General features: G+C 39.5%; 2 protein-coding genes across 2 annotated transcripts; one reads left to right on the top strand and one right to left on the bottom strand.

Annotated features, from left to right (window-relative positions):
* Positions 1 to 11,919: 11,919 nt before the first annotated feature.
* On the top strand, positions 11,920 to 45,336 carry LOC124554831 (ras-related protein Rab-39B). Its single transcript, XM_047128495.1, has 3 exons — positions 11,920 to 12,282; positions 19,634 to 19,743; positions 43,601 to 45,336. The coding sequence occupies exons 1-3, from the start codon at positions 12,169 to 12,171 to the stop codon at positions 44,037 to 44,039; spliced, it is 663 nt and encodes a 220-aa protein (XP_046984451.1). The 5' UTR covers positions 11,920 to 12,168; the 3' UTR covers positions 44,040 to 45,336.
* A 21,485-nt stretch (positions 45,337 to 66,821) lies between these two features.
* On the bottom strand, positions 66,822 to 141,085 carry LOC124554830. Its single transcript, XM_047128494.1, has 6 exons — positions 140,940 to 141,085; positions 114,956 to 115,114; positions 107,446 to 107,674; positions 104,007 to 104,243; positions 80,701 to 80,996; positions 66,822 to 68,261 (listed from the first exon to the last, which is right to left on the bottom strand). The coding sequence occupies exons 1-6, from the start codon at positions 140,998 to 141,000 to the stop codon at positions 67,894 to 67,896; spliced, it is 1,350 nt and encodes a 449-aa protein (XP_046984450.1). The 5' UTR covers positions 141,001 to 141,085; the 3' UTR covers positions 66,822 to 67,893.
* Between the last annotated feature and the right edge of the window lie 3,094 nt (positions 141,086 to 144,179).

The following is a 144,179-nucleotide window of genomic DNA, read 5'->3' as shown; positions in this document are numbered from 1 at the left end:
TTAGGCGTAAACGTGTTTTGATGAAGATGGAATTTTTCCAAAACCTTTTTCCAGTTAGAAAACCCTATGGAAGTAAATGCATCTTTTTTTGAAGAGAATTTTAATAGATTTTTAGCACCTGCCTCTTTGCAGGTTTTGCAAAAAACTTTTTCAGTAGATGCTTCATATTCTTGCCATGTATATTTGATCAACAAAGACTTCTGGAATTTTCTTCCCTTACCGGATTATCCAGGTTTCGGCTGTGAACGGTTCTCGCCTGAAGACTACGAAGCAATTGATGACAATAATTGTTGGACTTTGACCTTCAGTATCAACTTCCAAGCACGTCTTTTTGATAACAAATTTATCTATTGCAAACTTGATTCACAATTCACAAAGAGACTAAAGTAAACAAAATATAGTCATATAAAATAGTCCACTACACACTGAAGTCGGAACACTAAACACATCTGCAGCATGCGCTGAATGAAACTATCCACACTGAATGACTGAGACAGCAGGTTGGGCTTTATATAGCCGAGGCGTCGTAATATCTCCAAGCGTCAAGGCGACGTGAGGTGGATAGTTCCAGACGCTTCTGCTCCAGTCCTTTTGATGTCGCCGCGGCCGCAACGGTGGCCCGCCGGCTCTAGACTTTACCCGATGGTTCGCGAACCGGGACAAGTTCTTAGTGTGCCCGCAGCACCGGAACCCTATCATGATTCACACCACTCGTTTTCAGTTAACCTGCTTACTACCATAATAATTGTTTTAACTCATTACTGAATGTATTTTAAAAGGTAATTATCGTCAAACAAGGAAAATAAATTCCAACATAATTTTGTGATTTTTCAAAGCATAGTACATCGAATTTTTGAGGGGGCTCAGGCCACCTCAGGCTCCATGGAGTCGGCGCCTGTGGTTCTGGGAACTTGGGTGATGGAAACGTGCCTGTGTGTGTGTGTGTGTGTGTGTGTGTGTGTGTGTGTGTGTGTGTCAGAAAGCAATATGTAAAGGAACTAGAGTCCCTCAGGGATCGGTTCTGAGTGTAATCCTGTTTGCTGTAGCCATCAGTGGTATCATAAATAGTGGGCCACAAAGTGTCGGTCACTTTGTGGACGAGCTTTGCCTGTACTGTGCCTCTGCATCACTGCACACTGCTGAGTGCCAACTTCAGGAGGCTGTGTGGAGAGTAAAAGACTGGGCCCTGAATCATGCCTGTAAATTTTCTCCTGCAAAATCACGAGTTGTGCATTTTTGCCAACTTCGGGCTGTGCGCTCGCGCCTAGAAATTAACCTTGGTGACTGTTTATCTGAACCTTTCAATTATTAGGTATTTTATTTGACAAGCAGCTAACTTGGCTGCCACATGTTCGCTGGCTCAAGGCAATTTGCGTGGAGAAGCTAAATGCTCCCCGTTTTCTTAGTAACTCCTCATGGGGCGCGAAGCACATAGTTCTGAGATTTTACAAAGCGCTTATTTTATGTCACTTGGACTGTGAATGTGTTGCCTAATGGGTTGGCAGCACCGCCTGTACTGAGCTTGCTGGACCTTGTTCATCATACTGGACTGCAGCTGGGAACGGGGGTCTTCCATATGAGCCCTGTTGACAGCCTCCTGGTGGAAGCCAGTGTCCCACTGTTTTTGATTAGATGACCGCAGCTTTTGGTAAACTCCACAGTCGCAATCTGTCAGACGTTTACTCATCCATGTCACTCAACTCTGTTCTACAACCAACAGTTCATACTGGTTGTGCATCACCCAAAATTAGATAGACCAGCTGGGATCTGACTTGATACAGGACAGCGTACAGCTCATTTGGGGGGAAGAGGGAGCTGTCAAGAGGGAACACTAGCAAGAGAGAGTAAAGGAAGTTGTTGAGGTCCTTCAGTACAGCGATTAAAGCGTCCACTAACGTGTGGCATACATCATTCCAGGTATCTCGGAAAGATGCCATTGTGTTGGGCTGACTATGCATTGGCCACACGACTCGCCCACGAGTTCCATCTGCGTCAGGAGGATCCTTATCACTGCAGCTGCTGTAGTCTAATGACGACAGGGCATGTTCTTGTTGACTGTTGCTGTCTGACCTGCAGCACAGTCTCAGCTTGCTTATCTCACTACCTCAGATTCTTGCAGATGATGAGACAGTAACTAGCAAAGTGTTGCATTTCCTGATTATGATACTCCCCCCCTTACCTTGCTGTGTCTTTGGACCCTCTTGCCCAAGATACTGCCTGGGTTATCTATATTTTCTTTAACTTATCGTGTTAAAACTACTGTCACACCCTTTTTCAAACTCTTCGACTTTCATATATAGATGGAGCAGCAAAGTCCCTACCTTTTCTCTTTTTACTTGTTTACCCTCACGAAATGGAGGGACTGATGGTCCAGTACTTTATTCCTCTTAAACACACCACCACCACTACCACCACCTTTTTCCAGCACCTTTCAGCTTTTTCTTGCATTACTTCGACAACACGGTTGCTGGATGTTAAGAATTGCTTCACCTTAGGGTTCTCAGATGAAATGTGTATCCAGACAGTTATTCTGAGGAAGCTTGTGTGCAACCCGTGGTCTAGTGCGCTAAGATGGCTGAAATCATATAGTTCCATCTCGCACAGAATGAATCTGTTTTCTTAGACGTTGGAAATGATTGGAATACTGTCTTCTGGTGAAAGAGATTTTGCCCCTCTAGAGTGGAACGAAATATCCTATCTCATGATAGGAAACTATGCCTTAAAACGGGGAATTTCTGGTCTACAGCATTGAAATATTTACATTTATGGATGATCAGATTTTTGAAAAGTGTAGCAGTATTTTGAACATCTCTCACAAAATCAACTTTTAGGTTTACATTCAAATGAAAATCATGTGAGAAATAGGAATTTTAATCAAAATATTTCAGTGTCGTTGCTTTTCTGCAAGTACTGTCTTTGTCTTTGGCTAACGCAATATAGAAACACTTTGGAAATACTCTGTAAAAATGCTGGAGGCGTTCGGGATACATGTTCAGTTCTTCCAGTACGTCGAATGTGGTACATTTCTTTCCTTCTTCTTCACCATAACGGATGTATCTAATATCTTTGCTGCTCAACATTTGCCACTTACAAAAGATGAAGACATATCCTGATCCATTCGTAGCACGACCCGTACCGTGTCTGTCTGGTAGCGTCACTTCAATGTGAATAGCTTATGTCCCATTCACGCCACGTCATTTCTGTGTGAATTGGACCTTAGACCAATTTGAGGTTTATTGATGGCTTGATAGACAGGAAGAGCCTTGTATCAAACTGTTCGTTCTAGACTTCCCCTAAGCCACTGGGGTACGTTGTAAACATTTATCTTTTATACCATGTAAGTGTGTCAATAAGTAATGAACGTGTGCAGGCCCATTTTCAGTAGACTACACTATTCGAGTATAGCAGTAAATCTCAGATTTCCTGTATCATTTGTACCCATAGTCTCTTGTCGTATCCAGGTGACAAGCAACGGAAGACTGCAGACTATTGGTATAGCGAGCAAGGTGGCGCAGTGGTTAGACTTTTGGATTCATATTCTGGAGAAAGCGGTTCAAATCTTCGTTCAGCAATCCAGGTTTAGTTTTGTCATGACTTAGGGAAGTCATTAAGGCAAACACCGGGGCTGCTCCCTTACAAAGGGGCACGGCCAACTTCCTTCCCCTATCCATACATGGGCTTTGTCTCAAATGATCTCGTCGTCGACAGGACGCGAAAACCCACTTTTTCTTTCTCAAAAGATCCGATGATGTACTTACTAGTGGCAATATGACTGACCATACGAATGAGGTAACTATAATTCCTCAGTGTACACTGAAAGCCGGCACGAGACATCTGGCGTTGTGTACCTCAGGTAGCACTATTGGTGTAAGCTGTTACAGGAATGGATATAATTCAAAAATAAGTTCCAGCAGACATTTTAAAGAACGCAGTAAGAGCAACTATGTTTATTATACATATAAATATGCAGCTAACATTGCATTTAAACATAGTAGCACCTACTGCCGATACACAGTGGTGAAAGACCAGTCTGATATAAAGTCCTCACAAAACTTCGCCACATGAGTAAATAATGAACCCGCCACCATCGTGGACTGTCTGTTTTCTCCAATTGTAGCTCCAATAGCTTCCACAGTTTCCTGTGCTACTTGCATTGTTTCGCACTGTATGGAGCCACTCACTACCCTGTCAGCGTAAAACTCGTAGCTGTTACGAACATCTGATGCTGCCATACACTGATGAGCCAAAATATTATGACCAGCTGATTAACAGCGTATTGGTCCACCTGTAGAAGGCAATACAAGGGTGATCTTACGCATCATGTATTCGGCAAGCACCTCAGAGCATCCCATGTGTGTCCCATCAGGTTCAGACCCGGCGAGTTTGGTCTCCAAGATATAAACGTGAGTTCACTTACATGCTCCTCTAACCATAGTATTACAATTCTGGCCTTCAGACCCAGTCAGTTAGCTTGCTGCAAGGCACCATGACTGTAGGGAAAGAAATCAACCATGAAGGGATCCAGGTCGTCCACAATAATATTCATAGTCCACAATTGCTGTAGTGCCTTTATTACTACCACAGGTCCCATAAAAACTCAGGCGAATGTCCCCCATAACATAATACAGCCTCCACTGACTTGCATCCATTGCGTGCTGCATGTTTCGAGCAGCAAAGAGTGATGGCGTATACGGACAAAACCATCGACCCAATGTAACAAGACACCTGATTCATCTAGTCAGGCGACATTGTCCATTGATCCAGGGCCAGTCTAGGTCTTGTACCAACTGCAGTCGTAACTGAAGACGTCGCTGGGCCAACAATGGAATAGGTAGGGGTCGTTTGCTGCAGAGCATCATGTTCAGCATAGTGCACTGAATTGTGTGCTCTGAAACACACACTCCTGCACCAGCCGTGCACTCTGTCGTCAGATATGCCACAGATGGCCGCCTAGCCTGCTTTACAGAACAGGCAAGCCTCAGACCACTGTGAGGAGGTGTTGAAGTCCAACACATTACCACCTACTCTTGATTACAATGCCCTCAATCACTTTTCATACATGCTAACCACAGCAGTATGCAAACAGCCGACCAGCTTCGCTATTTTGGTATCTCCTATACCTCCACCTTTCAGTTAGGAGCTAAGTGATGATGTGTTTACCTTCCTGTCCAGTATGAGCGCACTTAAACTATGTGATCAATAGTATCCGGACACATGGCTGAAAATTACTTACAAGATCTTGGCCCCCTCCATCGGTAATGCTGGAATTCAATATGGTGTTGGCCAACACTTAGCCTTGATAACAGCTTCCATTCTCGCAAACATACGTTCAATCAGGTGCTAGAAGGTTTCTTGAGGAATGGTAGCCCATTCTTCACGGAGTGTTGTACTGAGGAGAGGTATCGATGTTGGTCGGTGAGGCCTGGCACGAAGTCGGCGCTCCAAAACATCCCAAAGGTGCTCTATAGGATTCATGCCAGGACGCTGTGCGGGCCAGTCCATTACAGGGATGTTATTGTTGTGTAACCACTCCGCCACAGGCTGTGCTTTATGAACAGGTGTTCGATAGTGTTGAATGATGCAATCCCCATCGCCGAATTGCTCTCCAGCAGTGGGAAGCAAGAAGGTGCTTCAAGAATCAATGTAGGCCTGTGCTGTGATAGTGCCACGCAAAACAACAACGGGTGCAAGCACCCTCCATGAAAAACACAGCCATACCAAAACACCACCGCCTCCGAATTTTATTGTGGGCACTACACATGCTGGCAGATGTTCACCTGACATTTTCCATACCCACACCAAGGCCATCGGGTCGCCACATTGTTTACCATGATTCGTCACTCCACACAACGTTTTTCCACTGTTGTTCAATGGTCCAATGTTTACTCTCCTTACACTAAGCGAGGCGTCGTTTGGCATTTACTGGCGTGATGTGTGGCTTATGAGCAGCCGCTCGACCATGAAATCAAAGTTTTCTCTCCTCCTGCCTAACTTTCATAGTACTTGCAGTGATTCCTGATGCAGTTTGGAATTCCTGTGTGATGGTCTGGATAGATGTCTGCTTATTACATATTACGACGTTCTTCAATGGTCGGCGGTCTGTGTCAATCAACAGATGTGGTCGGCCTGTACGCGTTTATGCTGTACGTGTCCCATCGCGTTTCCACTTCCCAATCACATGAGAAAAAGTGGGCCTAGGGATGTTTAGGAGCGTGGAAATCTCTCATACAGACGTATGACACAAGTGACATCCAATCACCTGATCACGTTCAAAGTCTGTGTGTTTTACAGGGCACCCCATTCTGCTCTCACGATGTCTAATGACTACTGAGGTCGCTGATATGGAGTATCTGACAGTCGGTTGCAGCACAAAGCACCAAATATGAAAAAGGTATGTTTTTGGTGGTGTCAGGATACTTTTGATAACATAGTGTACGTAAGTAGGGAACATTTCCTCCCATTCTGTTCTGTTATCTAGTGTGAATCTAGCTTTCGTTGCACACCCATCGTGTGATAAAGGAGCTCGTTAATTTAACGTAATGTCACAATTGTATATTAATAAAACAGCAGAAGTAGTAAATATCGGTGTACTGAGTATTGTAGTTCATCTCTAGTAGGACACTTCCCGGACTTCTAGGACTGCATGACGTTTCAGCGAATGATTCTTGCAGATCCCAGTGAAGAGGCTTTTTGTAGTTGGCAAACAGGTATTTTATCTATGTCAATGGTTTTAAAGTATCTACACTACCCCCAGTTTGCAAAGAACCGCTGGGACAACTTTCACTGTTTTACGCCACAGTCACTGCAGTTCGATTTGCAAGTTCTTGTATATGACAAGTTTTTCCAGCTTCTCGTCGCCTGAATGGAAATATCAGTGATATACCCTTTCCTTTCCTCACAAATGTGATGTCTGGTGTATTCTGTTCAGCATTTGAGCTTGCTGAAATCGGAAGTCCCACCTTTCCTTTGCCAGTGGTACATCGTAATTTTGGAGGAAGTTCCAGTAGGTCATTCATGCCACAGTGTGCCTCTGCTTATAATCAGTTTCGACGATCTTTCTGCAATAGCTCAAAATATGATCGATTATCTCAGTTTCTTTGTAGAGTCATCGCTTTGAGTCTTCTACTGCTTTCTCGATTCTGGCTTTAACAGCGTTAGTTCTGATGACTTGTTCCCGTGTAGCAAAAACAGCTCTTTTAGTTTCGTTCTTCGGGCTTCCATTGATGAGTCAAGACCCAGTATTTTCCTTATCCACTTTGCCTTCAATCTTGTCCAAAAAATTTTCCTGTAGAATGCTTTATTGCGTGAGCGCTCTCTCACATTGAAGTGCAGCTTTCCGGTATTGATTTTTGATTTGCTGTACTTAGAGAAGCTTTCCGTTATTGACTTCAGAGCCGATTCTTGGCTTCCTTTCACATAGTCGGCAAAGGTATGATTTTTTTCTCCCACCTTCTCATTTGGAAGAATGCTCTACCGCCAGTTTTTATGGGCAAGTACAGCTCTGCCGACGCCACTGTGAGGACACGGTGCATGGTTAATTTTCAAGAGCTTTCTTGTTTTCCTGTTCCGATTATCCAGCTAGATTTATATGCCGTTCAGGTTGTCTGCAGTGTTGTACACTTGACTGACTACAGTTTTTAAATCGGCCATCCTGATTTAGGTTTTCCGTGATTTCCCTAAATCGCTCCAGGCAAATGCCGGGATGGTTCCTTTGAAAGGGCACGGCCGACTTCCTTCCCCATCCTTCTCTAATCCGATTAGACCGATGACCTCGCTGTCTGGTCTCCTTCCCCCAAAACAACCAACCAACCAACAGTTTTTAAATGTCCATGCTTGATAACCAACTGCAAAATGCATACGTATCTGTATGCTTCTGGTAGGTGGAATTTAATGACTTACCCATTTAGCATTTCGATGCCTTCACTTTCATATTTTGCCCTTCTCTTAATGTTGACAAGTCGGTAATTTAATTTTCCAACAAATAATCCTGTCTTCCTCTGCTCTGGTCCATTTTCTGTGAATGTCTTGATGTTTCTGCTGACCCGATCATATTAAAGTTTCTCATGATCCACCTATCATAGTGAGTGAAAAGCTTTCCTTTTGTCAAACCAGGTCTTGTGCAGATATGTTTTACAACTTTCGTAGTTCTCCAGAATCATTTTGTCGATCACGAGCTGGTCCTTTGCGTCCCTGCTTCTTCACTTAAGTTTTTGTCCTACTGGCATGGTGAATTCTTCAAAAAAGTCGAGAGTTCTGTCGACAATTATGCCTGTCAGCAACCTGAACGTGGCGGCAGACTTATTATCGGATATAATTTCTGTGTGTGGCACTTTTAGTTGGTCCTCCTGTATTAGTTTCTTCAGTTGTTAGCCATTCCATGATGTTGTTTGTTGCAGGATCGCGTTAAACAATTCGGCGATTTCCACGAGAGGGTTGGTCATATATTTTTTAACCAGAAGCCGTGCAGTTGATTGTTGACAGTGATGTTCAGTGTAAAGTTTCTTCCCTCTCTTCCTCTGTCCATTTCCGTTACTAATTAAATGTTGGATTCTGTTTACAAAATTTCTTCTCAAAGTCCTTTATCCATCCAATACTTTTATGTTTTTTGGTTTCCCGCTTATCTTTCCAGAACTGAGCTGTTGCCCCCTTTCTCTGGCTTTTCAACTTTTGCTTCTGCTTGCTGATTCAGGTCCAGGATGAACTGACTCTTACTGGATTCCGAAGTTTGATTTTGCATGTAGTGAACGAACCTGTCGTTGCACCTCTAGATTTTCCTGACTGTTGCTGTTATTTTTGCTTTTTAATTTTCAAATCTTCGCGATTTTTCCGATACTGAACCAGTACTTTATTAGGTACTCAACTGTTTTCTAATTATTCATTTTATGCTCTTTAATATTATTGAAGTTGCTTATATCATATTTTAAAATTTGATTTTCAGTTGCAGTGATACTAGTTTTTCTGTTACTGCTATGCAGTTGGCGATTTAGATCATTTCTTCAACTGATGTATTTAAACAGCTGAAAACGCAGCATTAGCATCCTTCATCAGTGGAGCAAGTTTTTTTTCAACAGTCAGTTGTCATAGTTCAGAGCTACCTGCTTTCTGCATTAGATAACACATGGTTCAGAATTTTGTCTTTAAGTTCCTGTTGTCTTAAAATACCAGGCATTTCATCAATTACTACTTGTTCCATTCTTCCTAAACCCACATTATTCCCAAGTTTTCGTCAGGTTCATGATATTCAGTGACTCGAGATGTTGGAGTTTCTGCTGGTGACACAGCATTTTGTTTCACTTGTATTTCCCAACATTCCAGAATATCTTAAAGTTCCACTTTACTTAAAAACATTATTCCTTCTGATATATGCTACGTGATCAGCTAGACATAGGTTGCTGCCTTAGTCTGTGTATATATTTGCTTTCAGAGCTGGTAAATGAGCTTTTGATAGCCATGTTTTCGAGATTCTGATTAGTAGTATTTCATGACTTTGCCGTTCTGACTCGTACTTCTGCCACTTCTGAGTGTTTTGGTTTGTTCCTGTAAACCACTTTTCGACAGCTGCCAAAGTTCCTCAGCAATTGCCATATATACGCCGAAACACTAACGGCTATTTCTGAGGATGCTACTAGTTTCATTTATGATATTTGTTTCTGTCTCTGTACAAAATTGTTGACTTTTGTTCTTATGTTTTATCATGAACTTCCATTAATTTATTGAAAAAAAGTGTTCACTGGGATATCGATACACAAAATGATTGATTTCCTGGTGTTATCAGGCTCTGTTAATTATAGCTGATATTTCAAAGTGTTTGTCTTCACTTATTATATTAAGATCAGTCTTCATTTGAATTGTAATTCTTGATTTGAATTGTTCCTTTTCTGATATAAATACATGATCCTCTGTCCTTTCAAGTAGTCCTACAATAAGAGTCCGTCGTTTTATACAGTGACAATATTACATGTTGGAGTCCTGTGCATCTATACTAGTGCTCATGGGCACAAAGTACTCTGTAGTTCAAAAATTGGAGCCCAACTTCAAAGTGTTGTATTTTATTTTTTATTGATCACATGTTTTGAGGGATTGTTAGGTCTGTGAAATTTCCCCTGTTGCTTTCTCCTTTTTCCCTTGATATATAGTATGTGTGTTATTTGGTGTCCTAGAATCTATCTTGAGTGATTGTTTCAGAATTTTCTTAAGAAAATACTCTTTAGGAAGGAGAAAGTGTTGTCTGGATTTGTTCTTGAGAAATACCTACTTCTCCTACCTGTGACAAAGTGTGTTTGACCATGTGTGACACATGATCTCCCCCCCCCCCCCCCCCAAATCATACCTTCATGACTCAGACCGCTTGTTGCAAGCCCATCCTGGTCAAGCTCTTAATCTGGTCTTTCTCTTGATTCAAAAAACTTTACCAACAGTTGTATGTATTGGTTTATTTTATATAATTGTATGCATTTGAGACACAAAATAAAATAAACGAAAACTTACGGCTGTTGGTACAGTTTTTTGAATCGTTAAATATGTACCAGCCGATGTCCCCCAGGCCATAATGGATTGACGGAGACTTAATGTGGGCTGTCCACTTCAATGGTGCATATATCTAGGTCTTCAGCTGCCGACTTTTCCCTCTAAGATTGTTCTTTCCATTGTCTCTAGACTTCTGGCAATGTGAAAAAAAAATTTCAACTACTGCTGGTTGACAGAGCAGACAGTCGTGTTCTGGTGCTGAGCTATTTCAGGACAGATTCCTTAGTTCAATGTGCTGTCCATGATATTCGGAGCGATCTTCTAGAGCACCACATTTCCAGAGCATCAATCCTGCTACAGTCTGCTGTCTTCATCGTTCACGTCTCTGCTTCATAGGTCGCGATAGGGAAGATAAGAGATCGGATGACGGTGAGCTGTCTTGGCAATGATACTCTCGCTTCCTTCCAAATGCAAGCAAGTTCTGCTGCAGATTTCCTCGCAATCAAAATGCGCCTAAGGATCTCAGGCTCGCAATCACCAGTATCAGTGACAAGAGAACTAAATACGCGAAACGACTGACAACCTCGTAGCCAGCGGTTCTTGTGATGTCTGTGTGAAGTACCGTCTTTTGAAGCAGACATGATACATTCAAATATTTGAAAGAAATTGAGAACAGATAACCAGGAGCTTGACTAAATCTGCGTGAAGGTGTGATTCCAAGAATTTTCTCCAGTCTGCTGATAAGTTTAAGTGAAACAACTACCTCAAATAAGAACTCAAACGAAAGAAGACGGAAGCGCTAGGAAGATCTTTAAAAGAGAAATGGATAGTGGCTTGCAGAAAATGTGACTGAAAAAGTCTTTCAGACGTGTGTGATAACTGAGTTGAGATTGTAAGAACTGAGAAGTGGTAGCATTCTATAATAAATGATTAATTTTGTTTCTACTGTTTATAAACGGAAGGAATTCGAAAAATTCAAAGTAATGTAAAGACAGACAGACATAAACGATCATTTCAACCGAAAGCAAGACAAATTTCAATCCAAATAATTTCTTACTTTGTACTTACACAGATCTGTCTGATTCTAGATTGTATCTGTTGGGTTTTGTGGTAAAGAAATTGTTAATAAAACACCATAAAAGTAACGTGTAAAGCAAATTTCAAACACCACCATGCACTAATTTGTCCAACAAAAAAACTCTTAAAACAATTACTGTAAGGGTCATTACTTGCATGGTCAGTGGGAAATTCAATCAATCATATATACGCTTACAAAATTATCCATTGTTGTCAAGAAGAAAAAATATCTACTGAGGTATTGTCTCACAAACGGAAATATTCTAATCTTCTTCCTCCGTCACTTCGGTGCATTTGCACCGAAGAGCAGACACACACGTAAAACAATATGATATTATGATATCTATGAGATTCAGGAATATGTGAAATTTCGCTATGCTTTACTACACTCATTATGGATTTTCCGAAATATTGTTGTGGTAGGACGTTAGGTTGGCAATTAAAGTCCAGTCAAAGGTGGCGTATTGTGTCACACTCAGCTGATATACCAAGGATGTAGTAATGATAGTAAAAGAAAACAAATCTATCTGTGTTTAGGGTTAAAGGTTGTGTCGAGAGAGTAGTTCTGAGTGTGTTGACGATGTGTATAATAAGAGTTACTACCGCGCAAACAGATTAAAACATATGAAAATGGTTGAACCAATTTTCGACTACCAGTTTCGTTTGATATTAATCGGCGACAGTACAGTTGGTAAAAGTTCATTGTTGAAGTATTTTACGGACGGAAAATTCGCTGAGGTAAGTAAACTTTTCATTACATTTTAAGAAGTGTTGTGGAACGTTTCGAATGTTTTGATCGTATGGTGAACGCGCGTGGGAGTAGCTAGATTGTTTGGCGTAAGATCGGAAGAGGCAGGATACAGCTCTTTTCTAAACCTCCATGTACTGTAATTGTTTGTTGATCTGAAGCGTAAAAGATTTTACATCACCAAATTGTGTGTGTACTTTATCCGTAGAAATGACATTGTTGCGTTTTTATTATGCTGTTGAAATATGGTTCAGCCGGCCGAGGTGGCCGAGTGGTTCTAGGCGCTATAGTCTGGAAGCGCGCGACCGCTACGGTCGCAGGTTCGAATCCTGCCTCGGGCATGGATGTGTGTGATGTCCTTAGGTTAGTTAGGTTTAAGTAGTTCTAAGTTCTAGGGGACTGATGACCTCAGAAGTTAAGTCCCATAGTGCTCAGAGCCATTTGCACCATTTGAAATATGGTTCACTCGGAAAGTAGTTGTCTGAAGTAATTGTTCCATATTCGTCTTTGTCATATCCCCGCTGGATTGTTTAAACCTTTTAATACTTTTCATCGGTGTCAGTGTTTACGTGTGGGAGACGTTTATACGAATATTTAACACGTTTATTTTTTTGGCGGGGTGTGTACTTTCTTTCACTGCCATGTCAGATGCTCTATTCAGATCATACTTATTGAATGCACCGACATTTTTAAATTTTCTGCAAGTAGTTACCTGAAAAGGTGAGTTAAACATAACAAATATTAATTTTTTCTGTATTTTCCTACCTGGTTAACAAAATGAGAACTGTCAATGCCAACAAACTTTTGTCTGTGTACACATTTGGTATAACAGTAAATTTGCAGGAGGATGTTAAAAATGTCTTTTACTTGAGCAGCATGTGTTATACATATATCATGAGCAGTCCACTCCACAAGTTGTCTTTCGATGATTTGAGTTGTGCATTTTATTAAAGTTATGTTACACCTGTGTTTTTAGATTTAATAAATTTGACTTAACTGTAGTCATTTCACTATTTCATGAAGGCTAGTTTCATCAAGTACAGATAGCAGACATGAGTCAGTTAACACATTAAATTTTCTCATTGTGAATGGTGTTGCTATTAAGACACAAGACATTTATGTGGCAAAGGTATGGGTAGAAGTCAATATCCAGCTGTCCTAATTTTGTTTTATTGTGGTTTCCTAAAATCACTTGTGTTGTATACTGGGATTTTTTGTTTAACAGGTCATAACAGATTGCTTCCAATGATTCTCCAACTATCTGTTAATGACCTTTACTTCAAAACTGTAAAATACAATATTTCTGTTCAGTTTTTGAAATACTTTGAAAATTGTCAATCCTTGCTAATCTGATTCACATTAAACGGTGCTACTTGGAATATGTTATATTTTAGAATCTTACTGTAACAGTGGAGAGAAGTGTGCAATGTCTAGTTTAATGTAATTGGAACACAAAAGAGTGTTCTTAAATGAATTGCTTAAATGGGCTTAATAGCAAATGATTTAAGAGCAATAACAGCAATAGCCAGATGATGCAAACTGTTTAAAATGTGACATCATAAACATTTATTTATTCGCCTTTTCTTTCCATGTAGCTGTCAAAAGGGTAGATTTTGCAAATGCTATAAATAGGTGTTAAATAATTATATTTGCAAATGCTACTTTGAAACTGTTGCAGCTTATATCTTTCATAATTTCTTAGTTTACAGCTGATGTGCCACTGGTTCATATCACAAGCTGCGTCTTAATATTCATTGACTTTATGTAAACATTTTTCCATCAGAACAGATTTGAATTTTGTGTTAAAATAATTCCCCATACATGTTCTTAGTTTGGCAGTTCATTAACAAACATTGATACATAGGTTTTGATCTGTCACTTTTAATTTTGTACTTTGCTAGAGGTAGTCATATTTATCCTGGTGTTGTGATCATTTACATCACTGCACTTCATAATTTATTTGTTGGTCCATAAAAAAATGTAATTAAGTAGTGTGAAGATAATATTTCTCTCTCTCTCTCTCTCTCTCTCCCTCTCTCTCTCCCTCTCTCTCTCCCTCTCTCTCTCCCTCTCTCTCTCTCTCTCTCTTTCCCCAGTGGGATTCTCTGTGGCCTATCCCATTATCCCATGTGTATTTTCTCAGTATCTGTATCAACAGTACAGTGCAAATAATTCAGTCATGTAGTGATACATTTCATAGCATACTATTTTTTTTAATGTTTTGGTAGGAACCATCTTTGTGAGCTGGCAAAGGAGATGTAAGCACCAACTGACTTTTGTGTGTATGAAATTAATGTGGTCTATCCACCAGATTTTCATCAGTGTATAAACCCAGACATTTACAGCTTGTTGCCTGGATGTTATGTGCATTATTTGTTAGTGTGGTGACAACTGCCTGCCGCACAGAGTGGGCGAGCGGTTTTAGGAGTCATGTCACCGATCCCGCAGCCTCTACTGCCAGAGGTTCGAGTCCTCCCTCGGTGTGGGTGTGTGTGCAAGGAGCTAAAATATGTTGCTACTATTCCTACTCAACCCTAGAATAAAATTGAGGTGTCAACTGCATAATTCATTAAATCGGAGTTAATGGGTTGTGCAGAGTCATTAATGTAAATGTGCTGCAGTGCATGTGGTGGACTTGTGGACTATACAGATAATAGGAATGTTAGTGAATATCACTGGATCAAGGAAACCAGGTAGATACTCTGTTTCTTGATGTCTGAAAAGCATTTGACTCAGTACCACGCCTATTCTTATTGTCAAAAGAATGATCATATGAAGTGAAATCTGTGACTGGATTGAGGACTTTTTGGTAGGGAGGACACGCCATCAACCTTGGATGGAGAGTTATCGTCACATGTGGAAGTAACATTAGGTGTGCCCCAGGAAGTCTGATGGGACCCTTGCTGTTCATGTTGTATACTAACGACCTTCCAAACAATATTAACAGTAAAATCGGGGTTTTTTGCAGTTGATGCAGGTATCTATAATGAAATACTGAGTGAAGCTGCATAAATATTCTGTCATATCTTGATAAGATTTCAGAGTGGTGCAAAGATTGGCAATGTGTTGTAAATGTTCAGAAACATAAAATTTTGCTCTTCACAAAATGAAAAAACATAATATTCTACGAATACAATATCAGTGAGTCACTGTTAGAATCAGCAAACTCATACAAAATACCTAGGTTTAATACTTTGTAGAGATATTGAAATGGAATGACCACATAGGTTTAGTCTTGGGTAAAGCAGGTGGTAGATTTCAGTTTATTGGTACAATGCTGGGGAAGTGCAATCAATTGACAAAAGACTGCTTAAAAATCAGTCGTGCAATCGGTTCTAGAATATTGCTTGAGTGTGTGGGACACATACCAAATAGAATTAACAGATGGTATTGAACACACACACAGGGGGACAGTGCAAATGATCACAGGTTTGTTTAATCCCCAGAAAGTCTGTTAACAAAGTTTCAGGAACTTGATCACTCTAGGGATATGCTAAAACCCTGTACGTATCGCCCACATAAGGCTCATGAGGATAAGATTAGAATAATTACTGCACGCACAAAGCCATTCAATCAATCATTCTTCCCGCACTCTATACGTGAATGAAACAACAAGAAATCCTAATAACTGGTACAGTGCCATGCGTATCACGGTCGTTTGCACGGTATAGATGAATATGTATTGACACAAAAAGATTTTCAGACCTTTATTAGTTGCAAACTAAATGTTGAAAGTTTAAAATTGTTCTAAAGGGATAAGAGATGGGGCCATAAATCCTTATAGTGTATGGTATACTGTAACAATTCATAGCAATGCAGGGCTAAAATGGAAAAAAATAATTACATGCTACGTGTCAGTTTGTGTTGGTATTCTAGTGCTTGCAGCTTTATGACATCCAGCTGGGTGGCATCACACAGATTGTCTGGTATTTTCTCAAGCTAACTTGTTCCCATCCTAATGTAGTCCTCATGACAGGATATCTTTGTATAATCATTGCACTTTTTATCTGCTCATTACACAGAACTCTGAGCGGCAAGAAGTCAACTTGGTGAAATATTACGCGGTCTTGACACCACCACCCTGCTAAGTATATGAGAGCAGTCAAATATAATTTACCTGCAATGGCTGTGAAGAGCTTAAGCCAGTTGCAGGTCTTACGACCCACAAATGTGCTCATCGATTTACAGAGATCAGTGTGTTATTTTACCTTTGGATAGTAGTTGGTTTGCTACAAAACCTTCCTGCCCAATACTGTCAGTAATATTAAATAAAATCGTATTTTCAGTGCTTTTAACATGAGGAATGTTTTATTAATGAACTGAACTGGTTTGTATAAGAAATCTAGCAGTTAGAATTAATGGAATGGTTAGATGCAGTTGTCCTGTGCAGATGGTAGTAGCTAAGACTTTGATTTTAGTGTTAAGTGGTTTCTACTGTGTAGGTGGATTTCTGTGATTGTGAATGGATGGGAGTGTCTTGTACTCCATGGAACACTGCCACTGTAATGTTTACTTTAAAGCACAAAAATCTGTGGCAGAAAATTACACAGTCGCTCCAATACAGCAATGGTGCAAATTAAATGCAATATGCCATTTTTAAAACACTTGAGAGCAGTCATTACTTAAAATGTTATTAAAAAAAGTGGCCTATTTGTTTTATAGACCTATTCCAAGGAGCCACACAAGCTTTCCTGCAAATACAATAAGCTGTTAGTAGCCATAGGTACCCTTTCAGACCATTAATATGGACCCTAACAACCTTGCCAAGAATGTCAGTGTTAAGTTTCAAAAGTATCTCCTTTCTCTTCCATTCCATATATATGGGGGGAAAAATCCCTGTGTCACAATGATCTGCTGTTCACTTTCAACATTAGTTGCAACAGTTTTTGGACCACAGCCTAGCAGCTGTTACACACACTGTTAAAATTAACAGCATGCCACTGAAATACAGGGAATTTTTTTCCCATGTAGTATGCGTCTCTTGTAGAAAAGAAGATAACGTTGGAACTCAACATGACATTCTACAGTCTAAAATAAAAAATAAATCAAAAAAAGTCTCAACTACTGTTGAAAATTAATAGCAGTGAGGGTCACTTGTTGTGGCAAGTATAACAAAACTATTGCCAACACTTGTTGTTAATCTACTTGTATGGGTTGACTCTGACTTCTACAAAAAGAAGAAGAAAAAGAGTAATACAGAAATTAAGTCCATTGCAGTCTAGCAGAAAGGGGGCGGGGATTATTAAAAGCTGTTTATTCAGTCTACGCAGCACTGCCACCACCACCAGTAAGGCTTTTTTGTGATTATATTACTGAATTCTAATTAGGGCAGGCTACACCCTACAATCCACCAGTTAGAGGGCCACTCAAAACGCTTGCACAAATGCTTAAGTCATTAGGCTTTCTGTTCCAGAGATAATAAATCTACTACTTATCTTTTTTATCATTTAGGGAGTCTTCCTGAATTTAATCTTAACAGTGTAATGAGTGATAGGCCTAAAAGTCATAGCATTCAAAACACTATCTTCTGCACCATGCAAATTGAATAAAAACACTTTGGCTCATTCAATTTTTTTAATAGTCGCCAGAAAATGAATCTTAATTATATTCATGAAATCAAGTCTATGTGTAATTAATTTATTAAGTAATTAATGCTTGGAGACTACTTTATCATACAGGACAATAAGCATTATGGTTATCTAGACTTGTGTATTGTACTATTTTTTACCTATATTATTTATTATTGCACAAAGTAAAGCTAGCCTTTAGTTTTATCAGAGACTTCTAAATATCCAGTAAATGATGTTAAGATACACTAGGAATTACATGTTTTAGACTCTGTGTTAAACTGTAGGTGCCCTTTCTCAATAGGATTACTGGGGTAAGTTAAGGGCTCACACATTGCCAAAGTGGCATCCAATTGCAAGAATTGCAAGCAGGTTGTTGAAAATCACTCTTGAGGGTCTCCCAGCCATTCATGCCATACAAATGTACTTCTAAGTACCGACGTGAAAAATAATTTAAAAAAAAAAAAAACATAACAGCAGCGACTTGAACCCACGATGTCCTGGTTTGTAAGTAATTGCTCTGATGACTGCAACCAGTCCCTCATTCAAAGTAGTAAAGTGGTCCAGTGTGGTGACTGTTGACCTTAGTTGTTTCAAAAATTAAGTCCTATAAGGCCTAGTTAGCTTAAACCATGTAGGGAGACATGCAGAGATTAAACTGTTGAACTTCCTTGTAGGATCAGCTCACCCATAGGGGAATGCCATTTTTGAGTAATTTATCATCTTAAACATTCTGTATGTGTGATGCAGTATTCTGCTGCACTGACATATGGCCAGACATGGCAATTTACTTCTGTCATTACACTTTCTGTTTCGTAATAGCTAATGGCAGTACACAATTCTAGGTCAGATACCTGAACCACCATGCTTTGAGTCCACCTGCTTTATTCATGAGCTATGTCAAGAGGCTGTCAGTGTCTGTAAAACTGCTCTTGTGGAGGAAGAGAATTTGATGGCATCACTGAGCACACTGTAGAATGATGGATAAAACCATATCACAATACTGGAAAAAATCCAGCAGATATGTAGAAACTAGAAGTTGATGTGAACACCACCAGTTCATTATCCTGAAACTGTGTGCACATAACAGCAAATTGTTTTTAAACACAGTCTGGTTGAAATATACTACTGCTCTTCCAAGATCAATTGATACAGTTTGGCACTGGCTTTGGCAGGTTGGTCTGCAAAACAAATGTTCAGCCAATTAGGGGAAATTCAGGTGATAATCATTGACATGACCAACAAAGTGTTTGTTTAGGAAAATATCTTTTGTAATATTTTCCAATCAATCTGTTTTCTGCAGGGTGTAACAGTCCCATAAGAGTGTATAATTTCCGTGGTGTGTATCAATGCCAAATATATCAGAGTTTGGAACTGAATTTTTTCCCGTCGATTTGGGATGCTGCCCAGAATGCTCATATTATAGGTAATGTTGTTCCATCATTGAAACAATTGTCCTGAGTCAGTAATCTATTTCCAACAGGATTAGTCTGCAATACACACATATGAATGTTAATAAGCCATAATTCCCTCAGATTCAGTTACACACATTCTTTACCTTTATGAATGTTACTGTATATAATGTGATAGGCTATTGTGTAACTTACTAGGCAATTCAAATTTCAGCTGCTACCATTACTTTGTGCTGTGAAGTGTACCTGTTTTCTTCCATTTACCATTATTTTCAGCTAGCCTGGAGATAGTGATTTTTCGATTGTTTGAAACATTACTTAATGCACTTAAAGAAAGTAACTTGTTTGTATTGACATTTCAGCTTTCAGATCCGACTGTGGGTGTTGACTTTTTTGCTCGTCTCATAGAAGTGAAAGATGGCACCAGAATAAAACTTCAACTCTGGGACACAGCTGGACAGGAGAGATTCAGGTATGATTTGAAATGCCCCTCCCCTAAAATAACCAGTATTATTACAATTAACTTGGATTTTTGTGTGTGGGGAAAATGTTAGGTGTTGATGTGTTCAAATGATCTTTGAGTTGAGGACAACTTTTTTTTCCATTAATTCCATGAAAGTGCAAATTTACAATATTTGTAAGCAGACTCTTAAGCTGCAGCACACAGCATACAGACAGACAACCATATCATCAGCTGCACCTAATATATCCAGTGGGTGACAAGTTAAGATATTACGCAAGATGTATGTGGGAGATACCATTTCTTGACTGGTCTTTCATTGTGCATACTGAGAATTTGAAGTGTAAGATTTTTAATGATCCAAAGGCTACTTTCTTACAAGGGAACCTCCCCATCGCACCCCCCCCCCCCCTTCAGATTTAGTTATAAGTTGGCACAGTGGATAGGCCTTGAAAAACTGAACGCAGATCAATCAAGAAAACAGGAAGAAGTTGTGTGGAACTATGAAAAAAATTAGTAAAATATACAAACTGAGTAGTCCATTCGAAGATAGGCAACATCAAGGAGACTGGGAGTCAAGGAGCACCGTGGTCCGTTGTTAGCGAGAGCAGCTACGGAACGAGAGGTCCTAGGTTCAAGTCTTCCCTCGAGTGAAAAGTTGAATTTTTTATTGTCAGTTTATGTGACAAACTCTTATGTTTTCATCACTTTTTTTGGGAGTGATTATCACATCCACAAGAAAACCTAAATCGGGCAACGTAGAAGAATCTTTTTACCCATTCGCTAAGTGTACAAGTTAGGTGGGCCGACAACATATTCCTGTCATGTGACGCACATGCTGTCACCAGTGTCGTATAGAATATATCAGACTGTTTTCCTGTGGAGGAATCGGTTGACCTATGACCTTGCGATCAAATGTTTTCGGTTCCCATTGGAGAGGCACGTTCTTTCGTCTACTAATCGCACGGTTTTGCGGTGCGGTCGCAAAACACAGACACTAAACTTATTACAGTGAACAGAGACGTCAATGAATGAACGGACAGATCATAACTTTGCGAAAATAAAATGTTCAGTCGGGGGCAGACTTGAACCAAGGACCTCTCGCTCCGCAGCTACTCACGCTAACCACGGGACCACGACGCTGCTGTGCTCAGATTTTCCTGAATGTTGCCTATGTTGCGCATGGACTACTCAGTTTGTATATTTTATTAATTTTTTTCATAGTTCCATACAACTTCTTCCTGTTTTCTCGATTGATCTGTGTTCAGTTTTTCAAGGCCTATCCACTGTGCCAACTTATAACTAAATCTGAAGGGGATGTGATGGGGAGGTTCCCTTGTTAGCATCTTTCATTGGAGAGTGAGCATTTCTGTGATATCATCTTGTTGATGAAACAGACCATGCAGCTCTTCTTTGAATCATCATCTATTGTTAAGCCAACTTTATAAGGTTTCCAGGTTGATGCCTGATAACTCCAGGCAAGAATGACTTTGTGGGTGAATTACATTTCATTATTTTGCTGCTGAAAATTTGTCTACTTTTTCCACAACTAGGTTTATGGGCCATACCATATTAAATTACTGCGACTGAATACTTAATTATTTGTTAGTTATATTTCAGTCCAGTGGTTGTACAGGGAATGTTGTTACACATCATCATCAAATCATTCTACTTGTTTACTTACATAACATTGTATTTGATTATGTCAAGGGTTAACTGCCAGTCTTTGCACTTGGCTTTGTCATGAGTCTGTGGCCATGAATGCAGAACAAAACAGATGACCAAATACAAATATTCAGTTGTCTGATTCTCATCCAAGCTCTTTCTGAAATTGTAAAAATCATAATACAGAAATTTCTCCATTTCAGCTCCATTTCTGATAGTGACTGAATATGTTAAGCATGACAGTAGAAGGCCTTACACTTGTTTCTCTCAAGTAATTTATCCACAGATGTGCTGTGTAGACTTCCATACTACAGACTTACAATTTTCAGATTACCATATCAGTTAGTCAGTGGCTGTGCATATGAATAAATACCCTAGAAACAGATTCCAGAGGCAGAGATGAAACATGTGATGTGATATCACCGACTTTAGCATCAGCTGTGTTCTGTACCAGTGGTATCATGCAATTGTACTGAATTGTAAAGGCACCATTAACACTGCCACTTCAATTTAGAATATTCAGACAAATTTTTGTGACAATTTATTGTTGTCAAAAATAGCTTACAGCATGGTGGCTTAAGCACAATCACCTGCCCCTTGTGGCAAATATGTGGTTCCTAAGCCAAAAACTGATAATTACCAGTGTTCAGATACACAGCACTCACTCTGTCAACAGGCTGTCTGACCATAACCCCCCTCCTTTTACTGGAAGCTTGACACTGAGGCCACAAGTCATGGGATACTTCCTAATATGGTGATGGACCTCCTTTTGCTCAGCGTAGTGCTGCACTTCGATGTGGCATGGACTCAACTAGCCGTTCAAAGTCCCCTGTAGAAATATTGAGCCATGTTGCCTCTATATCTGCCCATAATTGTGAAAGTGTTAGCAGTGCAGGATTTTGTGCATGAACTGATCTCTCGATTATGTCCCATAAATGTTTTATGTGATTTGTGTTGTTCTGGGTGGCCAAACCATTTGCTTGAATTGTCCAGAATGTTCTTCAAACCATACTCGAACAGTTGCGGCCCGATTACATGGCACATTGTCAGCCATAAAAATTCCCTCATTATTTGCAAACAAGACATTCATGAATGACTGCAAGTAGTCAAACATACAGAGGATGCCATTAATTCCATGTATACAGAGCCCACACCATTATGGAGTCACCACTAGCTTGCACAGTGTCTTGTTCACAACTCAGGTCCATGGCTTCATGGGGTCTGCACCACACTTGAACGCTACCATCAGCTCTTACCAACTGAAATCAGGACTCGTCTGACCAGGCCATGGGTTTCCAGTTGCGTAGGGATCAACTGATACAGTCGTGGGCCCAGGAGGGACACTCCAGGCAATGTCGTGCTGTTAGTAAAGGCATTTGGGTCACTTATCTGCTGCCATAGCCCAAATTTCACCACACTGTCCTAATGGATACGTTCATCATACATCCCACATTGATTTCTGTGGTTATTTCATGCAGTGTTGCTTGTCTGTTAGCATTTAGAACTGTTCATAAACACCATTGCTCTGCCATTAAGTTAAAGCTGTCAGCTATTGCTTTGCCTGTGGTAAGAAGTAATGCCTGAAATGTGTTCTTCTCAGCCCACTCTTGACCCTGTGGATTATGGAATTTTGAATTCTCAACAATTTCGGAAATGGAATGTCCCATATGTCTAGTCCCAACCACCATTTCACAGTAAGTCTGTTAATTCCTGTGGTGCAGCCATAATCACATCAGAAACCTTTTCATAAGAATCACTTCAATACACATGAAAGCTACTCCAATCCACTGCTTTTTTTATACCTTGTGTACATGATACTACTGCCATCTATGTGTGTGCATATCGCTATCGCATGACTTTTGTCACTTCAGTGTGTGTGTTTCTGCTTCAGCGATCACTGTACAATACAGTAATGAAATGCCATTTATTTCAGGGTTTGAGATCTTAACTTCAACCCCAGTTGTTAAGTGTATAAAGACTTATCCAAAATGGAAGGCATTGGGTGCCTTACACAGGGGAATTACCTGTAAAAAGTATTGAAAGTTAACAGAATGAAAACTGTTTCCAAAAAGTCGCTGTGATTGTGAAAACAGTAGAAAGAATATGAATGTGAAAAGGGCACAATTACCTAGCTGTATAGATGTTCAGAGAGCGATACGCGTAGTGAAGTAGAACCTTCCCATCAAACTATGCTAATTTAGGATGTAAGATTGCTGAGTAGTTTATCACCAGTCACAGAAGTTAATCAGTTCATTTTTATCAATGTGATTGTCTTATACACAGATTAGATGTAGAGGGTGTTTCAAAAACATCCATCTGATTTCATGAGGATATATCTTGTATATGAATGAAGATAGAAACTTGATGTAGATTTTAACACACACATCGAAACTAAGACTTTACCTTGGTGGCAGTTGTAAATTAATGATTCATGTAGTTGCTGGCAAGGTTTGTCTGTATTTCACTATAAGCTGGTGTGCAAAACAAAATGACAAAAGGAATTTTTGCATGATGTGTCTCACCCAAGTAACATACCTCAATGAAATCTGAACCAAACATAGAAAGACCTGCTCCTTTTTATAAATATGTAATGAGATGAACAAAAATAACACTTACATTCAAAGACAATAATTACACTGAAGGCACCATGATTTATGGCGGAACCCTGAACAGTACAAAAGGTAGGACATGGTTCTTAATATGGTGTGCGAGTTTGGTAAGGAGTTCTTGCAGTAGGGCATTCTGTCACTCCACCAGCATGGCTGACAGCTGCTGGATGGTATTTGGTGCCTGCAGTACGTCTGCCCAACACATCCCACATGTGCTCAGTGGTATTCAAGTCAGGTTGAGGGGAGGGGAGCTAGTCCATTGGCCAAATGTCCTCTCATTCAAAGAGCTGCTCCAGCTATGCAGTTAAATGCAGTCACACTTTGTCATTCATAAAAATGAAGTCGGGGCACACACACCCCTGAAAATACACACATTGGGAAATAGTACAGTGTCCCAGTAACCCTGACCAGGAAGTGTACCATGTTCAAAGATTTAGAGGTCATTACGCCAATGCAACATTATACCTACCACATCATGACACCTGGAGCACCAAAATGATCATGTTAGGCAGTGCTGGACATACTCAAATATGGCAATAGGTGGGAACACACAATGCACCTGAAACATGATTGAAAATTATCATTTTAGTCGTCTGTGTGCTATGGTGTGAGAAGGCAGTGTTACATGGGCATACAGACCTCCAAATCTTTGAACACAGTACACTCATCCATCAATATTATTGTGACAGTTTACTCCTTCCCCATCTATTTCCAGGGATGCATTCATCCCACAGTTCATTTTTATGTATGGCAGTGCGCAACTGCATTCAACTGAGTGGATTGAAAAGCTCTTGGAATCGGAGGATTTTCGATAAATGGACTGGCTCGCCTGTTCCCTTGACCTAAAACCTGTCAAGTGTGTGCCATGGGTTGGGGAGACATATTGCACCATGTCCATATGCTCCAATGATCATCCAGTAGTTGTCAGTTGTGTTGGTGGCAGAATGGAATGCTCTAGCACAAGAACTCCTTACCAGCGACCAACTACTCCTGGCCACAACCAGCATTTCAGAGCAAGCATTGCTGTCTTGCAATCGCACACACTATAAAGAACCACGCCCCACCTTTTGTAATACCCAAGGTACCACCGTGAATCACAGTGACTTCAATATAATTACTGTCTTTCACTAAAAGTGTCATTTCAGTTAGTCTCATTGTGTATTTCTCTGTTAACTTCTGTACTATAATGTAACAGTTCTTTCTATGTATGGTCAAAGTTTCATCGAGCTATGTCACTTGGCAGTGACACGTCACATGAAAGTTACTTTCATCCTGAAGTTATGCACACAAAGTGAACATTGTGTGTCATGTATAGATGGTGATAAAATAGCAACCAACAGGTGCAGTTCTGTTAAAATTGTTCGGTGCAGTTTACATTGAGATTGTGGCAATGCACTCCTACAGTTCGAAGCATTAAACAATGATATCTGCAGGCATGGTGGAAGGATTGTCTATATGGCTCCATACAAGCTCTAATTTCCCTTATCTTGCCTTTGTTTTAATGCAAAATGCACTTCAGCGGCAGTATTGTCCCGAAGTCAGCTGCAAATGTTGGTTCTCTAAATATTCTGAATAGTGTTTTGCAAAAAGAATGTAATCTTTCCTCCAGGGATTCCAATTTCTCATGTAGCATCCCTATAATACTCATATGTTTATTGAACATGCCAATAACAAATCTAGCAGCATGTCTCTGAATAGCTTGGATGTCTTCCTTTAATCTGACCTGATGGGGATCCCAAATATTTGAATGTAACTCGATAATGGTTTGCACAGTCTCCTTTATAGATGAGCTACACTTACATAATTCTCGCAATAAACAGAAGTCAACCATTTACCTTCCCTACCACTGACCTTATGGGCTCATTCCATTTCGTATTACTTTGCAATGTTAAACCATTATGGGAAGAGAAATCTGCGGGTTACTACCATGTGCTCGGACAAGATGTAGAGTATATTCAACAGGGTTGTGCTTGTTGTCCACAGACACCTACAGTCATGTTCAGCCAAGAATTGGCCATTCCTCATATGTCTGGTGTGTTTCAAACCATACAGAATTAAGTTGCTAAAAGCCCTTTATCATGGAGAGCACATTACGTAGAATTATGTGAATTCATTCTGGATGTGGATAAGGGAGATGGCAATTATGCTCCATTTAAGTGGTAAAGTGAACCACACCAATTTGAGAATGAGCAAGAGTGAGGATCTTCAAAGCATCATGTGTTTCCCCCCCTTTCACAATATGACATACAGCCTGTTTCTTTTCACAAAAAAAAGACACTTGCAGAAATCACGCACCTGGATATGCTGAAGACCTGCCTTTTTCCACAATTGTGAGAACATTCCAAAAATTAGATTTTTCCATTGGATGGACACCACTGCCCTGGCATTTCCATGTAAGAGCATTTTTAAATAATGTATCACCTGAATGATGGGTTGGCCATAAGGGGCGTATGGATCTCACATCGGTATCAAAGGTTGCCTGATCTCTCTCTCTCTCTCTCTCTCTCTCTCTCTCTCTCTCTCTCTCTCTCTCTGTCTGTGCTGAGGCCTTGGGGAAACTCACCTGCCCCCTACCCACCTGCTGACGTGATTATTTTTCTTACCTGATATAACTGTAGTCAGTCCAATTGATGTTCATTAAGCTTTTAGCCTTATGAATTTTAATGTTGATGATTTGCCGCCCAGAAGGCATAATTTGTTCTGTTACTGTCTTAGCTCATTCATAGTCTTTGTGGGGGTCAGATGTGGTTAAAGTTTTTTGCCACAGATGAGCCATGGGGCAGCCCTGTCTGCTCTACCTGCGTACCTCCCGGTCCATATACCTTTCTCTATCTCCAATTTATTTCCTATCTCTGGCATCAATATTGATTTCAGTGCCTCGATTTTAACATTCCTATATACTGTCACAATTTGATCAAATTTCTAGGTGATATCACTAACTTCAGGCGATGCATCTCTTGACTGAGGGACTGATAACCTCACTTTTCAGTCACTTCAACCAACCATTAATCTTGTTATTTGTTGTACATCTAATGGAGGGCACACTTGACCATTTGTTAAAGGTAAATGAAAACTTTTATCATAAGTTTGTATGTGCAAATGTACGAAAGATACACCATAGTGAAATCAGGTGGCTCGTGGAAAATAAAAACTCTGTAACGCTCTAATTAATATTTGCTCAAAGTTTCTGTCTTCATTTTTGTAGAAGATATAGTCTTGCAAATTTGGATGAATCTTTTTGGAACACCCTGTATGTCAATAATAGATATGCAAAGGAACTATGTGAAGTGAATGCTTGCAGTTGGAAAAATATAACGAGAAGGTTCCCCGGTTCTATGGAGAAAGTTATTACATTTACATTGATAATTAAATTGACAGTGCCTAATTTCATTCCATAAAATTTAGGGAAAACTGCCACATGTCCATAAGACACTATTTTGGCCTAATCAACTGGCCATCTTCAGCTATGAACTTGCAAAAGTATCCAGATATCATTTATTGAAACACCTGCTGGTAGGCAGCACTTGAGTGCCTGTGTTGTTATGTTGCTTAATCAGTGTCTCGCGAAAGGCTCTGCTGCAGAGTGAAAATCTCATTCTGGAAACATCCTCCAGTCTGTGGCTAAGCCATGTGGCAATATCTTTTCTTCCAGGGGTGCTAGTTCTGCAAGGTTTGCAGAAGAGCTTCTGTGAAGTTTGGAAGGTAGGAGACGAGGTACTGGCGGAATTGAAGCTGTGAGGACAGGTTGTGAGTCGTGCTTGGGTAGCTCAGTTGGTAGAGCACTTGCCCACGAAAGGCAAAGGTCCCGAGTTTGAGTCTCAGTCTGGCACACAGTTTTAATCTGCCAGGAACAATGGGTTTCTTTCTCAGATAGTCATGCGGGATGAATCTTGGGTATCGTACGACACCCCTGAAACAAAACTGTAGTCAATGGAATGGAGGCATACTTCATCCCCAGTGCAGGTTAAGCCTAAGCAAATCTTGATACCTCGAAAAGTCATGTGGACTGTGTTTTGGGACAGAAAAAGCATTTTGCTGATTGATTTCTTACCACGAGGCCTAACAATCAATGCATATGGTTACTGCGAGACCATTAAGAAATTGTGCCGCACAATACAGAAAAAGTGCCGAGGATTACTGTCAAAAGGTGGTGTTATTTTTCTGCGATAATGCCCGACCTCACACAGCTAATGTGACCAAACAACTCTTATGGGAATTTCACTGGGACACATTTGATCATACTCCATAGAGACTGGACCTCGCTCTTAGTGACTTTCATATCTTCTTTCACCTAAAATCTGTCCTTGTTGGTCAACATTTCAATGATGATGACTAGCTGAAAGAAGAATACACAGGCGGCAACCTTCTATGAAGAAGGCATACAAAAACTTGGGCCACACTATGACAAGTGCCTACAAAATTTTGGAAGCTGTGTAGAATAGTTGTTTAACAGTTGTAGATTTTTTGCACAATAAATATTTTTTCTGTATCTGTACTCGTTTGTTTTATGTAACCAAGTGGAACTTACTGTGTGGACGTACCTGGTATGTCAGAAATGTTAAGATTTCTCCACTTGGTACTCTGTTTTCTAGCATCCACAGCTTCACTTGCTATTTCTAAATGATAAAATGTCAACTCAAATAGCAACAGTGAACTACAAATGAAAAAGACAATAAACAAACCCATAGCAATGGAATACCAACATGCAAAACAATAAGCCTATGAACTTATGCACCAACCTAATATTTCCATGAACAAACTGCTTGTAATAGTAGTGTAAGCAAATAGCAGGAATGTAGGTGTTACATGTTTGATGGCTCAGCTGGGATTGGACACAGACTGAGAGCAAACACATTTTTGGTGACATGAGACTATTTAAAGACTAGTGTATGAACAAGTTGTTTGTTCAGAAGTTACAGAATGACTTGAAAAATGGCTAGGAAAATTTTTGTTGTGTGAAAATATTGGGTTACCAAAAATGAGGTAATTTAGGCATTTAGAAAAGTTAATGGAATCACTTCATGTATCTACACTAAAAAAACAGGTCCCAGGTACTACACCATATTAAAAATTATATTACATAATGGCAAATTATTCAAAATTGTGATTATTGGCTTAATTAGTGGTGGGTGTCATCTGATTCAGAAAGAAATAGAACAGCAAAGTTGGTGTCAAAGTTCAGAATCCAACAAGCCAAACACACACACACACACACACACACACACACACACACACACACACACACACAAACAAACCTCAACATTACAGTGTCATTAAAATATGTAGGTAATACTGTTCATACTATAATGATTAAATAGCTACAGTTTGCATACCTCACACCTACAAGAGAAGAGTGCTTCTCTGATTTTAACAACTCGCACAGTTCCGTAGGCACTTCAAATGTAGAATAAAGGGGGGACACATTATCCAGAGGGGCAGCAACCATTGGTACTTAATAAGTTCATTTACTTTCAGACCTGCAAATAAATGATTAAATGACATGAAAGTCCATGCAGTCACATAGGCCATAACCTGTTGTCTTTTAACTGGTATGCAACTTTGGTGGCAGTTACTAAAATTTCACTGTTGTTTCAAGCAATAGCCCATTGCTAATGAAATGGCAGTGTTGGAGGTAGCTACTCAGCAGACTTCCCTAAGCAGGAATAAACTTGAATGAGTATTCATCCATCCTTAGCTGGCCTAAAATACTACTTCAAGGCATAGCATTTTCAGACAGCATTCCATGCATGGGCAGTTTTTGGAATGCCTTCCCTCTTCTTACACCTCTCTTATCAAGGGTGGGTCAAGAGGAAAGGTGCTTGCTTTGAGGAATGATAGTATTAGTAATTCCGAAGAAAAGCCATGTGAACATATGTCTTGTTGCTAAGTTTCTGAGGAAACTAATGGAAACAATGGAGAACATGACAAATTTAGGTGTTAGTAAATGAAACATTGTGATCTAATGTTTAGTTTGTGTAAATTTCCTCACAAAAGATGTTCAAAAATCCTCAGTCAGGTGCAGTGCAGTTTGCAGATTTTGTAACTGTTGTGTTGCTGGTCTCTCATTCGTACAGTCCTTTACTTTAGCACATGCATGTAAAATAAGAGCAAGAAGTTCCTCCTTTGTGTCCGCTGTGCACTTACAGAATTTGCTCTTATGCCTGTCCCGCAACAAGTAATATGAGTAAGATCAGGTGACATTGGAGGCCAAGAAATGACTCCACTGCAGCCGATCCAGTGCCCAGGACCTGTACCTGTTAAATACTGTGTCACTGAACATTACAGAATGTGCACGAATTCTGTCATGCTGAAAGTACACAAGTCATTGTGTTGTCAAAAGGATATTCTCAAAGTATTCTGGTAACATATTTTGAAGGAAATAAAGATACCGTACTCAATCAAGACCGTCATCTAAAACATCTGGACTGACTAGTAAGTCATCAATAGTACCACAGATGTGACACACACATTGAAATTATTGGTAAAGACAGCACAACGCAGCCTAATGTTGCATTGGCTGTACTAGCATGTGAGTGCTGGTGAAGGACAACATAAGACTCTGATCCCTGTGATTTTCGAATGGCTGTATGTTTGATACGGTTAAGAAAAGGACAATTCCCCCCCCCCCCCCCCCCTCCCAGAATCGCTAATGTTGTTGTCCTTCAAAGTATGTAACTTTCCTCCTGATACACTGTATATATTGAATTGATGGCCTTTCAGCTCATTTTGAGTAAGAGAATAGTATTTCTTACAGCAGGATGTTATGTTTGATGAGGATCTGGGAACACGAGAATTGCTATAGAGAGAACTCCATTGTAGCAAACAAAGTTTCTGTTGATACTAATGTTGGGGCTACGTCTTTTACATTATTTAGACCAGCAGTAATGAGAGAAATAAAATAACCGAAATAGCAAACACACTAAAGAAGCAAAAATAGGAGAAACAATGAAGTATACTGTACAAAAATACACAGATCAGCCAGAACGTTATGACCACCTACCTCATAGCTTGTATGTCCACCTTTGGCACAGGTAACAACAGCGATGCATTGCGGCATGGAAACAATGAGGGCCTGGTAGGACACTGGAGGGAGTTTGCACCACATCTGAGCATGTGCGCGCTCCTGCACACACACATGCACCCATTACCTTATTCCAGTACTTTACAGGGAAAAGGGGAGGCGGCGGTGATGAGCTCTGACACCGTGTTCAATCACATCCCAGGTGTGTTCAGTCGGGTTCAGATCTGGTGAATTGGGGGGGGTGGGGGGGGGAGGTGGTATGAGCCAGCACATCAATTGGAACTTGCCACTGTGTTCCTCGGTTCCTCGAACTGCTCCAGCACACTACTGACCTCGTGACATGGCACATTATCTTACTGAAAAATGCCGATGCTGTCACAAAACGCGATCGTCAAGAAGGGATGTATGTGATATGCAACCAGTGTATGATACTTTCTGGCCATCATCGTTACTTGTGCGAGTTCCACTGGACTTGTGGATGCCCACGTGAATGTTCTCCAGAGCATAATGGAGCTGCCGCCAGCTTGTATCCATCCTGCAGTACAGGTGTTGAGCAGCAATTCCCCTGGAAGGTGACATATTTGTGCCCTCCCATCAGCATGATGGAGGTATTGGGATTCGTCAGTGGTAACTGACCCTTAACATAGACAAATGTAATGTATTGCGAATACATAGAAAGAAGGATCCTTTATTTTATGATTATATGATAGCGGAACAAACACTGGTAGCAGTTAATTCTGTAAAATATCTGAGAGTATGCGTGCGGAACGATTTGAAGTGGAATGATCATATAAAATTAATTGTTGGTAAGGCGGGTACCAGGTTGAGATTCATTGGGAGAGTGCTTAGAAAATGTAGTCCGTCAACAAAGGAGGTGGCTTACAAAACACTCGTTCGACCTATACTTGAGTATTGCTCATCAGTGTGGGATCCGTACCAGATCGGGTTGACGGAGGAGATAGAGAAGATCCAAAGAAGAGCGGCGCGTTTCGTCACAGGGTTATTTGGTAACCGTGATAGTGGTACGGAGATGTTTAGCCAACTCAAGTGGCAGACTCTGCAAGAGAGGCGCTCTGCATCACGGTGTAGCTTGCTCGCCAGGTTTCGAGAGGGTGCGTTTCTGGATGAGGTATCGAATATATTGCTTCCCCCTACTTATACCTCCCGAGGAGATCACGAATGTAAAATTAGAGAGATTCGAGTGCGCATGGAGGCTTTCAGACAGTCGTTCTTCCCACGAACCATACGCGACTGGAACAGAAAAGGGAGGTAATGACAGTGGCACGTAAAGTGCTCTCCGCCACACACCGTTGGGTGGCTTGTGGAGTATAAATGTAGATGTAGATGTAGATGCAACACTCCACCACTGCACCAACATCTAGTGCCAATGGTCACATGCTCATTTCAGTTGTAGTTGCCAGTGTCATGGTATTAATATTGGCACATTCTTCGGTTGTCAGCTGTGGAGGCCCATTGTCGGGAGTGTTCAGTGCACTGTGTGCTTGCAAACTTGTACTCTGCCCAGCATTAAAGTCTGATGTTAGTTCTGCAACAGTTTACTGCCTGTCCTGTTTAACCAGACTGCCTAGCCTACAATGTTGGACATGTGTAGCAAGGGATGGCTACCCAACACCATGACATCTACACACGATTTCACCTTGGTTTCACGATGGGTTGAAGAGAGAGACCACACCACAGCACTCGTCAAACACTTGAAAAGTTGTGAAGTTCCCAAAATGCATCTGCTGACCCTCTGGGCCATCATAGTCTGCCCTCAGGAACGCGGATTGCGAGGCTCCCGCATTCTACACACGGACAACAGGCTCACTGATACTACATGCACCATGCATGTGTCTGACTAGCAGTCGTTCCTTGCTAGGTGATGCTGCTATCGCTTCGACAGGTTTATATTGATAGGTCAATGGTCATAATAGTTCTGGTTGATCAATGTATTAGGGTCAAAAAACCAACACCCCCCTCATCTTATTGTAGGTAAATCAGGAAGAGGAAAACTCGTTGATTTCTTTCCTTTATGGACACCATTAAATTGCACAAATAAAATGCTACAGTGTGGAGAAAGGGTTTGTTCTCATGTACGAGAAATAACCACAAATTCATTGCTAGACATCAGTGATGTTTAGTGATTTCAGTAATAATTTTGTGAAGGAGCCAGTTGAGAATAAAAGATGGCTGATAGGGAAGTATAGTGGCACTTAGCTCTTGTTAAAAAACAAAAAAAAGAAAACCACTCTTTGTGCAGAGAATGTGAAAAGCAAGTGATGAAAGATGTTTTGTGTGTCAAGTGCAACTACTGGTTGTACAAAAAGTGCACAAAAGTAAACCTAAAATACATCAGTGATGATTTTCTGTGGATTTACCATGGCTGTTAATGAGAAAACAACCACTCTTTTAAGTATAGTGAACTCAAAAAGAAACCCAAAAATTATTAAGTCACTACAAAAAACAGGCATTAAAAACTGAAATATTGACTATAAAGAAAGAAAATTATATGTAGTATGAGAAAATCAGTCGTGTGTGTGTGTGTGTGTGTGTGTGTGTGTGTGTGTGTGTGTGTGTGTGTGTAGAAATCCATGAAATGGAAAAAACAAGAAGACTGCAAAAATACATATGCATGTATGAAATTTAAAAACAATACATCCAATGTTTCTTATAATCTCAAGATAACCTCATTGAGCCAAAAATCTGTATTTAAATATACAGTGAATGGAATGTAGGACATACAGTAAAAGAACAGACAAAACCACTGCTATGCAAGGGAACAAAAGTAAGTTAAGTAACTGGCAATTTGCTGCTGAAAAACATCACTGTCCTCAACTGCAAATCAACATGCAACCAGGAATTAGAAGGCAACAGCTCAACAAACATTTTCAAAATGTTAAATACAAAACAATGACTACAGAACTGGAGAGTGAAACAAAAAATTACTACAGAGGTGTATTTATACATGTTGGAGTCCGCAGCTCACAGTCTACATCTACGTGATTACTCTGCTGTGCACAATAAAGTGGCCGGCAGAGGGTTCAATGAACCACTTTCAAGCTGTCTCTGTACCATTCCACTCTCGAACGGCACGCGGGAAAAACGAGCGCTTAAATTTTTCCGTGCGAGCCCTGATTTCTCTTATTTTATTGTGATGATCATTTCTCCCTATGTAGGTGGGTGCCAACACAATGTTTTCACAATCGGAGGAGAAAACTGGTGATTGAAATTTCATGAGAAGATCCCGTCGCAACGAAAAATGCCTTTGTTTTAATGATTGCCACTCCAATTCACATATTATGTCTGTGACATTATCTCCCCTCTTTCGCGATAATACAAAACGAGGTGCCCTTCTTTGTAGCTAACGTTGCTGTCTCTGGATCACGGGGTCCCAGGTTAGATTCCCGGCCAGGTTGGGGATTTTCTCTGCTTGGGGACTGGGTGTTTGTGTTATCATCATCATTCAGGAGAATGGCTAAATTGGACTGTGCAAATATTGGGACTTTGTACGGGTGCTGATGACCGCACAGTTGAGCACCCCACAAAATAATAATAATAATAATAATAATATTATACATGTTGGAACAAATTCGTTAAGAATAAGCAATGAAGAAAAAAATCCTTAATGAAACAAGAAACATGATTAGTTTGGCAGGAAGTGTCTGTGCAGGATTTTGGCTGATACTTAGTGGAATCCTAAAAAAGAGGTCAGTGAGTGACAAATATATCTCCAAAATAAAGTGTGCCATCAAAGAACAGTGTGATCATCTTGGGGCAGTTTCCAGATGCCATGCATTTAAATAGTGGTGTCAGTAACGCTCAGCAGAATGTTTAGATGTCTGCAAAATCATTAAAAAGCAAGGGAAACTAATACAGCCTGATAGGGGTGAAAAATCAGATGCTCCAGATGAAAAAGCAAAATATATGTGCCACATAAAAAAGTAGGGACGACATAATGTGCCTTCAGAATACATCACATATGTAAGTCAACAAAAGCAAAATTACATAAAAGTAAAACATCAGAATATGCAATACATTGGTAACAAGAAACTAGAAGCAGAAGTATTCCTAAGTGAAATACAAACATATGCATTGGTGAACATGGGCTAACTGAGTCAGATAGTAAAGCTGACAGTAAAGGACCATATCTTACCCAGTTACTTCTGTAGATCTAAACATAAAGGTGGTGAAGTTTCTGTATATATTAAAACAGGAAACCCCATAAAGACTGTAAACAGTGAAGGTATCAGAGACCCATAGCTATAAAAAGACTTAGAAATTACGGGTGCAGTGGCAGAGGACTTGTGTGTTTTGTGTGTACAGATCAGTAGGTGACAAGATTGGTGTCTTTCTGAGAAAGATTGCGAACTTACTAAGACTAAGTATGAAGGAAAAAATAGTTATATGTGAAGATTACAATACTGACATAGGAAAAGAATAAAAAACAAGACACAGTTTTCAAGAATTGTTAATAAAGTATAACACGAAGGCAACAGTATCTGCACCAGCGAAAGGGACTTATCAAATTCAGACAATTTGTGACAACTTCATTAATAATACTAGTAGGTGTAACTATGGATCACATGTTATTCAGACATACATATCTGACCATCATGGGCAGTTAATCTGCTTGTGCAGAAGTAAATGAATAAAATTGAACAACCAAAGAAATCAGGATAATCAGTGAGCAGAACATTAACATCCTTAAAACAACATTAAATAAGGAAACATGGAATGAAATCCTACAGGTGTGGAATGGAAATCAAAAGTATGGTTCATTTATTACAATGTAACATTCCACAATGTAGAGAGACAAGAAAAGCTACAGGATCAAACACAGTGGATTACCAATGAAATAAGCGAAGGAACCTACAGGTTCTGAGACAGGTGGGTGAAGCTGAAAACTATGAAGTATTACAAAAGAAGTGCACAAAAATAAGAAGACGTGAAAGTAAGAGCACTTAACATCAACCTACCGAACATGAAAAGCAAGATAAAGGCAGCTTGGAATGAAATTAATGCAGAAAGGAAGATAAAAGATGGATCAAAGAAAGAAACAGAAATTAAATGAGAATAAACAGTGATTAAAGATGGCAGAGAAATAGCTGGCATACTCAGTGATAACTATATACATGTGGTAGAGAACATGAAATTGGGAAGGAAGTCCAAAAAAAGGTTACTAAGGCATCAAAAAAATCGATCAGAACCATATTCTTGAAACCAGTCACAGAAGATTAACTGAGGGAAATTGTACAGAAAGTGAAGCCCAATAAATCAGCTGGTGTTGATGAAAAATCAAATTACATAATAAAGGTAGTGATCAAATACTTGTTCAATTGCTGGGCAAAATGAAGAGCTCTTTCAGAGACGGAATGTTTCCAGGAAAACTGAAGATAAGCAGGTGTGTGTGTGTGTGTGTGTGTGTGTGTGTGTGTGTGTGTGTGATGCAGATGACGTGACAGATGTGAAACTGTTTGATATTTGCAGAAATGTATGCTCTTCTATCACAGCTCTTGGGAAATGGCATGAATCTAAACTGAGGAGAGATTATGTATGCAGTGACCAGAAACGGAGAACCCTATGTGCAGGAGTTCAGAGGTGGATGAAACCAGGGCGGAAGAAACAAAATCCATTAGATTCTGAGGCATTACTATCAGTAATGAGCTGAGGTGGAAAAAACGCATTTTCTCAGTAAGAAACTTCTGTGGACACTATTTCATGGACTCTGAACCACACCTGCAGTAGGGAGCAATAGTGTGGGGAAACTCAAACATTCAAGAAACAGTGTGTTCACATTACAAAAAATTCAATTAGGATCATTTTAAGAAGAGACTTCTGAAGCATGCAGAAAGTACTTCAAAAATCTGTGCATCTTAACTTTTACACATTTTTTCATATATAAAATGATAATATACATCACAAAAGATAGTGCTTAGGGATTACAAACACTAGTGTACACACCCACTACAGTGAAGAAGGAAGGCATGCAAAACACACCCCACTGTCTGAAATTGCCTGAAAAAACACTTCATTGCTCAGGTACCAAATTACTAAGAAGCTTTCCTAAAAACCTGCATGGCAGTGTACATCACACCAACTTTTGAAAGAAACTTGGACTATCTGGTGGGAAAAGTATTTTACACTGTTGAATAGTACTTGTCACGTTCAGTTTTATGTATTGTAATTTATAATCAGTGATGTTATCATGTAATCAGAATGGTTAAGAAATACTTGATTGTGAGTGTTTCCTGTTTTTGACGTTCTACACTGAAGAGCCAAAGGAGCTGGTACACCTGCCTAATACAATGTAGGGCTCCCATGAGCACTTTGGAGTGCCACAACAGGACGTGGCATGGACTCGATTAGTGTCTGAAGTAGTGTTGGAGGGACCTGACACCATGAACCCTGCAGGGATGTCGATAAATCCATAAGAGTACAAGGGAGTGGAGGTCTCTTCTAAACAGCATGTTGCAAGGCAACCCAGATATGCTCAATAATGCTCTTGTCTGGGGAATCCGGTGGCCAGCAGAAGTGTTTAAACCCTGAGGAATGTTCCTGGAGCCACTCTGTAGCAATTCTGGTTGTGTGGGGTATCGCATTGTCCTGCTGAAATTGCCCAAGTCTGTATGAATTCACAATGGACATGAATGGATGCATATGATCAGACGGGATGCTTACATTCGTGTTTCCTGTCAGTCGTATCTAGACGTATCAGGGGTCCCATGTCACTCCACTCTGCATACGCCCCACACCGTTACAGAGCCTCCACCAGCTTGAATACTCCCCTGCTGACATGCATGATCCATGGATTAATGAGGTTGTCCCCATACCTGTACACGTACACCCATTCGATACAATTTGAAACGAGACTCATTCAACCAGGCAACATGTTTCCAGTCATGAAGAGTACAATGTTGGTGTTACCGGGCCCAGGCGAGGCGTAAAGCTTTGTCTCATGCAGTCATCAAGGGTACATGGTTGGGCCTTCGGCTCCAAAAGCCCACATCAATAATGTTTCATTGAATGGTTCACATGCTGTCACTTGCTGATGGACCAGCATTGAAATATGCAGCAATTTGCGAAAGTGTTGCACTTCTGTCACGTTGAAAGATTCTCTTCAGTCCTCGTTGGCCCCGTTCTTGCAGAATCTTTTTCTGGTTGCAGCGATGTTGGCGACACGATGTTTTACCAGATTCCTAATATTCACGGTACACTCGTGAAATAGTCATATGGGAAAATCCGCTCTTCATTGCTACCTCAGCGATGCTGTGTCCCATTGCTTGTGCACCGACTATAACACCATGTTCAGACTCACTTAAATTGTGATAACCTGCCATTGTAGCAGCAGTAACTGACCTAATGACTGCGCCACACACTTGGTGTCTTATATAGGCGTTGCTGACCACAGCACCATATTCTGTCTGTTTACGTGTATCTGTATTTGAATACGCATGCCTATACCAGTTTCTTTGGCGCTTCAGTGTATATTACATATACATTCGCTGTACACCGTGTAATCCCACAGGATCAATTAAAATGCAGTTCATTTCAATGATTGAAATATTGCACAGTTTGACATGGGGTGTCATGTCAGAATTGCAGAATATAATGGGACATAGTGTGTGCTTTTTTAATTGTTTTTAATGGTGACTTTATTGGTAAAGTTAATTTTAACTGAAACTATTATCCAAAAGGTAAACAGAATAAGGATAGAGAGGGAATGCAAAGGGAGAAGATCAGAAAGAACTATACAACTGCCATGATTTGCCCATAAATGGGCATTGTGCTGTCATGTTACAAAAGGCATTCTCTCTGCTTCCACTAAGAATGTGATTCAGAGATAACCTCACGTAGTTCATAAGGCACCTCATATTTCAGTCTCGTGCACTTTGTTAATGGTGTAGTTTTCTGGTAAAATTTGCAGCATTACACTGCAGTAGTCATTTGCAGCCCTGTTCCACTAGATGAAGTACTTGAAATCTTACAACAGATCAGATGCAGGCCGCGACCAGTGTCTGGTGAAGGCTTTGGCAACAATTTGAAGCACAGCAAACGTTTGCAGCAGGCCACAATAAAGTTGACCAAGAGACCACTCCACAACAGTAGCAATTTCTGACATTGACTGTACGATGAAAGCCATAGATGTCTGCAAGATAATTGTTTGCAGAGATTATAGTTGCCTCAGGAGTTGCCGTTTCCCAATGAAGTATACATTAAATCAGAGCAACTGGTCTATGTGCCAGTTGTCCAGCTGAATGTGTTCATCTAAGGGCAGTGCAGAGGTATGCCAAGTTATTGTCGACAGAGTACTTTCTGGACCATGAACTATTAGGGTGTGTGCTCTTCACAGATGAACTGTGCTTCAGTTTGCTGAATGATGATCTTGAAGAAGTCATCTGTAGGTTATGTACTCTCCTTTAATATTTTTAAGATTGTAGAGGTTAAAAGTTTGTATACTGGATGAGCATATGAAGTTTAGTGTACTTGTTAGTTGTTAGAGGAATATAAGTAATGGTTGGAAATAATGTATTGCCATTACATGTATACATTTTGAGAAATCCAACTGCTCCATGATTCATTATTATTGATTATAATGTCCCTCTGCATCAAAGTGCTATTTTGGATGAATTTGTACTGATTGAGATGTGCTGTTGGACTGACCAATGAGGTCTTCATTTTTGAATCCTATAGAACATGATTTGTATACATTGTAAGATGAATTTGTGGTGGCCAGTTGGCACCAAAGACTGTCCTGGAGCTCTTGCAGCTCTTAGGAATGGGAATAACTGACAAGAGCTCTTGAATCAACTTGTAGAGGAGATACCACATCACTGCCAAGTGTGTGTTGGTGCTAGGTAACCCTGTCACCTATTAACTGTTGTGAATGACACTTCTCATCTTTCTTGCTTTCTTAAATTTGTGTTTTCAGATTCAGAAACATAATTTCATGTGTTGGACACTGTTATATGCCAAATGTGGTGTTAGTAGCTGTATATAATTTTTTAACCCTTTGGAAACCATGTCGAGGAAATATGCTCTCATTTGTAGACTGTGATTATCTTTTGGATTCTATTGCATATGAGCATACACTATGTGATCAAAAGTATCCAGACACCTGGTTAAAAATGACTTCCTCCGTCAATAATGCTGGAATTCAATATGGTGTTCACCCACCCTTAGCCTTGATGACAGTTTCTACTCTCTCAGGCATACGTTCAATCAGGTGCTGAAAGGTTTCTTGGGTAATGGCAGCTCATTCTTCATGGAGTGCTGTACTGAGGAGAGGTATCGATTACAGTCGGTGAGGCCTGGCACGAAGTCGGTGTTCCAAAACATCCTAAAGATGGTCTATGGGATTCAGGTCAAGACTCTGTGCAGGCCAGTCCATTAAAGGGATGTTATTGTCATGTAACCACTCCGCCACAGGCCGTGCATTATGAACAGGTGCTCAATCGTGTTGAAAGATGCAATCGCTATCACCGAATTGCTCTTCAACAGTTGAAAGCAAGAAGGTTCTTAAAACATCAATGTAGGCCTGTGCTGTGATAGTGTCACACAAACCAACAAGGGGTGCAAGCCTCCTCCGTAAAAAACACGACCACACCATAACACCACTGCCTCCAAATTTTACTGTAGGCACTACACATGCTGGCAGATGACGTTCACCAGGCATTTGCCATACCCACACCCTGCCATCAGATTGCCACATTGTGTACCGTGATTTGTCACTCCACCCAAATTTTTGCACTGTTCAATCATCCAATGTTTATGCTCTTTACACCAAGGGAGCCGTCGTTCGGCATTTACCGGCGTAATGTATGGCTTATGAGCAACCGCTCGACCATGAAATAAGTTTTCTCACTTCCCGCCTAACTGTCATAGTACTTGCAGTGGATCCTGATGCAGTTTGGAACTCCTGTGTGATGGTCTGGATAGACATCTGCCTATTACATATTATGACGCTCTTCAACAGTCGGTGGTCTGCGCCAGTCAGCAGACAAGGTCGGCCTGTATGCTTTTGTGCTGTAAGTGTCCCTTCACATTTCCATTTCACTATCACATTGGAAACAGTGGACCTAGAGATGTTTAGGAGCGTTTAAATCTCAAGTGCAAATATGACACAAGTGACACCCAATCACCTGATCACGTTCGAAGTCTGTGAGTTCCACGGAGTGCCTCATTTTGCTCTCACAATGTCCAGTGACTACTGAGGTCACTGGTATGGAGTACCTGGCAGTAGGTGGCAGTACAATGCACCTAATATGAAAAACGTATGTGTTTGGTGGTGTAACGATACTTTTCCTCACATCAAGTTTAATTACTAGTTATAGACAACATGGGTACTCAGCCTGTTGCTAACAAAAATGAATAAAATAATTTAAGACTTCACAATAAGCAAGTTCAGGATGAATCTACAGAATAACAGTACTGATGTTTCTGCGTGAAAATTGGGAAATGTGCCACAAATACAATAGATTTGGATAATATGGTAGGAGAAGTACAGATACAATATTTCTCTCATGTTGTAAGACATACATGTAGGAAAAATTATCAAAAATCAGAAATTTTTCATGATATGTCCAAAATTAATAATTCCAAGAATCAAATTAAAACACAATAGAGTATTGCGAAAAAGGATACTGGGAAGTTTGTCTAAAGAAAACAGATAAGTGATACATTACATCATGCATAAATCAAACATTTGTAACAGTCACTGTCTTAATGTAATATGGAAAATTACTGCAGCAAGCATATAAGAAGAAGAATGACAATGTATGCAAGAAGTACTTGTAACTTATTCACCTGTAAATTTTATGCAGAGAAATCAACAGGGTAGGGGATCGGCCCATCACACACAGTGTCTCGAAGAAAAAAGAACTCGCGGCAATGGCGGCTGAGCATATTCCAGGCGCAGACCAATCCCACGCTAAAGTGAACCCATCTGTTTGTTTCTGCCAGTCAGTCTGCATCAGCAATGCTACAGCCTGTAAAACTGCCTGCATTACCTCCACTGCACAAGTTTTGACAATGAACTCCTGTTTGTGGCACATGCACAAACTTTGAATGAAATGATAGGCCTGGGAGGAGGTTGATCAGCCAGAAAATAAGTACCCAATGTGTCTTGTAAAAACAGACTATATTGTTGAGGCCCTGGTCCCTCCAGTTTAGCTGGTATACGTAAGTATCATATTCAAATCAACGATGGATGTGCATCACACCAGAATTCAAGGAGCCTCTATGGAAACCAGTAATTCAGAGTTATCATCTCCCAAATGTACTCTTTGCAAACTAGTGACTCTAGTGGGAGATAAATGAACAGGTGAGAATTATCACACGCATTTTGGGACTCCTGTACAAAATATCCTGTTACAAAGGACTTTATAGGCAAAATACCTGTGTATTTCAGATATGGCTTGACACTGTGCCTTACACAATTCTCTACTAATATTAAATTTTCCGACCCATTCGTGACCAGACCACCCTCTGCAGTTATCCACCCCAACATTGAGAATATGCGCAGCAAGATAGTGAAAACAGCCCTGTTCTTGTAAGGACCAGTGTGAGACACTAGATAGTAGCACGATATAAGGATGTAAGGATTGTTGTAGGAAAGGCAGATAGTTACCTTCGATTTATTGGGAAAGTTTTCAGAAAGTGTGGTCTATCTGTAGAGGAGACTGCATATAGAACATCAGTGGAACCCATTCTTGAGTACTGATAGTGTTCAAAATCCTCACCAGACCAGATTATAGGAGGACATCAAAGCAATTAAGAGATTAGATTATTTCAGAAATGAGCTTGTATAGGGAAACAGCGTGTCCCTGCCATGTCTCACTGCGTAAGGGTTTAATCTGTTTAGTGATTGTTTCATAATATAATGTTAAGTATAAAAGTGTCTTTTTACTAGTCTTTACATAAACTGATACTGACTGATATTTTCTTCAGTTTCTCTTTTGCTCTTCATATATTACTGTATTAAGTGTACGTAGTTGCAAGAGAATCTACGCAGTGTGTCTGTATCTTTATTTGTTTAGTATTAAGATTTCACATCATATAATTTACTGAAGGTACTGCTGCCAAGAAAAAGTGATATTATTAATATGGACATATACATAACACTTGCAACTATTATTATTTGCCTGTCTGCTTAAAGTAAAGATTAGTTCTTAGGATTGTTAAAACCATGATCTTTATCAGCAGAAATGGGATTAAGTCGGCATGTTGCAAGGCTATACTTGGCAACTGCATTACTTGAGGGATTGTTATTTCCATACTTACATTTGTTTCACAGGGAATTTTGTAATTCTCTCTCTTACTGTAGGGTTACTAGAAAAGACTATGTGGGGAAAAAGATACTTGCTGCTTACAGAAAGACCAGCAAAATTAAGGAAGTTCATCTTGTATCTAATAGTGATCAAATTTGGAATCTTAGGAATGAATTTGGAAAAAACCTAACAGAAATTTTTTTTTTATATCTGTGAAAACATAGGTGACTGAAACATTATCTTATGTTTTGTAGAACACTTCTGAGTGATTTTATGTTATTTCTGACATTGGATATCCTGGTTTTCAGGTCCATAACCAAATCGTATTACAGAAATTCTGTCGGTGCTCTGCTTGTATACGACATCTGTAACAGAGCAAGTTTTGAACATATTCCTCTATGGATGATGGAAGCCCGTAGGCATATAGAACCTCATCGCCCTGTATTTGCCCTGGTTGGCTGCAAGCTGGATTTAGTGTTGACTGGTGGAAGACGTGAGGTATCGCGTGAAGAAGCACATGCTTTTGCTGAGCAGCACGGCTTACATCATGTTGAAACTTCTGCGCGAACTGGTGTAAATGTAGAAGAGGCATTTCATGCAGTAACCCAGGAAGTTTATAACAGGATACAAACTGGTGAATACAAAGTGGAGGATGGTTGGGATGGTATTAAAACAGGATTTCAGCGCCCAAGTGGGTATGACTTCAATTTAGTTGAAGCAGAACCTGCCAAATCAACTTGTTGCTGAGATGATGTACTGATATAAACTATTGTACATATTCTGTGTGAACTGTTATGGAATGTTGTTTCTCTGTGCATTTTTGAATCCTGACATAGTATGTTGTATACTTGCAGTATTTCATAATTTACGACTTACCTTTGTACAGGCAGAACTGTGATGACTACCAGTATACTTCTCAGAAAAAAATACTCATAAGGAAAGGCCTATATTACATATTTGGTACATATGGTAATGATTATGTGCCAAGAAGTTTAAGCAGTAAACCATGTTCGATCTTTATTGAGGTATCGTGTATTTATCGAACTTCAATCAGAAACAATGGCAATGGACAGTGTCCTAACATCTTTTAGACCATTGTGATATTGGTAAAACTGGAACTGACAGAAAAAATTGGTGCTTTCGAAATAAGTTTTACTATAAGGAGTGTGTGTGTCATAGGCTGATAGTAATATTCACATTACGTGTTTTTCAGAGAGAACACACAACTTGTCCGTTAAGTTGTTGATGAAAAGCACACGCTGAAATTACATGAAAAATTTGTAATACTATGACTAAATTGCTTCCTATCATCCTGAAAGTAATTTGATAGGCAACAGGCAAGTGTAGCAACATTAATGGAAAACACAGCCTTGTGGACTTAAAGGCTACTCTACTATTGATTGTCTTGTGCTGTCATTTTCTATTTTGGTACTGCTTTTCCCACTGGTTAATATACCAAAATTTTTCCTTTAGTAAATATGTGTCAGTGTAGAGAAATTGTAACCCATTCTGTTCCTTTGCGTAACATTACTGCTGTGGAAGAATTTCCACATTAACAGTCTTCGTTTTGTGCACAGTTGTTTCCTTCCTTAGGTCAAGAACAAAAGTTTGTCATTGATTGAAGACAATTAAAGTAATTATGATTAAATTTTTGTGTGTAGAATTTAATGTATAAATATGAGAGATGTTTGAGAATTTTCCAGCAATGGCAAAGAAGAATTGGAAGATTTCTCAGAACTATCAGCTTCTGGCGCCTTAATTCAGCTAGACATAGCACGTTGCAAGTTATTTGTTTGAGCTTTAGTTCCAAACATTTTATAGAATTTGAGAATATGAAAATGATGTGCATTGTGAAATATATCAATATGATACGGAACAAAGAAATGGATTACATACTAAATGCAATGGTTATTTGAAGTATGAGTTGAATCTTGACTATTACAGACTTCTCTCATTTCATATGTGGTATCTTAGTTAACATAGCATTCTGTGTAAAACTGATGCATCATAAATAAGCAATAAATTGTGTTTATTTATGTGTTTATTTTTTCTCTAATTATTTTGATTATATTCTATCTACACTTAAATGTCTCAGAACTGGTAAGTAAAAGTTAATATAACATCATTCTGCTTCTTTCTACAATACCTACTGCTTTTTCATATGTGAGATCTGTAGTTGAACTAAAAGTAATATTCTGCTGAAGCACGTAGTGTCTGTGCAGTGATGTAAATGTACATTATTAAATTAATATACATATGTATCACTACTACTATTCACTTTTGAGACTGTTGTTTAATTCACATAAACTAGTTTTTCCTTTCCAGGCTCAACTTCAAATGGGGCATGTGAACATAATGTATTTATTTACATTGCTTAATGCTGGGCACTGGATCTGTAATAAGTAGATAGAAAACACTGTAATGTATCGCCGAGAGAGATGATTGGGCAAATTGTGTTGAAGCAAGTATTTCTTTACTTGCCACTGCAGTATGCGCGGTATTGTGTATAATATCCATCTGGCAGCTTCCATTTTAATTTCCTATTGACCACAAAATTAAACACTTTACACTGTGAGTACTGATTGCCTCCATAAATTTGGCAGAATGTGCAACTAGGATACAATATTCTTAACTTGGAAACAGTTTTTTTTTTCCCCTTTGTGTACAAAATATCATCATTGTGCTGGTAAATGCATTGATCAAGAATGTTAGCATGGGTGTTGAAAATAAGTAATACAGTAATTTGAACTTCTGAAAATTGCAGCTGTTTTTATGTGTATTTCTCAATATTCATGTTAAAAACACTCAAGATGAATGAATTTGCCCGCACAATGATATTATGCACTGAAAAACCAAAGAACTTGTTCAAAGTTAGAAATGTTACATCTTTGAGCAAAGATATTTGTAGTATATATCAGCTGAGTAGCAATTTGGAAAAAAGCAGAATTTTTATAGTTCACCACCTGCAACAACCATATCGGAAATGGCCAAGATGATCAGCTGATTGCGTGCTACTGTCATGAGGGTTAATAGAAATGGGTTGGACAGCGAAGCTAAGAGCAGGTGACTAGGATGTTGTGTGTGCATGGATCATCACACAGGACATGAAGATCAGAGCCACTGTAAAGCACGATATTTGGCAGATCTGATAACAGAGTACAATAGTGTGCTGGCAGAAGTGTTACAGAGCAAATTGTTGAATGTGGGACTCTACAGCAGACTACCTCTCCATTTTCACATGTTGACCCAGCAATATCAATTACTACTGTAATGGACATACAATCATAGAGATTGGACATATGATCAATGGAAACATATTGTCTTATCAGATGAAAAACATTTATAGTTACACAAAGTTAATAACTGCGTCTGGAAACAGTCAATAAGGCAAACAGCTGCTATAAACAAGTGCTGTGCTGCAGGCACAGGTTGTTAAGAGTGGTATTATGCTATGGGGAACAGTCACCTGGGCTCACATCGGAACTGTAGCAGTAACTGAAGACACCATGACAGCTGTGGACTGCGTGAACATTGTAGACCACCTGCATCTCTTCATACTTTGACGTTTTCCCTGACAGAGATGACAATTTGGAGGAGGATAACTGTCCTTGTCACAAGGCCAAAATTATGCTCCAGTGGCTTGAGGTGCATGGCACTGAACACACATTGATGTCTTGGCCATCAAAATTTGTCAGATTTGAACCCAATGAAAACATCTGTGACACTATCAAATGCCAGCTCCGCACCTGCAAACCACTGGCCTGAGGTTTATGGGGTCATGTGACTAGTGCACACACATTTGGTGTTCCGTTTAATATCACACTACGATGGCAAGCTGAATACTGATCTGAAAAGGCAAACAGAGAGGAAAAGCAAATGCGAAGTCAAGAGTCATCAATACAGTGCAAATATAATCTGAATCACAAACCTAAGAGAATAACATAGAATAAGCTTGTCACTGTGATTGCAATAGCCACATGGGTGACCTGAAATCTTGAGATGCATTAACACAACTGGCAGAGGAACATGCACTCTTTCTTTCTAGCTGATGCCACCAGAGGGTCTCACCTCCTCAAGCGGTATTCGTGTCATTTGGGGTGCAGCCGTGATACCAAAAAACTGTGGATGACCAACACTGGTGCATTCATTGTGGTATTGTTGTCTGAATCCAATGACAATACTAAATTTCTGCCACTTTAACAAGCACATAGGGTCAAAAATGGCCAGACTAGTATTTTGTCCGGTGCGGCAAAGGGGAGTTTTGTGCAGGTTATGGCCTGGAATGAAAACTTGAAATTTTTGACACCATACAGAATGGCCAACACCACTTCAATTTGTGAATAATTTTGCTTTACCCGTGAGAGCATCTTTGCAATGATACAGAGTGATCATTTCTTTTTGCGTAATTCTTATGCGAGAGAATGGCACCTATCCCATATTGTGACATACTGGCTGCAAGAGTCAGGAGCTTGCCTTGAATGAACAATGCTACGGGGGATACCGGCCTCTGGTGTTTCCATCTGGAAGAATGCTTTGTGACACTTCGGGGACCAAACAAATTGAATGCCTTTCTTCCTCAAATGGTTCAACAGCTGAGAGAGGTGAGCTTCTTGAGGAATGAATTACCCGAAGTACTTCACTTTCCCCTGGAAAGACTGTACTTCCTTCAATTTTTAATGGACTAACAGCTTCTCAATTGCATTTACTTGCTGTGTCAGCATGATCACTTTGCTGCTCAGTGTGTGCCCCAAATACTGCACAGAGGTTGCAAAAAACTTGAACTTGTCTAAGTTACAAAGGAGTCTGTTCTACAGCAGCCACTGAAATAGTGTTTGTAAATTTGACATGTGCTCTTCTCTAGTAGCACCTGTCAGCCATGTCGTCCAAATAATTTATGCACTTGTGAGTTAGTTGCTCTATGTGCCTTTGGAAAATTCTGGGTGCTGAGGTCACCCCAAAATGCAACCTCTTGTATTGATACAGTCCAGAAGACATATTTAGTAACAGCCTTTCTCGTGTATCTGTGCGTAGAGGTAATAAGCAAATACAGATCTTTCAAATCAGTTTTTTGAAGAATACTATTCCCCTCCCCTTACTTTACTAAATATTTCTCTGACCGAGGGATTGTGTACAGGTCAGTCTCACTTTGCACGTTAATCATGGCCTTGAAATCACCACAAATTCTGGTAGACCTGTGTGCTTTCTTCGTGATCACCTTGGGAGTTGGCAGACTCAACCTTCACTGCATCACACATTGTGAATGGAACTGACTGGGCATGAAAAAATTTAGGCACAGCAGACCGCTTGAGTAAAATATGCGCTTCAAACTAACAATTATTCTAAATCCTGGAACACTACAGATCTTCCACTAGCTGTATGAAAAATCTGCTGCTGTAGCAGTTGCTGGCAGGGCACCCAAACATTGATAGATTTCCTGGTTAATCAGCCCCCATATTCACCTGGAATTTGGCTGAAATGCCATTGATATCCAATACAATTATGTGCAAAGTATGTGCTTGGTCGGGTTCTGTTGAGACTGGAGCTGGTTAGGTTCTGCTGCCCACGGTGTATTAGTGAACACCAGCGCATTGGCCACAGTGTCATTTTCCTGTGCAGGCACACTTCTGCTAAATGCTGTTGCTTGTGAGAGGCATAACGTGTTGAAAACAATATGGACACTGGTGATGCTCATGGCACATCCAACAATCCATGTAAAGCTTAAGCATCATTGGGTGCAAATCCTATGCTGAGGGAACTTTGCTTATTATCAAACAAACATCATCTATGGTGAGAGTCCAGGTAGGTTGCAGCTGTTTAGTAAGTCCATGTATATCCACTTTGGAGCAAGATACATTTCCTTGCATGGGACACTTACCCTGAGCATCATCTGGGGGGATAACTTCCCACTGTGTGGCCGAGAGCTCAGATATTTGCCAATTATCTGAATCTGCAGAATGAGATTTTCACTCTGCAGCGGAGCGTGCGCTGATATGAAACTTCCTGGCAGATTAAAACTGTGTTCCAGGCCAAGACTCGAACTCGGGACCTTTGCCTTTTGTGGGCAAGTGCTCTACCAACTGAGTTACCCAAGCACCACTCATGCCCTCCAAACTTTACAGCTCCTCTCCTGCGAACCTCTCGCAGGAGAGCTTCTGTAAAGTTTGGAAGGTAGGAGACGAGGTACTGGCAGGAGTAAAGCTTTGAGGACGGGGCATGAGTGGTGCTTGGGTAGCTCAGTTGGTAGAGCACTTGCCCACAAAAGGCAAAAGTCCCGAGTTTGAGTCTCGGTCCGGCACACAGTTTTAATCTGCCAGGAAGTTTCTTATCTGAATCTCCTCTATGAGCTGCTGCTGGCACCTCAAACGTTCCAATGTGATCGTGCTGAAGTTGGGGTCTGATAATTCCAAAGCTGTAGATTGGACGTCCTTGTCAGTTGCTAATATGACAACTACGTCTCTAATTAACAAATCGCTGTATGAGACTCCAGAATTCACACATTCAAATTTGTGTTTATGGGGGTGACCTTCAGGACTCAAGACTGATCACTATCATTTCCCATATTGGTTAAACTTTAATTGCATTGCCACAGTATGAATCTTACAGTAGAAATGCTTACTTAACAGACTGCACAGTTAACTAAATTCTAATGCCTCTGGGTCAAGTGTGGACACAGCTTTTGCACAGTTTCACAGAGTATACCACTACTGCTAAGCAACACATTGCTCTGGACTACTGGACCTGATGTGTTTGTTACCTTGAGTACAGCATAAATATGTGCATGTAGTTCTTTGACCTTTCTACAGCATCATCAAACACAGCAAATGATAGGGGTGAAAGTTGTGGATCAGCTCCATGTTCTGCTTGATCAGCTCCTGTACTTGCTCCTGCTGTAGTTGTAAGACTCACATCCGTTTGTGCTGTTGTAGCTGCAGCACAATCTGATGCTGCCAAACCTTCAGAAACTTTCGACCTATTGTTATTAGCTATGTTGCACACAAATTAGCGTTGTTGCTACCTTAATATCATTCTATGCAAGTGGAGAGTGTCCAGAGACCGTTTAACAAAAAATGGTAAACAGCCAGAAAAAAGGTGGATGATGGCAAGCCATACACCATGCTCAGAAAGCCAACAAAGAGGTAAATATAAAGTCAAGAGAGTTGTTAATAGCATGGAACATACCTGAACCACAAACCAAAAGAATAACCTACAAAAAGCTTGTCACTGTGCACAACAGTATTTATGAACCTTAAGCTTTCCAGTCACAGTCATTAAAACTGGCATGCTCACTTCTGTCTTAGCCTGTGCTGCTGGAGGGTATTGCCAACTCGTGTGTCATCCATGCTACCCACAGTGTGGCTGTGAAACCAAACAACTCTGGACAGCCAATACTGATGCATTCATCAGAGTATTGTCTGAATTCTTTGACTGCTGCTATTATTAAATAATCCAACAATGCCACCCCACTAATGCCAAAGAAACAAATGCGCATTTTACTAGTTGAGAGGTACTAGTGACTGAAAGGTTTAGAGCATTAAAAATAAACCATTGAAGTTTAAGCAATTCTTTAGCATCTGATTTATTGCCACCACAATTGCAAATATTAGATATGATGGTTACAACCATAACCCCCACCCTTCATGAGATACTGCATATTTGTTGTTCTGGCATTAGAAATACTTGCTGGATTTTCAAATGTGTATGGAAAGTAAAATATACTGAATTCAAATCCAATTTTGTTGCTTCAAAATACCTTTTTACAGTGTTAAGACGTAAAATTGGCAAGAAACTGTAAACAAAACTCTAATTTTCATAACCTTATTAATGAGTCAGTTCTCTTCAGTATTTAGGTTAGACAATGCATCACATACAGTTCCATTGTTAATTTCCTGTGGAATACTCAGTTTCTCACACATTGTGAACAGATCTGTAAATTTTGGTTTAGCAGTTGGGAGTTATTTTGTAAGTGGCATGGGAATAAACATACACACAGAATGGCACTCCTGTCTCTCAAAGGCTACTCCTATAAAGTTCCCTTCAAATGGTGGCTTACACAAAACTAAGAGATTAGCTTCTTTCATAATGAAGTAGGCAGATGATGTTGGAATTTTGGGAGATGTCCTAGTCATTTTTTAAGTAGAGGAAATGGTAATGTGGCATAATGTGAACTATGGTTCCTCTACAACTTCAGGGATTTCCAACCTTTAGGTAGGTACAGTGCCCCATACTTTCTCTGTATTGGAGTGAACGGATTCACACTCAGTTTCCACATGATCTCTTTCATAAATATGTGATCAGTTGACTAGCATAAAAAATTAGTTTTTCTGGTGTCCCAACATACATCTAATGGTATGCTGCTTTGTGTGAATATGGTAGTGTGACGATGCAATCGTAGATACATGTGGTGATGCCTATTCACCCTATTTTATCATCTTCTCGTTTCACAAGTAATGGAAAGACCACTCCTTTTTCGAGTTTTTGGATGTGGCCTCATCTTCTATGTCTCTTACTGTGTGTGTTTTCACTTCATTATGTTATAATTTAACTCACCTGACTGGATCTGTCCACTTTTAGTGAACCCACTTTCTTCTGTGAGTAACTTCGAAATTGCAGGACTGATAATCTTGCCGTTTGGTCTCATAACCCATCTCAATTAATTAATTAATTAATCAACTAAAAGGTTACTAATTAGACCACCAGTTTCAAATCCTTGCTCTCCGAAAGTGTGCAACCAACTTGGCATATGAAAAGAGCACCGTGGCCCTTTTGTCAAGCATCGCAAGACTTGCGCGTTGCTCGTGTGCGTGTGCTTGTCCGTATCCTGCAGGGAAGTAATGAGATGATCAGTGTAACTCCAGGCACTCCTAAAGTTTTTAAATCAACTTGGGTGACCTATCTAGATTGAGTGTGAGAAACAGCAACACTACTCATTCGTAGTGTCATACTGCAGGTGTCTTACTGTCATTGACGGCAAGCTGTGACAACCCACAGAGCTTTAAAAATATTGCCAAAAAACCCACAAGGGAACTCAGTGGAATGCCAGTGTCCTTGGCAGATATTAAACATTGCACAAATCACCTGTGAATGCTCATTCTGTGAACTTTCATTGTGACCTCATTGAGGAGCTCCACATTGAACCTGAGGCAGTTGTAGCAACAGTAATTACCAAAATTCAAACCTCAATTAAAACAACTAGGATGATTTATGTTTTCAGCACACTAGAGGCACACCGGAAACACTTAAGTCTGGAAAGCAGCATGCAGAACTGTGGCTCAGGTTTAGAAGAATAGTTGACTATGCACTTAACAGATATATAACTAGTACAACAGTTAATGAAGTGAGGGACCCTCAATGGTATACAGTGACTGTAAAGAAACTTCTAAAGAAATACTCTCTTGTATAATAGGTGTAAAATAAAGCATAAAGCATAGAGCTGTAGATATGGAAATGCATTTGGCTGTTAAGAGGGCAATGTGTTAAGCCTTCAACTACTGTAGTGCAATATTATCAAAGGATCTGTTGAAAATGTAAAGAAACTTTAGTCAAAAGTGAAGACTGCTAGTGGTACCAAAGTTATTATCCAGACACTTAGGGCTAAGACAGATACTGAAATTGAGTATATCAAAGAAAAAGCAGAAGTGCTGATTTCAGTTTTCAACAGCTCATTTAAAAAGGAAACTTGGAGTGTATTATCCCAATTTAATTCTAGCACCACTGCGAAGATGAGTGATAAATGTATTACTATCAGTGATGTTGAGAAACAGCTGAAATCATTAAAACTGAACACAGCTCCAGGGTGTGATGGAATCCTTGTAAGTTTCTATAATGAATTTGCAGCTGAGTTAATCTCCCTTTAACTGTAACCTACTGCAGATCCCTTGAACAGAAGACCGTGGCCAGTAGTTGGGAGAAAACACAGATCACACTCCTCTACATAAGTATAGCAGAAATAATCCACAAAACTACAGTCCAATATCATTGATATCCTTTTGTTATAGAATCTTAGAACATATCCTGAGCTCAAACATAATGAGGTATCTTGAACAGAATGACTTCCTCCATGCCAACCAACATGGATTCCAAAACCATCTATCATGTGAAACCCAACTCGTACTTTTTTCTCATGACAAACTGAAAGCTCGGGATCAAGGTGTTCAGGTAGGTGCAGTATTTCTTGAGTTCTGAAAACCATTTGACTCAGAACCACACTTGCACTTATTGTCAAAAGTTCGATCATATGGGCTACCAAGTGAAATAGGTGACTGGAATAAGGACTTTTTGGTTGGGAGAACACAGCATGTCATCTTGGCTGGAGAGCCATTGTCATATGTAGAAGTAACTTCGGGTGTGTCCCAGGGAAGGTTGGTGGGACTCTTGCTGTTCATATTGTATATCAGTGGCCTTGCAGATAGTATCAGTAGTAACCACAGACTTTTTGCAGATGATGCAGTTATGTATAATGAAGTACTGTCTGAAAAAAGTTATCTAAATATTCAGGCAGATCTGGATGAGATTTCACAGTGGTGTAAAAATTCATAGCTTTCTCTAAATATTCAAAAATGTAAAATTGTACACATTACAAAATTTTAAGAAAATGTACTACCTCCCTTCGACTACAATGAGTCACAACTGGAATTGGTCAACTTGTACAAAGAAGGGTAGCAAGAATGGTCATAGGTTTGTTTGACGTGTGGGAGAGTGCCAAAGAGATGCTGAAGAAGCTGAACTGGCAGACTCTTGAAGATAGACAGAAATTATCCCGAGAAAGTCTACTAATGAAAGTTTAAAGAGCTTGAAATTATGACTATCAGAATATACTAGAAACCCCTTTGTTGCTCTTGTAGGGATTGTGAGGAGAAGAATAAATGAATGCAGAAAGAATGCACACTGCAATTATTTATGTGAGTGGACCAGGAAGAATCCTTGTACCTGGTACAATGGGAAGTAGGCAGTGCCATACCTCTTCAGAGTGGATGTAGATGTGGGCACATCAAAAATCTGCGTGTATTTTCTTGAACATCACATACTGCTTACAGGAACACATTATGTAACATATAATTGAAATGCAGTTGACAAATTGTTTCCAAGTCCCTGATTTTATTGTACTGCTAAATACTCCCAAGTGAGGACTTGGAAACAGTTTGACAACAGCATTTCAATTATTATGGTTTACACAATGCATTCCAGTATGCAGTCTTTGATGTTAAAGACAATATATGTATATTGTAAACATGTGGAAGAGAACATGCCTCTGTTCCCCCATAGCACTAAAGTTTTTAAATATGAAGTACATTTCACTAATGTAACCATTAAATATTGTAGCAGCAGTTGTAATTTGCAAAGTGTGATGATTATAAAGTGTTTTACTTTTCACCTTGTATTATCTCTCTGATACTTGACATTGCAGGTATTTAAAATGGCCACTGACCAAAACTTTCCAATGGTGTACTGGCGATGTGGTAAAAAAATTTTGTACAGATGAACTTCAGCAGCTTAGAACAAACAAACAAGCAGCTTTAAGAATATCAAGAGATTACATAGGACACAAGCACAAAGACTAGAAGAGAAGATTGGAAGGTGGGAGTAGTATATAAAAGGGCTATAAAAAAGGAATAAACTTGAATACAATACTATAGAAACCATTTTAGAGAAGACTGTCAGCATTACACTAAGTGGAAGATTGTTGGAGATTCTGGAGAAAAGTAGGAACAACAAGGTGGTACTGGCCCAACTGCTTAATCAGAAGATAAACTGAAGAAAAGCAAACTTTATAAATAGCATGTTTAACTTTAAAGAAAGCTATCAATGTTGATTGGAATACGGTCTTTGAAACTCATAATATATCTGGGATAAACTGAAAGAAGTGAAAGGTTATCTAAGACTTGAACAGAAACAAGATTGCAGTTATGAGTGCAAGATGACATGATAGGGAACAAGTAATTGAGAAGGCAGTAAGACTAGAGTTGTACTCTATTCCTGATGTTATTCAGTCTATGAATTGAGCAAGTAGTAAACACAGGAGAGACGTGCAAAGGGGATCAAAGTTCAAGGAGGCGAAATAAAAATTTTGTTGTTCCTGGATGAATTTGTAATTGTCAGAGATGGTAAAGAACTTGATGGATCAGATGAATGGGAAGGATAGTGTTTTCAATAGAGGTTTTAAGATAGTATCAACAAATGTAAAACATGGGTAATAGTGTACTCAAATTAAATCAGTTGCTACCTAGGGAATTAGATTAGTAAATGAGACACTAAAAGTAGTGGAAAAGTTTTGATGTTTGAGAAGAAAATAAGAAAATAGCTTAAGTAGATAGGATATAAAATGTAGACTGGTAATAGCAAGAAAAACATTTCTGGAAAAAAAAAGTTAACGTCTAATATATGTTAGTGTTAGGAAGTCTATTCTGAAGGTATTTGTGTGGAGTGTAGCCTTGTACAGAAGTGAAATATTGCTGATGAATGGTTCAGACAAGAAAAGGAAAAAAGCTTTTGAAATTTAGTGCTACAGAATACTGATTTGGTAGGTCGATTAGACAACTGGTGAAGAGGTAATGAATCATGTGCAGAAGAAAAATGTATGGCAAAACTTGATTAAAAGTAATGATCAATAGGTAGCATCCACCCTGAAGAATCCTAGATTTGGTAATGTGGGAAAGTGTGGGAGGATAAAAATTCTATGCAAAGTCTAAGGTTTGATTACAGTGAGCAGGTTTAAAGGGATTTAGGCTGTAGGTGTTATGCAGAGATGAAAAGGCTTATACAGGATAGACCGGCATGGAGAGATGCATCGAATTAATCTGTTGATTGAAGATCGCAATAAAATTTTATGTTTTGATAGGAGGCTACAAGTTGGCTTATGTGGGGACCTGCCTTCTAATTTAGAGGGACTGTGCTCACTGCTTCCGTGATATTCAATAAGCACATGTGTCCTGGGTCACATGTGTCCTGGGTTGCACCAAAAATGCAACAACCTCAGGGAACTCAATCTCCATTGTCAGTGTACGTGTTTGAGGAACCTTGTGTTCCTGAACTGGAGATTGGTGATCATCTCCAGTCCACTGCACCCATAATCCCTGTAAATGCTTCAGTGACCAATGTGTGGTGCAGCAGTGGATCATTTTGTGTCACAAGCATCAGGGATCTAGGCTTAATCACCTTGATACCAAGGATAGTACAAGCCATAGTTAAAATAAAAAAGCAGAAGGTATACTGCACACTGTTGAGGTGGAGGACTGTTGAGGTGAGCCATTGGCAGGCAGGCTCTGGTAAACCTGCTGTACTTCAGTTGCAAAAGACATACCCAGTCAAGTGGGGCTCCATCTGGGTGGAAACTTGTTGCACTAGCTGTTTGTGGGAGCACCACAGTGAAACGCACGCACACGCCTTCCTTGTGGAATATGTCTGCCATTTGGGAGTAATTACACCAACTCAACAAAAAGGGCTTTAGATAGCCTAGTATGAGTTCATTTAAAGAATGTAAGTCTATTAGTAACAGGAAACTTAGTGTGTCAGAATATGTTTTAATGATAAAAAAAGACAGGAGAGGTGCTCTGAAAAAGTTAAATTTCTATATAGATAAAGGTTTACAATGTGTAGCAGGCACAATCAAATTTGTAAAGTGTTTGAGGAATGCCACCATGTTGGTGAAAACTGCCACATCACATCAAGCTGAAATATTACAGAAACCAAATACTCCTGAGTGAATACGCATTTGCCTCAGTTACATGACACCCTTAATTCTAACAGCACTGTAACCTTCAGAGACCTAATAGACACAGATGCACATGGAACTGAAGGAAGAGTGGGAAGATGTTGGCATGACAGATGTCAGAAATCTAATGGATGAGAGTGAATGGTAAACTTGAACAGACAGCTACCAGATAATTATAATTAAAGCAGTTACTTTCAGAGGTCCAGTGTGGCCTGTAATTATCATATGGCAGCAAAATTTGGTAGATATTCTAATGGATTAATGTGGAAACAATATTAACTGGAAAAAATTAGTTGCAATTTTGGCCACCAGGTACAAGTCCGACACGGAATGCAAGAAAGATGTATAGAAATGTTTCCATATGTAATAGCAAGGCAAACTTGATGCCTTATGGCCAGCTGGATGTATCTGAACATACAGACTGCAGCCAGGAATGGGTGCATTATATCACCAGCACAGACCATCATGCTGCTGATACATTCATTCCTAAGTTACAATGACATATAAAAAGACAGTGTATGCCATGCTGGAGTGAAGAATACTGCTTCATAGTCTGGGACAGGTATGTAGCCCTGTTTAGGTTCAGGTGCAGATCTTCAGTTGGGAGGTTGTTAGAGTAAAATACTGTTGTTTTCTAAATGAGAGTAAGAAAATATTGTGGCAGGCATCTCTGAATTCTGTATACTGTTATGTTAAGCCATCTATTGTATGAGAGACCATCTGGAGGATTTCAGAGTTGCAAGGTATCAAATTATTGCTGTAATGAAAACTGGTATTCCATGACCTACAAAGGAGACATTGTCCACTCAAATTACTACAGCTAAACAGGATTGAGCATTTTGCAAACATTAATCATTTGTTGAGAGGAGTGGTGCTGACTTCAGTTACATCAACAATGAAGTATACTACTGCATCTTCTCAATGTGGGTGCTTGAGTCAGCACTGTCTGGGGCACCATCACCATTACCTGACAGCATTTAATACAGTTTGCTGTGGTAACCCAATGGAAACTCCAAAATAATTATCTTTAATTTCATTTTTGAAATGGGACCACTTACCATCTCATGGATAGAAGCCATTTCAGTCCCCCTCTTGAAACCTGGGTAGGATTGTAAAAGCCCAAGTATTTACTGTAGTGTTTCCCTCATCAGTTCTGTGTATGAAGGCCACGGAGCACATGACTAGCTGCCACTTTGTCTGGATCTTAGGAGGAGATGTCACTCTGCCATTGATAAGCTGACTTTGCTGGAGGCAACTATACAGCAGGCTTTCCTTTGTAGGTACCATCTAAGAGGTATAATATTTTCACTTTGACAAGGTCTATAATACTACTTTGCATCATAATATTGTGGAACAACTTCATACACTCCTGGAAATTGAAATAAGAACACCGTGAATTCATTGTCCCAGGAAGGGGAAACTTTATTGACACATTCCTGGGGTCAGATACATCACATGATCGCACTGACAGAACCACAGGCACATAGACACAGGCAACAGAGCATGCACAATGTCGGCACTAGTACAGTGTATACCCACCTTTCGCAGCAATGCAGGCTGCTATTCTCCCATGGAGACGGTCGTAGAGATGCTGGATGTAGTCCTGTGGAACGGCTTGCCATGCCATTTCCACCTGGCGCCTCAGTTGGACCAGCGTTCGTGCTGGACGTGCAGACCGCATGAGACGACGCTTCATCCAGTCCCAAACATGCTCAATGGGGGACAGATCCGGAGATCTTGCTGGCCAGGGTAGTTGACTTACACCTTCTAGAGCACGTTAGGTGGCACGGGATACATGCGGACGTGCATTGTCCTGTTGGAACAGCAAGTTCCCTTGCCGGTTTAGGAATGGTAGAACGATGGGTTCGATGACGGTTTGGATGTACCGTGCACTATTCAGTGTCCCCTCGACGATCACCAGTGGTGTACGGCCAGTGTAGGAGACCGCTCCCCACACCATGATGCCGGGTGTTGGCCCTGTGTGCCTCGGTCGTATGCAGTCCTGATTGTGGCGCTCACCTGCACGGCGCCAAACACGCGTACGACCATCATTGGCACCAAGGCAGAAGCGACTCTCATCGCTGAAGACGACACGTCTCCATTCGTCCCTCCATTCACGCCTGTCGCGACACCACTGGAGGCGGGCTGCACGATGTTGGGGCGTGAGCGGAAGACGGCCTAACGGTGTGCGGGACCGTAGCCCAGCTTCATGGAGACGGTTGCGAATGGTCCTCGCCGATACCCCAGGAGCAACAGTGTCCCTAATTTACTGGGAAGTGGCGGTGCGGTCCCCTACGGCACTGCGTAGGATCCTACGGTCTTGGCGTGCATCCGTGCGTCGCTGCGGTCCGGTCCCAGGTCGACGGGCACGTGCACCTTCCGCCGACCACTGGCGACAACATCGATGTACTGTGGAGACCTCACGCCCCACGTGTTGAGCAATTCGGCGGTACGTCCACCCGGCCTCCCGCATGCCCACTATACGCCCTCGCTCAAAGTCCGTCAACTGCACATACGGTTCACGTCCACACTGTCGCGGCATGCTACCAGTGTTAAAGACTGCGATGGAGCTCCGTATGCCACGGCAAACTGGCTGACACTGACGGCGGCGGTGCACAAATGCTGCGCAGCTAGCGCCATTCGACGGCCAACACCGCGGTTCCTGGTGTGTCCGCTGTGCCGTGCGTGTGATCATTGCTTGTACAGCCCTCTCGCAGTGTCTGGAGCAAGTATGGTGGGTCTGACACACCGGTGTCAATGTGTTCTTTTTTCCATTTCCAGGAGTGTATATTGGGCTTTCAGGGATGTCTTACAGTTGTGCCTCCAGTTTTTCCTGTACCTATGTTACTTAAAGTTCTTAACATTCCATCAGGTCATGAAAATGGTGTTCCTAAAAATACTATTTTGACTGTGCCCCTCTTTTTTAATAGCTATTGATAGTGTTACATCCATGATAAGTAGCCTGTGCAGTGCTTCTAATTAATGGATGATTTTAAAATCTTCTTCCAACCTAACAGCAACCACATGTCAGTTGCAACCAATTATTAAGAGACTGGAGAAAGGGGACAACACAGATTTCAAATTTACTGATGTAATAAGTGTGAGCTCTTTTTTGCCAGTCCAGAGGTGTTTTTAATTTTACAGATATTACAACAGACACCATTTAAAGATTCGGTGAGGTTCCTGGACCTCATATTTAATGAGAAAATCATGGTGTTACCACATCAGACATTTGTGTGAAAGCAAACTATGTCTAGGCACACAATATTTTAAAGTGTATAAGCCACTTGTCATCGGAAGTGAACAGAACATGTCTGCTCCACTTTTATGAAACCTTTTTACAGTCCCACATTGATTACTTTTGTACAGTGTGGGGGTCTAATTGACCACTGCACTTGAGGATCCTCAATGTGGTTCACCATGAGGGAATCGGCTGGCCATAATGGTGTTTGGGGGCAGCCCCAGTCTTGAAATGTGTACTGAAGCTGGTGAAATTACGCTTAATATCAGGTGTCAACTTCTCATGGCATGGCATGGCATGGCATGGCACGGAGCAACTTTTTAATAATAATCAGAGAGCAAGAAGGCCATTTAGGATTTATTCAAAGAGCTATATATTAAAAATCTGCTTAGCAAATATTAGTGTTTTATGCCCGGGTTGGAGGAAATCACCACCTTGGCTACTTCAGAGCCCCAGAGTTACCTTAAATCTGATACATTTTAAAAAGATAGCACATCTAGTGGCATTTTAAATCTGTTTTAGTGTATTTTATGGAAGTATCACAGTTGTATTCTGGTGTATATTGAGTCTAGGCAGAGGGTTATCTTGGCTGCATGGTGGTTTTTCCTGGCCATGTATTAAGGATTTGCCTTCTAAATGAAATTATGATGTGTGGTGCAAAACTGTAAATGATCCTGAAGGCACTGGTATATATGCTTGAGGGGGAAGAATTTTCTGATTTCCAGCTTCCTCAGTGCCCTCCAAGTGGTTACACAGGCGTACATAGTAGAGAAAAAGCTTCAAATTATTCAGAACACTGTGATGAACTTCCACAGTCAAGGAAAGGTAGTAGTGTTGTTACATATGAGCATGTTGGAATCCAGAGAATTGAGGAAGCTAGTTCTGTAGCCAAGGAAGCTTGCCAGGTACACGCTGTAGAAAAATGAACTGTCACCTTGCAAAACTGTCGGGCAATGGTGAGCCACCTCCTGGTCACAGAGATGGAATGAAATGGCTCTTACCTTTTTCCATATTGTCACTGTCCTCTGAACCATGCCTTGCTCCAGCAAGAAAACCCACCAGTTTTTAGAGCTTGTGGAGTGTGTATTTCAATACATCTATTAACTCTCTCTCTCTCTCTCTCTCTCTCTCTCTGTCTCTGTCTGTCTCTAAGTCAATCAAAAATAGATAATAAAACTGACTGTGCATTTTTTGGCACTGAGGGGCAGTACATACCAATTCATGTGAAAGTTAAGCACACATCTAGTGTAAAAACAGAAAATCGGATATTATCTAAAAGCATTTTTTTTCTTTTTCTCTTTTTTTTTTTAATAATGTTCACTGTCAGCCGAAACATTTCTTGTGGGAATATTGCCTGTTGCAGATCAATTGACAGTTAATCTTCACTCTGAATGATGACTTTGGTGCACAGTTAAATTCTTGTAAGGCTCAATATTTGAAATTTAGGAAGTTAAAGCCTTCAAGAATATATGAACACAGCTTGCTAAACTGACAGCAAGTGAAATGTGTACACACACTGTTCTGTGACCAAATTAAGTCTGACTAAATTTCAGGACTTTGACTGATACAACAAAATTTTGTTAGTTAAGATAGCATGAAAACTAATGTAGATATAATTTTCATGGATTATTTCATAAATAAGATTTGTGAATTTTGCTGCCAGTATTGTATTTACAAGCTATCTCTAGTAAAGCGCTGTAATAAAACTGTCTACATTCTTTAAAAAATAGACATTTTTGAGTAATTTTTAGAGGTCACAAACATGCTGTGGTGGGAGGCTGTATTCTGCAATAGGGTGCTGTGTATTCAGACCAGTAATATACACTTGCAGCTCTGTGAACATGTCTGTTTTCATCTTAGGAGATGAGAATGCCCACAAGTCAACAAGGAATGGTTTACTGCTTGTATCCATGCCACCTGACGTAAGAACAGTGTTTTGTTGTTTCAAAATTCGCAACTAAAAGGGAAGAGAGTAATGACTTTCCAATAACCATTTGTTTCAATTCCTAAGATTTCCTAAATTTCAAATATTGAGCCTTACAAGAATGTAACTGTGCACCAAAGTCATCATTCAGAGTGAAGATTAACTGTCAACTGATCTTCAACAGCCAATATTCCCACATGAAATGTTTCTGCTGAAGAAAGGGCAACACCTTGTCACCAAGAATGTTGAAATAAAAATCCTGCTTCATGTTCGGGTCAAAGTCACTGTATGGGAAAAATCCCTCAAAAAAATCAGAACTGTCTCCAATCTGAACTACACACCCCACACCATTAGGCTGTCAGAGTAATCAACACTTGAATCATTTCAAAAGAGGCAGAACCATGACTTCACAGACCACACTACATACCTCCATTCAGGTGCTGTTCTGTTTGTGTTGTTTGGCCCACTAAGTGCATGGAGCCTTATGTATCACTGTTATAAATGACCTTTGGTGAGTCCACAGCTCATGGTCTAGTGGATAGCATTGCTGCCTCTGGATCACGGGGTCCCGGGTTCAATTCCTGGCCAGGTTGGGGATTTTCTCTGCCTGGGGACTGGGTGTTTGTGTTATCATCATCATTATCATCATCAGCCTTTTGTGAGGTATTAGACTCCAAATAGCTATTGTGTATAGTTTTCTTTGCAGTGATTTCTCAGAAACTAAATTTGTTGAGAGCAGCGATTTGTGTTGGATTTGAAACAGATGGTTATTGGCAATTCATGACTCTCTTCCCTGTTAGTTGTGAATTTTGAAACAACAAAAAACTGTCCTTATGTCAGGTTGCATGGCTACAAGCAGTAAACCATTCCTTGTTGACACATTGGATGGTCCGTGTTGGTACACCACCAAATTGAACGACTTGATTCATGAAGAAGTCAGGGGTATTCCCCTATGTGGTATGTGTGTGTGTGTGTGTGTGTGTGTGTGTGTGGTTTTTTTTTTTTTTTTTTTTTTTTTTTTTTTTTTTTTTTTTTTTTTTTTTTTTTTTACCTACAAGCTTGAAAAAGGAAGTTCATTCTGAAAGATAGCAAAGCTCTGTACCTTTTGTTTGGGTACCTATCAATGACGCAGTGTTTCTGCCTTTCCGTGAGTTATCGCCTTTCTTCCTAAATAATTGGTTTTCCTAAAAAAAATTTTGTGAGTGAATATCCATAATTTGGTGATTTGTACAGACACATGGAGGTCAGATTTGTTGTGAGCTAATAAGTGGTTCTGACTTAAGCAATATACCTCGTATAAAAGCTCTCGTGCCCTTCTTCTCAGTGGGTGTTTTATTTTTTCCAAAAATTTCCTATTTCAGAAGTTGTCTGTCATTCACTTTTCAACAGGTGTTTATTTCCAAACTTCAGGTGCATAGTTTTGTAGTTGTGATTACAAAAATGTACAGACGCACTAGGAAAATGCATTAGTTTGCTAATTATTTGATCTAGAAAATTCCATAATTTAGTCAGTCTTGGGTAGATTTGTGAATACCTGTAGGAGTATAATAATTTATTATTTTGTCAGTTTTCCTGTTAGAAAATCATATTTTAACAATGAATCTTGAGTTTTATTCATGAACACTGCTATAAATACATAGTTATACTGTACAGACTTTAAAACTGTCCTGGGTTAGTTATAATCTGCAAATACTTTTTTATGATTTTTCTTTGGAGATGATCTGTGTTAAAGTAATCAACTAGTTAATATCCTGCGATCATTCTCAAATTGAAATGTATTACTGGTCAGCTAAATGATTCCAACCAAGTATACTATACATTGTGATTCACACTGTGTGTCAAGCATAATATAACTTGTTTGTGTGAACATCTAATACGTGCAGTGACTTTGGTACTAGGTTCAATGATGACATTTTCAGTAAATATGTTGCCACTGTTAAGATGTGTGAAGTGCAAGAACTACATAAATTCATTATTAAAAGTAGATCATCATAAGGTGTCTGAAGTCAATAAATGAGAGATATTTCAAGCTAACTTCTGCAGTGCTGTGCTCATCATATAACAATCAGGTTGCTAAACCAAATAATTATAGGAGTAGTGTCATAAAGGACAGGTACCGAGGCCAAGCAAACACAGCTAAGTAACCTTAAATGCTGAGCTATAAATTATCACTAGATGGAAGGAATGTGGCCAGTGTCTGAATGGAAGGTTTACAGAGAATAAAGAACTCACATAGACAGTGTTCAGAACATGAATGTTCTGTTTGCAACTTTACAACAAATGTTGTGTATTTCAATTCCCTTTTGTTAGTCTTATCATCAAACTTCTGACTCATTTTGCTTGGCAATGTTAGAGTTCTTGCTTTAAGAGAAAATAATCTTCCATTCTTTCTACCTTTCTTTCTTTCAAAATGTGTTGGTTGGTGGCAGAAATACAAATTTTCTGCAAATGTAAAATTCATGAGAAATTATTCATTTAGCAGAAAACTGTCATTTAATTGAATCTCATCTTTCCATGAGACCTGGGATGAAAGTCAGGTTGTACTTTCATGATACAATCTATATGAGCTCAAAAGGAGAAGTTTGTAACACTAATTTTAGCACATTGTGATTAGAATAGAATGATATATTAAACATATGTAGGTAAGGAGATGAAATGGGATAAAAACAATTAAATGGTTGGAAAAATATATGGAGCCATGATTGCTAAGTGGGAAGGATGGCAACGCTAGAGAAAGGGGAAGTTACTTTTGGTGTTACCTTTTGTTTAAACAGCAGTTGCTGTGAGAGCATTAGTAAACTTCGGCAGCAAATTACGTAATTCTAAATCGTTTAAGAACTGCACTGTCTGTGAAATGAGAAGTCTGAAAACCAGAAGGATTTTATGCCATGTGGAAAGTAATCCATTGTATTGTAATATGAATGCAGTGCTGAGAGGATTAGCAGTATGTATAAATATAGATCTCTTTGGTACCATGTGTGGTGTCACTGTGGTTTACACCGAACTCACATTCAGGAAGAGGGGGATCCTAACTCCAGTTCACCCATCCTGATAGTGGTATTTTTTCAACAAGGGCATGGCCATGTAAATAACTGGCCCTTGTCCATCTCAGCAGTTTTTCTCCATTTAGCTGACATTATGCTCAAACTTTAGTTCATTTTCAGCTATTATTAACAGTTATTGTGAAATAATATGCAAGTTCCTTTAATTGCATGACACGTAATTCTGATACTCTCATACAAAAATATTCATATATGGAAGTCTAATATGTACTGACACCTGAAGTCTGTTAACAGAACTAATTTAGCCAGTTTAACCTTCCTGTCAAAGAAGCCTTTGTTGTCAAATGTGAAAAAGAGAGTATTTCACAATAATCTGACAACTATGTAAAACTGAAGTGACATTAACTCCTTGACATAAAACCCTGAGTTATCTTCTTTTTATTATTTTGACAGAAACTTACAATCCTGAGGCAAAAAATAAAATAAAATAAAATAAAATGCTTACATCCATTTCAGCACCGTTATTTAAGGGTTCAGCCACTAGAGAGCATCTGGTCTTACATTTGTAGCCTAGCTGTGATCTTTTGGTCAAGATGGCTGCCACTAGCTATCATCTTTACTGTGTACAGTTTTGGATACTCAGTAACAAAACACACACTTTCTGCCTCTTTCCTGTATTGATGGTTTTTAAAAGAGGATGGCTATAGTGAGCCTGAGTTTCATATTGAGTTTAGTGGCTCGGAAAGTGAAGAAGAATGGGATGTTACTGCATTAGAGACTGAAAGTGATGACAGTTCTTCAGTTGAGTGACAGGTGCTCACCAGTGGTATGAGATAAATACATCCATTGTGCTCCACCCAGCTCCTTTAAGATTTATGTTCACAGGAAACCATTGTGAAATACATGGTAAGACTTCATAGCTACCCAGAAACAAAAAATAACTTTGAGTTTTAGGATATTTTAGTGAATGTCCAGTGCACAAATATACCCGGGATTTTATTATTAGTGATCTTCAAAATTTTGTAACTCATCATTTTGAGCTTTAAAGACTATCTTCATATGTACTGTCATTCATTATAGGATGCTTTCTTTAATAAAAAATTAGTTTTGGAACATAAATTGAAAAAAATCAATATGTTAAAACATTAAAACACACAATGATACATAGTTGTTATGTATTTTAAAAAGGACAGAAGTTTTCTGATGGATGAACCAGAAATCACTGATTATTATAATTTAAAAAATTAATTATGCTAAAAACAAAATGTAATTACCACTTCTTTGAATGGTAATAGTTATACATTTCAAAATTTGACAAAACATTGCTTGCATATAGGAGACAAATGTATACACAAATCCACTTTACTTACTCTTCTAAAATGGTGTTATTTATTGTGTACATGTATCTAGTTGTAGAAGCATAGGATTGCTATGCGTAGTACTGCTTCTGTTCACTTCACTGCAAAATTTTGAACATCTTGGCAACTTTCTGAACAAGAGTGTGAAACCATCCAAAAGTCTAAGCACAATGAACAAGCACGGCATACCAAGCAATGCTTCACTGTCTTTAGTACAGCATGTGCGGAAATGAACTTGTACGAAATGAGGAAAGCCACATGAAGGGTATCAAAACCAAATAACAGCAATGCATGTGTGTAATCATAAATCTATATATTACACATCTTTACGTATTTGTGAGCAAATATAACTTTGATGGAGTTTTATGGCTGTAAGCTTCACATGTGTGTCAAGTTAAGCTAATGAGAGTTTTGTGTATTGAAATTGTAGGCTTTATTTGGCAGCAATCATGGAGCATCCTTCTCAATACATATTTGTTTTGAGCCTTGGATTATGCTTTACAATGCATTGCCAATGCCTGCTAAGTAGTTATTGCTTCTACATTATATGAAATACTACAGTCAATGCAAACAAATTTAAATACCTTTCTTTGCTGCCATGTTCAGTAAATATGTCAAATAAGTTCATTTGACTTTAGTTTACTGGTATAGAATGTTGAATCAAAACACCTTTCAGCCATCTAAATTGTCAATTGTTATTTTATATGAGCAATCAATTTTAGCACTACATTATGCCATCTTCAGGCACCTGACCAACATGTAGGAAGATTCTCACCTCTGGTGTAGTCAAAACAGGGGCCAGCATTGAATGACTGGTGTCCACAGATTTCTACTTGACACAGTGATCCCTTGATCATCATTTGCTGGCTGTCAGGTAACATTTGGCAAGTGATGATTGAAAGGATCACTGTGTCAAGTAGAAATCTACAGATGCCAGTCAGTGAATGATATCCCCTATGGGAATCTTCCTACTATCGGTCAGGTGGTCTGAAGGTGTAGTAGTGTAGCACCAAAACTGGTTGCTCAAATAAAATAACAACTGAAAATTTAGATAGCTGGAAAGTGTTTTGATTCGATATTCTGTGTTGAACAGCCAAGGCCCCACAACCGTCTGTATAAGGATGGACTTGGAGAGACTTGGTTTATTGATGGTGATGTACCCGAGAGAATCAAACCAAATATGACTAGAAAGCACTTGAATCCTGTTTACAACTTAAGTTTACAATGTATCTCTCTTCTTTCTATTGTTTTACATAGTTCTTATTATTAATATTATTATCAGTAGTAGTATTATTGGTTGCAAGTGTGTGCAGTTTTGAATTTACACTTTGTATGTCATGCAGTAAACTATCATCATGATAACCATCACTAGTCTTCTGATGCTATTTGAAATATTACATTATTCGCTTTATCCAGGCAAGCTCTAACATTAACATCAGTTATGTTATTTCCAAGGAAAAAGTCAGTGGCAACAAGGTTTGAATATCTCCACCAATAATTATGAAACCATTTAGTGATATTACGACTGGCCATGTCAATTAGATCATGAAGACTATCTGAGTTGTCCGATGTGGAAACTGCTGGTGTTGGTAGATCACTAGTTGTAGACATTTCCAAAGTTGTCCCACTGGTGGCACGTGCATCGTCCATGCACTGCCAAAGGAATGTCTTGAGCCCTTCTGTTGTTTGGTGATCTCCATAAAGCCGTGGTATTGGGCCCCACAGCCAAGCAAATTCTTTAAAAAAGAGAGCACAGTTAATTTTAAAAAATAGAAGGCATTTTAACAATATATAGTGAACTCATAAAGAGGAGAATCATTTGGAAAGTACAGAGCCTTTTGCTATTCAGAAATATTTTTAAAATCATCCAATAAGAGGAATACATACCAGTTCACACATACTGTCCTCTTGATTCGTTGCATGGTCTTCTTGACTTGACATATTATGTGACCACCTATTAATCTGCTTAGGTGCTAACATTGTCCACAAGCTATACACGAGCAAGCTGTTCTTTCATCTTCAGGAAAAACTGTAATATCTGAAATTGCAATCTATGCCGATTTTCCTCAGTGCATGTGAGGAGAGGGTCACACTTTTGTGAGGGTTGTGGATATTTATTCACTCATTATTGAACATTAATTGGAATTTCAGGATACTAATCATGTTCAGAAGGTCTTTATCTTTGACAAGAATGACTCTGATGAATGCCAGAGGGTACAGTATTTTACACATGTGTATTTCAATCACACCTTGCACTTCACAGTTGGCAAGACTTACAGTTTTTGTCAAATTCTCTCATGGCCATGGAAACTACATATCTTCCACAACAAAGACTGGATAGAATGGTTGGGCATTCTCTGGCCCCTACAAGGGAACTAGTGCCTAAAATGATATTTGATAATTATGGCGAGGGTTTCTTAAAAGGTATCAGCAACATAAATTTCTGTCAATGAACTTGGTCTTTGTAAGACAGAACTATTAGCGCATTCTAATTGAATCAACTGTGGGTTCTTGGTGAAACAAGGCAAAAACAATGTTTGTTTAGTTAATAAACTATCAACTGTTTCTAAACAAGAGATATTAAAAAAAAAGTGGGTCAGGCTTATTCATCCTATTTCAAATCATCTTAGTGATGCCTGCCAAAAGGAAAATATACAAAGTTACTGTTTAAGTAAGAACCTTGTGGAAGGTTAGAAATTTCGATGAAATGAGTAAACTGTGAAATTTAAATGGCGTACCAATCTGATGTCAGGAGTAAGCAGGGAAATGAAGGGAATTGTGATCAAATGGTGACATGTTTGACATACGATATGACAGAATTTTAAATGGATTATATAGTCAAATGTGGTGCATATAAGATTCATAGCTTTAATACTATATCATCTACATCAGTAAAGACAGAACTAAAGGATAAGTTTTAACTTGCACATCAAAACTAAAAGGTGACCTTGATGTCAGTTGCAAGTCGCTAGTTTGTCTCTCCTTTGTGCAACTCACCCACTACCCAATGTGTGCCAAGTCAAGATGGCAATAACAGCAACAAAAGATGTTTTTCATTCTCTGTTTCAACAACAATAATTTACTTACAACTGTGTAGTGTAATTTACACTGATTGTTTTGAGCTGTAAAAGGTGCAGTGTAATACTTTCACTGATATCTGTAATTTCAAGACACTGATGAATCATCTAAGGAGGAATCCATAGTTCACCCCTGGGTGCTCATTCACAAGATGGAGCACATTATAGCCGGCCGCTGCAACCGAGCGGTTCTAGGTGCTTCAGTTCGGAATCGCGCTGCTGCTATGGTTGCAGGTTCGAATCCTGCCTCGGGCATGGATGTGTATGATGTCCTTAGGTTAGTTAGGTTTAAGTAGTTCTAAGTCTAGGGGACTGATGACCTCGGATGTTAAGTCCCATAGTGCTTAGAGTCATACGAACCAGAGCACATTATAAACCGTTTTGCATGTGTTTCACAGAATTTAATTCATAATGCTAGCAAAGAGTTGGCAATTTGTCATGTGTCTGACTTGTGTGTTTTGTGCCATTGTTTGTGTTTCAAACCATACCTATTCAGTTGCCAAGCCATTCATAATGGTAGTAAGCAACACTGTGTAGAGTTCCATGAATCCATTCTAGGCAGGGAGATGAAAGTTAACAATTTATTTTTATGTTTAGGCTACATTCCATTTAAATGGAACACGGCAGCCTCGTACCATGGTCAAGCATGCGAGAGGCTCTCCAAAGCTTCATGTGTTTCACACTGTTTCCCAAGAAAAGACGTATGACTTTTGTTTCCCTCCAGAAAGATGGTTACAGGAATCACTTACTTGGATATGTCAGAGATCTGTTGGTTTTTCCCCTGATATTGTGAGAACATGCCAAAAATTTCATTTTTAGCATGGTGGGCCACCTCTACACTGGCACCTTAATGGAAGAGCATTTTTCAACAATGTGTTGCGTCATCAGTGTATCAGTTGTAATGGGTGTAATTTTAAACATAATAGTTAAAAGCACCTTAGGATTGTATACTCCTATATATAAAAGATATATTCTGGCAAAATCAGATGGTTCTTTTGAAAGCACACACTTTGTACTCCACTGTGTAAGTTAAAATTTACACCCAAGTTTCTATCTTAACTCATGTAGGAGATGTAGTCTTGTGAAACTGACAAACATTTTTGAAACGCTCTATATTTTAACTGATTTATTTACTTCAAATCTCAAGTCAGATGACATATCTGTAGAAGGGTGTTATCAGTTAACAGTTCACATTTTACTTTCCATATGAGTTACAACCTAATGCAAGTTTTTTTTTACTCAGTGTCTTTGCAATCCAGAATTCAGTAATATTATCATAAGGAAATCTTTTTATGTGTAATATAATTCTATGGTTAGGAAAGGAGACTAACACCTGTACTAAGAGACTGAAAAAATTGCTGTAGCAACTTAACCAAGTAAATGCAAGCTGTCTTTCTTAGTATGGTAGTGGTGTCACTGTTGTGCGATGAAGAAGCTGCCTCATGGCACTGGAGACAAAAACAAAGGCAGAAACAAGCAATTTTTCATTTAGCAACTGGAATGTGCTCAACATCATGAAATGCCTAAATTGCTGACCAGATTAAATCATACTGTTCCCCCAGATTTAATATTCCTCTCTTACCAAACAGTTTAAATGACAACAAAGGACAATATGTGGACTTGCTTTAGTATCATATGGTGGTTAAGATTCTCCATCCAGCCCAAGTATCGATGTGGAGGAAAGGTCAGATACAGTCAGGCTTCATACGATGGATACAACTTGCTCCCTTGGAGGGCAGCGCTGCTGCCACCATGGGCATGCCACATGAGCCTGTCCACTGACAAGACAGTGTCCATAAATACCATGGCCCTGCACTTCTCGGGCAGGTCTCGCTATTCTCTAAAGTATTTGATTTGTTCCATTGACAGTAGAGTGATTGACCTTGCCAGTGTTCACATTTTTCAGTTCATATTGCTCCCTGTACTGTCTATGCTCACTTACAATGGCTTTCACTATGCTCTCGATTTTGCTGCTTGCAGACTGTTCACATCATGTACTTCAGTTTCATCAACTGCAGGAATTGTCTGTCTGTTCCACCAGTTACTGCATCACTGCCAAAGAGGGTCATCATAAACTGTGTTCCACTTACACCAAGTAGGATAGAAGCCTTGCAGTGACAGACAAAGCAGCAAGTAGCTAGCTGCTTTCACATTATCCACAATGCACGTGCTCTTAGATAACTCAAACACACAGAGACTGACAGATTGTAGCAGTTGCCTAACTGCTTTAGTACACTGCAATTTAAAAATGTCTTGTGTAACATACACTCTGCTGAAGTGTTCAGAGCAGTATGACAGTATTTCTAGTGAGATAAGAGTGAGAATTACAGCAATAGGATGAAGAGAAAGATGAGAGAAAATTACCATGGTAGTCACCTTCCTATTTCACATGTGTAAGCAGCACTACACTAGTGTACCTTGAATTGAGTATACACCACTACCTCAAAGTTGCCTGAAACTACCACTGTATTATCTCACTATCTATCTACAACATGGAAAGTGTGACTTAATTTAATTTTGATGCATAAATAGAAAAATTATGACAGTGCTTTTCACATACTCCCCATCTGAAGGGGACATTTTTTTAACAGAAATTGCAAGTTTTAAAAAAATTAATAAATCACAATTGAAATACTAACATACTTATTGGTTGCTTTTGGAGGTTCTACAATTAAAATATTTATTATCAAAAGCTAAGCCTTACATAACTTCTCATCAAAATATCTAAATAATTATCACATATCACTAGAGACATACATTTAAAAACATAAGAAAGGCAATTGATGGTAAAGAAAACTTTGAAATATTAACACAAACAAGAATCAAAACACATGATAAAATGAAAAACTGTTTCTGGAATGTTATTTATGACATGTTTTTTCAACAACATTGCAATACCATTTTTTCCCTGTAACCCTCTTCCATTCTATGCTTTCCTACCATTAGCTCAATGCAATAAGAGAACAATGGAATCACCACACACTCTACATTGATCTCACTAATTTGACACTCTGAAATATTCCCTGAATTGGCATATTTCCATCACTAATTTTATACACTGAAATATTCATCAACTGGAACATTTCCACCATTAATCTTACACACCATTAGCACTGATTACTAATTGTTGTTTGCTGGTGCCAAAGCACCTCTAGTAACTAGTCGTTCTTACTTGGCTCTTTGATCTTTGTCATGCCATTGTGGAGTCCGTGAGTTTATTGCTCATTTCAGGTTTTTGCTGTTGCAGTAATTTAGTCTCAGGTGTTGACCATCAGCAGCATTAATTACAGTACATATTTGTTACCACGTAACTGTTTATCAGTGTTCCTTAAAAGTCACAGTTCGTATCTAATTCCCACAAATACATGTATATTGTTCCTCTTACTACGGAGCCAAATGTGACTGGTTTGCAAGTGAATCAGTCCAATGAACCTATGATGTAAGATAATCATTTGCTGTGGCATCATCTGATTGGCTCATATGCCAGTGCTCATCAGCTTTCTTGTGTTTCAGCAACACCTTTGTTGTATCACTAGTCTGCTGCTTATGTTTTGTTCCATTCTTGTGTGTCTGCTAATGCTTTTTGTTATATACATTAATTCAAGATACAAATTATATCAGACACAGGTATGAAATACACAAATGACCTATAAATAATCCTTAGTATTTGCTTGTAACACAAATGTGTATGTGTTATCTTTCAACTGTTCATCTACATCTACATACATACTCCGCAGTCCACCATATGGTGTGTGGCGGAGGGTACCTCGTACCACAACTAGCATCTTCTCTCCCTGTTCCACTACCAAACAGAACGAGGGAAAAATGACTGCCTATATGCCTCTATACAAGCCCTAATCTCTCTTATCTTAGCTTTGTGGTCTTTCTGCAAAATGTAAGTTGGCGGCAGTAAAATTGTACTGCAGTCAGCCTCAAATGCTGGTTCTCTAAATTTCCTCAGTAGCGATTCACGAAAAGAACGCCTCCTTTCCTCTAGAAACTACCAACCGAGTTCCTGAAGCATTTCCGTAACACTCACATGATGATCAAACCTACCAGTAACAAATCTAGCAGCCCGCCTCAGAATAGCTTCTATGTCCTTCCTCAATCCGACCTGATAGGGATCCCAAACGCTCGAGCAGTACTCAAGAATAGGTCGTATTAGTGTTTTATAAGCGATCTCCTTTACAGATGAACCACATCTTCCCAAAATTCTACCAATGAACCGAAGACAACTATCCACCTTCCCCACAACTGCCATTACATGCTTGTCCCACTTCCCCACTTCATATCGCTCTGCAATGTTACACCCAAATATTTAATCGACGTGACTGTGTCAAGTGATACACTACTAATGGAGTATTCAAACATTACAGGATTCTTTTTCCTATTCATCTGTATTAATTTACATTTATCTATATTTAGAGTTAGCTGCCATTCTTTACACCAATCACAAATCCTGTCCAAGTCGTCTTGTATCCTCCTACAGTCACTGAATGACGACACCTTGCCGTACACCACAGCATCATCAGCAAACAGCCGCACATTGCTATCCACCCTATCCAAAAGATCATTTATGTAGATAGAAAACAACAGCGGACCTACCACACTTCTCTGGGGCACTCCAGATGATACCCTCACCTCCGATGAACACTCACTATCAAGGACAACGTACTGGGTTCTATTACTTAAGAAGTCTTCAAGCCACTCACATACTTGGGAACCAATCCCATATGCTCGTACCTTAGTTAGGAGTCTGCAATGGGGCACCGAGTCAAATGCTTTCCGGAGGTCAAGGAATATGGCATCTGTCTGATACCCTTCATCCATGGTTTGCAAGATATCATGTGAAAAAAGGGCGAGTTGCATTCCACAGGAGCGATGCTTTCTAAAGCCGTGCTGATGCATGGACAGCAACTTCTTTGTCTCAAGGAAATTCATTATATTCTAACTGAGAATATGTTTGAGAATCTTGCACTTAGCCCATACCCTTTATTTTGCTTAAATTGCTACCCAGCAGCTGCCCCTCACTTTCTTCCTTATTTTGGGGTTACCATCTCCACCACATTAAGGTGCATTCTGATTGCTTTGTCAGGTCCTTGACATATGGAACAAATTTACTGGTTTCAGTTTTCAGTTTTGATATTTTGTCATGGTCATTTACCAACACAAATCACATATGTTACAGTATACTGAGTTTTCTCTCTTCTGATGTCAAGATTTTCATATCTGGCTGTTCCTTTAATCTGTTGAAGCATAGTGTTGATCAATTTCATCAATTTTTATCATTGTTTATTTTGGAAAATTTACAGAATTTATAATCATCATCATCATCATCATCATCATCCACAATAATTTTATTACCAAAAGTTTAATAAGCAATAAAACAAAAATGACAAATTAATTCACATCTTTTCTCTACTTTTTTACATAGTCATCAATGTTCTCAACATATTTTTCCCATCGTAGTGCCAGTTTTGCCAATGGTCTTGCCACAGTGGTAACACTGGTTCCCATCAGATTGCCGAAGTGAAGAGCTGTCTGGCTGGGCTAGCACTTGGATGGGTGACCATCTGGTCTGCCGAGCGCTGTTGACAAGCAGGGTGCACTCAGCCCCTGTGAGGCTAACTGAGCAGCTACTTGATTGAGAAGTAGTGGCTCTGGTCTCGTAAACTGACATATGGCTGGGAGAGCAGTGTGCTGATCACATGCCCCTCCGTATCCGCATCCAGTGATGCCTGTGGGCTGAGGATGACAAGGCAGCCAGTCGGTACTGTTGGGTCTTCCAAGGCCTGTTCGGACTGAGTTTAGTTTAGTTTAGTTTAGTTTAGTTTCATTTAGTTTAGTTTAGTTTCATTTAGTTTAGTTTAGTGCCAGTTTCAATATGCCCTGTTCATAGAAATCCATGTGGTGGATGTATAACCATCTGCTGACTGCTGGTTTCACTTCCACATCTGTCACAAAGTGTTGGCTGTCCAGGAAGTTCTTCATGGGACCAAACAGATGAAAGTCCAATTGTGCAAAGTCCAGACTGTATGGTGGATGCTGGAGCACCTCTCATCCAAATTTGGCAATTTTCTCGTGAACAGGAGCAGCAACAGGGGATGAGCATTGTCATGAAGTAGTTTGATATTATGAGTGGCAATGTTGTGGCACTTGTCATGAAGGGAATGACGTGACTTAACTGAGGTTTCAATGTAGGCTGCAGTATTCACAGTGGTTCCATGTTCAGCAAAGTCCACGAATAACACACCATGCATATCCCAGAACACTGCCACAAGCACTTGTCTAGCAGATTGAGCCACATTGACATTTCTTTGTACTGGGGAACCTGCATGTTTCCACTCCATAGAGGTCTGCTTTGTTTTTTAGGCATTTAGTTGTGCACACACAACAATTCCTTTCAGGAAGTCATGCCCTCATGTGGCCTAATGTGTGTTAGGTGATCCAGGCTGGCCCTTGTGGTTGTCTATCAGGTTCTTAGGCACCCAGTGAACACAAACTTCATGAAATTTTAATGTGTCATGAATATTATCATACACCACACCATAGTAAATATTGAACTGCTATAATAAGGTCCACAGTTGCACACACTGGCCACTCAAAATTGCTGCTTCAATGGCTCCAACATTCTTTGGGGCTGCAGCTGTTACCGGCTGCCTGGAGCATGGCGAATCATTACGGTTCACACAGCCTTCTTGGTACAATGCTCACCACCCAGACACACCACTAGGGTATGTATAGTCATCCCCATACATGCCTCAAATTTTCCTGTGAACTTTACTCGGTTTACGCGTGTTTGCCTACAAATATAAAACTACACTTCACTGCTTCTCACATGTTGACAGCAGTAATACGCACACCATTTTTGTATTCCATAAAATATGTACTAGCTTGATTGTTGTTCGAATAATAATGAAAATATAACTCTTTTTTTATGTGTTCCTCAAATTTTATTTTCTAAGTGTATATCAAGTAATCATTCAGTCATGATGTTGGAATTATATTAAATTTAACATGCAATGCCTTGAAATGAATTAATCAGAAACATACTTTCATTTAACAATAACTACAAAAGATAGTTATCATTATGTAGGTTTGTCAGAATTAAACATTGGGCAGTTCCATTATATTAGTACAGAATGTTGCTAGCATTTCATGCTTGTAAAATTCTTCAGTGGGGAGGGGCGGCGCTATATGATACAGATAAGTTCAAAACTGTAATTTCAGATTTCGCATAGTTTTAATCACATAAATAAAATGGTTTTGTACATTTATACACAAAATGTGCATTCAAACATGATTCTAACATAAATAGTATTAATTTTATTATTTTTCATGTATTGGCTTTATTTCAAAATTTGGTTGTCCCTCTTTTAATTTCATTTAAAGTGACTGACATTAAATCCATTAATTATAAACTTTCAATATAACTTCAGGAAAGATTATCAATAAGAAACTCATTTGTTATGTCAAAGACGTATTTGATAAATATGTTGTCATTATACTTCCTGGCTACTAGTTCGAAGTCATAAGTTGACAGGAAGTGAGATGTGAAACTAGTTTTTATATTGTGCATGTGATGCATCATGCTTCATATTGTTTATTTGCAGGATAAACAATTGGCAAATATGGACTAAATGAGTTGACAGTGAATATAAAAACCTGTGTTTTTTGTTATTTGTATTAATGTCCAACATTAGATGAACCCAATATCAATCATGAATTTTACATACCTTAAGACTGATGTGCCAAAAATATGAAGAAAAAGTAATGAATTTAAAGAAACAAGAAAAGTCAGTTTTGCCACTGGAAGTACGATAACATTTCTAATCTGTCAACTCTTTCTTCAGTTGTTTAATAAGTTGAAGAAATCTGACCTGAGCCAGTTTATTGTAAAAGCAGAATTTGGGAAGACATTTCTGTTTGTGATAATATTTAGTATACTGAGAGATGGCATACTTTAGATGTGCAAAATAGAACACTTAAGTGAATAATATTACTTAGAAATGGAACATTTCTTGAACAAACATCAATGAAACTGCAAAAAAAAAAAAAAAAAAGGCAAAATTGCTAATATAATAACCCTATATCTACACTCCTGGAAATGGAAAAAAGAACACCATACTTGCTCCGGACACTGCGAGAGGGCTGTACAAGCAATGATCACACGCACGGCACAGCGGACACACCAGGAACCGCGGTGTTGGCCGTCGAATGGCGCTAGCTGCGCAGCATTTGTGCACCGCCGCCGTCTGTGTCAGCCAGTTTGCCGCGGCATACGGAGCTCCATCGCAGTCTTTAACACTGGTAGCATGCCGCGACAGCGTGGACGTGAACCGTATGTGCAGTTGACGGACTTTGAGCGAGGGCGTATAGTGGGCATGCGGGAGGCCGGGTGGACGTACCGCCGAATTGCTCAACACGTGGGGCGTGAGGTCTCCACAGTACATCGATGTTGTCGCCAGTGGTCGGCGGAAGGTGCACGTGCCCGTCGACCTGGGACCGGACCGCAGCGACGCACGGATGCACGCCAAGACTGTAGGATCCTACGCAGTGCCATAGGGGACCGCACCGCCACTTCCCAGCAAATTAGGGACACTGTTGCTCCTGGGGTATCGGCGAGGACCATTCGCAACCGTCTCCATGAAGCTGGGCTACGGTCCCGCACACCGTTAGGCCGTCTTCCGCTCACGCCCCAACATCGTGCAGCCCGCCTCCAGTGGTGTCGCGACAGGCGTGAATGGAGGGACGAATGGAGACGTGTCGTTTTCAGCGATGAGAGTCGCTTCTGCCTTGGTGCCAATGATGGTCGTATGCGTGTTTGGCGCCGTGCAGGTGAGCGCCACAATCAGGACTGCATACGACCGAGGCACACAGGGCCAACACCCGGCATCATGGTGTGGGGAGCGATCTCCTACACTGGCCGTACACCACTGGTGATCGTCGAGGGGACACTGAATGGTGCACGGTACATCCAAACCGTCATCGAACCCATCGTTCTACCATTCCTAGACCGGCAAGGGAACTTGCTGTTCCAACAGGACAATGCACGTCCACATGTATCCCGTGCCACCCAATGTGCTGTAGAAGGTGTAAGTCAACTACCCTGGCCAGCAAGATCTCCGGATCTGTCCCCCATTGAGCATGTTTGGGACTGGATGAAGCGTCGTCTCACGCGGTCTGCACGTCTAGCACGAACGCTGGTCCAACTGAGGCGCCAGGTGGAAATGGCATGGCAAGCCGTTCCACAGGACTACATCCAGCATCTCTACGATCGTCTCCATGGGAGAATAGCAGCCTGCATTGCTGCGAAAGGTGGATATACACTGTACTAGTGCCGACATTGTGCATGCTCTGTTGCCTGTGTCTATGTGCCTGTGGTTCTGTCAGTGTGATCATGTGATGTATCTGACCCCAGGAATGTGCCAATAAAGTTTCCCCTTCCTGGGACAATGAATTCACGGTGTTCTTATTTCAATTTCCAGGAGTGTACAAAGCTTCAAAACATCTGAATTTCAGTGAGGATTTCGTATCTTGTAGAGACTTAACGGGTATGTATATTCGAAGGTTAAATGACAAATTGGAAGGAGGAGATCTTATTAGCGTAAGAAATGTAACAACAGGAGTAAATAGTACACTTGAGAAAATACATTTATACTCACTCTCAGTGCACTAGTGTTGCCAGATTATGTGAAGGCCAGCTCTATTCACATCAGGGTGTGACTCTCTTTTCCCAACACAATGAGGTGCTTTAAATACCAACATTGTGGATACATGACCATAAATTGCAAGTGTGAGACAACTTACGGCAAATGTGGAAAGGTTGTATATGGACCTTGAACAATGTGTTCATTTTCCATATATTTTGCATGAAATGCACTGGGAAGCACACAGTACGTAGTCACAAGTGCTCAGCTTTCACTGAGGAGGGGGGGGGGGGGGGGGGGGGGGGAATTGATTGAGAGACTCAAGGTCACAAAACAGGCCCCTTATGCCAAAGTAAAAAAAAAGCCTATGATTCTATTAAACTGATAGTCCTTGCAGCACCTTTTGCAGCAGTGACTGTAAACACACTGGATTTAAGAAATTCTTCAACACAGATCTCATTGGCAGAACTTTGGACAAAAATATGTACCTATTAGTGCAATAAGGTCAATTGCATGTATCAGCTAATCAGAGGAGGATGCAAGATGATGATAAGTCTGTTTTGCATAGTGTAGCTTTACCAAATGATAAAGCATGTAGCAGAAAAGTTAAAAAGCTGGCCATTAGAATCTTTGTAATGTGGTAAGTTCAACTAACCAGCTTGTCATGTCTCAGATGTCACAATGACAGAATCTTCTACTGAGTAAAACTTACTCCACATCATTGTCTGGATAACAGAGTCGAAGAGAGAAAGGGGTGGAATTGTGTTCAGGAAATACCATCTGCTTAATGCAGTCTGACAGAACTCTTTAAACAAGGCACAAGGTTGATTCACATATATTCTAGGTGTTGACACATGGCTGTGAACCTTGGACAATGGGCGAGCGACCAAAACCCAGTAGAGATATGGAACTTCAGGGTAACAGGTAGCAAACCAGTAGGGATAAGATGTGAAACACAGGAGGCATTTGAAAAAACTTAAATTTAAAGCCAGTGGAAAAGAATATACAAGATCTAGAACTAAGTAACGACTGAAGGACAAGGGACTGTCTTTGAGAAGTGAGACACCCCTCACATCTTGTATACCATGAAGCAGACGCAGCAAACATTAATCATGCAAGTGAATAATATGAAAGCATATCATTGCTGTTGTTATTAAATTAGTTTATGTTACTTGGTAGTAATCTATGATCCAGCAGCTAAACACAATCTGTCTACTAAAATAACAGAAACCAATTTCTCTCATATGTTTCCTCTGTAAGTCTGGAGTACAGTTGGTGTCACTTTGAAAACTGGAGATCATGTGCCACAACCTTCAGTTGTTTGTTTCTCTCTCTACAGAAAATTTGAAAAAAATCATTTAATTGCAGACTTTTAGAAAAGTTGTAACAGAAGACCTCCAGCTTTTCGAATAAATTTTTACACAATATTACCAATAAATTACCCTTACCTGTCGTTGTTTCAGAATCATTGTACGCCACAATAAGAGTACGTCCAGTGTGCCACACGTCAGCCAATGTAGAATTGTAGGTAATGTTGTCGAATGACAGTATGTAATCGCCAAGCTCGGAATACAGCAATGAAACAAATTCACGGTGTAGGTCTGTGTTCTTTTCAAATCCCATGGGGAAGTGGTGAATGTCAAGTATGACTATTTCATACTTTGCCCTCTTCAAGAATTCTTTAATATCCTTAAGCACAGGCAGCAGATGATTTGCATGAGGCAGGCTATGATTCACCGAGCATCTAAACAGTTTATTAGTAAATTTTAGTTGGAATATATTTGCTATAATTTAATTGTTGTATCATTATAACACAATTTTTTCAATTATTGAAATTATTATTTACTATTTGCATAATCAGACAATCCTATTTTTATGTAATCACACAGAAATATATGTATGTATAAATAGTGCTCTTTTAGTCACAGTGAACATTGAACTCATTCTCTGGTTGTAATTTGTTTATTTTATGCTCTGTTTTTCTTGTAAATTCTACATTCTACTTACTGTGACTCTTTTTGGAACCATAAAGGAAAACAAAGTTCTCCACAACTAAATATTTCTATTTTCATTGGGGGGAAGGGGGAGGGGGATGCGCTTGCTACCCAGAGAGAGGAAGTTGTAGATGTAACTAGGTACTGTACTGAACAATACTGTGAATGATGCTGTGTTGCCAGATTAGAACTGGAAACTGTCCTTTGTAGTAGTAGTAATAATAATAATAATTAATAAACGGCTTACATGGCGGGGAAAAATTAGAAAGTTCCTTTCTCTGCTAGTATCAATTCTTTTAAAACTGTATTTGCTTTTAAACAATAATAATCATAAACAATTGGACTCATTATTGTTCACTTTCAACCTGTACCTTATGATGTCATACTCAGCAAGTGTATATGGGCACGGCAAGACCTTGACTGTTAATCTCTTCCTTGACCTTGCTTGATGACAATGGGTTGAATATATGATCTGCCTGATCACAACAGTCAAATGACAACCTTAAAACTCACTAGCAGAAAAACACTAAATGGTCACATTCAAGTTAAACATATTACAATAATAAATACTGAATCTATTAATTTGTTTAGAAACCATTTACATCAGGAACTGTGGAAGGAAGTGCCAACCAACACAGCACATGTGAAATTAAATTCATTCTTGAAATTATTTCTTGAATGTTTTGAAATCTGCTTCTCCCAAAGACAGATTCAAACCAAACCAACATGTAGTTGGACATAATGTCAAAATAAGAGGAGAGATTGTATGAGTACCCCAAGCAAAATACTAGTTCTGTGTAGTCTTAATACCCATTTCAAAGGATACCAATGAATACTAAAACAAATTATTTTATAAAGAAAAAAATAGAAAATGACAATAATGTGTAATTTAAAGAATAAAACCAAAGTCATATGGCAAATTATAAGAAGAGAAATGAGCTGATTATGGACAACAGTAAACTAACTGATCCCAGACAAGTGGCTAGTGCATTCAACCATTATTTCTCAAACAGGGCACAGCAGTTGATAAACACAAATCATGACAAACAGCCGTAAAGTAAGAGAGAACATTCAAATCAAAAAAATTCATGGAAAGGCATTATTCATGTATCCAGCAACACCTGGAGAATTGCCAAAAATCATTAAAGGATTGCCTACCAGTTTGTTTTGTCAGGCTTCATCAAAATGTTCCTTAGAAGATTAACTGGCTTCTTAAATAAAGGAAGGCTGATAAGACTCACATGGATTCAGAGCTATAAAGTCAACCCGGTTAGCAATTTTTTCTTTTTAAATGTAATGTGATAAGCAACCTGTATCTGGGATATTTCTTGACCTAAGTAAAATCTCTGATGTTATTGATCGAGACAGTCCCTTGCATAAATTAAATAATTATGAAATTCTGAAAGGTGGATCCAATCATATCTCAATAATTGTCAAAAATTACAGGAGTAAAATACAAAGACAGTGAAACAAACAAAATTTCTAGTGTTTGCAGTAATGAGCAAAACATCAAGTATGGAGTCCCACAAGACTCAGTTCTGGGAACAGTCCTATTCCTGCTGTATGCAAATGACTTGACTGGTAAACTACATGATGGAACAACAGTAATCCTTGACAATAACTCTGATATTCTAATTAAATTACATAGAGAGGAAAATCTGCAGGAAACTGCCACATCTATTATGCATAGCTTAGCACAGTGATTCAGGACCAATAGGCTGAAAAAGATGTGGTAGTTAAATCTCCATCCTGCAAACCCTGTTTTCACCACTGATATTACTGTCATACAAATATTTATGCATACATGTTCAGGAGGATTGTAAGTGGGAAATGCACCTTACCACTCAAAATAAAAAAACTGAATACATTATACAAAAGTAGTTTAATGTGGTCACAACAAAAGTGACAATGATTGGTGCTTAATTGGCTCATATTCCTTGGCAGCTGCCTGCCTGCATATGAGTAGTGCACATTTTTCTTGCTGTTTCTGTTGTGTTCTATTGTATTTGTGTGTCCTACCAATTTTTACCATGTCTGAGCTGTCACAGGAAATATCTATAACAAAAATTGCACAGTTTCAGGTACAGCAGATAGAATGCCTGCTGCTCGCTGTCAGTCAATTGATGTCCTTACTGAACAAGCATGCAGTAATGCTGCCGTTAGATGCTCCAAAAATTTTCCCATACCACAGCCAGAACAAAGAATGGTCAGACTACTGGGTGCAATTAGAAGCATACTTTTCTGCCTACCAAGTAACAGGTATGAAGAACAATGCTTACTTTTTGTCCACTGTTTGTCCTGATGTCTAAAACATCAGTGTTGAACTGTGTGCCGAAACTGTTCCTGAGACAGTCATGTACAATGATCTAGTGAAATCGCTAGTTGAATATTGTGATAGCGAATTTAATGTAGCATCTGAAGTAGAAGCCTGCTCAGACAGTCATGCAATGGGTAGAGGAACTCAAAGGTCTCACCAGACACTGTAAGTTTAAGTGTTTGTGTGGCATTCATTATAGTGAAGCCATGTGGCGTGATGATATTACACAGAATGTGTCTGATGCACACTTTCCTGCGGTGATTCTAAAACTGTATGACCCTTATTTGAAAATAGTACTGTCTATAGTGGAATCTCAAACAATTGTGGACTCAACACAGGTTGATTTTGAGGCTCCATGTACCTCTTTTGTAGGGCATGAGACACTTAGTCTCCAGTGCAGAATAGTGTTCCAGGAGTTCAGAAAGGAGCTCATACAAACATTAAGAACAGTAGAAGTAACAATCTAAGTTTTCTAGTATACAGTGTGTATTACAACACTGGTAAAAAATCGTGTCCTTCGTGTTTCTCTAGGGATCATCAGAAAGGCTGCCCTCGTTGTAATGCTTGTTGCTTTTAATGTGGATGTGAAGGTTACATTCAATCTGTGTGTGCATGCTGCAGACAGGGAGAGCGAGGCAGTTGCTGCTGTGCTAGCATGTGGCAACCACAACTTTGCTGTCAACAAGTGTTCACAGTGCAAGTCAAAATGGTTCAAATGGCTTTGAGCAATATGGGACTTAACTTCTGAGGTCATCAGTCCCCTAGAACTTAGAACTACGTAAACCTAACTAATCTAAAGACATCACACACATCCATGCCCGAGGCTGGATTCGAACCTGCGACCGTAACGGTCGCGCGGTTCCGGACTGAAGCGCCTAGAACTGCTCGGCCACTCCGGCCAGCACAGTGCAAGTCAAACCAAGTATTTCCACACTATGGAAGGATTCTATTGCAATATGCAGGCAGGTGAACAAACTTTTATTTCATTGAAAAGTGAAGCATAATACAATCAAGCTATAGTTTGACACCAGTACTTCTGTTTTCCTGATAAATAGACATTTGCACCTGAAGTGGTAGCCCACTGCTACAGCTGCCTACTTCTATTAAGTCTGCCTACAGTGGACAAGAAATTCCAGTCCTTGGCATGTGTAGTTTGTCAGCAACTTTCCAGGGAGTGACAAAGTGTGTTTCTTTTCATGAACTCAATTCTAAAAATAGTGCAAACATATTTGGGTTGGATTTGATTTGTTCGACTTGTACATTCAGAACAATGTGTTATAGATCAGTGTTTCTGTGCCTCTCACTTATATTTCTGACTTGTGTAGTAAGTACACGGAACTACAGGGACCAAGTAGAGGAAGGGCTAAAGACTTCGAAGCGCACATCACTGTGAAGGACAATGCACAGAATCAATTTTTTTTATGTGCTTCTTATCCCCCTTACAATATGTGAACAAGTTGTTCAGAGTTGCAATGATAGCAAGACAATGGAGTTATCAAACTTGTTTCTGGAAGCCAATGACCATCGCCCTTGGTCATTCTGAAGACGCCTTCAGGTAGTTTACATTTGTGTGCTGACTTTAAGGGAACAGTAAACCCACAGACTATTCTTATCTTCTTCCACATCCTGAGGAATTGATGGACACACTGGGCTAGGGCAGATACTTTGCAAAGGTAGATTTGCAAAAAACATTTGTAAGTTACCTCTGGATGAACAGTCCAAGCAATAGTTCATGATAAACACTCACTTAGGTTTGTCCAGTTTCAAAGGCTACTGTTCAGAAGTGCTTCAAGCTACTGCAATTTTTCAGTGATTTCTGGAACAGTTAACAGCAAAAGTCTCTTCTTGTACTAACTATCTGGATGATATTGTGATCACAGGTCATTCAGCAAATTTAGACTGTTTGTTTCAAGTTCTTTATGCACCTGGCTTAAAGTGTAATAAGGAAAAGTGCTCCTTCTTCCAGGAAGAACTGAACTATCTAGGTCATATAATAAATGCACAGGGTATACATATGACTCCATCAGACTTCGCTGTGATTAGAGATCTGTTGATGCCTCATATCGTCAAGGAGCTTCAGTCAGTCAAGGGGAAGCTCACCTATTATATAAAATTTATTGGTAATGCTGTGCACCTTGCTGCTCTGCTTAACTGGCTGCACCAGAAAAATGTTCCATTTGTGTGGTCCAAACATTGCCAGAATGCATTTCAACAACTGAAAGTCATAGATGTTTTATTCACTTTGCATTCTTATGGGACTGGAGGGGTGCTCTCCCATAAGGTTGGTTCTTCTGACAAGCCCATTGATTTTGCCTCAAAAACTCTTAACAAAGTGCAGTGTAACTACAGTCAGCTTGAAAAAGAGTTACAAAATTCCAACAGTATTTGTATGGTCAAAAGTTCCATTTGCTGACAAATCATTGGCACTTGATGGCCTTGTTCAATCCTGCCATGCCTGTCTCACCTCAGACAGTGAACATTGGGGACTGATATTGTCTAATTATTAGTATGAGTTATTGTACAGGTTCATTGTCCAAAATTCAAATGCTGTCATGTTTACTGGTTGGTACCAATACAGCATTTGCTTTGTCTGAAGAACCATGTTCTCACATCATTTGTCAGGATATAGAATGTCTTCAAAATTTTCCTCTCAACTTTCAGCATGTTGCTGCAGTAACTACTTCTGGCGCATCTCTTCATGTTGTTTTGCAGTATGTGTGCCATGGGTGGCTATGTAGTTTGAAAGAAACTCTCCAGCCAGTGGCACGATGCTATTTTTCTCATCATTATGCACTTTCCACATGCAATGTTCTTATATTGCATACAGAGAATGACCATGCACATGTTATGATTCCTCAAACTCTAAAGCGAGAAGTTCTGTCTTTATTGCATCAAGGTCAGTGGTGCATAGTTCGCCCAAAGCAACTCGCATGGATACTGAGATTGAGCAAATGACTGCTCATTGCAAAGTTCATGTGGAAAATCAGTCAGCTCTGCTGCAACACTCTTTTGAGTGGCCACATCTGTCTCAACTGTGGTGTGGGTCCGTTATAGAACACGCGATTGTTGTAGTTGGTAGGTGCTTACAGTAAGTTTCGTTTTGTTGTCCCCATGATATCCATCACTACTGTAAGTATGATATGAGCTTTGTCTTCTGTTTTGTGTCTTGAAGGTCTTCCCGAGATCATTGTCTCGGACAATCGTCCACAATTCACATCAGCTGGTTTCCAAGAGTTTTGTGCCACCAGTGGCATACACCATGTTACCACTGCATCTTTTCATCCACAGTCTAATGCTGAAGGTAAACAGCTTGTTCAAACATTCAAAAGTCACAGAGAGAAACTCCATACCTCCCATACACAGGACCAGGCACTGAACATTTTTCTGTCCTCCTACTTTTCCTTGCCACATGAAGGGAAATCACCGGCAGTATTATGACTTGGTTAAAGGCACATTGTGGAAACAATTTTTTCCACTGCAACAAAGTCTCAGCATCAGGATTAAGCCTTTTACAAAGTCTTGGGAAAGAAATAGTGTTGGGTAAATGGATTCATTACCAAGGCACACATACATTCATCTTACGTCATCTATAATTCTGCTGGGCTACTGAGGTGCCACCAAAACCAGCTGCACTGCACCTGTGTGTCTGTAAGTGACTCTGCTTGACCAGAGAATGCTTGTCCAGAGACCCAGCACACTGCTGGGGTCCTCATCCACTGTCGCAGCCATCTCTTCACCAGTCATGACTGGCACCATACACTGTGATGCCCATGGAGATCGACACCCAGCCACTAGCACTGACATCTGCCCAACTGATGTCCATGGACGAGGTGTCTGCAAAAGGTCATCATGCATCTCCATAAGATCCTCATGCCATCCAACTGACTACAGTGTCTGTATGCCTGGATGTGCGCATGCACCCTGCGGCTGGTTTTTTGGCTGGTGTTCCCGGTCACCCTTGCATTGGATACCAGGATGTGGGCAGGGGTGTGCCATTGGCCACAGTTACCCTCCCTGCATCCTCATCTGCATCCACATCCAGTCCTCCTTTCCCCCCATCCCCTGTTGTAACGTGCATCCACCCTACATGACAGTGCAGAGGTTGGTGAATGGGGGAAGGGGGGGGGGGGGGGAAGTGGTATAATCCAGATTGTGGTGCCACGCTAAAGTCAACAATGCATATCGATACCACAAAAATTAGTGAGGGCGTGCTGCAATCTGCAACAGCATATGCGAGATGCTTCTGAAGATCGCACCTCTCCCCAAGCACTGCAGCGCCCTCGCATTGAGGCTAATATAGGACCAAGATTGGAAGAGCTCTGTCCCAGTTTGTGACCTCATCTGAAGGAGTCACCATCACAGTGTAGGACCAACAAGTTGTTAAAGTTTCTGATGAAGCTGTACTTCAGTACATGCTGCACATTGTGCCTCGAGAGAACAGTTTGTTAGTTTGTCGCTTAGTGCATTAAGTAATGCTTCCATAGTCAATGACAGTTGTAAATTATACAGGACTCCTGTGGCAAAGAAATGTGTCAAAGTTAACTAAAACTTTTATTCATTTGTGTCATAAAGTGAACTATTATTTCATGTGTTCTATACTCATGCTCATAAATTAAGGATAATTGCAGAATGTGGCGCCATACAACGTGACACTACAAAAAAGTGGCGCTAATAGCATACGCACATAGGGAACACACACAACACAGATCTGTTAGTCCATGGTATTGGTGATAAGTTGAGAAAACTGTCCCAAAACACATGTGTTACAAAACGCTACTGATTCCTGAGCATGTACCCCAACATCAATATGGGATATGATCACTATGCACACGTACACGGGCCGCACAGCGGGTTGGAATACTCTGGATCAGATGGTCGAGCAGCTGCTGGAGTATAGCCTGCCATTTTTGCAGCAGTGCCTGTCGGAGCTCCTGAAGTGTCGCAAGGGTTTGAAGACGTGCAACAATAAGTCGAGCGAGAGCATCCCAGATGTGCTCGATGGGGTTTAGGTCTGGAGAACAGGCAGGCCACTCCATTTGCCTGATATACTCTGTTTCAAGGTACTCCTCCACGATGGCAGCTCGGTGGGGCTGTGTGTTATCATCCATTGGGAGGAAGGTGGGACCCACTGCACCCCTGAAAAGCTGGACATACTGGTGCAAAATGACGTCCCGATACACCTGACCTGTTACAGTTCCTCTGTCCAAGACATCCAGGGCTGCATGTGCACCAATCATAATCCAACCCCACAGCATCAAACCACGACCTCCATACTGCTCCCTTTCAAGGACATCAAGGGGTTGGTATCTGGTTCCTGGTTCACGCCAGATGAAAACCTGGTAAGAATAACTGTTCAGACTATACCTGGACTTGTCTGTGAACATAACCTGGGAAAACTGTTCCAGTGACCATTTACTGTGTTCTTGACACCAGGCTTTATGGGCTCTCCTGTGACAAGGGGTCAGTGGAATGCACCTTGCAGGTCTCTGGGAGAATAAACCATGTCTGTCCATTCGTCTGTTAGACTGTGTGTCTGGAGACAACTGTTCCAGTTGCTGCAGTAAGGTCCCGAGAAGGCTACCTGCAGTACTCCACGGCAGTCTGTGGGCACTGATGGTGAGATACTGGTCTTCTTGTGGTGTTGTACACTGTGGACGTCCCTTACTGTAGCACCTGGACATGTTTCCTGTCTGCTGGAATTGTTGCCATAATCTTGAGATCACACTTTGTAGCACACAAAGGGCCCACGCTACGACCTGCTTTGTTTGACCAGCCTCGAGTCGCCCTAGTATTCTACCCCTCATAACGTCATCAATATGTGTTCCTTGAGCCATTTTCAACACACAGTCACCATTAGGACATCTGAAAACGTCTGCACACTTCCTCACTGCCCTGTACTCTGACATGCACCAACACATCTTTGCATATGTGGACTCCTACCAGTGCCACCGTACGATGACCGCAGGTCAAATGCACCGCATGGTCATACCCCGAGGTGATTTAAACATGCAAACTGCCCACCACAGCATTGTTTCACCATGTATCAGCATTATCCTTAATTTATGAGCATGAGTGTAGTTTGATGAGCCTTGTCCCAGAGCAATCAAGGAACCCACAGTTATGGCTGGACAAAAGTAGTTTTATCTCATCACAACAGAGAAAATCTTAAAGAAAACCTCTTCAAACATAACTACTATATAAACATATATGAAACTAGGCAGAAGCTAAATCTACACATAAACACAGTAAGTACCAACTTATGCCGAAGAGGAGTGTATCGTATTGGAGATATATTACATTACCGTATGCCTTCTTGCCTAAAATGCCTACCAAAATTACATATATTTAAGCTAAGGCTGAAACAGTTATTGCTTGAACACTGCTTCTACTCTGTCTCTGAATTTCTAAATCATAATATCAGATACACCTCATTTCCCAAATATTGTTAATTATGTATTATGCCACTTCACACTATAATTTACTTTGTGTTTATCAAGTCATCCCACTTAATAACCACTGCTATCAAATGTAGAAGCTATGTTGTATGTCAATTTATATTATTATGCACTTTGATTGTGCCGATCGGCTGCTCAGCATGCTTTGCACTGAGAAGAATTTTTCACTTTGTTGACAGAACAATTATGCTGTTGTCGTATTTCACATATATCCAATGTATAATTTCCACCAAGGCTTGGCAACTCTCCTGAAAGTAAACTAAGGAGTTACTGAGTGGGGTATAAAAGTATACAATAAGTTTCCCATTAACATAAAAAAAAGGAAATTAATAATGTACAAGTATTCGAAAGGAAATTAAAAGCATTCCTCATATATCAAAAATTTTTTACAAAATGAATGTTTTCTTATTGTTAAAAGGCAATCTTTGGTGTAAGAATAGAGGAAAACTCTTAAAAGAAAAATGTGGTACTTTTACTTATGACATGATGATAAAATGTAAATTTATTTATGTCATTAGGATAAAATGTGTTAAAATACAACCCAAATCACCTACAGATATAATCATGTATTATTCCTTTTGTACTATATTCATACAGCAAGTAACACTTAACTATTTGCTGTCCTTCCTAGTGTAGCAATTTTACTGGCCAGCAATGTATATCAAGAAAGTAATTACCTAATATGTTAACCTGTGGTGCACTTCATATTACAGTATCCATTTGGATACCAGCTCATTTTCTGTTATATGAAAATGTAAGCATCCTTCTTCTTTCCATTGCTTAAATAAGACTGAACCCTACCAAATAACTCATCCTTTATTCCACAGTGTTCTAATTCATTCAACAATATACAAGAAAAACAATGGAGTTCAATCAGGAAAAGAAATATGCTGTCTTTTGAAGTGGACTTAGCAGAATAGACAATTTACAAATAATGACCAAAAATTGTAGAATGAAAAAATGAATATGAAATGCCCCTTTTTGTGATTCATAGGTTGTGAGAAAGCTTTTTGACTGTTTCAACACAATTTGTACTCAAAGCTTTTGAGAAACAATGCATTAATTTAAACTATATTAGAATGATGTGCACCTAAGATGGCAAGAGGTAGGGAAGGGGCAGTGTACCATGACTCATCACCCAGTAACATCATTCTGCCGTGCTTGTCCATAGTGTGCACTTCAGGGTGTGCATAGAACAATTAAATTGTTTTCTGTGTCAGTATAGGAACAATAAGGTTTTTCTTAGCATTTGTACTCTACTGTTAGTGAAAATTGCAACACTCAGAAATAATGGTCTGGACCACTCCAAAACTGGAGGATGTATAGAACAGTGGAACAATAATAGGTGATTAAGACTGGGGAAAGCTGACATGCTTGTAGATCCAGCAGCACTCTCTTTCATATGGCATGGACAGGTCAGTGTCATGCCACCCTCAGACAGAACAGAACCATCAAATGAGTTGCAAGCAAGTGCTGGTATGACTCTTCAATGTCCAAGAGAGCAGTATAAGTATCTCAGAGAGTCTGAATGGGGCAGAATGATTGGCTTCTGGAAAAAGGGTATGAGGAATGAGCAGATAGAAGAGGGTCATGCACAGTTACGAGTGGGTACTGGACACAGCATATGGCCACAGAATGGAATGATCACTATCTTATCCATATGGCCACAACCAACGGAACAGCTGTGTCCACAGTGTTGGCTCAATGTTGCTGTAGTGTAGGGGGTGTGGACATGTCTGTGTAGATGATTCAACACCCTCTGCTGGGGCTGGACTAACGGCACACGTTATTGTGTTGGCTTCCACTGACCAGAAACCACCGACACCTCAGACTGCAATGAGCACCTGAATGCCATCACTGTGTACTGTGTGGCAGAATGAAGTGTTTTTTGATGAATCCCATTTCGACTTGTCCTGCAGTGAGTGATAGCTGCATACGTGTTAGGTGCTACTGTGTTAAACACAATCAGGCAGATTGCAAAGTTGAGCAGCATAGAGGGCAAATGACAAATGTGACAGTTTGGGGTGACAATGCCTATAATGTGCAATCTCATCTCCTACATATTGAGGGCAATCTGAACAGCATCTGCTATGCCAGGCAGGCTTTAGAGTCTGAAGTAATGCCCCTCGACATGGCTTTTTTCACCAGAACATTACCCGCCCACATGTGGCCAGGAAAGTGCAATCCTTCTTTGAAGAACAATGTGTACCACTGCTACTCTGGCTTGCATATTTGCCTGACATGTCGCCTATCAAACATGTCCAGAATATGTTCGGTCAGCAACTTGATCATTTTGGTCCATCTCCAAACATTGTTGGTGCTTTGTGGATGTGAATACAAACTACATGGCAGTTTATACCCCCAGCAGCATATACAGGACCTCTCTGATTCCCTACTGCAGGGTCCAGAGACTCCGATTCTAGCATGTAGCTACACATCATACTGAATTCTCTCTGTCAAAATCATGAACAGTTCTGTAATTCTAATCATTTGTGTTGTCTTGTCCCTTAACTGTGGAATAAATTTCATTGTAATCACATCTCCTCCTAAGAGTTGAAATGTTCACAAATGGTGGTGTAGTTTTTAATTATGACTGACCTAAAGTGAACACAAATAGTATTACACTAACATGCAATAGCTATAGTCTTGCAAGTATCTAAATTTTTCAAGAGTTGCCAGGTAACAGCTGGTGCTGATAGTGTGGGATAGAAAAACAGACCACAATGGTAAGTCTGTATAGTATTCAACATCTCTCTCTTTGCAGACTGCATAGCATAGCTGCCCTCTAACTTGCATGAAACTCTGGTATGCTACAGAATATACAGGATGACCTAGAAATGAGCAACAAACTATGATGGGTTGTAGAGGCTGTCTTGAAGAACAAATTGAGAATAGGAACCCATGTCCAGAAACAACATCCAATGACACTGCAGAGCATCAAAGTTATAGCCACCAGTGCCTGCTTCTAGGCCACTTCTTTGGCAGCAGGCGTGACTTTTTATGCTGACCGACCATAGGTGGAACATCTCGCAATATTGATTGTTATTCATGGGTTGCAACTGATTGCTGTGGTCACCAATGGAGAAGATGGAGCTAGCTGCTGCATAGAAAGGCTTTGTCTCCTACAAATGTAATGCTCTGTTGCCTAGGTGAATGACAGTTTCAGACATGGGTTTCCATCACAGTTTATTTTTCTCCTGGAACCCTAAGTGTCCAATGTTTTTCAGTAAACAGGAGAAAAATAAACTGGAGATGGAAATCTGTGTCCAAAATTGTCATCCAACAAGGCAACAGAGCATTGCACTCGTAGGAGATAAGGCACGTCTACACAGCAGCTAGCTCAATCTTCTCTCCTGTGAAAATGGCAGTCAGTCACGATCGTTGACTAACAAACAACCTTGCGAGACTTTCTGCCTATAATCTTTCAGTGTAAAAGGTTACATTCGCTGATGAAGGGCTGGCCTAATGGCAGGCATCAGTGCCTATAACTTCAATGCTCTGTGGCAGCATTGGACACTGATTTCTATCCTCAATTTGTTCCTCAAGACACCCTCTACAACACCTCGAAGCTTATCACATTTCTAGAATGCTGTGCACACTTCAATGCTACTTCATCCACTAGACTTTTTCAGGATAGTGGGTAAGTCAGACCTGAAAGAGGAGTCTGGCAAAATGATTTCTTATCAAAACTATTTACAGCAACCTTAGGGAAACTTTTCAAATGCTCAAACAGGGAAAAAAAGGAAGAATGAATACATGTTAGTGGAATGTGTCTGAAATACCTTGATTTTGCTGATAACATTGTACTGTTTGCCTCTTGCACACACTCTCTTCAAAAACATGAACTTCATTGAACAAGTTTAAAATTTGGCTTAAAAATCAATCACAATGAGACTAAAATAATGTTTCATAAAGATATCAAACAGAAAACAGTGGATTAGTTTATGTATTTCAGGCAGTTAATAACAATGTCTGGATGGAAAGAGAAATAAGGATGTTTTTAGAGACTAAATGTGGTTTTCAAACCTGAGCTTCTGATACATCAGAAATGGAAGTTTACAATTATTGTGTGTTCTCAGTTATGACTTAAGGTAGTGAGACATGAAATTCTAAGACAAAAAACATCCAAAACCTAGTGATCACTTTGTTAGCAGAGGATAATTATATTTTAGGAATTACTAGGAAGGACAAGAAAACAAAAGGATGACTCGGTAATTACAACCACAGTGAAAATGAAAGGGAGTGAGTGGAACATTTAGCCAATCAAATTGATGGTATCCAGACCAAGGGAGTTCTTATCTGGATCAAGATTTAATGTAAGGTGGGCAGATGAGATTAAAAAATGTGCAAGAACAACATGAATGTGTATATGTGCAGACTGCAGAATGGAAAATGCTAGAGTAAACTTTTATCTGTCAGTTGCTGTCTGACATTTGATGATGATGATGATGATGATGATACAAAGTGTTACAATGTTTCAGCTATGTATTTCTAAACATTATAGACATGACTAGCAGGTGAAGTTTTGTGTACAACATTTGTGTAGAAATGATATGTTTCCATGTAGCATAAATGTAAAACTGCCACCCACTCAAATGTTGGTTTCAACACTACACTACTTTACTATGCATGATACTATTGGAGGTCACTGTCTTCCTCTAATGTTTGAACTGATTTACTCAGCCAGTTAACCTATAATAAAATAACACTAACTCATATTTTTAACTTTTGCATTAATATTGATGTTTCTTATATAGTGTTCACGTTTGTCGTTGGCCACAATGAGTGCTTATGTGATACAGGCAGCTGATGTTACTGACAGTTTTTTCCACATCACAATTCTATCACGTACAAGTTTTGTAAGAGTGGTTCTGTGGATGCTCACAGTCAATAAGGAAAACTGTGGTACTCCTAGGAGTCAAAACAGTGTTGACTTTGAAGCAGATATGCTTAGAGTTGAAGAGAAACTGTGTGCCGAGTACTGCAGCCATTGCATGTGACAAGGATTTGCTTCACAACACTACTGCGCTCTACATAAGCAGTTTCTGTACCCTTATCCTTACCAGAAGGTGCAGACTATAAACCTGTCAGATTTTGGTGCTTGTGTCAACTTTGGTGCTTGGTTACTAAAGTATTATGTGGGCATTACCTTATTTACAAGGTAAAGTATTTATACTGACAATACACGTTACCAGGAAACCATTTTCAATAATCAAAACGGCCACATTCCCACGGATTTCAGCTTGCTGTCAGCAACTACGTATGGATAGGTACCACTGGCAGTGATTTTTTTTCAGTCATACATCTCTCCTTTCCTCCTGATTTGTCAGAGATACCTGATTTTTCTGCCAAATGTACTGGTAGATTTGATGAAAAAATATGGTTTCAACATAATGGCTCACACAACAAATTTTGCAATTACCATCCATTTCTTCTGCTTGTGGGTCTCAATGATGAGTCTTGTTTATGAGACCCCAGTACACTTGGAGAACGACTTGTTTGCTCAGATTATGGGTGCAGCAGAAGTTTTTACTGATGTGTTAGAACATATTGCATATATACTATTTGTGCAACAAATGTGGTGGGTATTATATCAATCTGTTTTTGAAGGTAACTACATTAGGAATATCAAAATTGACACAATAGTGAAAAAACAAATAAAATTTTGTTTCCTTTTTTAACATGGAAACAGACCATTTCCAGACCTGTACATCTACGTAAAAGTCCACGTCATCTATCAGTGTTAATAGGAGTGTCGTCAAATCCCACATAGTTACCTATCCTCATAAACATAATAATTTATATTCTTTTCTGGTTCTCCCATTGGTAAAAGCCACAACAACCACATTTCCTACAAAAAAATCAAATCCCCTATTTTATCAAACTGACATATTTCACGTGTTCCCTCAGCTTAAACAGAATTCGTTTCTCTCCTATTCAAAAAGAAAAGCCATTTTTCATCTCAGGAGAAACTGACATGTCACATTCTTTGATTTTTCTACCTGTACCTCTGGCCTTGGTATGCTAGCAGAACTAGCTGAGATAACGACCATCAGAGGAGAGGTCTAACTCCACTCAGTGCCAGTTTAGACCTTCTACACCTCTACCTCTACACCTACCTCTATGCCTCTACTCCTTCTGACTCTCCACTAGCCATGTTGTTTTCTGTGGGGGCCTCACTAGCCAGTACAACATCATTTGGCAGGAGTCTGGCAAGGATCTTGGTGGCTCCTTCCCGTCATTGCTGTATCAGATTCCATTCTGGTGCATCAGCATCCCCACAGGCTGATAACATGGGGGGGAAGGGTTTGCTATCCCCCCTGAGACAGCAATACAGAGGAGCTCACAATTGTTATCATACTGCTGAGAGCGCCACCAGTGGGACACCCCAAGCACTGTTGTGTGCCAACTTCATCACATCTCTTGGGTAGCACCTCTGCCAGTTATTTTTAGATAACTGCTAGAGCAGCATTTTGCATTATCACAATGGACATGTTTATGCTTGCTTGAGCTAATTTTCAGCTGTTTATTTCAAACTTTAGTATTGAAACTTGTGCTATGGATTGGTCTTGCTTGGAATGTTCCTTCACAGAATTTCTCTTGAGCCTACAGTGACTCTGCAGAAATATGCTTTCCATTGAGCAGGGTTTGAACAAAAATATGGAAACAATGCAAGAAATGCATGCTTGGACATAAATGCAGATGGATGCTTCTGTAGCCAAGGGAGCTGAGGTGTTTCATGTTTCAAAAGGCACCATATCAAAGATGTATACCACATACAGGGAAAGCAGGAAAACATTATCTGCTAAATGACAACACAGATGAAGTGTGTGTTGAGTGATCATAACAGATGATAATTGAAGAGGATTCTGAGGAAAAATAAAAGAATGACAGCTACAAAAGTCACTGCACAACTGAATGTCACACTCATGAACCTTGTCAGCATCAAAAAAACATTCAGGGAGCTCAATAAGCAGGCAATTGCAGGGCAATCTGGAATTATTGCAGGGTGAGCTGGAATTCCAAAACCACTCATCAGTGATGAAAGTGTTGGTAACAGAAAAATGTGGTGCCAAAGCCATAAAATGTGGACTATGGTGCCATGGAAGAAAGTCATTTGGTTGGACACTGTTTCGAACTTCTGGCTAAGTTCGTGTCCCAAATGTGAAACATGGTACACCAGGGGCTGAATAGGTATTCTGCAAGGTCGTACTACTACCAAGGTTATGTGAGCATTCTGGCTGATTAGGTCCATCCCATGTTACAACATTCATTCCCAAATGATGATGCCGTGTTGGAACATGACAACAGCTTACATCAACCAGGACTGATTTTGTGAGTACAGGGATGAAATGTAATATCACTCCTGCTCATCACAGTCACCAGTTCTCAATATTATTGAGTCTTTGTGGTTTACTTTGGAGGGAAGGGTGCTTGATAGCTATCCATCTCCATCATCATTACCTGAACTTGCCACCATTTTGCAGAAGGAATGGTACAAGATTCCATTGAAAGCCATAAATTACCTGGATTTATCCATTCTGAGATGACTGGAAGCTGTTTTAAATACCAATGGGTTTCCTACACTTATTAGGCATTGTAATTTGTTGTGGTTTTGGTGTTCCCACATTTTTGTCCATCCCATTTATGTGTCCGTATCCACTATTCTGGAGCTTCTATTGTAGAATGTTAATAAAAATGTATTAGTAAAAGTACAAAAGTAAGCAATCTCCTCATAAAATGAGTGTGTTAAGTGTGATGCCCCACCTAGTGACATCCAAAAGAAACAGGATATGTTGTGATAGTAGGTTGTATCCTCTCCCTTGCTCTGTCACTGGCATCGTTAACAGTAACACAACACTACAACCTACATGTATTTCTTACACAAAACTATTACATTGAATAGATAGCACACACACTTCATGAAGGAATGCTCCAAGGTGATGCAAATAAAATAAAATACCACTGCAATTTAGATGGTTAAACCACTTTGGGACATCCAGGTCACAGTTATTTATTAAAGTGCAATGGTAATTTGTGTATATACACTTCAAAACTACCCTGATTACTGACACAGAAAGGTTCAGCATGTATTTAATTTCTGATTAAAGATTATAATGTAAATGGGTAAACTGAGGAAATTGTATCTTTAGTGTGAAAAACTGTTGACACAGGCAAATGTCTACAACAAGAATGTAACAGTTGACATTCACTGTGGTATTATGAAACAATAAACAGATTCTGGTTGTGATATCTGACAACTGTTCTATATTCTCAGTGAGCTGTAAATTGCCCCAAAGGACTGTGAAATAATATTTAACAGTGTAATACAAGCAAAGCACTGTTACAATGAGGTGAATGATTAGTCTGCATGGGGGAAGACTGTCACAACATGGTAGTGCTTACTAAACCTGTGACATACTGACTGACATATTGACTGACATAAAGGCTGATGCATTAAGCGTCTGACAATAAGTAGAAAAATAAAATGATGACTCTCTTACGCTTATGGCCATGTCAGCTGATGTGGCTACATCATGAGTGTTTGCATAACAAGGTAGAACTTCTCAATATTTGACAGTGTTTGCTCTATGTTTCAGCTGTAGCTGCCCCATAGAACACTGCATCCAAGCATTCCTGTTACAGAATTTATTTCCCACCTTAACTGCTCTTACTGTTTGTTAAACATTATCACAAATGGTAGTGTATTACAAAATTTTGCTGCCATTTCCATATTTATGGCAACTTGCTCTAGGTAAACACTTGAAATTGGCTTTTCAAGCTGAAACTAGTGACGTAACTAAGAGCAGCTTTTAAAAAATATTACAGCCTTCATTCACCAAATTTCTCTCACCCAGTACTGTTACTGCTTTGGGCTACAAATGGAATTATGAAAGCAGACAACTGCCTTATATTTCTTAAAGTTCTTCACCAATCTGGGAGACATTGATAATATTTGTGTATTAAAAGATGCTATAGTAAATATTATGTTTCAACTGTTTCCAGAAATTTCATACTGAACAAATATCAGAAATGACAGTGAGGAGCTGTCTCAACAGATTTGACTCCCAATTACTCCCAGCAACAAATTCAACTTCAGTTAAATTTTAGAGGCTAAAGTCATAGCCTTTCTTCAGTGTGTTCTTTAAGAGGTATTCTAATAAGAAACCATATAGCCATGTGCTGTCCATAATCTCCAATCTTCCTACATTAATAGCTCAATCTCAAATCATTACCAAGGGCAAGATTGACCATAAGGTCAGATTTTACACTTTTTAGCACAACATGATTAAGTTCCACTGCTGTTGCACAGTATGTGTCTTGTGGCTTCCCCTTCCTTACATGTACCAGGTTCACTGAAATTTGCAGGTCAAAACTTTCACTCTTAACATATCTTTCAAGTCTGTAATCCTCGTTGTATCGGTTTCTGCTATACCCTGTTCTCCATGTACCACTACCCCTATTTCTATCCCATATCTTGACCCACCCTCCTCCCTCCACCCAAAAAGTCGCTTACTTTCCTGCTGGTTCAATATTTCAACGAAATTATCTACAGTGATTTATTGTCTTTACTCGTACCACGTACCATTTTTGTATTTTTACTGATAATTTGCCAGATAAAATGGACGTTCTTCAGAGACAAAATGCTTCAGTGTCAACTGCATGTTTTGTAATGGACATAAAAAGAATCACTAATTATATTAATATAAGAAATAGTCTTCAGAGCAAAATCTCTAGTTAGGGTCAGGTTTCATTTCCAAACAGCATAGCCCACAATAAATGTAAATATCTGAACCTGTTAAATATAGTTCAACAAATGACAGGCTCTGATAATACTAACACAAAGTGTAAGAGGGGCTTTATAGAAACCACTTCTTGGCTAAGTAAATCATTTACCTGACATCAAGCACAAGTACACTTATCACTATTCACACATTTGTATTTAATTGAGTACAATACTTATGCTGGTGCTTTTAGCAAGAAGGTCTTACAGAAACTTCTTATTTCCACAATTTCAAATACAACATAGTTCATACTTTATACCCATTATTGTAATATGTTTCATTTCTTCCATCACTATGCTTGAATTTTCTCTCAAAAGAAATAAAAAATATCAAAGTTGTAGCAATACATAAAATATCCTTAGGCTGCAGGTTTGGTGCAAGTTTTACTGCATGATTGATTTCAAGATTTCATGTCTCATCTTTATATATACCTGTGCACATGGTAAAAAAAGAATTAAGATTACATAAATTAGTTCATATACAACACAACATACATTTCTTGTAAAGTATATGCTGTAAGCTAATCAGTTAACCATTCTTAAGGTTGGGTTGGAGGTCTGTGCTGAATCCCAATACATAGAAATTATACTTAGTCATAGCAAATACCAGTACTAGTGCAATAATATTTTCTATCTTCAAATGTATATCTGAAGATGAGATGTGAAGTCTTCAGATTGATCATGCAGTAAAACTCGTAATGCCATTACTGCACTATGAGGCTATTTCATTTATTGTTATCACTGTATCTGGCTGCATTCCCACCGTCCACTATGTAGGTTAATGAAGATGTGTGTATCAAAATTTTTACTTCAAAGAATGTTATAAAGATTCTCTCTCTCTCTCTCTCTCTCTCTCTCTCTCTCTCTCTCTCTGCTTTGGACAATTTCCTTAACACTGATAAGTAAATTCCACTCATTACAAAATAAGAAATAAAAAAAATCATGATTTACAGTGCTCATTTAATGAAATGCTTTTACATTTTGTTTCCTTTGCTAAATCACAAATTACTAAATCATAATTGCCTGCTTCCCTAGTTACTGTATTACTGAGATTCCTGTGAAGGTCCTTGTATGCTGCAGTCTTTGCTAATGTTGTCACAACTGTAATGGGAATCACTGTACGTAATGTTTGATTGTAAATCATTTAAGCTTTGTAGTTTGCGCTTCTTACTGTTAATATAAAAAACTATCTCACCTCACCTCTAAATAGGCATAGAATAGTTCACAAACCATACACAGGCAGGCCAGTGTACCAGGTCATTGTTCATTACACTGACACTCAAAATTTATCTGTGTCTGGTTATTACCCTTATTGTATAAGCGGATGATAAGGGTTAGAAGGTATTTACAGAACCCTCCAGTTACCTAAGATATATGTGGCTTTATTTAAATTCCTCTGTTATTCACGCTGTTCGGAATGATAAGCTGGGTGTTAGTGATAGATTATTTAGCTCACATACGTGTGAAAACTATTCCTCAGGCATAAGTCACATCATTATCAAGAGTGGTGTTAAGTGGTCCATGTTTAGTCATCTCAGTTATAATTGATATGACCTTTATAATCCTAAACCAAGTGCTAATAAATAAAAAAACAATAAATCAAAAAAATGCAGAGTATTACTATGTAGCAAATCCACAATCCCTTGCATAAAGTGTTTCACTGAATGTTGTTTACTAGATGAGCATAATCGCAGAAGGAAAAGTAATTTCAAATGCCAAGTGCAAACACTGAAGGCATTGGTTTACATTCAGATCCATAATGAATCCATAAATAATCATCACAAAAATATTTCCATTTCAACTCCACAATTGGCAGTAAGTGTTAAAATTGATTGAAAATGTGGCAGTGGACCATAATGCAATCATTCTCATTATTTGCAGCACGACTGTCACTCATCCCATCCTAGCAATCCCAAAGTGACAAAATAATAATGAAATTCAAAGTTATAGCTACTCTATGGAAAGATAAATGAAATGATCACTTCATTATGTATTTCTGTGTGTTCCACGAGCAGTAGGGTAGTGAATATTCAAACCAACATCTCAAGAGCTTAAAATTATGCCCAGTAGTTTCACTGGTAGGCTAAATATCCTTAATGTCAATTTATTTAACAGTATCTGGATCAAACAAGTCTACAACCAATAACTAATACTACAACAGTTACAGTAAAACATTTCACAAATCAGCACATCTATTTCATATTTTATATTACTTCCTTATATCATAAGAAGTGAAACACTGCTTTACAGAGAGCAACTTCATTTTCTTTCTTTTTCCATACAATGTTGCTCCAATTTTGCCCTTCTGCAGTGTTTTATTAACCCTATTTGTGCATTATCTCTAGAATAGGTAAATGTTTACCAACAGTACCCATAGAGACTAGGACTTTTGGTGGCCTGTCAACTTTTTTTTTTTTCATTACTTTGTGTGTCTCCATTTCTGTATGATTTTTTGTTATGTTCCAGTGAGATCCCAATTTTAATTTCATTAGTAACAAAAGATCATGGAGACTTACTCAGATTTTATATCTTCAGTTGATTTCTCTATAAAGTGCTCTGTTGCAGAAGTGGCTGATTACTTGATTTGCAAGTTGACTTCTAAAATTAATATGGGTAACAGGCTATGCTGAACTGGTTGTGAAAGCAAAATGTTGCTGTAGACAACTGAGTCATTCAAAAAGCAATAAAATACCTTCATCTACCAGCATTTCGACTTCCAAGCTATTGTATACCAATCCTCTAACTATAAAAACCAATCAAATGTGAAAAATAACACACCTCCTTCATACAGCTTTTCTCAGTTTCTACAAGAGTTCGGAAAATAGTATGCATCTGCACTGAAGTTATCATTGCTGTCGAGGTGCATATAAATTATTGTGTGTGCGGTCTCTGTTCTATCAGACATGTCCAACAGAACAGATGCCACACATATAACAATAAAATCAATACGCGAGTTGTTTGTAAGCATATTTATGGCTATACTTCATAGTGTAGGAAACATGAGTATCAACTTAACTTTTTTGTTGTTTGTAACAGGAATATCAGAAGAATGAATCCACAGCTAATAAATGCTAATTGAATACAAAACCATCTCCAAGGAGGAGAGCTCCAAAGTTCATCAGTAAATATTTACAGTGTTACTCACTTGTTTGCTGATGTGAGTTTTGCTTGCTCATAGTTACTCACACTCATGAATTTATAAAATTAGTTATTTGAATAAAAATATTTTTAGTGAAGAATATTATAGATTTATTTTTGAATTTCTAGGTTTCCAATGGATTATTTTATAGTATGAGTCACCTTATTAAAAATGGTGTTACTTTCATGAGACCTGTACAATCTTAGTAAAAACAATGTCAACCTATGTTGTATGTGACATATCCTATACTGGTACTATTATGCCAATAATTATAAGTAAATAAATGAAATCTTGTTTAAGATAAACACCATTAATTCTCATGATAAACATAGTCATTTTGCTGCATTATGATACAAATAAAATGAAAAGAAATTTAATATGTTTCATTTGGTTAAGGAGTTTTAAGTATGAAACTAAACTTCACTGTAAGACAAGTGTCACACTTCAATTCATAAAAATTTGTATACTGAAAATACATGGCAAAGGAAGTCTACACATCCACAATAGCTAGATAAACTGCCTTACACTAATCATGTAAATTTTGTACTAAAATATATTCTTCACTATTGGCCAATTTCAACCATAAATAAAATATTTTATTCAGACAGCAGAAAGTCTCAGTGGAACCATTATGTCTTATTTTAAAATATATATAGCATACTTTGTAGATCAATGGACGGCATGCAGAAGGAATTAGCAGTATCCTAAATGAGTCACAGCAGTCACCACAGAGCACAAGAATAAGTAACAGCATCCGTAGTCAAATGTAATTGTTTTTCCTCATAATTTTCTGACTTTCTCTGTAACTATGCATTTCATGAAATGAATACAGCTGGAGTACTGATTTTTTTTCATTTCGTTAAACTATTGTTGGCTTGGACTCATTTCACAAAGCTGTGCTCTTTATAACTGAATGATTTATTGTATGATTTATTATATTAAACTACCAGAGAAAATATAATTATACTCCCATACTTTATAGTTCAGTTTTTTACATGCTGCATTGAAGCACAGTAATTACTACAATTAAGTACCTAAATTACACAATTATTTTATTGTAAGTACCTGTCATCATCTGTAATTGCAGGGGTGGAAGAAGACCCCTGGTTAGGACAATACTCTATATCAACATCAAGGTACCGAATACCACGAATTAATTCCCCCCAGACATCAGAATCTTGTGTGAGAAGAAAATGGCTGACCGTTTGCCTTGGCAAGGGTATACTCCCTCTGTTAAAGTGATTTGAATTGTATGTACCAGGAAAGAACAAACCAATAAGAGGCATGTTCTCCAGCTCAGCTCTGTTGAAAAGAAAAGAAAATAAAAAATGTATTCAAATTCAGTAATTAATTTATTCTGCAAGTTACAATAAATAAATATAGAAAACTATTGATACAATACTATATATATATATAAACAAACATGATGTGACTTACCAAACGAAAGCGCTGGCACGTCGATAGACACACAAACATACACACAAAATTCAAGCTTTTGCAACAAACTGTTGCCTCATCAGGAAAGAGGGAAGGAGAGGGAAAGACGAAAGGATGTGGGTTTTAAGGGAGAGGGTAAGGAGTCATTCCAATCCCGGGAGCGGAAAGACTTACCTTAGGGGGAAAAAAGGACGGGTATACACTCGTACACACACACATATCCATCCACACATATATGTGTGTGTGTACGAGTGTATACCCGTCCTTTTTTCCCCTTAAGGTAAGTCTTTCCGCTCCCGGGATTGGAATGACTCCTTACCCTCTCCCTTAAAACCCACATCCTTTCGTCTTTCCCTCTCCTTCCCTCTTTCCTGATGAGGCAACAGTTTGTTGCAAAAGCTTGAATTTTGTGTGTATGTTTGTGTTTGTTTGTTTGTGTGTCTATCGACGTGCCAGCACTTTCGTTTGGTAAGTCACACCATCTTTGTTTTTAGATATATTTTTCCCACGTGGAAAAAAATATATATATATAAACTGTTCATTCTATTATAACATTGTAAACTTGCAAGATGCTAGTCATTACACCACAGCAAAACAAATATGAGTCCTGACCCCTCACTTGACAAGATTTTGTTGTGCTAATATAAAAATTCCAAACTGCCTGGTCCTCAGGGAAAAGGATCAGTGAAGGGTAAATCTCATTTGGTAGGAACAGAGAATTAATCTCTGCGACATCATAGAGTGGTTGTTTCTCACAAAGTAGACCTAAAGCAAGGCACTAAAAAAAAAAAAAAAGAAAGAAAACAGAAAAAAAGGCCTACAAATGAAATGCTTTACAACGATAAAAAATTATTTTCATGAGTACTAAAAATAATATAAATTCAGAAGAAAATGGCATTAAAGTTTGTACATATCCAAAAAAAGAACTTCTAAAACAGTGCCAATACTAATTTTGCATGTTAATAACCATAAACAAGAAATAAAATTTCTGTGTGTGCATTTTCATTCCACGCCTTGGATTTTTTTAACATGTTGAGATAAAATCATAAGAAGTGTTTCATGTTAAATGTAATTTAATCATTTACAAATTAGTTTGTGATGTGAATGTAAAATGACTTGTTCCACATCATTACAATTTATCATGCAAAATGATGCATGGATCACTAAACTAACTAACTAATCACTCTCTTTAATACAGTGGCTACACCAGTGACATCAGTCTTCCATAGTACCTTCCATCAATGTATGTGCAATGATGCCTGACATGTCAGTGTTGGATGACAACTTGATGATATTTGGTGGTTACAATACATACTCAGCTGGTGATGTCATGTTGCCATCTATGTCTATATTGTCACTGTTTTCTGTATTGCCTTTGAATGATGCTTGCGCATGATCTGTAGATATTTGGACTGCCGCTGGCCTCTGTATGCCCGATAGACCATCCACATAATCACCTTGTGTTGTTTTTTCATTTCATTTTTGATGCACCTGTAGGCCTAGCATTCACTAAATGCAGGACTTATTAGGCTTTTTCGATTTCATTCAATGTGAGTTTTCCTCTGTCTTGGGTTTTATATAATTCTGTGCAAATTTAAGAGTCATATGAGATCACATCTTTGATTATTTTGCAGTTTTCAGCTTAGTACAGATCTTCACTTATATTCTGTTCAATATTTTTATTGTCTCACTTTGGGTCCTAGTATTTCTGCACACATTCTTTGCAATGACACTTGATTCAATGTCCTAGCATAACATGTTTCCACGCTACACCAGTTTATAACTTTACACAAGTCTAATTCATAACAATCATGTGCGTGTGTCTACACTAGTGTGATGACGTCACAGGCAAAACAAATACTGTGTGCCAAACGCATACAGACATGATCTATCTATTGTGGGCTCAACAATTGTTTATGTACTATTGGCAGGAGGGGGGGGGGGGGGGGGGGGGAGAAAGATTAGTGTTTAACACCCTACGACAATGTGGTCATTAGAGACAGAGCACAAGCTCGGATTAAGGGAAGGATGGAGAAGGAAAGCAGCTGTGCCCTTTCATACTCTATAAAAAAGAATATATGTTGCTGAAAGAAAAGACATATGACTACAATATATTTTTTTCCTTTCCTGAGAGCTTGTGTTGGGAAGGGGGGGGGTTACAGGGAGGGGGGGGGGGAGAGCACCTTTAGCCTCTCACATATTCTGCATTCATGACCTCATACTGACTTAAATATTAATTTCCAGTCACTGGATCCTTATTACAAAATACTCAGTTTAGGATCCTCTACCATATATTTAATTTTTACCCTCATTTTTGATGCCTAATCCATCCACATAATAGTCCAATATTTCAGTTCTTTCCCTGAATCGTCCCAGACATTCCACTGCATGACTCCTCCATTTTTCTTAAATATTACTGAGTTCTTCAGTAACTTCACACACTATTAGGTGTGGAAGCACAGTCAAAGGAATAAAATACCACACACTGAGTAAGAGCTCAATACTGTAAATGTTAATGAAAGGAGACTATACAATTGTTTCTGCATAGCTTTGTAGAACATCAGAAATTCCTTCATCATATATTCCAGCTACTGCATATTTATTTTAAAAAATTGCCATTATTAATGATGGTTTAAATCCTCTGCCATTTAAAAACAGAATTTACATTCTGATATATGAGTACTATGTAATTGTAAGTTCTCATTCTGTTGCTCATTACACACCTTAAATCTAAAGTCAATTACTTTTACTCCACATTTAACTTGTATGTTACTGGAAAATACCGGTATGTTTGTAAATGATAGCTAACATATACACAACAATTGGTGTGAATTATGCAGCTGAATTCACTGCACTTTGTATGACTGACAGTACTCAACAAAAAATTAATTTCTTGGTGTATGCATACAATGGTATTGTTGCATTTGGCAGTATTTGACAAAAAATGCAAATTTACATACAATATTCAATATACTATCTGGCTAAATCATGAAAGTTATGACAATTATATTAAAATGCATTGTGTTCTTGTTTGCCATCATACAGAAAGATGCAATCAGCACCTTACCTATGATCCCACATCCAAGTAGGGTGGATTTTAAGACAGACAGCCTGATGCAATTCATTGTATTTGTAGGCAGCAATCCAATAGGACAGACAAGCATCTCCAGGCACGGGATTTTCTCCAGACCCTTTACTCCATCCATTGGGGTACTGTTGTTCAGCAAAGCTGATATTAGTACTGTAGTATCCATCAGGGTAATCATGAGGACTGATGCGAATGAGAGGCTCTGTGTCTGTAATCCAAATATCCGTGTGAGAGATAAAACACATCAGTTCTGTGGTGTTTTTTGCACATGGCATCAAACTGGAGTTTCGTTAAAAAAAAAAACCTGTGTTTATAAAGTCGGTAACTTGCAAAAATAGTGAAGTGCCTAAGCATACTCGACTCATGAAACTCTTAAATTACCATTTCCACCCACAAGGCAAAATTTCAAATCTGCTTATAGAACTACTTAAAAAAATAGAAAGAAACCTATGTGTAGCTTTCAGAAATTTTATATTCCTTCCTCAGGAAGGAAAGAGGAATTGGTTGAGGAAGGTTGTAAGGAGATTTAGAGGGACTTGCCTGTTGTGAAGACAAAAGGAAACATCTTAGTTTTTCTACTTTTAACTGTTTCTATTGGCAGTATATGGGATTTTGCCTACAGACCTGCAATTCTGTCTTCTTGTAATTTAACAAACCGAAGCATACATGAGATGAAAGAACAGCATGTATAATTAATAGATCTCCACAATAAGTGTATTTGCCCAAATAAAGCAAACTGTTATTATGTTTCTAACATAAAATTATATATTCTTATAGAAAATTTTTTGGTTTTTTTAGTTTAGAAGTCCATATTATGAACTAACTAACTAATATACAAACTGTTGAGTCTGTTGGTCCAGCAGTAAAGTGCATGCCTGGTAACCAAAACGTTCTGGGACATATCTTTAATTCTCTTATCTATCAATGTAATTGCTGCATTGCCTAATGAATGATATAAAATACAATTGGTATAATTTGTGAATTATATGTACCACTCACAAACAAATCATATGTGTACTTAAAGATAAAGGCCAGTAGCAAACATCATGTTCATTCAAGAATATCAACAGCTGAAACATGCATTCATGATGTACACAACTCCCAAGATTCAACAACTGATGTGGTTCAATAAATTATCACAGCACTGCATCTTTTTCTATAAGAATCTGAAAAGTTGCTTCACATCCTTCTATGGATGAGTTCAACAAATTTTTAATGCTTTCAATGAATTTCTGTATCATTATAGTGAGAAGCATTTTCCCATATTTTCCATACATTACAGATTTGCAGTGCTTTACATTAAAAGAATAGGAAATGAAACAGCATTGTGAGAATTTCTTGAACCACTTCAGAAGTCCAGTCTTGGGCAGTCTGAATAGTATGGATGCATTTCTTTTAGTTGCTGATATTTATTATTACTGACTATGAAGAGGTAAGTTATGAACTTTAATAAAAAATATATTATATTATTAATTTTGAGGAATATCTGGATAAAAAAATGGTATATATTATTTATAAAATTGCGTTTTTAAACATTAAAAATTTGTTAAATTCATCCTGTAATATTTTATAGGAAGATGGGCAAGAAAATCAGCTGTGCCTTTTCATAGGTATCATCCCAGTATGTGCCTTGATTGATATAGAGAAATCATGGAAAACATAAATATGAATGAGCAGATGATACTTTAAGTGCCAAAAAACAAGGGTAATCAAGCAATTATGAGGATGGTGAGGTTGTAGGTTTTATACCTAGGTTGGTACAGCAGTGTTATTTATAACTGTTTATGCATTAGTGGTTTACAAATTATGACAGTAGGGAGATTCACATTGTCCAACAATAAAGACAATAGCTCCAACATTTGGCTACTCATGAAGAGAATTCATCTACCATGTATATAAAGGGTGAAAGCGTATTAGAAAAGTTGACTTTGTCCTAAATTGGAAACAAAGCAGTACCTCAGATTGGGTAGAAAGAAAAAGAAGTTCCCTGAGGCCCTTAAGGACAAGGAAAACCTACATTTAGATATCCAGATGGGTATTGATTGATTGACTTTTTAATTGGTTCAGTTTCAACATACACCACAAATTGTACAAATGGTACTGGACACTTGAAAATGAAGTTCCAGTTACATTTAGTATCGGAAAAAAGTGAAAGTAAGGTACGTAGGTAAATATACAGTACTTGTAACCTAAGTTTGTTTATAACTGTTTAACGATGTGGCAAAACGACAATAGAGAAATATATATCATCAGCCTAATAAGTACACACAATTAGGCACATATTCCTAAAGTCTAAGTTTACCAGAATTGTTTAACTAAAATTTATTTTTACATATTCAGAAATTCTTTTACAGAATGGAAACAGTAATTTGTTAGGATCACCTTTAGTTTACTTTTAAACATTGGTTATATATTGCATCTAGTATCTTATTATGAAGTATGATACCAATATTAATTATGCTCTTCTGGTAGGATGCTGTTCTGGAATATGTTTGATGGACATTTTATTGCCCCCTGGTACAGTAGTTATGTAGATTCTTGTCCTACATAATTTGTCTGGTTTGACAAACCAGTTGCTATTGAATAAGATAGTTCCACAGATGAATAAACATTGACCTTCCAGAACACCAAGCTCAGTAAAGTGAAAGTTACAGGATTCCATTTCTTTAAGGCCGCAAATTATTCTTAGAGCTCTTTTTTGTATTCTGAAAACATGTATGCTACGAGTTGAGTGTCCCCAGAAAATGGTCCTACAGCACAGCAGCCAGTGGAACTATGCATATTATACCTTCAGTACTGTTGTTTTGCCTGCTGTATAATTTAATAATACTCTTAGATCATAGCACATGAATGACAGTTTTTGACTAATTATTTACATGTGTGTCCCATTTCAAGTGTTGCTGAGCACACAGACCCAAAAATGTTGTCACACTTACATTTTCTAGAGGATCATTTTTTAATCTTGTTTGAACAGACATTTGTGTAGAAAGGGGAGATAAGTGAATGTTGACACAAACTTTTTTTTTTTTGTATTTACAATGATTTTTTTATGGAAATTCTGAATGTATTTTCATAAAACTTTCTGAGCTGGATCCAATGAGCAATATATTGGAGTCATCAGCAAATAGGATAGTTATTTGGCGACTCTTATGTTCAACAAGGTGTCCACATAAATCAACCTGTCCTAGTACTGAGCCCTGAGGTACATTATGTTTTATTTTTAATTTGCTGGAAAGGAAAGAGCTTTTTTCCAGCATACTTGTCCTCCTGAATATGAGTATAATGCCTTAGCTGCTGTTCCAATATGCTTGACACCATAAACCAAATATGCATGTTATCCACAGGGTGCCTAAAAGCAACATTGATAAACAGTCTGCATTTGCAAGCATACTTCCATGTCTCATCTGTCATAAAATTAATGAAACTATGGAACAATTAACAATTCCCACTTGACTAGCTCACTCTTATCATGAAAATAATCTTTTTTTGTCCTCAACTGAGGTCTATGAATGGTTTCCTGCACTCTATCATACCACCAAACACAGATTAATAAAAAATGAAACTATGGAGCCATAAGTTTGCCAACCATTCAGGAAATCCTGATCTTGTTATGAAAAAATATGGGGTGTATTTGGCTACAAATGGGCTTCAATTAAAGTAACTGTTACCTGAATAATATGGGGATACTGGAATGGGAGAGACCAACAGTTTATGTAGCAAAACTGTGACAACAATGCACTTGATGAAATGTCCTCTATCTCCATCTAGCTGTATAAGGCTTGAGTCAGTATAGACTAATATCAGTGGCATTAATATGGCAAAAATTTGTGATGCATCTTTATAACTGTTACAACCCTCACTTATTTGTTGAACACAGGGAACGTTTGTAAAAAAAACAATCAAAATGGTCTATTAGTTCATGAACTGAACAGTAATAGTTCTTGGTGGAATATCTGTCCAAGCCACAATAGAAATTAATATGAAATAGTTGTTGATAATTCAAGTCCAAGCACCTTTTAGCTAATAAACAAAGGTTTATTAATCATAATTCCATTAAACCTAGCAGTGGTGGAAACTACAAGTTAATATTTCATACCACCTTGCACACAGTAAACAGTCACGCAGTTAAGAGTTCACAGGTAGAGGTGAGTCCAATAACAGGAACATATGAAAAGACCACTGCTAGGTGACCTTATATTTGTCAGCTACAGAAGTTCACATGACCAGCCTGCAATATCAGTTGCATTCCTGCTGCAGGCATCCTTGCCGGATGAAAGTGATGTTACACATATTGATATGTCAGTATCTTCCATTAATAAATTTCATGGTGTTACTAAAGTAACTATTACCTAAATACACCCCTTTCCTTTGTGATTTTATACTGAAATATTTAGCACCTTTTTCTTTGTTTTTACATTTTAAATTGATGCATTCTTTAAAATTTATACTTTTGCTTTAAATTTCACTTCCTTTTGCCAATTAGTCTTATGTTTCTTTGTGTGCATGAAATTACTGTGTTGTACCACCACAAATAATAAAAAATATATTATCAGTCACTTTAAAGTGATAGGAAAATTCATTGGTTATAGGATTCATACATTAAAGCATGCATCCTTGAGACACCCACTCATAGAAGAAGAAGAAGAAGAAGAAGGGTTCTTTTCCTATACCAGCATCTGGTATCTGACTTTAGATCATGAAAGTTTATGTAGAACCAACAAAAACATGTACTATTAGCGTCAGAAACAAGTAAACACTATTACTAGAATTTTTATTGAATATATCAACTAATCTCTTTGGCTAAGGACATTAATTCATGATTTTATCTACATAGAGGCAGTTGGTTCAAACCCATTATTGTTTGCCAGTGACCTGAGTCACAGTAGAAACCTCTGTGACGTTTTATGAACTGTGGGGTAGGGACACTGTGCAGTCAAGTCAGGTTACAGTTCTCTGACAATGTTCTAGATGTGCAGTCTATAGTGTGTAAATTTGGATACATGTCACATAATGTGGATTAATGCCATTGTTAAGCCCCTCCTTATGAAAGGCAATAAGAGAGATGTCAGCAGTGAAGCAGGTCAGTAATTATTGATATCATTCTCCAAAATTTTTGAGAAGGTGATGTCTTCTACAATAGTATCTCACCTTAGCAACAGTAGTATCCTTATAAAATCACAGTTTGGGTTTCAGAAGGGTTGGTCTTCTAAGAATGCCATTTACATGTTCAATAACCAGATTTTGCAAGCACTAAATAATAAAATAGCACCAGTTGGTATTTTCTGCGACCTCTGTAAGGCATTTGGCTGTGTGAATCACAGTATTCTCCTAGATAAATTTACATTTTATGGGATTGATGGTATAGCCAACCAATGGATAACATCATATATAACCAAAAGAATGCAGAAATTTGTGCTTTTCAGTTCAAGCAAAATAGTCCAGGGACATAATTCTGACTGGGGAGAAATCACATATGGGATTCCCCAAGGTTCAGTCTTGGGTTCACTACTGTTCCTCATATATGTAAACAATCTTCCATCTAGTATATGACAAGCAGAATTACTTCTTTTTGCAGGTGACACTAGTATTGTAAACAATCTGTGCATACATACAGAAACAGAAGAAATGGTAAATAAAGTTGTTAAAAGTATCATCAACTGGTTTTCTGTGAATGGTCCCACCCTCAATTTCTAAAAAAAACTAACGTATTCATTTCTGCACACTAGAGGTACAACACCAATGATAAGCATAACATATGGCGAGGAAGTAAAAAAAATGGGTGGAAACTTCAAAATTCTTAGGGCCATGTTGATGAGAATTTAAATTGGAAAAAAAACCACACACGCACACATTTTGAAACCTCTACAACTCAGTTCTGCCACATTTGTGCTTAGAGCCATTGCAAATCTTGGGGAAGGGACGAAACAATAAGTTGACACATTTTGCGTATTGTCATTGAATGTGATATGGAATACTGTTCTGGGGAAATTCATCTTAAAGAAAGTAAGTATTCATTGTGAAAAAACATACTGTGAGAACAATATATGGTGCTCACCCACAATCATCTTGAAGACATCTGTTTAAGGATCCATGGAACATGTTACTAACAAACTAACTAATGAGGTGTGTGTAAAACTTACAGTTCGCCTATATGCATTTTACTTGCTGTACTCACAAGTAAAAGTGGAAACTGCATAACAGAACACCCTCTGTCTCTCATTCCAAGAGGAACAATATTCTGGAAATGCCAGTGTTAGCAAACTGTTTGTATGTCTCTATCCTGAAAGTATACCATGAGTGGGTTCATTGCACCTGAGCTGAGTTGCCTGTGTCATTAGCACAAATGTCAATGCCAAACAACATACTGCAGTGCTGTAGTTCTTAGTTCAAATAAATGAATGGGTTTCAGAGACTGTCTACACAACATTTCAGCAAATCCTTCTATTAATATGACTAGAAATCAGGTAAATGGCATCTACAGCCAAACTGAGAATGGTGTAACAACAAAAAGAAGTGTGTTATTTATTGTTAATATTCTGATATTATAGTAAGAAAATTATTTTTTCAAATATTAAAAAGAGTCACAATTTTTGACAGTTATATAAGCTGCTCTTTTTATTTCCTTCAATACTGATATTCTAAACAGCATTTTAAAGTTTGTCAAAATGTGTAAACATTTTCCTTTTTAAAAACTGAATTAAGTAAAATAAAAAAAATTGCAAAAGTAAGGGCCATCATCGACACTAAAATTGCTAGAGATGGAGCATTGGCTCAATAGGTCTAAGATGGAAATATAACTGACCATGTTCTGTTCAATAAGGTATTCAACATACCAGTATTCACCTGAAATTATGTAGCGAAACCACTGAAACATAAATTTGGATAATTGGACAGGGATTTAAATCCCACACCTTCTAAATATCAGTCCGGTGTTGTAACCACTGTACCAACTCACACAGTCAAATAGCTGAAATATGAACATGTTCACCGTCCATAGATATATAAACTATTATTGCTTCCCTCATTTTTCACTGCTTTATAGCTTCTTCAGGAAAACCATTCTTACCATGACTGGCAAACTTTTGGGATGTGTTATATTTACTATAAAATTATGAAAAGAAAGACAAAAATATAGCTTCTGATTTTTAACTCCACTGATAGCTGCAGTTCGTACACAATTAAAATTTCAAGCTTGTAGCAGAATTGTAAATTGCTTGCATTTTTAGGACACATTGAAACATTCAAGGATCACAAGAACTTTTCTGTTTTATTTTCATTTGTGTGTAGGAAATGAGTAGTGTTAAGTATCAAAGTAAGCAAGAACTATGACAACCACTTTCTTGTCAGCACATTTAGTGAAGAATGGAGAATGTCCTTGTTCACACTTAATTAACTTAAAGAGTACCTGGAAAGGTTACAATGAGGAAATACTAATAACTGAAAATGCTAGTAAATCAAGTATCAAAGCCAATGTTGCTGGAGGCCATACCTTGTGTTACTTCTTGCAGTGAAGATACATTGTAAAGGCAAATCCAGTCTGCATCCAGACTAGGCTGCCAGTTCAGTTCCAGATCATACTGAAGTGTGTTGGATTCATGCCCCTCTGCAGGACACACTGTGAGTGACACATCTGGGAAACCATTTCCAGCTGAAAACAGAAACTTTTTTTTTCACGTTCACCAAACTTCATATACTGGAATTTAATTTGTTCCATGTGGAAGTTTATCATTAGTGTTAGGAATAGCTCCTCAGTTGGCAGAAAGGCTTTTAATATGCATTCAACTAGCAGTAGTCTAGGGCAAATGAGGATACATATTCAGTTCTAAACACATAACTACCAGTCTCAGGTGTCTGGTGTCATTCTATATATCCACTTTGTTTGTGTGCTTCCAAAAGGCAATTGAAGTGGAATGTTACACTGGGAGTTTAAAAGATGAGGGAAGAACACAAATAGATAGTACGTTGGTGAGTGTCACAAACAGTACTCTGCTTCATGCTATAGAGAGGCAGAGCTGGGAAACAATTTTAAATAGAAGAGACAATAAGCTATTCAGTAAACATTTTGTAACAGAGTGAGGTGGGACTGTTCTGCTTGATCTTATGCCACTTCTGTTACCAATATTATTTTTTCTGATTCTTTTTATTAGTAATACATATATGATGGTTACATGAAATAACTAATTTTTTTGTTCATGCTGTGGTTCTCGGAACTTTATTATTCACAAGATAGTTTTCAGACTACTGCCGATAATGGTATAATTAGTTGTTATGGAAACATTTTATTAGAATTAATATTCATAATTTATAAGACTTGAAGACCAAATGCATTTCAAATTGTCATACTACTAAAAAATGTTTCTTTGAAGATTAACGTTGTTCATTTAAAAAGTACACTTTCTTCACTTTTCAACAAACATTTTACTTTCTTCAAATTCACAATAATTTAAAAGTTATTCATTTTTAAAATTTTCGTGTTCAAGAATGTTCATATCTCAGAATGTAATTCTTTCCAAAATCCAGCATCATAGTTTTGTAGCCTAGATTTTTCTGTTTCCAAAAATGTATTCCTTCACTAAAATAACTTGTTAGTTTGTTAATTATTCAGGTTAGAAGATTTCAGCTTTTTGAAACATTTTGGTGAACTGGTTTTCACCAGGAAACAGAATGAAAAATTGTCACAATCAACAATTGTTGGGAACATCATATTTTCACACTAAGAATACAAAAAATCATATCACATATTTGGCTTCAAAACTTTTAAGATATTACAATGATCTCATTTAATTACTATAGAAAACTGCAACTTAGAACTGAAAACTTTTTGTTTCAATTTAGTTTTACACTGACGAGATAACTATTTGAGTCCCATACCTTCCAAATCTAAGTTCAGCACCTTAAACACTCTGCCATCTCACTTGGACCATTCTTTCTGTCTAAAACCTTCTGGATGATCTTGTGTACATTCAGAAGGCCATAAAAGACTTGGTGGAAGCTGCAGGCTCTGAATATAAAGATGTTTGAAAGAACTTTGCCAGCAGTGCAGAAACATGAAATCATTAAAAACCTTGGAAACAAGATTTAGTTTTGAAGACTTCAGTTTCTATGCATTGGAAAACAAATAATGTCTTAGTCACTGAAGAGTGTGAGTATTATGATGTGAACTGATTATATGTATCATAATGTCTCACAATCAAAGCTCTTCTCATATTTGTATCCCTCATAAAAAAACTTTAAGGCCACAGCATTGAGAAAAACATATATGTATTAGTGAGTTGAGAAAACAGTATGAAACAAAATCCTGGACTTTCCATTTTACATCACAATATTACAACCAAAACACATCACAGCTTACTTTGAGACTTCTGTGTCTTTATGAGATCACACATCATCATCAAAGAGGCTCTTCATAGAAAAGACAGGTCACAAAGGATGGTACACTGATTAAGGCACTGGAATTTATTTGAAAGGTATGAGGCTCAAATCACCATACAGATACAAGTTTTCCACAGCTTCTTTAAGGCTTTTAAGGCAAATGCCAATAGCTTTCCTTTCAAAAGTCACATGTGTTTTCTCCCTCCCCCATGTCAAATTTCAGCTTGAGCTCTGTCTTTAATGATCTCGCTGTTGATGTGACATTACTTCTAGTTAACATTAAACTGATCATTCATGTCAACCACCTAAAAGATTTGCACAATTAGTGATTTAAGGCCCCTTTGTCTGCACTGTCACATGTAGAAAGCAGTATTAGTTATCTCTCATTCTGTGATACAGTGCTTACAGAAGTCATGTAAAATTATCGCCAACAAAGCAATTTTATTGCTAAATTACTGATTTCAGTTAGCTTGCAACAATTGACATTGCAATCGTGATGATATCATATTTAAAAAGGATGTGGTGAATGGTTCTCTGTAGGTCTACATTGTATCTTACAACAGAAAAATTTATTTTAAATCACAGCTTTAGCATTGATGGACATCACAACTGGGAAAAACAATTTATCAGTCCCAACTGTGTTCCCAAACATTAATTCTTACTGTAGTTCCAGTATAATGTCTAAGCTCTTAACTAAATATCAGTCCCAGAATGATGTCAAACATTGACTATGGCATGTAGCAACATGTGAGATACAAGTCTGACAAGATGGTTGGTTACTATAGATATGTGTACTAATGGCTGGGGTGTGGCCAGAAGAAAACCAAGTCCTTGTAAATAGCTAAGCTGTCCAGGATTATCTCTGAGATGTTAGAAAATCAGAAGTCCTGGCTGCATTTTTTAAGTCATGGCTGGATACAAACGTGGCACCAGTGAGCTAACTCTGGCACAGGCACTGGGATTTGTAGATGATTCACAATTATACGCATGATTGGACTGAAAGTGCAAACAAGAACAGAGTAAGAGGCAGACTGTGAAGGGGAACATGAGAGTGTAAAATGATTGAAGTTGGTGAAGGCTATAGGGACAGCAATGCAGGTAGGTGAGGGAGAGTGTCTTCTTGAGATTGGTGCCAGTAGGACTGCTTGATCAAGGAATATCAAAGAATTTCCATTCACATACTTCAGAGAAGCTGGTATTAGACAGAAAGGATCCAGATGCAATGGGTTGCAAAGCAGCCACTGAGGTGGAGCATATTTTGCTCAGTAGCAATTTCTGCCACTAGGTGATCAACTCTTTTCTTTTTGTACTGGCCACTAATTCGAGTGGATAGCTTGTTGGTGCTAACGACCACATAAAAGAATTTGTAGAAGATACATTGAGCTATCGATGGAAGAATCTTACCTCATATTAACTAACATCTCCAACTCATTGCCTACAGCTTGTCTATATCAAAGACACAAACCGCTTCCTTCTCTGTCTCTCAAACATCTCTATCTCATTATCACTTGCATCCCTACCCATAACTACTGAAGCCATCTTCCTATACACCAGAATCCTCCATGCCCACGGCCTTGCCACTTTAAAACACTACTTGTCCCAGTGTCTTACCAACTCCAAGCTCATCACATCATTCCTTATACAGCTGACAAATTATATCCTTACCCACAACTGTATCTCCTTTGAGTGGAATGTATATAAACAAATCCACATCACAGCCACGAGCATGCACATAGCACTGTTCTATGACAACCTCTTTATGGGCCTTCTTCTTCTTCTTCTTACTTATACCACCCGAGGAGATCACGAATGTAAAATTAGAGAGATAGAGCGCGCACGGAGGCTTTCAGACAGTCGTTCTTCCCGCGAACCATACGCGACTGGAACAGGAAAGGGAGGTAATGACAGTGGCACGTAAAGTGCCCTCCGCCACACACCGTTGGGTGGCTTGCGGAGTATAAATGTAGATGTAGAAGATCTGGCTGCTGCAACGGCTCATTTGGCAGCCAATTTTTGCATCTTGTAGTGTTGCAGATCTTCATCAGTGTGGGACTGGAACCATACTTTAAAAGCCTTCTTCTCCCTCACATCTTCATTCCACTATACACTTCTTTACTGATTGCTCATTTGCCTGGTTTTGTCCCACCAAGAATGTTATTCACTTCACAGTGGGCTTGGCTGGTAATGCTGTCCCATATGCCTGATACTGGCTTTGCATTCTGACATATACCACCACTTGATTCTCTGCACTTCAATGATTTGGGGATGATTTCAGTTGTGGATATTCAGCTTGAGGTCCATGCCATGAGGCCAATGCTGGGGAGTAACCAATTCTGAGCGGATGACTTTTATGTCAGTTACCAGCTTCAGGTTATGTCTTCTTGTAAGCAGATGTGCAAATGGTGGGCACAAGATTCAAATTGACCATGTTATCAGATGTATATGCTCCTTCCTGAAGAATGTGTTAGTCACCACAAGCTCATGTTCTTGGGCAATCATACCCCATCCTCATTGACAGTGCTATACCCATTTCCACCATGACATTGGTCATACACATTTCTTGCTGATCCTACAAGACCATAGAGGTTGCCTCCTATTACCAGATATTCTTCGAGATCAATAGTGCACAAATGGGTATCTAATTCTGTCCAAAATTCATCCTTTTCTTCATCAAGGCATACAACCTGGGGCCTGTAACAGGACTCAGTTCAAAGTTTAGACGTGTCAGACTCAATTTTTACACTCATGAGTCAGTCACATATTCAGTATACATTTGTGACACTGTCCTGATGCCTATCACTAGTCACAATGTCTATGCCATTATGAGTGCTACTTGTGCTGTCGTAGTACAGTTTCTATCCATCACCAATCTCCCAGGCCTTTGGTTCTCTCCATTTGGTTTATTGGATATATGTAATGTGTACGTGCCTGTTTTTCAAGGTTTCAGCTAATTCCTACTTCTTTTGGACATGGTTAAATGTTGACAGTAGCAATTCATAGATGGAATAACTTCTTTAGCCCGCCTTGTCCAGTGGTGGGTAGCCTTTGTTCATTTCTCATGTTTCCTTGGAGATGGGAAGGCATATCACTTGTGGGGTATGCCCTAACATTCATAGCCAATTTTCGACCCAAGATCCCAAAACCACTGTCTAGGAGCAATGCAGCCTACCCTCATTCCTCTATAACCTCAAACTTATCCTCCCACCTTCCTTACATAGTCCTCCTCAACCCAGTAAACGACCTTCCTGTGCATTGATCTCCACATATCAAATAGATCAATAAACATTTGTTCATATCAAGTCCATTAACCACTAATAGTACTTCCATTTTGATAACTGCCAAACCTACTATCCTAGAAAGTCTCATACGCCTGCGGAAAATACAGCTGCAAGACTTGTCTGATGCATCCATGCTGCACATCCTATTCTAGTCCCATCGCAGGCATATACTATACTATGAGAAGCAAGGTCATCTACAAAATCAGTCATATCATACACCAGCTCTGCTGTAACTTCTGCACAGCCTTTTATTTGGTCATGATCCACCAATCACCCATCGATCCAAAGAAATTCCCACTGTCAAGTTGTGACCAAGAAAAGAGTTGAGCACCCAGAGGTAGAACAAGCAGCTGAGTACAACATGCTCCACCTCAACCCTTGCTTCACAAGCCATGCCATGTGGATCCTCTCCTGAATATCAGCTTTTCCGAATTACATATGTAGACGGGATTTGCCCTTACAGCACATCCATTGATCAAACATTCCTCCTAGCCTCCATCTCTGCTAGTCCCTGTACTGCACTCAACTCCTCTCCCCCCCCTCCCCCCCCCCCCCCCGCCCAGAGCTACACTCATTCTACACTCACACTCTCATCCTGCAATTCCTCCTTCTTCTGTTCTATATCCACTCCTTCACAGCACTAAATGCTACACACAACTCACCCCACATGTTCAAGTGCTGCTAGCTTATTGGTTCCCCATCCATATCATATACATTTGCTACTTTTCCCCACACACTATCGTCAGTCATGCTTCCTCCAACCCTTCCACCTGCTTCCACCACCCTTTTCTCTCACCCACTCCTCTCAATACAACCCCCCACACACAATATGAGATGCAGTGCTGTTACAGTATATTGTGTGATTGTGTGTGTGTGTGTGTGTGTGTGTGTGTGTGTGTGTGTGTGTGTGTGTGTGTGTTTCAGTTAGGCCTGAAGAAGGATTCACCTGAGAGGCTGTTAACAAGCTTACTTGTTTATGTGCCTCCACTTATATAGTAAGAAATTACCTTCAACCCTTCTAAATTTTTTTCCACCAAAGACAAAATTTGGTCCATTGGGGCCTCCACAAAGTCTGATGAAGAATGGTGAGACTGAACTCACATCTATCTTTATTGGCATTAAGAGCCGGCCACACAAGTGCGATCTCGAGGTACTAAAGGCCCATGTAGTTCAATTTGCGAAAAAAACTCAGTCATGGACACCTTCGACTGCGTGTGAATAATTTAACACCCTTCCTTTCTGAGCACAATGGATAGGCCCTGGCTCTGATTACTTATCTGTTGGAAGATCCTGGATGAACACACAGACGAAAACGCCCTAATGTTTAGCACCATAAAGCTTTCTTTTACGTTGCCAATAAAGAGAGGTAAAACGTTAAGCTTTGAGCATAAGACTCATTTAAGATTATTTCGGAAGAAACTACGAAAGTTAGCACGTCGATGAACTTAGTGACCTGACAAAAGCATTTGCATTCAGTCAACGTCCCCGTATTTGTGAACAAGTCATCAGAAAACTTTCTTTTGTATATTGAAAACTCGTCACACTCAGTAAAGTGCCGTAGCTGGAAAAGTCATTCGAGTAAGAATACACTTTTGTTGCCGCTCTTAAGTGTCCGATAACCTGTGGCCAGTGACTAGAGCCAGCTATTTCCGAAGCAAATGTCAGTCCTGTGATCCGTGGAGATTACTGAGTCAGAATAGTAACCTCTAAATCAAGTTACTTGTACCACAGTCTAACATAGACTGTGCTTGTACAGAGAATAGTAACAAAAGTTGTACTATCCTCGCTTTCTCCATGACGACTGAAACTGGAAATTTCTGGTAGGTCTGAGCTCCACTATTAACTGCAACATATCAAAGGACACGTTATTAACGAGGAATGTAGGTGGTGCAATCGTTGCGGTAGTAAAAAAGAAACTGAAACCCACCGTAACAGGACCTGAAGATGTATGCAAGATTGTTCGGGCGAGTCTCAGTATCGAGGATGAGTAAAAACTCACAGGTCGGTCCTTCTATCAACCACAAGATGTAACCAGAAAACCAGAAAATCTCGGCTCACTAATAGTTATGTTCCTTAATGATATTGCTAGAAGATTTTAATCAGCCAGCAATCCATTCAGACAGTTACTATGAGTAATCTGTATGACAAGACATAATGTAAAACAATGGTAAATGCTTTCTCTGTGAACCGCTTAGAACAAGTTTTCCTGAAGCCCAGTCATGAAGAAATATATTAGATATAATACCAATAAATATTCCTGTCCTCTTTAACGAATGCAAAGGGCAACAAAAAAGCATAAATTTTTAGAAGTTCAGCAAACTAGATAAAATGCAGTATTGTCATTTCTCAACTATGGCCTTGTAGATAAGTTATATGGCTCATGTGTACAAGAAAAGTTGACCACGCACTGGCTAGATATGTCCTGATAGAAAAGTTCTTGACGGGGCAGTGGAAGAGGGGGAGGGATGGAGTGTCCACAGCATAGAATTTCTATAACGAAATTTCTAAGGAAATAACGGCGACCGGTATTGTACAATTGATGTAAAACAGAGCACATGGCTGTAGACAGAAGGCTGCTCAATGAAACACGTTTACATGTTGCAATGTGTGACTCTTTCAACAGCTAACAAGATCTTTTCGAAAGCCTTCTAATATAGAAATTCTGCTCACATGTAAAGGCTGCCAGTGGCACCAAAGTTACTGTCCACAAACTCACAGATGACGCAGAAAAGAAACTGGGGATGGAAAAGCAAACGTTGAACCCAGTCTCAGAAGTTATTTTAGAAACCAAGATCCAGGATTTTTGCCCCAGTTTAATTCCCACACCTCCACACTACCTGATCAAAAGTATCCAGCGACTTATTAGTGGACATTAATATGGACTGTGTCCACCCTTCGCCTTTATGACGGCTTGAACTCTGCTGCGTACACTTTCAGTGAGGTGTGTGGATGTCTGTGGAGGAATGGCAGTTTATTTAGTTGAATCCTGCCTAGTCGTGGAATATTCGATGTTTAGAAAACCTGCTTTATCGAATCGCTAGCCAACAATTCAAACAAATCGTATTAATGAGTTTTATTACGAAAAGTAACTGACAATAGTTAACTTTGTGTTAAACAGATGTGTCGCAAGCAAAGGGCGACAGACAAAATAAACGATGTTCTTCAGTATAACAATTCCAGGTTTGAGCTATATAGAATGTACGACTAAAGTAATTAACTTTGACGCTTCTATCTAGTTACTAGTCTTCTAGCTTCTGTAGAACTGGGCCGCAGCCAGTCGGGCACGGCTCTCATGTTCTCTTCGCATAGAGGTCAATGCTGGAGAGGAGTCGGTCAGCGTGCAATGGGCTGACTTCTTCACACCCCTCTCTGCTCTCTCGTTCCTGATTGGCGTGCTTTTGCTCGACTTTATGCCGTAACACATTTCTTCTCAAGAGTCGAAACCAAAGAAGGCAGTGATGTTGAGCGCTGGGGTCTGGAGCGTAGTCGACGTTAAAACTCATCCCAAATATGTTCTGCTCGATTCAGATCGGAAGTCTGGCCAGACCAGTTTATTTTAAAAATGTCGTTGTCCACAAACCATTGTCTCTCAGATGCTGATTATTGACAGGGTACACTGCCATCTTCACACAAAAAATTATCATACCCAAACTGTTCCTCTGCTGTATGCACTACAAAGTGCTGCAAAACATTTTGATATTCTTCTGCATTTAACGTTATCTTAAGTGCAGTAAGGTGACAACACCATAACCAAGAAAATCTCCCCATATAACACCACCTCACCCATGCTTCACTGTACCATGATGACAGGTAACATTCTGTGCTAGCTCAACTGCTGACATCACTTTGTAACTCACGAATGATTCCTTCCTCTGATTTCATACTATTTTTTTACAGTCACCCTCTGCTTTGCTTGTTGGTTTATGGTCGTCACTACATGAGATCTACCTGGTCTTGGTTTAGCTATGGTTGTTCCTTCGCATTTCCACTTTACCATCAAACCACCAACAGTCGAATTGGGCACCTGTAGAAGGGTTGAAATGTCCCTGATGGATCTGTTACTCAGGTGACATCCAGTGACTAATCCACATTTGAAGTCACTAATCTCTTCAGACCGACCTACTCTGCTGCTACTGTATTTCTATTGACAACTCACTACTCCCTCCCTTCTTTTATACTGGCTGGTTCACCTATTGTGAAATCTGGTGCTCAGTTCCTCATTACATAGGGGTGTCCAGATACTTTTGGTTCCATGGTGTATATTAATGTCAGGGCTTTGAGAAAAAACTGGGATTGCCCCAGGGACTGGTGGAATTTCTGGCAATTTCTGTACAGAAGCTGCTCCTGAATCTGCACCCTAGCCACTCTTTTCATGGGATTTTTTTTTACTGCCTGCACAGCCCCCATACAACACATTTTGTATTAATCGAACTGTTGTGAGCAACTATGTAACATTGTACTTCCAAAGCACTTGACTTTGTTACAGTTGTCTGGATTATCATCAGTGACGCATCCACTTTGTCAACTCTTGACTATTCGTTACAAACAATTTTTCTATTTTAATCATAATATACAGTGCATCCCTTGAGCAAAGGATTGCGCCCAGTGGCTGGATAGAAGCACAGGTCACATCTGTACACAAGAAGGGAAGCAGGACTGAATCTCAAAACTGCTGTGCAGTATCATTGACAGCCATCTGTTGTACAATTTTATAACATATTCTGAGCTAAAACATTATGAAGTCCCTAGAATAAAATGAAATTCATGCCACCCAGCATGGACTCCGAAAACATCAGTCATGTGAAACCAGTATCGTGCTTTTTTCACAACGCATCCTGAAAGCCACGGATCAAAGCAATCAGGTGGATGGAGTATTTGTTGACTTCTAAAACAAAAGAAAAAAATTGACTCAATATCACATCAATGCTTATTTACGAAAGCACAATCATATAGGGTATCAAATAAAATTTGTGACTGGGTTAGAAATTTCGTAATAAGGAGGACACAGCGTGTTATTTTGGTTGGAAAGTCGTCTACCAGTGTAGAAGTGACTTCAGGCGTGCCCCCGGGTAGCGTATGGGAACCTTTCCTCTTCTTCTATACTGGTGTATACAGACAAGACGTTTAAAGTTACCAAAAAATCTCTAAAAGTTCTCGACCGACTTACTTCAAATTTTTGCTTGCTACTCTAATAAACTTTCGGAAGGACATAGCCTATATGTTTTAATACATAAACGTGTAAATAATATGTAATAGGAAAGCGTTCATAGCAAAAATTCCTAAAAGTCCTTGAACGCTTTACTTCAAATTATTACACGACACGCTAATAAAATTTCAGACGCACATGGGATATAATTATTCTTCAAGCAACAATGTACAGGTTTCCTGTTACAACCGATTGCGAGAACGAAGGCACTGTGCTGTACTAATGTGCGGTTTCGTTTTCTTTCTTGCAGTCAGTTGGGATATCCAATTCCCATACATATTTAGCAATTGCAAAGCATTGGTGGACTTGCTATTGCTGTATGTTAATTACCTGGCAGTAGAAAACTATATAGAAAGAGCCCCAAATAAATGCAAGGCAGCATGGCAAATAATAAAACAAGGTGTTCAAAAATGTGTGTGAATTCCTAAGGGACCAATCTGCTGAGATCATCGGTCCCTAGTCTTACACACTACTTAAACTAACTTATGATAAGAACAACACTCACACCAATGCCCAAGGGAGGACGTGAACCTCCAATGGGGGGAGCCGAATAAAACAAGGGAACACACCAAAATGCACACAAGCAACAAGGAACTAACCACTTGTTTTGATATCGTGTTCGGTTCCGAGTGCTGCGAAGTCTGAAAAATAAAATTTCAAACGGCAATTGTAAGAAGAAGAACAACGCCAAAAATGCAACCAAAACACAGCAGGTAGAACATCATCCACATAACCTGCCACTGAAGATGCCTTGCAAAGAATAATGGCGAAACGCGTATGGCAAGAAAACTTGTGTTTCACTCAGTTGTAATTAGACGCTCCAAAAGCAAAAATTATCAGCATACCGTAACATTATACGCAACTGATGACGACAGGACCACAAAAGTTAGTGTTCCGTGAGTATTTCCTGGGTAATACAAAAGCCACTAAATCCAAAGCGTCGGTCTGTCGTTTATTCTGGCTGTGAGACACAAGGTGTGGGCGACTTTTTGATGATTTGGCAAAGGGGAGCAGGCAAGTATGGAGGCAGGGGGGGGGGGGGGGGGGGACTTCAGGTCCTTACCCGAGGGTCCCATTGACCAGACTGACCTCAGACTGGTAGACGCTTAAAACGGTCGAAAATGCTACTTGCAAAGTTTCAAAAACCAGTATTAAGTGAGATATATGGGAATATACAAGAGCTCCTACGTATGGCGCTCATAGAGACCGCGAAGGAGGAGGAGGAGGAGGAGGTGGTGGTGGTGGTGGTGGTGGTGGTGGTGGTAGAGGTTAGTGTTTAACGTCCTGTCGACAACGAGGTCATTAGAGACCGAGGACAAATTCGGATAAGGGAGGGATGGAGGAGGAAATCGCCATGCCATTTTGATGGAACCATCCAGCATTTACCTTAAGCAATTCAGGGAAATAATGGAAAACCCAGATCAGGATGACCGAATGCGAGTTTGAACCGCCATCCTCCCGAATGCGAGTCCTCTGCTAACCACTGCGCCACCCGGCTCGGTAGGACCACAAAGACAGGATTAGACTAATTACAGTGCAAACTTATTCATTTAAGCAGTCATTCTTCTCACGCAAAGTACGGGAATGAAAGGGGAAGAAACACTAATATGCACTTCGGTATAACGAGAATTACCCTGTCCCACGCACTTCACAGTGGTTTGCAGAGAAATGAGTCTTTTTGGTAGTAGGCTCATATTGGTAACTTCAAGTCTCGTCGCCTGTTTTTGACTGTTTCAAGAAAAGAGTTGTCCACATTTTGCATTTCCGTCAAGACACAGCAAGTGCAAATGTGATGTGCGAGTTGAACATCATCCCAAAGAAGTACTTTTCTGACAGTTTCAGATGGTTTTATGAACGTTATGTGCCTTGTACTCAAGTGGGGGAGACTATGTACAGCACCTGAAGCATTAAAACAACCATCTGAACTTTTCTCTATTTTTTTTTTTTATTAACCCAATCTCGGTCTGATGGGGCATGTTTTCGTTCCACTCGATATCTACACACATTAATACTCATAACTATTTTTATCGCATTACTGGCGAGTTGTGACTCATTAATCCTGTGCTCCAAAGCTAACATGTTTTTATGTTTTTTGGAGGGTGCAGTTTTACATTCCTCTACATTAAGAGCTAGTGCCAGTCTTAACTGATATATTTGCGAGATTTTACTAGACAGAATTTCCTCATACATAACTGCATCATAAATAATAGTGTTTTCGAGTTTTCGTTTGTGTCTGAAAGTAACCGATTTTGTGACATGTTATAAGTTCCTAACCAGTAGCAAATTATTAGTCTCACCTGTGTGCTTTGGTAGTTTAGTTTATGGTTCTCTGCATGTTAATCTAATTTACCAGACACAGCTCTTGTGTTTTCATCAGTGACTGCAGTTGAGTTCCACAGTGCGTGTCGATAGTTATAGTATAGTTTTCCACAGCCTTTAGTATGGATAGGGATTGTGACTGCTGTGTGTGAATGTGTGCTAAGTTTGCGACACTTCGCTGTCAGCTACAGGCCGTGCTGGCTTCAGTTACACAGCTTGAGGCTGCAGTGGATGGGCATCGCTGTTGTGGACTGGCCGTGGGGATCCAATAGATGTCCAGCACAACCAGTGAGTCTTCCAATTGGTCCACAACAGTGCCTAGTGCAGTTACTGCTCACATAGAGGTTGTCCCCTCACACGTGGTCAAGTGGGAGGTTGCCTCGAGGAGTGGCCGGTTGTGAAAGACTACACGGGGAGCTGAACGTAAGGCCTTCCTTGTTAGTCTGACAATCACATTCCAGGTGCTGTCTGTGGCTATCAGTGTCTCTCAGCCAGATGCAGTCGCTAGTCCAGTTTCAAAGGAAACCTCTCAGTCTACAAGGTCTGGCCAGTCACAGAGGGTAGTATTATTGGTAATTAGGAGCGCCAATGTTAGTAGCGTTATTGGGTTCCTTAGGGACATGGCTGCCAAGGAGCAGAAGAAAGTCAGTGTGCACTTCGAGTGCATACCGAGTGGAGCCATTCCAGATGTGGAAGAGGCCCTTCTGTATGCCATGAGGAGCACACGGTGCAGCCAACTGCAGGTGGTAGTTCACGTCGGTACCAATGATGTGTGTGGCTTTGGATCGGAAGACATTCTGGTTTCGGGCAGCTGTCAGAGGTGGTAAAAGCTGCCAGTCTTGCTTGCAAGATGACAGTAGTGCTCAACATTTGCAGCATAGTCGACAGGACCTATTGCAGACCTCTGCAACAGAGCCAAGTGGAGGGTCTGCATCAGAGGCTCAGAGGTTCTGTGATGTGTAGGTTGCAGATTCCTATACTTCCGTCATAGGGTAGCGGGGGCTCGAGTTCCGCTAAATAGGACCATTCCACACACGGGTAGCAAGGTATGTGTCGACTGGGCTGTTTTTTAGGTTGGAGGGTCTCAGGGAAACACAAAGAGGGCTTCAGTGTCAAAGGGTGCAAGTTGAGCATAGGAAGAACGTAGATCGAGGAACCATTGGTGTAACAGTTGTAAATTGTCGTAGCTGTGTTGGGAAAGTACCAGAGCTCCAAGCGCTAATAGAAAGCACTGATGCTCAATTCTTTATAAGCACTGAAAGCTTGTTAAAGCTGGAGATAAGTTCAGCCGAAATGTTTACGAAGGACATAACGGTGTTCGGAAAGGATAGGCTAAATATACGAGGGCTATCCACAAAGTACATTACGTTTTGGAATTAAAAATTAATAAAGTATTGGAAATTTTTTTTATTATATACACATGAAAGCCACAGTTAAATACTAGTTTTCTACATAGTTGCCATTTAAATTAAGGCACTTATCGTAGCGATGGACGAGCTTGGAAATTCCTTCGTCGTAAAATTCGGCCACCTGCGCCTTCAACCACGTGGTTAATCAGTAACCCGGTAGAAATACGATTTTTGTGGATTTCCTGGAAAGAGGCACTACAATAAACTCTCAAAGGTATTGCCAAAGTCTGCACAACCTCAGAAGAGCAATACAAAACAAGCGCTGGGGAAAGTTGGGCTCAAAGATCTTGCTGATTCACGACAACGCCCGGGCCCACACGGCAAATGCCACTCGTGAAGTTCTCGAATCTTTTAAGTGAGAGTTGTTTCCTCATCCGCCGTACAGTCCCGACCTGGCACCGAGCGACTTCCACTTATTCCCAGCAATGAAGAAGTGGTTGGCTATGCAGCGTTTTGATGACGACGCACAGCTTCAAGAAGAGGTAACCACGTGGTTGAAGGCGCAGGCGGCCGAATTTTACGACAAAGGAATTTCCAAGCTCGTCCATCGCCACGATAAGTGCCTTAATTGAAATGGCAACTATGTAGAAAAGTAGTATTGAAGTGTGGCTTCCATCTGTATATAATAAAAAAAATTACAATACTTTATTTATTTTTAATTCCAAAACGTAATGTACTATGTGGATAGCCCTCGTAGTTAGCGGTGGCATGTTTGTTGCTATTGGAAATAGTTTATCTTGTAGCGAAATTGACATAGATAGTTCCTGTGAATTAATATGGGTAGAAGCCATTCTTGGAAACGGGAATAAAATAATAACTGGATCATTTTACTTACCTCCCAACTTACATCACATAATTGCTGAAAGGTTCAAAGAAAACTCGAGCCTAATTTCAAACAAGTACCCTACTCATACAATTATAGATGGTGGTGACTTCAGTTTACCCTCGATATGTTGGCGAAAATATACGTTTAAATCCGGAAGTATGTATAAAGCATAATCCGAAGTTCTGCTAATGCATTCTCTGAAAATTATTTTGAGCAATTAGTTTATGAGCCCACCAGAAAGTAAATGATTGTGGAAACAAATAATCCTGAACTAATAACGAGCATCGAAACGGGTACAAGGATTAGTGAACATACGTTGTCGTAGCGGGAGTGAATACCGTTAACTCTCAGATACACGAAAAATAAACGATAAATATATCTATTACAAAAAAAGCACATAAAAATTCCTGAGAGGCAATTTCCACTCCTTCCAAATTAACAGTGTAAGTGTAGACCTGATGTGGATTGTATTCAAAGAAATAGTATCGATAGCAATTGAGAGATTTATACAAAATAAATTAACAAACGACGGAGCTGATGCTCCTTGGTACATAAAACGTGTCAGAACACTATTCCAGAAACAACGAAAAAAGCATGCCAAATTTAAACGAACGCAAAATCCCCAAGATTGTCGATCTTTTACGGAAGCTCGAAATTTACCGTGGACTTCAATGCGAGATGGTTATAATAGTTTCCAAAACGAAACTTTGTCTTGAAACCTGGCAGGAAATCCGAAGAGGTTCTGGTCATACGTAAAGTATGCTAGCGGCAAGACACAATCAATGCCTTCTCTGCGTGATAGCAATGGAAATGCTATCGATGACAGTGCTGCTAAAGCGGAGTTACCACACACAGCCTTCCGAAATTCCTTCACCAAAGAATTCGAATCAGGAAAAGATGTCAACATGAGTAACTTAGAAGTAGATATCCTCAGATTAATGAAGCAACTTAAATAACTTAATAAAAGCAAGTCTTCCTCTCCAGACTGCATATCAACTAAATTCCTTTCAGATATGCTGATGCAATAGCTCCATACTTAACAATCATATACAACCGCTCGCTCGACGAAAGATCCGTACCCAAAGACCGGAAAGTTGCACAGGTCACACCAGTGTTCAAGAAAGGCAACAGGAGGAATCCACTAAATTACAGGCCCATATAATTAACGTCGATATGCAGCGTGATTTTGGAACATATTGTGTTCGAACATTATGAATTACCTCAAAGAGAACGCTCTATTGACGCATAGTCAACACGGATTTAGAAAACATTCCTGTAAAACACACTCTTTACTCACGTGCTATCGACAAGGAATTTCAAATTGATTCCGTATTTCTAGACATCCGAAAGGCTTTTGACACTGTATCTCACAAGCAGGTTGTAATCAAATTGCGTGCTTATGGAATATCGTCGCAGTTATGCGAATGGATTCATGATTTCCTGTCAGAGAGGTCGCAGTTTGCAGCAGTTGACAAAGTCATCGAGCAAAACAGAAGTGATTTCTGGCATTCCCCAAGGCCGTGTTGGCCCTCTGCTGTACCTTATGTGTATAAACGATTTAGGAGACAATCTGAGCTGCAGTCTTAGGTTGTTTGGAGATGATGCTGTCGTTTATCGTCTAGTAAGGTCATCAGAAGATCAAAATAAATCGCAAAACTATTTATAAAAGATATCAGCATGGTGCGAAAATTGGCAGTTGACCCTAAATAATGAAAAGTGTGAGGTCATCCACATGATGGCTAAAATGGAATCCATTAAACTTCGGTTACATGATAAATCAATCAAATCTAAAGCCCGTAAATTCAACTAAATACCTAGTAATTACAACTACGAACAACTTAAATTGGAAAGAACATATAGAAAATGTTGTGGGGAGGGCGAACCAAAGGAGGCGTTTTATTGGCAGAATACTTAACAAGATGGAACAGATCTACTACAGAGACCGCCTACACTACGCCTGGCCGTCCGGTGTACTGCTGCGCGGTGTGGAATCCTTGCCAGATATGGTTAAAGGAGTACATCGAGAAAGTTCAAAGAAGGGAAGCACGTTTTGTATTAGTGAGGAATAGCGAAGAGTGTGTCACGGACATGATACAGGATTTGAGGTGGACGTCATTAAAACAAATGCGTTTTTCGTTGCAGCGGGATCTTCGCACAAAATTTCAATCACCAACTCTCTCCTCGGAAGGAGAAAATATTTTTCTGACGCTGATCTACATAGGGAGAAACGATCAACATAATAAAATAAAGAAATCTGAGCTCGCACGGAAAGATAAAGGTGTTCGTTTTTTCCGCTCGCTATTCGAGAGTGGAGTAATAGAGAATTATTGTGCAGATAGTTCTATGAACCCTCTACCAGGCGAGGAGGGCAGGTGTGCCGAAGTGCAAGCTTTATATACAGGATTTATCATATTAGTAGCGAAAGCAGAATCGGATGAAAGTATACGATAATAGAGGTAAAAAAGTTCCAGTAAACGTGAGTTCGCAAACGAGACGATGTCCAAGAGAGTGTGATGGGGGGGGCATTAAATAATATGTCACTTGTGGGGAAAAAATGTTCTCGAACCGGCCCTGCCCATAGCCACCTTCACTAGAAGACGTCGATATGGCACAGAATCAAAGTGTAGAAAAGTCTAGGATTATATATTCAACTAGGCTTCCTTCATAAATCGCATTGACGATACTTATGTGTGAAAACCTCTGAATGAGTTTCGCATGATCGATGTTTTCATAACCCACCCTGATTTTCATGAAGGTTATTTTGTGCTAAGTAGATCGTAATGCTTGATTCAGAAAATGTTCCAGTGCTCTGCTACAAATAGACATGAGTGGTATAGAACGGTAGTTCTCTAGATCAATTCGATTTCCTTTCACGAGGATGGGGAAAGACCTGAATTCCTCTCCAGTCAGGAGGCATCTCTCTGAGCAAGGGATCCGTGGCAAATTATAATCATGAATGGAAACAATTTACTAGCAAATTCTGTGCATATCTTGTCACTGTCCCCCTTAGACTCTGGGATCTTATTGACTTTCAGCGATTTAAGCTGCATTTGAGCGTTATTATACCCTAGAGACTATTGTCTCGTTCGCCTTGCCGACGGTACAGTTTTTCAATGATGGTAACATTCCTTTATAAAATGACCTCTGAAGACAGAATTCACAATTTCGGCTTTTGTTTTGCCATATTGTATTTCGTTTCCTGTCTTGTTCATATTTCTATAGATGCTGCTTTTGTAAGCTACATGCAGTCCTAAACATATGACGAAACTTTCTTGGGATTTGGGAAGGGTCCTGTGTTACGGTAATTATTTATCAAATGCTTCCCGAATTGCGTTACTAGTAACCAAGCTCGTTTCAGTGAATATCTGCCCAAGGGAGCCCATAACTCAGCGGCCCCCGCCCCCCATCCCAGCTTTCAGGCAAATTGTAATTTATTGTTTTATTGATTCAGGACTAGGCAGTATTGTGAGAAGATGAGATATGACAACATCAATTAATGTGATGATTATAAACTGTGTATCTACACTCCTGGAAATGGAAAAAAGAACACATTGACACCGGTGTGTCAGACCCACCTTACTTGCTCCGTACACTGCGAGAGGGCTGTACAAGCAATGATCACACGCACGGCACAGCGGACACACCAGGAACCGCGGTGTTGGCCGTCGAATGGCGCTAGCTGCGCAGCATTTGCGCACCGCCGCCGTCAGTGTCAGCCAGTTTCCCGTGGCATACGGAGCTCCATCGCAGTCTTTAACACTGGTAGCATGCCGCGACAGCGTGGACGTGAACCGTATGTGCAGTTGACGGACTTTGAGCGAGGGCGTATAGTGGGCATGCGGGAGGCCGGGTGGACGTACCGCCGAATTGCTCAACACGTGGGGCGTGAGGTCTCCACAGTACATCGATGTTGTCGCCAGTGGTCGGCGGAAGGTGCACGTGCCCGTCGACCTGGGACCGGACCGCAGCGACGCACGGATGCACGCCAAGACCGTAGGATCCTACGCAGTGCCGTAGGGGACCGCACCGCCACTTCCCAGCAAATTAGGGACACTGTTGCTCCTGGGGTATCGGCGAGGACCATTCGCAACCGTCTCCATGAAGCTGGGCTACGGTCCCGCACACCGTTAGGCCGTCTTCCGCTCACGCTCCAACATCGTGCAGCCCGCCTCCAGTGGTGTCGCGACAGGCGTGAATGGAGGGACGAATGGAGACGTGTCGTCTTCAGCGATGAGAGTCGCTTCTGCCTTGGTGCCAATGATGGTCGTATGCGTGTTTGGCGCCGTGCAGGTGAGCGCCACAATCAGGACTGCATACGACTGAGGCACACAGGGCCAACACCCGGCATCATGGTGTGGGGAGCGATCTCCTACACTGGCCGTACACCACTGGTGATCGTCGAGGGGACACTGAATAGTGCACGGTACATCCAAACCGTCATCGAACCCATCGTTCTACCATTCCTAGACTGGCAAGGGAACTTGCTGTTCCAACAGGACAATGCACGTCCGCATGTATCCCGTGCCACCCAACGTGCTCTAGAAGGTGTAAGTCAACTACCCTGGCCAGCAAGATCTCCGGATCTGTCCCCCATTGAGCATGTTTGGGACTGGATGAAGCGTCGTCTCACGCGGTCTACGCGGTCTGCACGTCCAGCACGAACGCTGGTCCAACTGAGGCGCCAGGTGGAAATGGCATGGCAAGCCGTTCCACAGGACTACATCCAGCATCTCTACGATCGTCTCCATGGGAGAATAGCAGCCTGCATTGCTGCGAAAGGTGGATATACACTGTACTAGTGCCGACATTATGCATGCTCTGTTGCCTGTGTCTATGTGCCTGTGGTTCTGTCAGTGTGATCATGCGATGTATCTGACCCCAGGAATGTGTCAATAAAGTTTCCCCTTCCTGGGACAATGAATTCACGGTGTTCTTATTTCAATTTCCAGGAGTGTATTACAAATGGCTCTGAGCACTATGGGACTTAACATCTATGGTCATTAGTCCCCTAGAACTTAGAACTACTTAAACCTAACTAACCTAAGGACAGCACACAACACACAGTCATCACGAGGCAGAGAAAATCCCTGACCCCGCCGGGAATCGAACCCGGGAACCCGGGCGTGGGAAGCGAGAACGCTACCGCACGACCACGAGCTGCGGACTATCTATTACAAATATACAGGATTTTACATACAAAAAGAGCTCCAAGCAAGTTATTACTTGTACACAATTACACTTAGTCATTTATTTCTGCACGAAGGACACAAATATAATGTAATAAAGTAATTCTCTTTCAAGAAAATGATTTAAAAGATGGTGTTATGCAGGTTTTTAATAGGGTCGGAATGGAACCTTTTACGGCCGCTTACAAGTCGCCATTCGTCTTTCAAAACATTAAAAATACTCCCCCCCCCCCCCAAACTACAAGGTCTACGCAAAATATGTGCACACTTAACTACATCTACATCGATACTCCGCAAACCACCTTTCGGTGCGTGGAGGGAGGTACTCTATACCACTACTTGCCATTTCCTTTTGTTCCACTAGCAAATAGAACGAAGGAAAAACGACTATCTATATGTCTCCGTATAGCCCTAATTTCTCGAATGTTATCTTCGTGGTCCTTACGCGCAATTTATGTTGGCGACAGAAGAATTGTTCGGCAGTCAACTTAAAAACTCAGGTCCTCTAAATTTTCTCACTAGTGTTTCTCGAAAAGAACGTTGCCTTCCCTCCAGGGATTCCCATTTGCGTTCCCTATGCATCTCTGTAACACTTGCGTGTTGTTGGAACGTACCAACAACAAGTCTAACAGCCCGCCTCTGAATTGCTTCGATGTCTTCCTTCACTCCGACCTAGTATGGATCCGAAATACTCGAGAAGTACTCAAGAATGAGTAGCACCAGCGTCCTATATGCGGTCTCCTCTGCAAGTGAACCACTCTTTCGTAAAATTCTCCCAATAAACCAAAGTCGACCATTCGCTTTCCCTACCACAGTTCACATATGCACATTCCACTTCCACTCTCGACTATTCCCTTGTCTCTGATGAACACTCGCCTTCTAGTACAACATACTGGGATTTATTATTTAGGTAGTCTTCGAGCCACTCTCATATCTGTGAACTTATTCCATGCGGTCGTACCTTCGTTAACAGCCTACAGTGGGCCACCGTTTCAAATGCTTTCCGGAAATCTAGAAATATGTCATCGGCCTGTTGCCCTTCACACATTGTTCGCAATATATCGTGTGATAAAAGGGCAAGCTGACTTTTTCAAAAGCGAAGCTTTCTAAAACCATGTTGATTCGTGGACATAAGCTCCTCAGTCTCAAGAAAATGTGTTATATTCGAACTGAGAATTTGTTCAAGCATTCTGCAACAAAGCGAGCTTAAGGATATTGGTCCGTAATTTTGCGAGTCCGTTCTTTTACCCGTCTTATACACTGGAGTCACCTGCGCTTTTTTCAAATAGCTTGGGACTTCGTGTTGGGCGAGAGATTCACGATAAATGCAGGCCAGGTAAGGGGTAAGTGCCTTAGAGTATTCTTTGTAAAATCGAACTGGGATTCCATCCAGACCTAGTCATCTATTTGTTTTCCAATTTTTCAGTTGTTTCTCTATGCTCGGGATGCTTATTTCTGTGCGTCCATAGGAGAGTCTGTTCGATAGTCAAATGACGGCATGTTTGTACGATTCTCCAGAGTGAACTATTTCCTGAAAGTGAAATTTAAAACTATGACTTTCGTTTTGCTATCTTCATCTGCCATCCAGACTGGTGAACAAGGGAATGAATGGCGATTTTACATAAGACCGGAGCTTTCTCGGTTTCTCTGTCAGATCTTTTGCTAAGATGTGACGGTGATAGTTATATGCTTCGCGCATAGATCTTTTCACAGACGCCCCAATCTCTAATAACCTTCGCTTGTCGTCATCTGTGAGCTCTCCTTTGAACCGAGAGTGCAACAACCTCTGCTTTCTCAGCATCTGCCGAATTTCGTTATTAAATCATGGTGGGTCTTTTCCATCCTTTATCCATTTACTAAGCACATAACTCTCCATGCCACGACTTACAATCTACTTAAACTTTGCCCGTAATAGGGTATTTGATTGTTTTCTGGAAACTGTCTTAATGATTGATTATGCCATTTTATGCTCCTGACATGCTGTTTTTCCTCTTGAATTTCAGTATTCTTTTATAAAAACGGAAATGAAATTCAGATAATTAGAAAGCCTGCTAAAACGCTCAATTCCAGTCATATTATGACTGTGACGTCACTGGCTAGCTCTCTTCTACTACTACTACTACTACCGTCATAATGCTAATTCACAGTGGTGTCTTGCTTTGGAATTCACGTTTCGGAAAATGGGTTAGAAACGGTGTCTAGTACCATACTGTACAAATACATCTATAATAACTCCTGAAAAGTTTGAGTGCTCCAAAGATGAGGAGATGCATAAAATGTGGTTGCACTGAACCGGCAAAGTGCCACCACGTTGACGCACAAGTTCATTAACAAGTTAATTACAAATATATTGCACTGTGAAGTTAATATAAATTTGCCTCCGAGGTATGCTTTCCCTCTATTACAATGAAGGATAGTGTCATCCAACAAAATTAAATTTTTAGTGAACATCGTCGTTTCACTCAACTTTATCTGCATTATTCGGTAGCTCAGTAATTAGCGTGGTACGTCGAATTTTGTAAGATGATGCCCGCAGATCGCTTGTTCGAATCCAACCAGAAAAATATTTCAACTTATTTATAAAACAACTCGATAGTATTCTCATATGAAAACCACATCAAAATTGCAAAACGTCACCTCACATATCAGAAACAGAATATTATTGTGCTTTCCTTGCTGTTTACATGCGCTGACATTATTTGCAATCACTGTTCACACATGTCACGTTCAGAAAGATATTTTCTAGTTAATGTGACCAAATCCTTTTTACTTTATTAGAAACAAGTTATTTTATCTCTGTACTGTCGAACTACGGTGCTATTTGTTTAAACTTCTGAAGTTTCATCATCTTACATAAAGATGACGTAAGTCTGCTTCAGAGACTGACGTTAGTTTACACTCACGTACATCACAAACCTCACGTTTGTATTACCCTCATGTTGTACATGATTTTTTTCGACTCCGCATAGAGAACACCATCGTCATACACCTCGTTGTACTGTGGTCGTATAGTTATATCTTCACTACTAGCAATGCTTTCTAAAAGAGTGGCATGTTTGTTCGCAAAGTAAATGCATTTATCCTCTGTTATCCATTCATCAGATTAAGATTAAAGTGACGCTATATATAGTACATCCCACCATCGATGCAACTGGTTTCTGCTAACTCTACTTTCGTATTTCGTGCAAAACCTTCGTAAATGAATAACCTTTCATGGATTCGAAAATATACTGAAGATAAAAAAGGCTCTTATACATTTTTTTCATCCATCTCCTCATGTTCTGACCAAACAAACTCATTCTACTTCTGAGAATTGTTGCATATGTTCTGGTCTGGCCACGTCCTGATTTCTTCCCAGACCGCCTGTCTGAAAGCTGAACGCGAGCTACAAAACGCGTTTTCCTAACTACATAACTTCGGAGTCTGCTGCGCTATCCGTTGCGCCGCTGAGCATCTAGTCAAAGAACTGCTACTTCTACTGCTGCTGCTGCTACTACTACTACAGAAATATCGCAGCTGAATGTCTTCTATGTAGGGAAACAGCACTAAGATTTGCCAAGAATAGTTTTATTGTGCTTTGGTTTGTAGCTCATCACTGATAGTCGACAATCTAGTTATAATATACTGACGCAGTGCAAAAGTTCTGCAATTCCTTAGTTTTGAGCGAGTTTAATGATGTTGCAGGGAGCAGGGAAAAGAATGTCCTTAGTTGCACATATCGCCGCTCTAAATGGGTGGAGCAAATCGAATCAACTTTCACAATGTTTCCACTATCAGCGTTCACCAAATTGCTTTCTACTGTTAGATAAAAATTGTAACTGCGTTTAGCATCACTATATAACAAAACTGGTTGCAGAAAAAGTACGTAAAAACCTCCTAAGTTCGACTAGCACTCCTATAGCACATGTATAGCTTCATCTTACTCCTAGTCTGTGACATCACCAGAGCATCAGACAATAAAAGAGCGTTTTCGATCACATGCCAAATCTCTATATTTAATGATTTTTTAAGGTTTAAATACATAAAAATAACAGCTATTTTGTCGAATATTGGCCGTAAATGCTATTTGAATGTTATAATCAACTCAGTGACGCCAATTCACACACTGCGTGAGATGCTAATAACTGCTTATCTGCTCTATCTAGCAAAACCGCTCCCCTAGCCTTCTTGACTGACTTATTAACTTTCGTAATCATAGTTGCTATAGTGACATCATGATCGATAATCCTCATATCTACCAGGTGATCAAGAAGTCAGTATAAATTTGAAAAATGAATAAATCACGGAATAATGTAGATCGAGAGGTACACATTGACACACATGCTTGGAATGACATGGGGTTTTATTAGAACAAAAAAAATACAGAAGTTCAAAAAATGTCCGACAGATGGCGCTTCATCTGATCAGAATAGCAATAATTAGCATAACGAAGAAAGACAAAGCAAAGATGATTTTCTTTACAGGAAATGCTAAATATGTCCAGCATCATTCCTCAACAATAGCTGTCGTCAGGGAGTAATGTTGTGAACAGCACTGTAAAGCATGTCCGGAGTTATGGTGAGACATTGGCGTCGGATGTTGTCTTTTAGCATCCCTAGAGATGTCGGTCGATCACGATACACTTGCGACTTCAGGTAACCCCAAAGCCAGTAATCGCACGGACTGAGGTCTGGGGACCTGGGAGGCCAATCATGACGAAAGTGGCGGCTGAGCACACGATCATCACCAAACGACGCGAGCAAGAGATCTTTCACGCGTATTTGTTTTTCTTTTTTTTCTAATAAAACCCCATGTCATTTCAACCATGTGTGTCAATTTTTACCTCTCTATCTACATTATTCCGTGGTTTATTAAGTTTTCAAATTTATGCTGACTTTTGATCACCCGGTATATTGACATTGTCGAGAAGGTCCGACCTATTTGTAGTTACTAGGTCTAAGATATGTCCATTGCGTATGGGATGCTGAAAATGTATTTCGCATGTCTGTCTGTCTGTCTATACTCCCCGCAATAAATCCCTAGACATCCCAGTCTATACTCGGCAGGTTTAAGTCGCCTCCAACTATTATTGCATGATCTGGGTATTTACGCGCTATTGACTGTAGACTTTCTTTGAATGCCTCTAGAACTGTCACAGCGGAATCTGGTGGCAGGTAAAAACATCCAAAAATTAACTTAGTTTCACCTACGCCTGTTATACGCGACCAAATGATTTCACTGTCTTATTCAACTTCGACCTCAATAATATTTTTGTCAACTGGAATTGACACTCCCACTCCTATGGCCTCTAATCTGTCTTTTCGATATACGTTCCACGACTCCAAGTAGAAATATTTTAATTATTGTTTCCTCAGCACATTTAACACGAGACTTTGCTCTCAGCAATCACAAGAAAGATCGAAAGATTACGGTTTGTGTTCTGTCGATGACGAAATCAGTAGAGACTAAGCACAAACTCTAATTGGACATGATACAAACTGTCACTTTACAACACCAGATAAAAATCAAATCTCTGAAAATGGCTGTGGTCATTTCAATTGAACGTTTCTGGCATCCAAATTCATTGTTTTCGGAAAACTGTGGGAATCCTAAATCTAGATGGGATAAATGTGATCAAATAATCCACAAAACGAATAAAAGAGGACAGGAACAAAAGACCATATTATGTATCGTTAAAATAGACAATTAATTCCAAAAATTTCACACACTGTTGGTCCCATTCAAACACAATTCTTTGTACAAATACATTTTTCTTATTTTTGGTCTCATTCATTGAAGAAAATAAGAAACTGAGTTTATGAATATTTAAAAACATTACAGCAGACATAGAATAATGTGTAAGAAGAACAGGCGCGGGAAACGCCTACTGAAACTTACTGTGTGCTAGATCGGCGCAGAACAGCAGCAGGACGAACATGTTGACACGGGGAGGTCGCATCGACGAGTGAAGACATGGGATGTGTGCTAGTTTCGCGGCACCGGCTCCCCTGTCAATTGAATAATCACGCAAATTGCACGCCCTGCCAGTCACCATTGACCTAATGCCGCAATCTGGCGTCCTCACGCCCCCGTACGCAACTCGTGGTAGCCCCAGCAGTGTATAAGCTTCTCTCTGACCTACATGTAGATTAATATGACCCACAAAAACGCCATACACGTTTACTCACAGATAGTTACAGTAGCTCTCCTTAGCAAACACTTAACCCACCATCCAGAAAAATTTTATTCAGGACAGTGCCTTTACACACTCGACAAACAGTGGAATGGCTCTAGCCTATCAAAAAATATTAAGATTTTTTTAATTTATTTATTTATCCATCCGTGGACATTTTAAAATGTATGGATGTTGTCAGTTGCGTACGTTCATATATTTATACAGTTTGTTGTTACATGCAGTTAAACATTGTGACATGTAAGTTATTTACAATCATTTTTGCTCCTTATCAAAATATTGTGAAACAAAAGCTATTTACAATCATTTTGTACTAAGGAATTCACTTATAGTGTAAAAGCAGTGTTCCTGCAAAAACAGTTTAAGATTTTTTTCCTAAAGCGGTACATGTTATCTGCTTCTTTTATTTTCTGCGGCAGTTTATGATACAGTTTTACACCTTCGTACAAGAAGCTATTTTGAGTCTTATGTTTATTCTTCCTGTCTAGGTGAAGACAGTGACTTGTTCTTGTACTATAGTTATAAAAAATGCTATTTGTGCTATAATTTTCTATGTTTGTCTTGATGTACACTATGGTTAGGAATATAAATTCACAAGGAACAGTTAGAATTTCTAACATTTTGAAAAGTTCTCTGCAGTGGGCCTGCTTACTGCTTTTTGTTATAATTCTTACTGCTCTCTTTTGCATTTTAAATACTGTTTGTAAATTCTGAGCACTGTTTCCCCAGAAAATAATACCATAACTGATTACTGAATGAATATAACTAAAGTATACAGTTCTCAAACATTCACTATTGCATGCGGATACAAGGACTCTAAGTGCATAACATGTTGTGGATATCTTTTTCGAGAGTTTCATAGCAGGTGCATTCCACTTCATTTGGCTGTCAATGTGCAACCCTAAGAATTTTGTTGTGGGTACATCATCTATGGAGATGTCATCTAGTTTTAAATTTAAAGGACTCTGTTTTCTGTTCATTCTAAAGCATATTGTATTTGTTTCCTTTACGTTGAGAGTTACTTTGTTTTCCTGAGACCATTTGTGAACATCCCTCAGCACTTCAGTAGAATTTTCCAACATTTTCGCTGGTGTCTTACTGGTGATTACTGTGTTGCTGTCATCCGCAAACAATATCTTCTCTCCATGGCTGATATGTTATGGGAAATCATTTATATACACCAGAAATAATACAGGGCCTAGTACACTTCCTTGAGGGACCCCAATATTGATATATTGTGGATCAGATATGTGTTTCTCAATGTACTTTGATCCACTGGAGACATGTGTGACCTCTACTGACTGTACTCTGTTTTCTAGATATGAACGAAACCATTTGAGAACCACTCCCCTTACTCCTAGTGCCTCTAATTTATGAGACAGCTTCTGGTGGTCAACTGTATCAAATGCCTTAGACAGGTCTAGGAAAAGGCCAGTTACATGGCTGTTCTCATCTAGTGCCTCTAAAACTGTTTTTGTAAATTGTGCTATTGCAGATTCTGTACCTTTACCAGGCCTGAAACCATGCTGGTCATTGCAGAGGAGGTTGAATTTACTTAGATAGCTCAAAAGCCTGTTTTTCATTATTGTTTCTATCACTTTGGAAAAGCATGACAATAGGGCTATTGGTCTGTAGTTCTCAATGTTTTCTACGTCGCCTTTCTTGTGAACTGGTAAAATTTTGGCGTGCTTCAGATAGTCAGGGAAGCAACCAGTTTTGAAGGATTCATTTAGGATTTCTGTTAGTGGAGCTTTGAAACAGTTTATACATTTTTTCAGCACACACATTGGGATTTCATATAAACCTGCCAAGTTTTTGTTCTTTAATTGATAGCTAATGACTTGTTCTGATCATACCTAGCAGGCAGGGTTGAAAGTGTATGGACAACACAATAAGGGTAAACTTTTAGTGAAACATTTATCGGAAACAAAATACATTAATATGGGAGTCCCTCATGGCAGCATATTAAGAGCAGTACTGTTCTTCACATACATCAGTGACTTTATGAATATTGTCAGCCATAGACATAAATTCTCTCTGTTAATTACAGCAATATTGTAGTCACTGAGGAAGTAAGAGGACCTGTTGAAGAGAAATCAAATGAAATCCTCAAAGAAGTTTACAAACAGCCAATATGCAATAAAGTGACATTAAACATAAAGAAAAGCAATGCCATAAATTTCAGTTTGAGGAAGGAAAACGACACTGTTAAGTTACATGTGGATGTGACCTCTATAGACTGCATAACAAAGACAAAATTTCTAGGAATGAATATTTATTCTCAGCTGATGTGGTACGACCACACAAACAAAATGTCATCAGAATGAGATTTTCACTCTGCAGCAGAGTGTGCGCTGATATGAAACTTCCTGGCAGATTAAAACTGTGTGCCCGACCAAGACTCGAACTCGGGACCTTTGCCTTTCGCGGGCAAGTGCTCTACCATCTGAGCTACTGAAGCACGACTTACGCCCGGTACTCACAGCTTTACTTCTGCCAGTATCTCGTCTCCTACCTTCCAAACTTTATAGAAGCTCTCCTGCGTACCTTGCAGAACTAGCACTCCTGAAAGAAAGTTTATAGCGGAGACATGGCTTAGCCACAGCCTGGGGGATGTTTCCAGAATGAGATTTTCACTCTGCAGCAGAGTATGCGCTGATATGAAACTTCCTGGCAGATTAAAACTGTGTGCCCGACCGAGACTCGAACTCGGGACCTTTGTCTTTCGCGGGCAAGTGCTCTACCATCTGAGCTACCGAAGCACGACTTACGCCCGGTACTCACAGCTTTACTTCTGCCAGTATCTCGTCTCCTACCTTCCAAGCTTCTGTAAAGTTTGGAAGGTAGGAGACGAGATACTGGCAGAAGTAAAGCTGTGAGTACCGGGCGTAAGTCGTGCTTCGGTAGCTCAGATGGTAGAGCACTTGCCCGCGAAAGGCAAAGGT

Source organism: Schistocerca americana, chromosome X (assembly GCF_021461395.2).
Source record: "Schistocerca americana isolate TAMUIC-IGC-003095 chromosome X, iqSchAmer2.1, whole genome shotgun sequence".
Classification (NCBI taxonomy): Eukaryota; Metazoa; Arthropoda; class Insecta; order Orthoptera; family Acrididae; genus Schistocerca; species Schistocerca americana.
Note: the sequence above shows the minus strand (reverse complement) of the source record. Positions and strands in the feature narration are given on the sequence as shown.

Coding starts and splice junctions, on each gene's coding strand:
- LOC124554831 (XM_047128495.1), top strand. CDS start 12,169: ATGAAAATGGTTGAACCAATTTTCGACTACCAGTTTCGTTTGATATTA. Junction 12,283..19,633: donor CGGACGGAAAATTCGCTGAG/GTAAGTAAACTT, acceptor TTGACATTTCAG/CTTTCAGATCCGACTGTGGG. Junction 19,744..43,600: donor GCTGGACAGGAGAGATTCAG/GTATGATTTGAA, acceptor CCTGGTTTTCAG/GTCCATAACCAAATCGTATT.
- LOC124554830 (XM_047128494.1), bottom strand. CDS start 141,000: ATGCGACCTCCCCGTGTCAACATGTTCGTCCTGCTGCTGTTCTGCGCC. Junction 115,115..140,939: donor CTGCGCCGATCTAGCACACA/GTAAGTTTCAGT, acceptor TTCTGTTTTCAG/CTGGAAATGGTTTCCCAGAT. Junction 107,675..114,955: donor ACTGCAAGAAGTAACACAAG/GTATGGCCTCCA, acceptor TTTGGATTACAG/ACACAGAGCCTCTCATTCGC.